Source organism: Ursus maritimus, unplaced genomic scaffold (genome assembly GCF_017311325.1).
Source record: "Ursus maritimus isolate PB19 unplaced genomic scaffold, ASM1731132v1 scaffold_13, whole genome shotgun sequence".
Taxonomy (NCBI): domain Eukaryota; kingdom Metazoa; phylum Chordata; class Mammalia; order Carnivora; family Ursidae; genus Ursus; species Ursus maritimus.
This window is the reverse complement of record NW_024423675.1, coordinates 61530190-61673388: the sequence shown is the minus strand read 5'-3', so window position 1 is coordinate 61673388 and position 143199 is coordinate 61530190. Positions and strand designations below refer to the sequence as shown.

Sequence of the window (143199 nt, the reverse complement as noted above, 5' to 3'; positions counted from 1 at the left end):
AAGTCTGAGGACCAAGTGTTTTCACACTTGAACCCCACGCTGCTGCCTCCCTTCTCCTCTGGCTGCTCAGCCCTTGAGTGTGGGCGGCAGGTGGGGAGAGAGAAGGTGTGCGGGAGCGCCACGCCCGGGCCGGTGGTTTCCTCAGATTTCAGACCTACGTGGGAAAACTTCACATAAAGGGGCATAGAATGAAAGGAAGGTTTCTTCCCCGCCTGCGTCCTTGTTCCCTCTCCTCAGAGGCAGCCCCTCCCTCCTGCTTCTTGTGTTTCCTTCCTGGTTAACAGGTGTGTGTCTCACGGCCCGTACAGATCCGCCGCACATCCGGAAGATGCACGGGCGCTCTCCAAGGACAGGTAAGAGAAGTCACCTCGCAAAAGAGCCCCGGCCCAGATGTGGACGGGAGGGTCTTTACAGGACATTTTCAGAACGCGCCGCTCACACCTAATGGTCAGAGAAGCGGTCCTGAGCTTTCTTGGTTACCAGCCCAGAGTCACCACACGGTCTTAAGAAAGCTGGCTACTCTCTCTGTGCCTCAGCGTAGCCACCTGCAAAGTGGGCACTGATGTCCCCTCCTCCCAAAGGGCACCACGTCGTGTGCTTGATGTTGGCAAAATGCCCCCGAGTGCTGCAGTGGAAATGTGTGATTTTTATGAGCTCGCCAGCTAGGGCATGCGTAATTGCAGTCTGACAAACGTCCTATTTAAAGATGTACTCTTTATATTTCAACCCCGTAATTATTTAGCATTTATAGAGCAGGCCATGATTGCTGAGGACTTTATAAACATGTGGCTAAATTGCTCCTTAAAACAGCCATATCCTCAAGTAAGGTAGGGAGAGAGGATGCCTGCAAAAGTAGAAAGCACGTCCTGCCAAGAGCACGGCAGCGAACTGGACACGCGTGGCGAAGTGTCTGCAGGATGGGGCTCTCTGGCCATGGCCGTCCCTGGTCTTCCTCGCTTCTACCCTCAAGCTGCCTGGTCCCATCAGACAGCCTTGCAATTACCCAGCAGGCCAACAACAGTGCCTGGTAACCTTAGTGAGGGTGTGTGTGTATACATATACGTGTATATATATATTTATGAAATATGACGGTCACCCTCTGGCTAGAGCTTGGGCTCTAGATCTTTACCATGGCAGTAACAATACCGATCTCAGTACTTTTGCAAGAATTAAATGTGACTGGTATGTAACAACACGGCCGTGCACGCCGAACACAGTATCTCCTGAAAGCCTGCTAACGTCTCCTCCATCTGTTGACTCAGGGACGGTGGCTGGGATGGCATTTGTGCAGACCCCACGGGGACGAACACTTGTTTGCATCTGGGAGTTCCAAAGGCCTTCCGGATACATCTCACATGCTCTAGATGCCTTCTCCTAAATCTAGGGAGGTCCCGGGGCGGCCGCAGCATCACCTGCTCTCCCAACCACTCCTCAAACTCATCGGAGACTCTGCATCTCACACCGGCCCCAGAGCTCTGCATTTTAACAACATTCCCAAGTGACTCACACACACATTAAACTCGAGAACAGCTGCTCCAGAGTTCAGCCTCCAAACCAAGACCGCCCACCACTTTCTGGTTATGTAACCCCGGCCATGTGACATAATCACGCTAAGCCTCAGTTTCCCTAAATGCAAAACAGGGCCAAATGCAATGCATGGTTCACGGGGGTGGCGTGAGGATAAAATGAAATGATCCAGGGAAAGTCTTGAGTGGAGTCTGGCACAGAGTAAGAAAGACTGGCAATTGAGATAGTATATTTAGATGGCTTAGGTAGCAATTTAGATACTGTATTATCTCGGGCGATCTTTACCAGCAGCCTGCGCCTTGGGCAGAACGAGTATTATCATCATTTCGCCAAGAGCGGATCAAGGCTCCAGTTCATGGGACAGGCCCAAGGTAAAGGGTCACAGATGGAGGCAGAATCTGAAACCTCCAGATTGTGTGGGGAAGTTCCAGCAGGAGGGTGGGGCTAACCTGGGGACATCCTGAGGGGCGCTCCCAGCTGCAGTGAAGGGGCACCTGTTCTGTCTGGCCAACCAGAGTGGTCCTACTGACCCTGTCGACAGCCAGGTGGTGGCACCTGCCCTAGCCAGGTCACCTCGGCTAGACCAGAACCCAGTGTCCTGATTCTAAAATCACTTTCTCTCCTGCTTCAGACTTGGTTGATCCTGGTGGAAAGCCAGAGAAATTATTTCCTTAAAAGCCTTTATTAGGTGCGCTCGCTCGTGGTTGAGATAGCTGGAGCGCCCCCTCGTGATTGCCCGTGGTCACGCAGCATCTATGTTTGTAGTGGTTTCCATCAGAGACCAGGACGGATTTTAACTGGAGGTTGTTGGAAGTAGGACCACCTCTTGACCCTCCATGAGGGTCTTTGACCGCAGGAATCACCTGGCCCATCTCGGCCCTGCAGGTGGGCCCTTGCCTTTGGGGTGGCCTTGAAGCCAGCAGGGAGCTCCAGTGGCCACCCAGAAGCCCCAGGGGCTCGGGATTAGGCTGAAGTTTTCTTTTCCCTGCTCTCAACTGTTTTCAAATCCACCCTGAAATTTGACCGTCAGTTGGCCTGGCTTTCCCAATAGAGAGGCGTTTATAATTATGCGGGTTTTTTCAGACTGCTTAATGTGGTGCTATCAAATAAGAGGAAAACTAAATCTATAGAGGAAATGGGCTAGAAGTAGCTCTCATGACGGCCGGTGGCCTGGGGGGAATACCCTGGTGGTGACGTTGATGGCAGTGTCAGACTGGCTCCTCCTCTCCGTCCGGCTAGCACACTGCCTGGGACCCGTGGCTAGGAGTTGCTTGTCAGAGGTCATGTCATTCTGGGACTTGGAAAGCTCTAGAAAACAAATACAACGGATGACAGGTGGGAGCACACAGCTTTGACAGTCTCGTGGGGCCCTCCTCTGGGATTCCCTGCAACCACACCCCGAGAAGCCCCCAAGGTCTCCCGAGGCTAGGCTTGCAGCATGGGGAGGATGGCACATCCAGCCCCCAGCTCTGGGGCCAGGGCGAGCGTCTCCAGACACCACATGCTGACGCGGGCCACACCGCACCACGCACAGGACAGGGGAGCTGGATTCCCAAAAGGTGACTCTGTGGCCCCATGCTTCTGTGGGCAGAGCCGCTGTCAGGACGGGAGTGAGAGGGCGGGAGTGACAGGGAGGTCTTCTGGCCAAGTTACTCTGCACCCTGGACCACACACCGTGAGCACCCGGTTGTCTAAGCACAAAAAGGGCAGCCTAGCCACACAGCCAACTTTTTAGGGGTGGCTTCCAAAGACTTATAACTAAATACCATCTCTCGGGACCCTTTGAAGACAGGTGGAAGTAACTTCAGGATACCCCTACAGTTATTTTAATAGGCAAACCCTGGATATACAACTTTTTTTTGCAGAGTAATAGTGGTCGAGAATACAGGTGAATAAAGTGAGGAGGAAGGAACCCACGCACAGAAGGGAGCAGAACACTCAGTGACGCTCTTGTCTTCCAAAAACGTCTTCCCTTTTCCATGGGGTCCTTGTCTCTCTCAAAGACGACCTCGAAACTATCTTTAGACCAGCGCTTTCCAACAGATAATAATATGGCTCATGTATGCCCTTTCAAGTTTTCTAGTAGGCACATTTAAAAAAGAAACAGGTAAAATTGATTTTAACACTGTTTCATGTAACACAATATATCCAAAATATTGTTAAAACATATAATCAATATGAAAATTAATGAAATTTTTAATTGCGCAATGGACACACAACACTTCCTAGTTTCCGGGTCACATTATGAAATGATCACCCCACTAAGTCTAGGTACCATCCTTCCCCATGTAAGACTGTTTCAATATTACTGTTTTCCCTGTGCTGTACAATTAATGAAATTTTTAACTTCTTTTTTTTAACACGAAGTTTCCAGAATCTGGTGTGTATTTCACCCTTTTCGTTTGAAAGGCCGCATTTCCACAGCCACCTGCAGTCAGCACACAGGACAGCCTGGCTCGGGAGCAGCCCGTCTGCGGATCGGCTCCTGAGACGCTGCTTCTTAGGCATCCCCCGCACAGGCTGCCAGGGCGAACGTCAGCAGAGCGTCTCTCTTCTCTAGAGGAGAACCTCACTTGCCCCCCAGGACCCCACCAGGATGTGTGGGACCTCTCCTGTCTAAGAGCACTGCTGTCCACACTGCCCCCAGGTCTACCCTCCGGAAACCGTGGCACATCTTTCTGTGCCTGGAAGCTAGCAGGGTCCCAGCACACACCAGGCCCTCAAAGCTGACCGTGAACTTGAACTCCTCCTATAGCCAAACCCCAGCCCTGCTATGAAGGGTGGGGGAGCCCCAGGAGGTGAAGCCCCCTTGGGGGACGGTGTCCTCCCCCTGCCATCTGTGTGGCACTCGCTCCAAAGCCTGTGCCTTCATCTGGTCCCTTTATGCTCACNNNGGGTGCCTCCCAAGCAATTCGGCATCTCACGATGGGGTTTGGAATGGCCATTACCGGGTGAAAAGGGAAAGTGACAGCAAACAGCACAGAAGGGCCCTGAAGCGAAGAAAATCAACGTTCTTACTTCCTCCTCCCCTTGGAAGGGGGGCCAGACTGCTGGAATCTCCTAGAAATGCGGCCGTAATAGAAAGGGCTGGAATTGGTCATTTCTTCCAACTGGATTGGCTTCCTTGGGCAACATCAGCTGCCAGAGGTTGTAGCCCTGGGGCGGCTCCCCACAGTCTTCAGGCCAAGGTCCCCTCCAGCCGTCCCCCCCAGACCCCAGGGGACACCAGAAGGCGGCTGTCCCCTGCACCACTTCTGCAGGAACCAGGCCACACAAAGGATCAAGAGGGCCATGAGCCTGGCAGCTCCGGACCTGAAGAAACATGAGTCAGCCCCACGCTGCTGCGCACCCTGAGGCAGGGACGGGACAAAGGGTGTGTAGTCTGTGTCCTTTCCCGAAGCTGCCGGAGCACCTGGGAGAGGTGCTGGCAGACCATCCCTCCCAGGGGCCCAGAAAGTTGGATTTTTCACCCTTGCCTCTGGGCTGAGGTTTCAGCATCCGTGAAGCACTAGAGCCTGAAGATGCAGGGAGGGGGCGCAGGTGAAGGGGTCCAATCAGTGTCCTGTGGCAGAGACGAGGTGCTGCTCTGCTCTTTTGAATCCCGCTCCCCCAGGGATCGCCCCGGCTGTCCACCTGGGTCTGCTGATTGAAACTGACGGCATCATCATAACAATCGAGGCATTAAACTGGCAAGTCTCAAACATGTGAGACTGTGGGCACGTAAGCTACCTGAGCGTACCCATGTGTGGGTCCCAGCATGTGTTGGAGGGCGAGTGTGACCTGGGACAAGATGAAACGTGTGTCCTGCCTCCCTGGCTGTCTGGCTGAGGGATTACCAGGTCAGAATTAACGCTGAGGCAGGATTCCAGAATACAGCGGTGGGAGGGGATTCACATAAGCCGCGTGGATTTAGGTAGAGGCTGTGCTTCTAGAAAGACGCTGAGAAGTTTCGACAAGAAGAGCGGCCACAGGAACCGAGCCAGCTGCTCAGAGTTCAGGCAGCTGTTAGGGCTGGAAACCCGTGTCCAAGCCTGGTGCACACGGAGGGCGGCTGTCGTCCAAAAGGCCGGCAGACTAATGGGGTGACCTGGAACCTCCGAGCACCATTAGCAAGCAGGTGGCATGAAATTCGGCTGCTTCGTCCTTCTGAAGCAGAGGGGGACAGACTCTCTCAGGAAATGGTCACCGTTCTGCTTGTCTGAAAAGTGGTGCTTTGATTTCAGTTGTCACAGTGCAGCTCAGAAGGGCTCGCGGGGAATACAGAGGGCGAATTAAAATCAAGGAATAAGACTGTCTCGAGGCCGAGGGAGAACACTGAGCCCATCCACGTGCACCGGCTTGGGTAGAAGCCAAACAGAAGCACCGTGAAAGGGAGTGGGTGCTGAGACCCCTGACCCCACCTGGGACCTGCTCTGGGCACCGTCGCAGGCCTGCTCGAGGGCTATTCTCTGGGGTTTGCAGTTTAAGATTAACGGGCAAGAATATCTGAGCAGAAAGAACATTGAAAGAGGCAAGATTCTAAGCAGTGGTAGTTCCGGGTTCCTTAGGTCTGCAAATCACACGATCACTGCCCATTGAAGAAGATAAATTGACCAAGACGGAAGGAAGAACGGACAAGCAGTTCCATGCAAATGACAGACGCTGGGCCCTGCCTGGTCTGAAAGCTCCCAGATCTCAATGACAGCAGCCGTCCCACCCCACTGTCTTTGTGGGGCCTTGGGAGAGGCTGCGACGGCTGCCCGTACTGGCTGCCAGGTCCGCGCCGGTTCCTTCCCACCATGCGCTGAGCTCTGGCAGGTCTGGGCAGCAGTGGGGTAAACTGAGCCCGTCCAGTGAGCTAAAGGGTGTCTCTTCCCCCAGGAAACCAGAGGCCTGCTCTGTGGGTGGAGGGATGAAGGGCCGGGGCTGTGGCTCTCCCCAGGAGCTGGAGACACAGATCCCCTTGGCCGGTGGGCTTGGCTGGCCTGGCTGGTGGTGGGGAGAACACACGGAGAGGCATCCACTTACTTTTCATGTGGGTGGTAACAGACAGAAACAAATTTTCCACGGATTTATTAAATCCTTTAAACTGACCAAGTTCCTGTAACTAAAACAGAGACAGAGGAGAAAGAATGAGAGTTACGTTTGAAGACTTGTGTCTGCCCCAGAAGCCTCCATGCTGCCAATCCCCAAACACGGCAGGTGTGAGCCGAGCGCGCGTGCTCCGGGTGTGTGCAGGTGTGTGTGTGCGTGCACGTCTGGAGGGGGAAGGGCACTATCCTCTCAGGTGGGAGGGACCTCTTACTCAGCTTCCTTCCTCTGAGGTTCGACACCCGCATTTCAGGAAGGGGCATCAGCAGGGGTGCTGACATGGTAACAACTCCCTCTTGGGAATAATGACCGACACTTCGCTGGCTCAGACTAGCTCAGGTAGACTCCTGCCTCCCTAACCAGTTCCTGTACGGCCCCGCCCCAACTCCATGCCGGGAGGGTGTCACCAGCAGAAGGCTCATGACACAGTGGCCAACAGCGGTACCAGGCTCAGAGCACGAGCCTGGAGCCAGAGTTCGTTCCACCCTCTAAGCAGGAGAGAGAAGAAAAAGGAAGCAAAATACAGAAAGGAGGTCACTTTCCACTTCAAGTCCCATCCTTCCATCCCTCCCCCCACCCCTCCATGCCTCCTTTCATCTGTCCATCCATCCCTCCCTCCCTCCATCCTTCCATCCATCCATTCCTCCATTTATCCACCCCTCCATCCCTCCATCCATCTATTCATCCCTCATTCATCTCACCCTCCCCCTCTCTGCCCACTCTTCTCTCCCTCTACCCCTCCATCCCTCCCTCCTTCTACCTCTCCCTCCCTCCCTCCCTCCCTCCCTCCATCCATCCATCCAGGAAATATGTCCTGAGCACATCCGCGCTGGGACAACTTCAGAGGATTTAGAATCTCAAGGAGAATGTGGAGCAGAATTTTGAAGGTCATTCCAAACACATTCCACCATGTGTTTTCATGGCATGTTACAGTTTCCAAGTACTAGCACAGACATAATTTCATTAATTTCTCACACCAGCCATGGGAGGCAGCCAGAGGAGTATAATTATATCCACCTCCCAAGTGGGGACCCAGGTAACTCCCCTAAGATGACACCACTAATTTCTGTGGCAGAAATGGTCCTGGTCTATTTCATGTTTGCATCTATAAATACTCAAAGGATACACACACACACACACACACACACATATACACACACATACCCCAGGCACCCCCACACCTATGAATCACACACCTGTGAATCAACCTGTATTTATTTCTCTTTATATCCCCAGAGACCCCCGACACACTGCAGCCTGTTCAGACCCCCACATTCAAGAGCACAGCGCCCAGAGAGGGAAGACAGCCAACAAAATGACCAGAGTAAAGTGGTAGGGATGTGGGGTGTAAGCGAGGATGTGGGGTACAGGTGAGCATACAGGTGCAGGTGGGGACAGAGTGCAGGTGAGGACGTGGGGCACAGGCAGGGATGTGGAGCACAGGTGAGGATGTGGGGTGCAGGTGGGGATGGGGTACAGATGAAGTGGGGGGCAGACAGGTGAGTCATTGTTAATGCACATGATCCCATGGCCCCCAAAGCATGGCGGGAGCACAGACACGGGGCACCCCGCACTTCGGGCCTCCCTTCTCTGCCCCCCTCCATGGCCTGCTGCAGCCACAGGTGGGTCCCTTTGCTCTGACTCCCTTCTACCTCTACTCGTCTCCCGCTTCCCCTTCCCCAGGGAGGCCCACAGAGCAACACCTTACCCTGTGAGAGCTGTGACTGCACTGGCTTTCGCTCAGAGGAGGTGGGGTAGGAGGAACCACCGAAATTTTGCTGCCAAGAAAAAATACAGGAATAAGAAACGGGTTATGAACGAGCCAACTGTTTGTCTTACGAATACACAGGACTCGCCATCATCCCATCGTTCAAGTTCTCCGAACTTTTTTTCCCCCTTTACTTCCTCACATTTTAGAGGAGGACCGGGCAGCCCTGTGTGATCTGCTCATCTAGGCAGGGCGTTATTTCCCGGCATCGGACACGGCAGATGAGCCCCCCGCTGCCCTGCCCTGCACCCCCGGCCCTGCGCCCCGGCCCTGCGCTCCCTGTGTGTCGTCTGTAGTAGCCCCGCTGCTCCGGAGCCCGGAGCCCAGACCAAACGCATGTCCCCTGGGGATGTCCGCATTCTCTCAGCCGAAACCCACCCACGGAAGGGCCAAAACACGGTGGGGGCCAAAATCAAGCATGAGAAGAATCCGAAGTCGATGGGGGAGGGGCTCCTGGGGGGCTCAGTCTGTTGGGCTCAGGTCATGATCCCAGGGTCCTGGATTGAGCCCCCGTGTCGGGCTCCCTGCTCAGCGGGGAGTCTGCTTCTCCCTCTCCCTCTCCCCCATGCTCATGCCTGCTCACTCACTCTAAGTAAATAAAATCTTAAAAAGAAAAAAAAATGAAGTCTTAAGACTGGAAAATCTCCTAATGAACCCCCCCCAAATAGCTGGGTGGGGAGCTTTCAGTAATACTTTAATATATTTGGTGCAGTCGGGTGAGTGAATTGTTGCCGGCTTCAAGAGTGTTAGGTGTGTAGGATTTTGTAGCAAGAAGTTAGCATCTTGGGGTGCCTGGGTGGCTCAGTCAGTTAAGCGGCTGCCTTTGGCTCAGGTCATGACCCCAGACTCCTGGGATCGAGCCTGCATCGGGCTCCTTGCCCGGGAGGGAGGCTGCTTCTCCCTCTCCCCTGCTTCTGCTCTCTCACTCTCTCTCAAATAAATAAATAAATAAATAAATAAAATCTTAAAAAAGAAGAAGAAGAAGAAGTTAGCACCTCTCAGACCATTCCTCACTGCTGCCAATTTTATTCCACGGACGTCTGTGAGATGTCAGGCAGCGGGCATGACGTTGGAGATAGGAATCATTCATAAAAGCGAAATGCTTGGTTTAGAATTTCATTTAAAATGCCCTCAAAAATAGTATTTCATTTTCTTACCACATTTCAGGAGAACTTAGGAAGTAAAACCTTTACTGAGAAAATGCTCTGCTAGCTCCCCAGAAGGCTCTTCCTAAGAGTCTGGAAAAATCTCTGTTTCAATCTTTTCCAGGCACTTTATCATTAAAAAAAAAAAAAAAAAAAAAAGTCACATTCCAGAGCAGCCACGTCTGAAAGTCAAGAGATCTAGAAGTTCTTTCAGCGCCCTTTGTTCCCCAGGCCTGGAGCGGCCAGGACGGTCTGCCCTCGCCCAGCGCTCACCTCAGCTGCTGATAAGATTGCAAGAGCTTAGCTCCAGCCGTCCCGTGTTTGCCTGGAAGAGATACCAGTAAAGGTCACTCATTAGTAAGAAGACAACCTTGGTGATGCAAACACAGGAAGCAATCAATTAAAATTATTTTTCTAATATCACTTGTTGCCATTGAAAAGTAAAAGGCCATCTTGGGGTGACAGAAGTGCTCTAAAGGTCACTGTGGTGATGGTCGCACCACTCTGTCAATTTGCTAAACATAATTAAATAATATGTTAAAAATATATGTTAAAAAAAACAAATGACGTGAATGTTCTATAAACTACATCCCACAGAAGTTGTTAAAAATGCACCCATAAACACACACACGCACGTACTTGCTGGGAACGACTGCTTTTATTAAGAATTGACGTAGGGTTAGATTTTCTAAATCTGGAAAATTTGAAAAGCAGTCCAAGCTTCCAAGCTTCCATTTGTCCTTTGGAAACATTTAATAATAGCATGACTATATTCCTTTAAACATTCCTTGTTATGGAGATTAAATTAATCTGTTAAAAAATGTAATCTACTTATTTCTAGTTATAGAGGCTAATAATTTCCTAAATAAGACTGCTTCTGACATAGTACTCTTTTTGTTTCAAGGCAAGGGGAGTTTTATGATGTATTAAGACCCCAAAAATAGAACGCTACATGTCCATAGTTGTGTGAACACGGTGTTTCCTGGCCCCGTGCACAGGAAGGGGTTAGTCTGCCCCACTGGGCACCGCACTGCCCAACCCCCAACCCCAGAACCACACCTGCCGTGCCCTCCGGCTCCTGTCCTGTGTGTGCAAAGGGTTTAATCCATTCCAAAGAAAGACTTACACATTCACATCATCTCCATAAGACAAGAAGCAGGGCAGGGAGGACTTTGGGAGGGGCAAGGCAAGCGGCTCTGATATCAAGGCCCAAACCCTAAAGCCGGGAGGCAGCTGACCACCCCCCTCCAGCTGTGCTGCCCCCAGGGGAGGGCTTCTTAATGGGAGCTGGCGTCAGGGAGTGTGTGAGCCCTGAACGCATCGGTCCAACTCTGAGTCTCCCTGTCTGTGTGCATTTGTGGGGGGGTGTCCGTGATGGTGTTCACCAGATCCTCAAAGGAGTCTGTGAGCCCCCTCCCCCATTAAGAAACGCTTCTCTAAGGCAGATCAGAAAGGCTGCCCCAAAGGCCGAGAGCTGCACCAGCGGGATCAGCTTGGAATGGCCGGAAGCCCACGTCTGCGCAAGAGTCACTGCAAAGAAAACAGTGAGGCCAGAAGAGAGAGAGAACCGCCCGAACTGCACCACGGTCGGTTGTCATGAAAGCAGAGAAAACAAGGCGAAGAAAAAGAAAAATGAGTGACAACTGTTGATCCAGGGTGTCCTGGGTGAAAACGCAGAACCCAAGGGACAGTGAGTTCTGAGCCCTCCTGGGGGTCGGCCCGGTCGCTCACCGCGGCTGCGGGCTCCCTTCCTTCCTGCTGCCTGCCTGCTCAGACCCTCAGCATCTTGTCCCTGAATTGTGGTCACAGTGTCCCCAAGGCACAGCCACCACTTACAGCGCCCCCCACCACCCTCGATGCTATCATTCTACTGCCTAAAGCCCTTCAGGGACTCGCTACTGCCATTGCCCAAAGTCCAAGCCCCACACAGCGTCCCTGGGCCTCCCTCCACACCCTCCCTGGGCCCACCTCTCCTGCCCGCTTTCCCTCCCTGCAGGCTCTTCTTACAGCCCTGCTGCCCCAGACATTGTCTGCTTACTCACACTTACCCCCACCTCATCTCCTAGCACCCACTACCTGGGCATTTCCCCCTCAGCTCGCCGTCTCCATCTTGGACTTCGGCTTAGTCCCCCTACACCACATTTCCCAATACCCGTCCTGCAGTCCCAGGGACGGCCTGGCCACTGACGGCTCTCTGCTGCCCCCTGCTGGCCACATCAGGTCTGGCCGGCTGCGCTGTGGGCTCTGCAAACCCTCTCTGTAGAGGCCAAGTAAGTAATCTAGGCTCCAGGCAGTCTCTGTCCTCTGCCCCTGTGACAGCAGCCATACACAAATATTATGGTTGCTGGAGGGGAGGTGGGTAAGGGGTGGGGTAACTGGGTGGTGGGCACTGAGGAGGGCACTTGATGGAATGAGCACTGGGTGTTACATGCAACTGATGAATCACTAAACTCTACCTCTGAAACTAATAACATGCTATATGTTAATTACTTGAATTTAAATAAAAAATAAAAAATAAAGAGTGGGCATGTCTGTGCCCCAATAAAACTTGATGAACATTGAAATTTGAATTTCATAGCTTTTTTATGGGTTACAACTCTTGACCATTCAAAAATGTAAAACTCATTCTTAACTCACAGGACATACAAAAACAGGCAGAGGGACAGTTTTGGCCCTTGGGTCCTACTGCACCCCCATGTCCTTGCTACTCCGAGTGTGCGCAGCGCTGGCCGCTGCAGCCTCAGCTGGGAGCTTGTCAGCAATGCAGAGTCCCAGGCCCAGCCCTGTGGCACAGAATCGAGGTCTGTTCGCTGCAGTATGGGAAGCGCTGCCCTGAGGCTGGGTCCAGCTCCCCTGTTTACTTCCATGTTTATTCCCGTGTTACCTCTTCCTCTCTTCCCTCAGCTGTTTATCAGAGGCTTCCTTAAAAAGTACCATTGACTTTCCGTTAACATAAAAATGTGTGTAAGGGGGCGCCTGGGTGGCTCAGCCCGTTGGGTGTCCAGCTCCTGATTTGGGCTCAGGTCATGATCTCAGGGTCCTGGGACTGAGCCCCACATTGGGCTCCACGCTGAGCACAGAGTCTGCTTGAGATTCTCTCTCCCCCTCCGCTCCCTCCTCCCCCTGTCTGTGAAAAAAATAACAATGTAGGTAACCACGGGGAGGAAATGCTGATAAAAAGACGCCCTCTCGGTGTCCTGGGAGGTGAGGTGTTGGAAGCAGTGGCCCCCGCTGTGCGGCTCTGGCTGCCTCCTTGGGCCAGAGGCTCGGCGGGGGAGAAGCTGTGGGTCGGGGCCGGAGCCTAGGCTTCCAGCTCACTTTCGAGAAGGCACGGTCAGCAGCTGACTGCGCTGTGCTGGGTGCTCCATGGGCCTTTGCTTCTTGGGTTGTCGCCAGGTGTCATCTCAATTTTATCAACGAAAACCGAGGCTCAGGGACATTATGTAATAGGCCCAAAGTCCCCGTGTCCAAATGACAAAGCTGCCTTTTGCACCCTGACTTGCCTACAAAGCCAGACACACGCAAGATAGGGTGGAGCGGTGACTGGCACGCGGGGGTCTACCATTCTGTCTGCTTTGCTCAAGTGGGAAAATGTTCACAATAAAAAGCAAGGGGAGAAGCAACCACTTAGAAACCAATGGCCGACTCCCTGAAAACTCAGATTTCTTCATTTTAGACAAGCTTTCTAGTTGTCCTGTGTACCCTGCGCTGCTTAAATCAAGGAACCAAGCCTGTGCTCCGGGGTTGGGGCATCCAGCCTTGGGTGTGATGGTCCTGGGTGGCAGAGGGGCCAGGCAGCGAGGGTGCCAGCAGCGCCTGCCTGCCCCCCTCGGGCTCCTCCTTCTCTCCTAGGCTGCCCCCTTCCCCTGCAGCCCCCAGTCAGAGCACAAGAGCTGCCGTCCTTTGCTTGCAGCTGTCTACAAGGATACAACAGACAGTGAATGAACTTCCTCGACCGCCATCCGAGGCTGCTATGCGTTGAGTTGTATCCCCTGAAAAGACATGTTGAAGTCCTAATCTTTTTTTCTTTTTTTTTAAGATTTATTGATTTTAGACGGGGGAGGGGCAGAGGGAGAGAATCTTCAAGCAGACTCCCCGCCGAGCACAGACGCTGACACAGGGCTCAATCCCACAACCCTAAGATCATGATCTGAGCTGAAATCAAGAGTCAGACGCTTAACTGACTGAGCCACCTGGGTGCCCCGAAGTCCTAATCTTTAGCACCTGTGACTGTGACATTTGGAGAGTCTTCGCAGAGAAAGCTAAGGGGAGGTCGTGGGGATGGGCCCTGACGCAATAGGACTGGTGTCCTTAGGGAAAATCTGGACACAGAGGTGGACACACACACAGGGAAGACGACATGACCACGGCCATGTGACAGCAGAAGCAGAGACTGGAGCGATGTGTCCACCAGCCAACGGCTGCCAAGGACAGCGGAGAACCAACCAAAGCCACGAGAGGCAGGGAAAGACCCGCCCCTGGTGCTGGCAGAGGAAGTGTGGCCCCCTGACCCTGGATTTTGGACTTCCAGCCCCCAGAACGGTGAGACAACAACACATTTCTGCTGGTTGAGCCATCGGTACTCGGCAGTGTTTGCTGCAACAGTCCGAGGAAAGGACCTTCAGGGCCCCTTGTTCTTTAGCCCCTGCTGCCGCTCCAGGGTCACCTTCAGCCATTGGGAGTATGTGTTGCCCGCCCCATTCGGAGGTCCTGGTGAGGATGCCTGGCGCCCGCTAGACTGTCCTTCCATGCTCCTTGCCCATGTGCTTCCGCGCCCCTGCCAGGGGTTTACTACCTGGGATCCTGAGCGTGTCCCCCCAGATGGCCGTGCGCAGCTCACTAACACTCCCCTGACTGCACTGTAACCGTGTGCACATCGTGCCGCTGTCCCCCCCCCCACCCCGGACGGTGAGCACTCCGAGGACACAGGTCTCGTCTTAGTCATCTCAGTGTTGCCACCACCAGCAGAGGCTTTGCCGTGCGGGGCTGGGGCTATAATTACAACAGCAGCAAACCGAACTATTTTAACAAGAAGTATCACCTCCTCATTCGAGCCGGACGACCAAATATGTATGAAAAGAAGGTCGTCAGGGTGCCTGGTGGCGCAGTCGGTTAAGCGTCCAGCTCTTTGATTTTGGCCCAGGTCGTGATCTCAGGGTCGTGAGCTCGAGCCCCATGTAGGGCTCCGTGCTCAAGGTGAAGTCTGCGTGAGATTCTCTCCCCCTCTGTCCCTCCCCCACCTCTCACACTCAGTTGCACGCTCTCTTTCTAAAATAAATAAATGAATCTTTAAAAAGAAAAAGAGGGTCACCTTTTTTTCACAACCTGGCTTCCACGTGACTCACGCGTTCATTCACACCCACTGTGTAGAAACCACAGGAGCACTTCACAGCTCTGCTCACACGCCGGAGCTCACGGTGCTGCACGGATCCGTGCACAGCACAGAGCACGGCTGTGGTTTCTGGATCCAACACCGGTCCTGCAGCTGACACACGCATGTCTGCGACCAGTCACTATCTATCTACGCACTGCTTCTCAATCTAAAAAGAATAGGGATGAGACACCTTATTTCAGGGGCTCACAAAAACTCCTAGAGCACGGATGCCCATCTTAGCCGGGCTCCATTGGCCCGCCAGTCGAGGACCGTAACGGCCAGCCTACCAGCGCCCTGACCACAGGCCAGCAGCAGCTGCCAGGCCCTGCTACCCAAACTCTTCCCGCTTGGGTGACATGGGCACAGAGCAGCCTCCATGGAACGCCCGGTGCAACGCTGCCAACCCGGCAAACCACGTGGTCCAGTGGCCAAGCAGCCTCAAGTCCTGAACTCCGGGATCTGTGTGGGTTATTCTTCTCCCGAGACATCACCATTAACTTCCCCTGCTAGACCGTAAGTCCCCACAGCAGCCCTTTGTTAGAAAAGTCATACACAACCATACAGCTATGTCGGGTCCGGGGCGGGGGGGGGCGGAGAGCTAAGAGACCATCAAACAGGAGGGTGGCCTGGCCCATGGCCACCTCTCTGCTGGGGCCGCTAGACGGGGAGCAGCATTCTACACAGGAAACCACACTCCGGAATTCCAGATGTGACCCAAAGCAAAAGACAGGTGGGGCCACCCCACATGGAGCCTCCCTGCAAATGATGCAAATGTGCCCCTTCCTCAAGATACTTTTGTCTACCCCTAGGAGTACAGGATTTTGTTAGAACAACACATTCTGCTGATTCTTCCAGAAAAATCTTCACAAGAAACACACAAGTCTCGGGTGTCTATGATGTGAACTGTACTCCCTTAGAGGTGGCTCCCTAGTACAGTGCTCAACCTGCACAACTGTATGTGACCATCCTGACAGTTGGTCCACACTGGCGCTTGAGTATCCTTGAAACTCTAGAAAACATGAATAAAAAACCAGGAATTGAAAATCAATCAATCAATCCAGGAGTTCCAGGGGGTGTTGGACAATTATGGTACGTTTTAGGACTTTTTTCTTAAATAGGAAAAAAAAAATATCCCTGGAATAAAGTTTTAGACCAATTTTTTTGCTCACATACGTAAAATGGAAAACGTCTCAAAAAATTTGACCTAGAAATCCCTCAGCATATAATCATGATATCCTGTCATAAATGGTTTTGGAGCTGGATTCCGGAGGCATTTTTAAATATATTTTTGTCCTTAGAGAAGCTTTGAGCTTAAATAGCACTGGGACCGAGGCACTGCCCCAGGATGAAAGAAGATAAAGTGCACAACTGTGAATCAGCAACTAATGCCTTCCAGGAGAACAGAAATTAATAATAGTAGATTTATAATCCTGTTGGCAGAAAATATCTCTCAGCCAGGGTCCTTCTGCCACAAGACATTACTCTTCTGCTCAGTCGCAAGAGAAAAATAATTTTTTCTCCTTAATTAAGCTTCCGATATTCTATCAGCAGAAATCCTGGATGGCTTCCGTGTTAATAATAATCACCAGGAGCTGGGCAGTAACTCTTCCACAAAGATATGCTTAGAGCTAACAGAACAACCGGCCCAGCTTTGTCGAGGACCCGAGACAACAGAATATAGATGGCCTTCTTGCGTCCTTTGATTTTCTCTAAAAATCGAATGTAGGTTTTAGGAATCCTCCATCCTAAAGAATTTGGATATTAATCCCTTATCAGATACATGATTTGCAAATATTTTCTTCCCTTCCATGGGCCACCTTTTTACTCTGTTGACAGTGCTCTTTGATGCATAAGTTTTCATTTCGATGTAGCCCCATTTGTCCATTTTCTTTCTGTTGCCTGTGCCTTTGGCGTCACATCTAAGAAATCATCGTCAAAGCCAATGTCATCTTTCCTTCTATGTTTTTCTTCTAAGAGCTTTACAGTTTTAGGTCTGTTGTCCATTTTGAGTTATTTTTTGCATGGTGTTAGGCAGAGGTCCAACTTCATTCTTTCGCATGTGAACATCCAGTTCTTCCCCGTACCATTTATTAAAAAGACTGATCCTTCGCCCTTGAATGATATTGGCACCCTTGTTCAAAGTCATTTGACCACATATGTTTCTTCCGGGTTCTCTATGCTATTCTACTGGTCTCTCCACCTCTCCCTAGGCCCATGCCACAGCATCTGGGGTAATGTAGCTTTGTAGTAAGTTTGGAAATCGGGAAATGTGAAACTTCTAGCTTTCTTCTTCTTTTTCAAGAAACAAAAACAATAACCCAATTTTTTAAATGGGCATAGACAAGAAAATATACAAATGGCCAATAAGTACAGAAAAAATGTTCAACATCACTAATCATTAGGGAAATGTAAATCAAAACCCCAATGATACAGCCACTATGGAAAACAGTGTGGAGATGCCTCCAAAAAATTAAAAATGGAACTACCATCTGATCTAGCAATCCCACACTGAGTAGATATCCGAAGGAGATGAAATAACTATCTCAAAGACATGGCTGCACTCCCACGTTCATTGCAACATTGCTCACACTAGCCAAGACATGGAAACAACCTAGGTGTCCTTCAACTGATGAATGGTTAAAGAAAACGTGGTCTATATTGAAATGGAATATTGGGGCGCCTGGGTGGCACAGTCAGTTGAGTGTCCATTCTTGGTTTCAGCTCAGGTCACGATCCTGGGGACGTGAGATCAAGCCCTGAACTGAGCTCCATGCTTGGTGCAGAGTCTGCTTGGATTTCTCTCCCTCTCCCTCTGCTCCTCCCCCTGCACTTTGTCTCTCTCTAAAATAAATAAATAAAATCTTTTTTATAAAAGCAATATTAGTCAGCCATAAAAAAGGAAGAAATCCTGCCATTTGCAACAACATGGATGGACCTTGAAGGCATTATGTTAAGTGAATAAGTCAGACAGAAAAAGACAAACACTGTATGATCTCACTTATATGCGGAATCTAAAAACATCGAACTCAGAACAGAGGGTAGAGTGGTGGTTACCAGGGACTAGGGGTGGGGGAAGTGGGGAGATATTGGCCAAAGAGTACAAACTTCCAGTTATAAGATGAATAAGTTCTGGGACTCTAATATATAGTCGCCATGGTGACCACAGTTAACCATACTGTATTGTGACTTATAAGTTGCTAGAAGAGCGGAGTGTTAATGTTCTCACCATAACAATGGCAAAATGGTAATTGTGTGAGGTGAAAGATGTGTTAACAAACCTTATGTGGTAAATTTTTTGCAATATCTGTGTACATCAAATCTCAAAACAAAATCCATACACAGAATAAAATAAGTGTCAGGCTAGTAGATGCCTAATAAATACTGAGGGAATGAGTTAAAACAAAAAAAAAAAACTCACACAATGAAATACTACTTCATGCCCATTAGAATGGCTATTATTAAAAACAAAACAAAACAAAAACAGAAAATAACAAGTATCCATATGGATACGGAGAAGCTGGAACCCTGTGCGTTGCTCGTAGGAACATAAAATGGGCACCTGCTACGGAAAAGAGTATGGCGGTCACTCAAGATGTGAAGCTCAGAATCACCACGTGACCCAGCCATGCCGCTTCCGGGTATAAACACAAAAGAACTGAAAGCAGGAACTCAAACAGGTATTTGCACGCCCATGTTCATGGCCACACTGTTCACAACAGCCAAAATGTGGAAACCACTCGAGTGCCCCCCAGGGATGAATGGAGAAACAAAATGCAGTAGATACACACAATGGACTTTCATTTGGTCTTAAAAAAGAAGAAAACTCTGACACACGCTACAACTTGGATGGACCCTGAAGACATCGTAAGTGAAATAAGAAAGACACGAAAGGACAAATAGATGATGTTTCCACTTACACGGGGTACCTCGCGTGGTCCAACTATAGAACCCGAAAGCTGAATGGCGGTTACTGGGAGCTGGCGGGGAGGGAGGACTGGATGGTTAGTGTTTAATGGGAAAGAGAGCTTCGGTTTTGCAAGGTGAAAAAGTCCCGGAGACAGATGGTGGTGATGGCTGCACAACACTGTGAATGTGCTTCGTGCGGCTAAACTCTACACTCAAAATGGGTAAAATGGTAAATTTTATGGTATGTCTATTCTACTGCAATAAAACGATGAGCACGGAGTTCTTAAATACAAAATGATTTCTCACTTGAATATGTATGGGTCTGGTCTTTTCAAAAATGTACTTACACAAGGAGATAACTCAATGTCCAATGGTCAAGATACTCTCTAGAAACTACCCTAATCAATAATTTGGTCTCGACAAACAAACACACGAATTCTTAACTCAGAAATTCTATTCAGTTCCCTGATTTCACCTTGGTTTCCCGTTCTGTTCATGAACAGGGAAATAATGATACTCACCAAAATGCCGTTGTTTCCCAGCTTATCACGCGGAGCTGAGGCCCATGAACTTCCTGCAAAGGGTCCAGTTAAAAAAGTGTAGGCTTTGCCAGCCATACGATCTCTGTTGCAAGCACTCGACCATCATACTGCAAAGCTGGCCATAGACAGAAAGGAGCGGGCATGACTGTGTTCCAATAAAACTTGACATAAACAGCCAGTGGGCCACATTTGGGCTGTGTGCTGTAATTTGCCAAGCCCCAACAGAGCAGGAAGTATTAAGTAAAATAAAATACTGACTAGCCTGAGACCTGGCCCATGTAATCACAGTTTCCCCTCCATGTTAAAAGCAATGGATCAAAATCCAAAAGCGGAGAGGGAGGTAGTCATGACAACTCAGGACCACAGATGTAAACTGCCGAGCGTGGCCTCATCATCGGGGGCGGGGGAGAGGGTGCAGAGGACAGTGGCAGAGGCAGAGACGCAGAAGGGGTCCGGGTAAGCACACTGGGGCTCAGAAAGCAGCAGGGATAGTCTAGCGGCCTGGGGAGACATCTGAGCTAGGATATGGGAAAAAAGAAATCTGGGTTGAGTTGATGTATTCAAAGCACCTTGGACAATCGAAGCAGTTCAATTTTTGAGTTGCTACTGTGAACAAAGCCAAAGGCATCATGAAATCAAAGGCAGCTAAACTCCAGAACCTGCCTCCAGAAGACCATTACCTACAAACACCGGGTGAGAACCAACGGTTTGAAGGTCAAGGGCTTACTTCACGTGGGAATCATAAAATCTGACTTGACAGTCTCTGTTCTGATCTAAACGGACCAGTCTGAAAATCTGTCTGGGATACACGAGCAATCCAATCAGCTGGGAAAATCACATGTAGGGCCCACACCTCCCCCTGTGGGTTTGTGTTCCTTTTGCCTTTCCTCTGAAGGAGAGTAGTGAGAAGGAAATATGCAAGAGATAAGATGCCACATTTTCTTTAAAATAAGACAAGAGCGTATACAAAATTATGTATCTGAGAAATAAACATGATTTCATAAAGACCCTCTCATGCACATAAGTACGTGAACTAGGCACTTGATCTCTAACCTCCAGAAAGATTTCCTCAATCATCCCTGCAAAATCCACTGCTGAATCGCACGGGAGGGAGGTCTTTACTGAGCCAGCAAGCAGAGAGGCAATCAAGGCAGGGCTTTGCGACAGGGTCGCCCCTATTTACTCATACTGACTTCTTGTAATTTGTGAGCCTGAGTGCTCCAACCCGCACACAGCCAGCCCTGCTGGCTCTTCTCACAGCCCTGCAATCAGACGGGCCATATTCATGCTGCCGGTGTAGAAGAAAAAGTCACATGCAGAATTAAATCACATTACTGGGAGGGGTGATAAAACTTCTTTTCCTTCATGATTATGAGACGTAATGTGGCCCTGGTTAGGTGTAACGTGGATCACTGAGACCATTACCAGACGCTATTTAAGGTACGGCCTTCCTAAATTATTTTATTTCCCAATTACTAGCCGTGGAGTAAAAGTCACAACAGATTGTTTATATATAACATTTAACCTTTCTGAAACTTGGAAAAAATATTAGTATTAAAAGTACTAGTATTGTCATCTTTCTGCTGTTGAACTCAAATATCAAGCAATAAAATGTCATGGTTGCAAAAAAAAAACACAAAAAACAAAGAACAGAAGTAAAACATGCATTCACAGCAAGGAGCCAGAAGAGGGCACTATCTTTATAAGCTTAGCAGATGCCAAAAAACAAGTAGATTGGTTTTCAGTTTCAGTTCTCTAAGTTATTAGTGATCTGGAAAAGTGTCATCATAGTTTATAATATTTGCTACTTTACCAGTGGCTCTCAAAATGCACAAAAAATTATATGGGGACTTGTTAAATATCACTCTTGAGTCACACCTGGTCCCACAGAATTGGGAACTTTGAATTTGAAAGAGCTTGCAGCTGACCCTGGAGCAGGGTTCCCAGAAGCCACAGTATAACCCTGGGCGCAGAGATGGTCCCCGAGGGTGGAGGGAGGGAGGTGATTATACCCGATGTCTGGGTAGCCTGCTGCCTGCAGAACACTGCAGACCTCACGAAGGTCTGTATGTTTTGATCCTTCTGATGCACCCCAGATGAACCACAACTACGGTGTACAAGGAATTATTTTAAGACAACAAAACTGAATATCGAATTATAAAATCTCAGAGGGAAACAAAAGCCAGTCTATAATCAGAAAGAAAAATTTAAGAAAAATACTTAAAAGATTTTTTGTACCATCTACCCGCAAAATAAAAAATTGGAGTTCATCTTTTTTTGCTTTTAAATCTTTTTAAGGGTTGGAAACGTAGCACAACAAACTGCTACAATTAATATCTATTATTCTTCATTGGATTATTACTTATACCTTGTCTACTTTCAAGGAAATTTGGGGAGAATTTACTTTAAATGGCTCACACCCAATAGAACCATTAAAATAGGCGCATAAAAGGCACTGGGGTGACAGAGGGCGTAATGACTCTTGGAATTCCTTCAACTGGACATTAAATTTGGCTCTAGGTTTCTGGACGCTAAAAAGGAAAAGAACTCTCTACAGAGAACATCACCTTGCATCTCCAAGCAGCTCCATCCTTACTTCATTCATTCACTCACGCATTTACTCAGAGCTCCACCCTCAAATAATTCTACAGGAAAAGTTAGAGTTGACTGCATACACCCAAGAAAAAACTTCTTCTGTCAAAAAACATAAGGACACAGGTGCAGCTAATAAGACAGAAAAGAGCTAAGAGCCTTAATGTATAAAGAACTTCTGCAGAAGTCCAAACAGGTGGGAAATATTCAACCTCGCTGGGAATTAGATGAATTCAAGTGAAATGACAAAAAACCATTTCAGACTACCAATGTGGTTTTATCAAACTGATAGAGTTTGGATTATTTTTAAGAACAATTCCTACTGGTAAGGAGGGTACACCCTTCCTGGGGGCCATGTTCCTAACCTCTCATCTTACCCTTCTCTTTCTAGAAATAGTCACAGATGTGCCAAAGATTTATCTACAAAATGTCCATTGCACTTATATTAATAATATTGAAACTCCCAAAAATGTAATGGCAAAACCGGAAGTTCCCTCACTGTACCACGATGGCAATCTGGTTCAATAAATGACGTCACATTCCAATGTTGGAACGAAATGCAGTCATCAGAAATTATGTAGTTGATGATGGATAAGGATATGGAAAAATGTTCTTTGTAAATTAGTATGTGAAGAAATAGTATAAAACTGCATATACAATTTGATCTCCAGTATGTAAATCTATTAGCTTGGCTCATAAAAATTGCCTTCATTCATTTTTACCTAAAAACAACAATTTCTTAATGGTTTAATTTCAAATTTTAAAAATGTATGTGTAGTTCTGTGTGTATATGCATATATTTGTGTATACACACACACACACACACACGCATAGACCCTCACAAACATAGATACATTGATTCACCAAAGAACAGAGATGAGGTATACCAAAATGTTAACAAAAGTTTTCAGGGTGAAGTCATGGTTTTTTAAACATTATTTGTTATGCTTTTCTTTGCTTCTCAATTTTTTTAATGAATATATATTATTTTTACATTCAGAACAAATGTAATTTGAGCTCCTGTTTCAAGGGATAGGAGTTCGTGGTGGCCGGAGTGTGGTAGGACAGCTCACGTACCCTGCTCGGGGTGGGGCAAAGGAGCACACACTTCCTGACGGTAATGTGGCGAAATACATCAAAGCCTTTCAAGGGTTCTCACGCTTGACCAGTCATCCTTCTTCTTAGAATCTCTCCAAAGGAAATAACCAGAGATGCCAAGATACCTCTACAGGACGTTCATCACAGACTTATCTGTGCTAGGAAATTCTGAATGCAATGATACACTCGCCGACACGGGAACAGGTTGAATAAAACCTAGAGCATCCATCTGATGTATTTTGTGCACTGATCAGTGTATGTTGGAACATCTCTTAATAGCATAAGAAAGTGTTTGTGCTATATTGAATTTTAAAAGATTAAAACCTATATATAGTCTGATCACAAATCTGTTTTTAAAAAAAAAATCTGTTAAGTCTGGGGGCGCCTGGCTGGCTCAGTCGGTGGAGAGTGCAACTCTTGATCTTAGGGTTGCAAGTGTGAGCCCCATGTTTTGGATGTAGAGATTACTTTAAAAAATCTTTATTAAAAAATGTAAGTCTGTATGTGCACACGCACAGCATCACCTAGAAGAAGGCTGGAAGACTCTGTGTGTGTGTGTGTGTGTGTGTGTGTGTGTGTGTGTGTAATTAGCAGCAGTTTGTTGACTGGAGGGATTTTTATTGCCTTCTGTACACTGTTCTGAATTTCCCAGATATTCTGCAAAAAGTATGTATTACTTCTATAATCAGAAAATGAACAACCTTTTTTAAAAGAGAAAAGAAAGTCCCCTCTTCACAAAGTGGAGGATGGACCAAGGGGGGAGCAGGTGGAGTCGTGGGGACCAGCTAGGAGCTCCTGCATTACAAGTGGGAATGAAGAGCAGGGGAAAGATTCAAGAGACCGGGAAGGCAGAAATGTTGGGATTTGCTGACTCACTGGATGCAGGGAGGGAGTCAGGTCTGAGTCTCAGGTGTGTGGATTGGGGTAAGGAATATAGGCTGGGGTAGCCAGCTTCCTGCTGGGCTCCAGGGCCGCTGGCCTCCTGACCCCCAGCCGTCCCACCCTGAATACAGCAGACCTGTGTCACCTCGGGGTAGAGCAGAAACGACACGGTGTGCTTTGTGAAGCAGGGCCATATAAGAGATTGACAGAGTAGGACAGAAGTTCCTAGGAGTTCTGGGGAGACTGAGGGAAGATGAAGAAGTCCTAAGGATGGATGGCGGTGATGGTTATACAACAACGTGAATGCACTTAATGCCATTGAACTGTGTGGTTAAAAATGGTTAAAATGGTAAATTTTATGTTGTGTCTATTTTATCATAATAAAAAAATTTTTAATATAAAAAAGTCGGGCTCTGCCTTTGTCTCTCATGCCCGGTGCCCTGGGGGAAGCCAGCCACCGCGTGGCGAGCACGCTCAGGGAGAGCTGCCCAGAAGCAGCACGAGCACATCGGGTATGTGCGTGAGCCGCCCCCTCCCCAGAAAGCAGACCCTCCAGCCCCGGACAAGCCTTCAGCTGAAGACAGAAACCATATAATATTGATTGTTTTAACATTTGGAGGAATTAGTTAATCCAGCAACAGAAAGAGGCACAGACTTGAGCCATCTCGTACTCTTTCGTGTCTCCTACCACCATCTCGTTTCTCCAGCTTCCAATGAGGATGCGGAAGGCTGGGAAGAGCCGCGTCCACACCATCACAACGAACACTAGATACTATGCAGAATCTCGGTCTCCAGCACAGCGGGGAGCAGGGCTTGCGGCGGGCTGCCCACCAGGGGGCGCCAGAGAGACCGGAAGGCAGGAGGTTCCTGAGCGCATCCGCCCGGCAGCCACCCCAGAGGGTCTGCTTCCTGCCGTTACCACCTCTGGGTTCCCACAGGCCTCCCTTTGCCTCTCTTCCTCCAATCATACCTGTTTCACCGACTCCCTGAATTAAATCCTCTTTGCTCAAATCCCCATATGGTTTCTATTTTCCTAACTAGCCCTGTGCGGATACAGCACGGGGACCAGAGTCCCCTCAGTTGCTGTGCCAGCTTGTCTGCTGGGACACAGGTGCGAGTAAGGGGATGTTCCCACCTGCCCAGGTGCACCCCCTCTCACCCCCCGCTGCCCTTCCCGGTTCCTCGCCTGCCAACCTCCAGCCACCCGAGCTTTAGTTCACAGAACCGTGTGTGCTCCCCCAGCTCGGCACTCTCCTTGGTCTCTCCCAGCCTTTTGAGCCCAACTCGCCTAAAATGGGACAAGAAAATGAGACACCTCAGCATGTGAGGAAGCAATTGCAGAGGAGGAAGGAGTTTGGTTTTTTCTTTGTTGTTGTTTGTTTCTTTTATAACTTAGGAAAAGCAATAAGAGAAAAGGATGGTTTCTGCTCAGGCTGACGTTCATTGTCTACTTTCTTTTCTTGATCTTTCCATTCTGGTGGAAACTCACTGGACAAAAAGAGAAACCCAGGAGTTCAGGTTCATTCCTATCCTATTCCTCTTCTTATGTCAGGTGGTTAGCCTAACTGCTTCCGCCCACTTCTACTCACCAGAAGAGCACCAGAAAGATGATGAGAAGGTAAGGAGCACACGTGTGTGCGTGCACACACACACACACACACGTGCACACACATGCATGCTGCACACAGGTGTTCTGGCAGGCAAGTTCATTTTCCTCATTGAAGTAATGATATTAAAACTTTCAACAGTGTATTAAAAAGTTTCCAGGAGAGGTCTTCACAGAGTGATTATTGAGAAATTATAGAAATTTTACTCCCCACAGTCTTACCATTTATATGAAGTAGGAGCAGAGTAAAAAAATGAGAATCTACCACCTGAAGAAGACCCCAGCCCCCTAACAAAAAAAGTATTTTTTTTCTTATTCTAAGAACAACTTACTCCCCAATGTGGGGCTTGAACGCACAACCCCAAGATCAAGAGCTTCATATCTACCAACTGAGCCAGCCAGGCGCCCCAACAAAAAAGTATTTTAAAGACACAAAACAAAGCAATAAAACTTAGACCTCACGCTGCCATGCTTGTCTAGATTATGCCCTAAATGGGGACGACAGCCCCAGGGAGGCAAAAAGGGTGGTTTTAGTGTGCTCCCAAAGGCCTCAGAACAGAAACAGAAATATACCTGGGGTAGGAAACTTTCATGGGCGGGTAGGATTTAGGAAAAAGTGTCAGCTAGGCTGCTTGGGACAGGAGAGAGGGCAGTGAGGAAACGCGTTGAGAAACACTGTCCTGGGAGACGCCGCACACACTTGCTCACCCTTTTGCTCGAGCATACCCGTTAGCATTGGACTTCCTTCCAGATTTGTAAGCAACTCTGCAGAAGCATCATCTGTGCTTGAGTAAGAAGAGTCTGGGATATAATCCAGGAGAGAATGTAATGCCGACTGAATGTCAACCCTGGCTAACAGCGCCTTTTATAAAAGTTGAGTGTCAGCACTCCGACAAACGGCTTCTTTTCCTTGCCAACACATTTTGGGTTGTGGCTAAATAGCTTCTTTCTTTACCTCAAAGGTCATTTTTTCCAGAAAAAAGAAGGGTTGCAAGCCACCCTGTTCCCTCCAGGTCAGTCTAGGCTCCTTGTGTGCAGTCCCCGCTGACCCACGTCACAGAGGACGTGTTACCACTGTGGACGGACGCGAGTCCCAGAGCATGCGGGCTCCACTTGATTTTGGTGACACATGCGTGTGCCTTTGTCTGATAAGTCGTTCTCTTGTCTGTGTAGCTCCCATACTGATGGGACATTGGTGTTACCAGAGAGAATTAGTTCTCCCCATGGTTTCCGGCCCCAGCTCCGGATATAAGATATGCCAGGTGCCCAGACCATATGCACACTTGCACTCATAGACTCACGACCTGCGCTCACTTCCTAATCATCAGCCTCTGCCGGATTCTAACACCGTTCACTCCCCGGGGCCTTCAGCTCGTCGATCATTTTGCTCAAGTATCACGAACAAGGTTCTGTGCTCAGCGCCACAAGGCGCTAACAAGATTTGAAAAGCACAGTTTCTGCTCATGGAGAGAAAGAGAAGTATGCAAATAATACAGCATGAGGCACTTTCCACGATTATGGGAGAGATGGACAAACCGGACCTGCTGTGTTTTGGAGGAGGGAGAGCTCACTCCCACAAGCAGGACGTCGGGGAGACTCCAGGAGTTCTGCCGTGAGAGCTGGGGTACCGAGGGGAGCTCATGATGAGAGGTGCTGAGCAGCGTGGGCCAAAGGGAAAGCACAGAAAGCACAACCAAACAGAACGGGTGAGAAGGGCAAGGCCTGTCCACCATGACCTGTAAAGTGTTTGTTTATGTTAAGTAGGCTCCGTGCCCAGCGTGGAGCCCAACGTGGGGCTTGAACTCACGACCCTGAGATCAAGACCGGAGCTGAAATCAAGAGCCAAGTCGGATGCTTAACCAACTGAGCCACCCAGGGGCCCCAGCCTGTAAAGTTTTTTATATTCAAAAGTCTCAACACCAAATATTTTAAAACTAAGAGTACATCATTTTACTTTAGAAAAAAATCTCAAGAGCACTTACCTTCAGTTGGAAATTTCTTGGCTCGTTCCTCAAAGAACCATTCTCCCGTTTTTATTTTCACATTTCTGAAAAACAAGCAGAAAGGAAGCCTCAGACAGAGATGTGGATGGTGCTGCATTTGGCTCCTAAGAGGTAAGTAGTCAGTGTCACGTGAGATTCATCTTGCAAGGGTCTTCAGAGTTCACATTTCTGGCCCCAACCCCTGCTTTACAGATCTCCTGTAGAGGTCCAGTGATCTGACCAGTTAGCAGCAAAGCTGGGAGTCTCTGCGGGTCTATTTTATCCTATATGTAGCATGTACATGCAATGTGTACATACTAACATATGTGTGTGACCAGCACATAGTTAAGTACTTCATGTTTTCTGAATGAACATACAAGGAGAAACAAAATTACCATAAAAATGGTCAATTTAGTATGTTTACGGCGGTAAACAACGGCATGAAGGATAGTCAACAAAAAATCCCATGCTGTCTATTTGGCCAGGACGGAGATCATCCCCAGGATAGGTTAAGGTTAGTTAACCACAATGTTTCCTAAGAGCTAAGAGTAGACGAGAAGTTTCCTGGAAGGACCTGAAGTCTGGAATGTGGGATCCATGTGCTTCGTGGAGATCCGGGACCTGGGTCCGAGTGGACCACGTGAGAAATGGCCTCTTCTCGGCCGGCTGCTCTGCCAGCAGCTTCCAGGGTCCCTCTGTATCCCTGCATCTCCTTCAGTCTCGGGGGAGGAACAGGGCCCTTTGTATCTCACTGCTTGAAACCAAAGTTCCCCAATGCCTTGTGCTCTTGACAGTTCCCGAATTTCTGGAGAAGCCACCCTCAGCTTCAAAAAACCTTGGCAATACAGAATTGTTAACATCCTCTTCGGATGTAAAAAGTAAACACATAGATACTACAAGTTTTTCACACCCTTAAAATAATGTGCCACAAAACTTGCCAATTCCTGGATTATGAAAGTTCAAGAAAAATTAAAACGTCAACTTGGGAATTCTTGTCTATAAAGTATTCACTGAAATAAGTTCTCCATTAGGTTCTTTTAGGCTATTTATGAACTCAAATGGATTTTTCTAAACTAATGCTTACAACTGCTACAAATGTTAAATCAATTCACAAATATATGTCCAATTACATGTTTTTAAAATACCCTCTTTCTTTACGGACTTCTAGTAATTGTTAGAAGACATCAACCAGCTTCCTCCCCTTTATCTAGTGAGAAACTGTTATGTTCTCTGATGAGTAAGTAAATTATGGTTCCCAGTGCTTAGTGACCAGAACAAGGGGAAAATACACAGAGCGTTTATAGTCGTGATAACAGAATTTTGGTAATCAGTCGCTACCATTCAGAACCAAAATATATAAAATGTTCAACTGTGATCTGTCTCCAGAAAGACAGGGAAAAGTTTGCACCATAAAATCGAACATCTGATCTACTAAACCAACAGAAAACGCTGAGAACTCAGCCCCTTGGAAGGTGCCCTCCGGTGTCTGAAGGCAAATGGAGTCAAAACCAGGTGGAGAGATTAACGGGGCTGGTGGTGAATCCACGCTCCTTTGGACAACCATACCTGCCACCTGTTCCGTGCTTGTGGGCAAATCTTCCACCTGACCAGAAGGCCGAGGTCTAACCCTCAAATGCGGAGGGTAGAGGACCAACATCAAATGTGAAACAGGAGGCCTCCGTCTAATACATGAACTCGACTTCCTGCATTTTTCTTGCTTGCGGTGGTGACCCTATCAGCCCTCTACCCTGTTACGCTCTGCAGCCTGTTACCCTTGGGACCAAACACATCCACGTACAAGACAGTGCTGGGGATGGGGCAGGGCCCGGACTGGGAGGAGCTCAGAGCTGGGAATTCAGCAGGGAGTCAAAGCACGGCCCCTACAGTCCCCCGAGGCTACAGACAGCCTGCCCTGGAAGCAGGTGCACGGATACGCAGTCACGAAATGAAAGCTCAGCAGCCGGAAGGAGGGGGAAGGGGCAGACACCTGGGTAAGTCTCCATCCTCCTCCAGCCCTGGTTTCAGAACCTATGCAGTGAATGAAAACACCCGGCCCCTGGGGCTAGGTCCTCTAAGTGTACATCCCAACCGACTCAAGTGCGAGCTTACTTGATAGGACAGATCTCGACACAGACTTCAGGTCTCTCGGGCTCGTCTGTGATTAAAGGATAGAAGGATAAACACGCCACGGTCGTAAACCATAGGCTAAACAGCACGTTTTTCGCATTTGAGGCTGTTTCCTTTGAGAACAGATTTGAGCTGGGTCTCCACAAACAGTCCTTGCAGAATCAGCTATTCCTAAGCAAGGATTCCCTCATACGCTTCCTAAAGGCTCCCTGTCCACACCAGTCCCAAGGTACGAAAAGTTGCTCTTATTGCTGAAGACGGAGGCAAGCAGACCTTGCAGGGGCGGCACCTGCATGTCTCTGTCCTCATTAGGGCCCAACACAGGGGAGCCCAACGCAGCCGCCAGAGGAGGCGTTGATTATTTCTTCCCAGGTGATGAATCAGAATCCGGCTCTGAAAGCTTCTTGAAACATATTCTGAGCTCAGCAAGAGCCTAATGCTTTTACACGCCTCAGAATCGAGACTCGCTTCTTTAAAACGTGTTCAATCAGGGGCACCTGGGTGGCTCAGTCGGTTAAGCATCTGCCTTCGGCTCAGGTCATGACCTCAGGGCCCTGGGATTGAGCCCCGAGTCGGGCTCCCTGAGCAGCAGGGAGTATGCTTCTCTCTCTCCCTCTGCCCTTCCGACTCGTGCTTGCTCTCTCTCTCAAATGAATACATTTTAAAAAACCTTAAAAAAGAAACCTTTTTCAATCAATTGACAGATACATCTCGAAAAGCAAACGCCTAGGGTTCGTGGAGATAGTGGAAGCTGCAGACTTGTGGGAGCTGAGTTTGGCACGTGACCTTGCCATGGACCCTGTGTGAGGCCCGCTGGCTTAGATGCCAAGCATGGGGCGCACAGTGGCTCTAACCACACTTCTGGAGGTTCCGGCGTCCATTCCCACAGCCTTGAACTCTGCTAATGCTGCCATTTCGTCAGCAAACAAGAAATAACTGTTGAAAAGCCCTTTGTAAATTCCAGCATACAAATGTTGAAGGAGATACAATGAATGGATGACCGGAACAGAAAGACCGCTTGACCTGTCACCATCAGAGCAAGCGCGAGCCAAACAGGGCTGTTGGAATGCAGTTTTACTTTGCATCTAAATTACTTGCATCTGCGGACGGGTTACTGTCCCATCCACACCTTTTGCTCTTCAAAAAGTCAGCATGATGGCCCTCGAGTTGCGTGATGTATTTTCCACCATGCAACGGCCAAGAGGTGGAAAACTCGTCTGCAGAGGCTCCTTTCCCGGGCGGTTCTGCTCTCCAACCAGTGTCCTGATGGCCAGGAAGCCTCAGGAGGACCCTGGTGGCTTATCAGACGAACAAGCTGCGAAAAGTCCAAATGAAGAAGCCGGATATTGTAAAACTGAGACCCACCTCCCTGCTCTGTGCTAGCCTGCCCACCTGTTGGGTAATTCCCAGCTGAAGCAGTCTTAGGCAAGCATACAGAGGAGTTTTATTTTATTTTTTTACTTCAAATAATCTCACATCTAAGACGGTTTTTAGTTACAAAGCAAAACAGTGAGGTTTTTTCCTGCCAGCTCAGTTGATCTAATTTCAACGTTTTTACAGGAAAAAAAGACTGATCACAGTGATTAAATCCTAGGTAACTAGGGGAGGACTCAGAGAATGAAGATGAAGATAAAGAAATGATTGTATCGAGCTGCTGCCACCCCTTCTTGCAACACATTAGTAACTCGCCCTCACTTGACCTCAGAGAGAAGACAGGTGCTCCCGGGTCATACTCGGGGCTGTATTCACAGCCCCAAGCATGGCAGGGGTGCATGGCAGGGGCCAGTGAATTCGTGTGGGTTGGTGAATGAGTAAAAGGCCTGAGATCTGTGGGCAGCACCCTGAGAACTGAAGGGAGCTGGGATTCTGGGTGCACTGAGATCTAATGTGTGTCGGCCCCTCTAAGCACGTGGGGTGGGGTCACGGACTCAGGCACCAGGCAGAGACTGCAAACGAGGGAAGCAAGCCAGGTGCAGACAATAAGGAGGGGTGGGGACTGTGGTGAGCTGGAGAACCTGTGGCCCATTTTAAGGCATTAACATGATACATATGAGACTTCACGCAGGCCAAACACACAAGGCCCAGGGGCTGTCAGCAGCCTGTTGGCCATGCGTTTGTGATTCTTGGTTTGTTCCATCAGATAACTAGTTGACAAAAGTGAGAAAAATTCGACCGTAGCCAGACAGAGCTGCGCTTGAGGCCTCGACAAGAACACCCGGGTGAGATGCTGTGCACCACCCTATCTTCCCCAGAGATCTAGGAAGGGCCCCCCTCCACCAAAGGGGCCACAGGAAGGGTGAGAAACAAGGGGCCTGTTCTTGTTGACAATTCCTCAACCTGAAGAGACAACCAAGAGCCTCTGAAAAAATGCTGAAGACTTCTCGGGACGCATAGCACTGGGGGAACCAGGGCACCTTTCCGAAAGCGCTTTGTCTTCAAAAGCACCTAACACCCGCCTGTAGGAGAAGGAGACAGAAAGACAGAAGGAGGAACCAGGCTGACTCGAAGAGACATCAGACGAGAACCAAGACAAATCTAGGAAACTACACAAAAGCAGAACAGACTGTCTGTCAACAAGCAGGAGCAGAACCGAGAGGCTGGAAAGCTGAATCAGGGAGCTGACCCAGTAGACATGCTTTTCCAGAATATGAACAGAAAATAAAAAGACATTAGATGATGGAGGACAGAGAACAAAGCCAACCTACGTATTAAAGTTATTCCCTAAGAAGCAAGGACAAGTGGCATAAAAGATGATCAGAGGAATCATACCTGACGGAAGAAAATGTTACTGAGTCAAAACCCAAGCAAACCTTCACCTCACACCCATTACAGTGGCTACTATCAAAAACAAAACAAAACAACAACCTGAAAAGAACAAGAGTGGACGAAGATGTGAAGAAACGGGACCCTTGTGCACTGTTGGTGGGATTATTAAATGGTGCAGCTACTATGGGAAACAGTATGAAAAAATTAAACTATAAAATATAGTTTATAAAAAATATATATATATAGTTTATAAATTATAGTATATAAAACTTAAAATATAAGTACCATATGGGTCTCTCTCCAGAAGAACTGAAAGCAGGGTCTCTTAGACGTTTACACACCTGTGTTCACAGCAGCACCATTCACAAGAGCCAAAGGGTAGAATTAACCCAAGTGTCCACCAATGAACGAATGGGCAAACAGAATGTGACATATACTCATGATGGAATATGCTCCTTGAATACACAGCCTTAAGAAGGAAGGAAACTTGCAGTAAGCTACGACACCGAGGAAGCTTGAGGACACTCTGCTAAGTGAGATGAGCCAGTCATAAAAAGACATACACTGGATGATTCTACTTATACGAGCACCTAGAAACCTGCAGATTCAGAGAAACAGAACAAAGAACGCTGGCTTCCAGCGGGAGGAAGAAACAGGGAGTCGTTGTTTAATAGGTATAAAGTTTCAGTTCTGTGAGATGGAAAAGTTCTGGAGACGAACGGTAGTGATGGTTGCACGAAGATGTGAACAGACTTAATGCCCCTAAGCTGTAGGTTGAAAAAGCTAAGATAGTAAATTTTATGTTATAGGTATTTTACCACAATTAAGTGATTTTTAAAAATTTTTAGGATTCATTTATTATTTGAGAGAGGGGGGGATGCATTGGGGAGAGGGGCAGAGGGAGAAAGAGAGAAAGTCTCAAGCAGACTCCACACTGAGCTTGGAGCCCCACATGGGGCCAAACCCCATGACCCTGAGATCATGACTTGAACCTTTACAGAAGCCAATGCTTAACCAACTGCACCAGCCAGGTACCCCTAAAAATATTTTTTTTAAACAAGCAAATCCAAGGGATAGGCAGCTCAAAGGAACTTTATGCCATAAAACCAGCACAGAGGAGCTCACACGCAGACATGGATGAGGAACTATTGTTAATTACAAGGATACAGAAAAAAAGCCAATGTTTGTAACACATAAACTCAGATGATCACTAAAGAAATAAAAATAAAAATAGCTTCAGATGTCTCTGTCACATTAAACTCCAAAAGACAATGAGAACACATTTCCTGAACTTAGAGATGAAAAGGTTGGGACCTAAGATTTTAAAACCAGTGAAGTTATTACTCCTGTGGGATGGCTATAGGGGACAACCTTAAATTTGCAATGACTCAGATCACATGCCACCCATGGCTCTTCTGGGGCAAAAAGAATCCTTCAAGGGGCACTTCCGTTGATTGAAAAATGAATCAAAATAAAGAAATTGCAAATTGGGAAATCATGGTCGCAAAAGATTGGCAATGAGTGTGTGAATGTGTTAAAACTTCAAGTTGGTTTAATAATTGTAAATATAATCCTAAAACTATGCAGGTGACAAAAATAATTATTGAGAAAGATATTATAGGACATGAAAGCAATAATTTATAATAAGTATTTCAAAATGATGGATTTTTTTGTCCAAAATGAATAACATTTATAAAACATTTATGTCTCTATGAATTTCTGTCTCTACTCTGGGTACCTCATAAAAGTAGAATCATACATTTTTCCTTCTGGCTTATTTCACTTAGCATAATATTTGTAAAGTTCATCCATGTTTTAGAATGTATTAAATGTCATTCTTTTTTGTAGCTGAATAATATTCCATAGCATGTATATATCACATTTTGTTTATTCATTCATCTGTTGATGGACAATGGGTTGTATCCACCTAGTGACTATTGTGAATAATGCTGCTATGAACACGGGCTTATTATTTGAATATTCGAAAGCGACAAGGCTGTTGTCAAAACCAACATTAAGGGGAGCCTGGGTGGCACAGCCAGTTAAGCATCCAACTCTTGGTTTTGGTTCAGGTCATGATCTCAGGTCCTGGGATCCAGCCCCGAGTTGGGCTCCGTGCTCAGCACAGAGTCTGCTTGAGATTCTCTCTCCCTCTCCTTCTGCCTCTCCTGCTCATGTGCTCTCTCTCTCAAATAAATAAATAAATCTTAAAAAAAAAAACCACCAACCTTAATATTTTCATTTTGCTATTTCAGGTGGCAAAAGGTTTTATAATATACTAGCTCTTAGGATCTGTCAGCATTTTTAAATTTATTTATTTTTAAAGTAGACTCCAGACCCAAAGTGGGGCTTGAGCTCGTGACCCTGAGATTGAGAATCACATGCTCTACTGGCTGAGCCAACCAGGTGCCCCAGCAACTAACAGCACTTAAAAGAAGATTCAAATTTTAAATACTCACGTTTCCTAAATCGAACTGAAAATTAACCCAGATGCGTTTAACATGTAAGATTATATGTTACATCGGATGTTATGTGCCTCCTACCTCCTTTCCCAAGCATAGGGCAACACAAATTTGCCACCTTTAGATTATGGAGACTTAAACACAAAATAACCATTTCAGAGGTGGCAAATATCTAGGCGAGGCTTTGAGGATTCTGTTCAAGGTACCAGTCAAGTTTGTACAATTTTAAAAGGGGAAGGAATAACTGATTTCTTATCTGATGACTTCATTTCTGTAGTTATAAAAGTACTGCTCACACGGGTGCAAAGTACATAGCAGATTTAGGCAGATGTATTTCTTTCCTTTTAAAGAATCACCTTTGTTAATTTCTTTTAAAAAAATCATTAGGTGTAAGTTTGAATCTAACAAAGATATCACAAAATCTAATCCCATCATCACCAAAGCATCCCAAAGATAGAAGGGATTTCAGAGGAGTAGGATATACTGAAGTTCAGCTTTAACATTAGCTAGAAATCCATGGGCAACTTTCTTCGAACAAAAATGTCTGTTCTTAATTATCTGCATCAATGGAACAGCACAAGAGTTGAACCATCTAAACCCACTAACTCCACACATGACTTCTCTTTGGCATGGAATGCGCTTTGGTCTGCGCTATGGGCACAGGTATGCTATTGTGGAAATTCCTAAGAAAACATGACTTCAAAGAAACTACAAGCCTGTCTGGGATCCCTACACCTGCCAGCACCCTTAACTCAGCTCAGAGTGTTAACCAAGCCAGCACCTCACCACCATGCAAGCGCCCGTGCTGACCGTCCCTGTGGGCGAAAAGTTTCAGCTGAGTTGAGTATGGTGACAACCTCAAGTACGAACAAGAGAGTCAATGATACAGAAGGCTTACTAATCTCAAAGAAAGGTTTTAAAAGCAAGGCCTGTGTGACTAAACAAGTACTGATTACAGAAGAAATTTCAGCTACAACAAAGGGAATGAAATTCGAATTATTGGGAAAGCGTTCCCTTTAGTAAGTACAAAATAAACTTCTCAAAAATAAACTTCTCCCCAAAATGTCCTGTACATTTCTACTTTTTTACTGTATGTCATAGTAGAACGAGGGCTCCAAAGAATATTAAATGGTCATTACTCCCATGTGGGCCAAAGGATTTAAAAGACTGTCATGACCCTACATACAGTTACCATCTATCATATTCCTACAGAAAGCATCGTACATACACCTTGTGGAACAGCCAAGCTGTACTGTGAGGACCACAACAGATGCCATCTCCAGGTCAGAACTAAGAAGAAAAAGACTTTACTTAAAGAACAAAAGGCTTTTCCCTTGTGAAATTGGTTTTACTGGTTAATCTCTTGAAAATGTACAGATGTCTAACTATGCGAAATATTTTACTCAATATATTCAACTTGTGAATATATTCATGTGAAACACACGAATATAGTTTCTTTTTTTAATTTTTTATTATAATTTCTATCAGCAATGTTAAAAATCAGATTAGAAAAAAATCAGGTTTTGAAACAGAAGATAGGCAGCAAGGACATGGCCCTTTATCCTTGGCACCATGCCAAAATCTTTCCTCACCGGCTCCCCTATACCATACCCAGCATTCAATTTCTTTTCAATATTTCACGGAGTTAGACCTTTTACTCACTACAAGAGCAGAAGTACTTACGATAATGATTGCAAATTATTCCATTCTCATACATGAGCTATTTGCCTCAGTGGCTTTGAAGCGGGGATTCAGTCTTTTATCAAAACATGCAATTAGGAAAATGCTGGGAATATCAGTCTGAAATTTCAAAGATTCTATTTTCCAAACTCTGGGAAGTTTTACTCTAAGCAGGAAACACAATTGCTATAAAACTTGTCTTGAAATGTCACTTGATTGTCAGTAAAAAGTATTTCACACAATGCAAAAGATATAGTACATCATCCTGAAATGATATCTTTACATCTAAATCCTAATCAAAAATGTATTTGAGCAACAACAGAAAAAATCCCCTTGAGTAAATTTCAAAATCTTATTTTAACCCTTACTGCTCTGCAGCAATAATTCAAATCCCAACCGGAGAACTGGGAACGGGGTAATAAATGCCAAGGTCTGTCTATCAATTTGCAACTGGGCACTCTTCGGTTCCTCGCCATTAGCCTCAGGCACAGAACATCAGAGACACGTGAGCAGCCCAAGCAAGTATCCTGAATTCAACAGTACTGCTTCCCACCATTTGAAACCCTGACTCTAAAATCTCTGTTCTAATTATTTATAAATGGTTATTCCTAATGAAACGGAGAGAGAACATCCCAACAAGTATCTGAGACTGGTACTTATGGTCACAGCCAGTTACAAAGCAAGAGAAAAAGGACAGGCGTCTTGTAATTCCCCAGCCAGTGACTTCGGGGAGGATGAGCAGGTTTTTTCTAGACACATGAAATTGGATACTACTGCAAATAATTTTGAAGGGAAAAAAAAAATCAGTGTGAACCTAAGTCATCAAATTCAATCTTATTTTTTAAAACCAAAGCTAAAGCAAACAAGCAAATACAAAGCTTAGTCTCCCGACATTTCAACATGGTTGTTACTCCATGCCATTTCATCGCGGGAATTGTCAGTGCATTGGGGGGAGGGACATTAAGCAAAGAAGCAAGGGCGCATTTACACTTCTTTCTCTTCTTTCCTTCTCCCAAATCACCCTCTTTTGATGGCTCCTGCTGAGAACAATATAGGCCCCCCACAACTAGAAGCGACCTTTACCCAACTCTGTTCTTCCGAGTCCTTTTCGACATGTCTTTGTTTCCAGAACCTTTCTGCTGCTTCTCTTTCGCTCTCAATTTCTTTTTGCCTCCAGCCTTATCACTTGATGCCCAGTTCACTGCGAAGATGTTCCTGTGGGTCATCGGCCTTCACCTTCCCCGGCCCCTGGCTCCTCCCTCGGGGCACTGGCGCACTGCGGTACAGCTCTCCTTTGACAAAGCATCTATGCCCACACCCCATTTCCTGCAGCCTGAGATCCAAGGTCTTCTGAGTGGCTTTTCTCCCCGCAGGCTGCAGGGAAAGGGCAGAGATCTAGAAGGGGTGGGATTCAGGAGACCAGGACTCTTGTCTAACTGACTCCCTGGCCTCAGACTAACTACCTTCTGTCTCTTAGCCTCTCATTTCCTCACCTATAAAATTAGGATAATAGTCGTCGCAGCCCCATAAGACTGTTTTAAGGTTTAAATGAAACATGCAAGACAAAAAGTTTCTGCACAGCAAAGAAAAAGTCAACAAAACTAAGAGGCAACCCACAGAATGGGAGAAGATATTTGCAATGACGCTGCAGATAAATGGCTGGTATCCAAGATGGATAAAGAACTTCTCAAACTCAACAACCAAAAAGCAAATAATCCAGTCAAGGAATGGGCAGAAGACATGAACAGACGCTTCTCCAAAGACGACATACAAATGGCTAACAGACACATGAAAAAATGTTCAACATCATTAGCCATCAGGGAAATTCAAATCAAAACCACAATGAGATACCACCTTACAGCACTTACAATGGCAAAAATTAACGAGACAGGAAACAACGAGTGTTAGCAAGGATGTGGAGAAAGGGGATCCCTCTTACACTGTTGGTGGGAATGCAAGCTGGTATAGCCGCTCTGGAAAACAGTATGGAGGCTCCTCAAAACACTAAAAATTGAGCTACCCTATGACCCAGTAATTGCACTACTAGGTATTTACCCGGAAGATACAGATGTAGTGAAAAGAAGGGGCACATGCACCCCAATGTTCACAGCCCCAATGTCCACAATAGCCAAACTGTGGAAGGAGCCGAGATGCCCTTCAACAGATGAATGGATAAGAAGATGTGGTTCACATATACCTCAAAGGCCTCCTGGAACCTCTACCCAACCCGGAGGCCAGCACATCGCACCGGCCTTTTGCTCTGATTGCCCCAACCTGTCAGTTGGTTTTGCTTTTTTAAAATCGCTATCCTACAGCTTCCCCTTTCCTGATTTAAAAAACCTTCCCTTCCTCCTGGTCACACAACAAATCCACTTCTTCCCAAGGACCAGGTCTCAAGCTGATGAAGCTGCAGGGAGAGGAAAGGCCCTGGGATCCTCCCCCCATCCGGGACCCCCGTCCCCCGTCAGTTGTGACTGTCAAATATTTTAAAGTTTTACCGGCCTTCTCTTTAGGATGGGGGTCCAGGGTGGACAAAACCAGAGACAGAACAGACAGCTGCCAAGAAAGGAAGGGCGTAGAGTACGTGTTGTTATAAATTATTTCGTTCTGTCCCCCCCCATACGATTTCCTGAGGCAATTCACTCCTCATAACGCAATTATCTATGGTATTTTGAAAAGCATCCTTATTTCACAATAAGGAAGCTGGGGTTTTAGAAATCACACTTTGTGCGCTTAGAGGGTAGAGTTACAGGAGCCAGGGCACGACACCCTCTTGGGTGCAGACTTCAACACGGGCGGCCTTCTCAGGAGACGGCCTCAGCCTCGTCTGTCCTCTCCTTGTGATTTTCAGCTTACGGTGAACTATTCGAAGATAAAAAAATGCCAACGCATTTAATCCCTTACCGGGCAATGTTTACCGTTAGCCTTCAAATACAAATGGTTGATCGAAAAGAGGGAAGAAAATCTTAAGACCTTTCTAGATGTTATTTGGAATTGTTACCACCTCTCTCAAGAGCCCAGGCAGCTCCCAGCAACTCCCTGTCCTCCCCTCTCAAGATAAGAGAAGACTGAAGGGCTTGAGCATGGAGAACTAAAAAAGAAAAAAAGAAAAAAAAAAAAAAAAAAAGCAAAGCCTGAAGGACATTGGCCTCAACAAACCAGAGAGACCTGAAAGGCGTGAAATGCGTGGAGTCAGCTCAGACTGAAGTCAGCTGCTGTGGAGGTACAAGGTGTGCTGTCAGGAGCAAAGAAATCTGGTTGGACAACTTCACTTCTCTTTCGATGAGGGACTGAAATTAAGCCTTGCAAAGGGACAGGAAATTCGAGGACATAATGTCAGGGGCCCAATAAACAGAACCCTCCGGACTGAGGGGGAGAGAAAACCCAGCCCCCGGCCCCTCAGTGGGTGAGCGCCCCTTCCTGATTTTGTCCAGGGCACTCACATGTCTGCAGCAACACTTAGGAGCTGTTTGCAGATCCCCAGGTCTCTGATTATTCTCCTGGATTCACGCCAGACCAATGTTTCTCCCTCTAAGTTCCACCCTGTCCTTGTGTGCACTGTCGCCAACGAACAGAAACACCCTCTCTTGTGTTGTCAAGTAATCGATGACCAGCCCATTCTTGCTTTGAAAAGTGGGAGCCCGAGCCCAACGGGCTGTTTATCATTTTCAAAATGGGTAATTCCAAATACCAATTCCATGTTAAAAAAAATTTTTTTTTAAACCTCACGATGCCAAAAGATTGAAATATGTGAAGATTCAGTCGGGCACTAAGAGAAAGCACACTCATTTCTTTATTTGAGGTTCCAATCTAAGCCAGCTTACCTCCTTCCCAAAGGCCTTAAGGAAAGCTGCACAGGAAGATGGTGGTGTAGGAAGACCCCGAGCAGACCTCCCCCCGGACACTGGCTCGGCAGCTTCCCGTGGAACAACTCCCCCTGGAGATCTGAAAAGGAGCCGAAGTGCCCTCTACAACAAAGGATGGAAAGACCACACCGAGATGGGTAGCAGAGGCAGGGACATGGACTTGCAAAAGCCCACCCCCCACCCCCTGCACAGAGACTCACAACAGGGAGGGATCTCACAAGTGCAGAGTTTCTCCCAGAGCAGCGAGGGCTTTGTGCCGCCTGCCAGACACCCCAACCCTTGGGACCTGCACCAGAGAATGTGCCCCGAAAGGTCTGGCTTAGAAAAAGCAATGAGGCTTAAGTCCAAGGGGCATGTGGTCTCACTCACATGGAGACCCAAGACCAAAGCAGGTTTGAAAAGCATCTAGATTGCATGTGAAGGAGGTTCATTTGCTAATCTGAAAGCATCTGCCAGAGGGGCGGGGGGCAGGGGGGACTCTCTCCAGAGATGAGCACCATTTCTGCACTCTCCCTCTCCCCGACTAGCGTAGGCAGGTGCACAGAGACGCGGCACTCTCCCGCTGCCTTGCTGGAGCCCGCGCGCGTGCGAGATGCCCCATGCTCCCGCTTACGGGGGCTGGAGGCTACAAGTGGGCCCAGAGTTCTCCCACAGCCTTGCTGCTGAGGGACATGCACAGCCAAGGCGTTCTTCCACTGCCTTCCTAAGGCCAGTGGGCACGCTCCACCCCTCGCACTCTCCAGCTGCCTCGCAAAGCCAGCAGGTGCATGCAGCCCACACAGAGGACACCCATTGATCACCTGGCCCCGGTGGCCAGGGGGCTGGTGTTCCTGGGCTCCACAGGACTGTGACAACTGCAAAGACAGTTCCTGGCTGCCTACAACCCCCAGGAACTGAAGCACATCCCCAGTCTCCCTGTGAAAAAGGCCTATTTATTTGGCCTGGAGCTTTCGCCTGAGGGGCAGACTTCCTTTCTGCCACACAACCAAAGGTTATGAAGATGTTCTCAGAGAACACAGGCAGGGAGACAACATCCTTGCGCTCAGCACTGGCTTTGCTATGGCTCTCTGGAACCTCCTAGGAAGGAGATCATGCACTTGTCTAAAGCTCTGAGTTTTGCAACTTCCACCCAAAGGACACCTTCGGATCTCCTGGAGCTCAGCAGAGTTTATGGTTGTGGTCCCACAGGACTGGATCTATTTGCATGCTGTAAAAGCTGCTGCCTACGGCTCTGGCTTCCAATCAGCCTGAAACTAGGTTCTAACAGATCCTTCCCTTTGGAACACTGACAGATCTTGGCACACCAATGGAGCCCTATCAGGAGTAAATCAGGCTGCCTGGGCAATCACAAAGTTTGGAAAGATAACCAAGAGCTAGGGCAAGGTTAAACGACAAGGTTCATCACCCACACAAGGCCCCTCCTTTAAGATGGGGAGAGGTTCCTATTTAGAAACGTATAGAAATGAACACAGAGTGGGATGCCTGGGTGGCTCAGTTGGTTAAGCATCTGCCTTTGGCTCACGTCATGATCCCGAGGTCCTGGGATCGAGTCCTACATTGGGCTCCTTGCTCAGCAGAGAGCCTGCTTCTCCCTCTGCCTGCCGCTCCCCCTTCTTGTGCTCTTTCTCTCTCTCTCTGACAAATAAATAAATAAAATCTTAAAAAAGAAAAAAAAAAGAAACAAACACAGAGAGTCAAGCAAAATGAAGACATAGAGAAGTATGTTCCAAATGAAAGAACAAGGTAAAAATCTCCAAAAAATACGTTACTCTCATAGAAATGCGTAATCTACCTGATAAAGAATTCAAAGTAACAGCCATAAAGATGCTGACCAGACTCAGAAGAAGGCCAGATGAGCACGGTGAGAACTTCAACAAAGAGATGGAAACCATCAGCAAGTGCCAAGCATTAGTCACAGAGCTGAAGCACACACTGGAGGGTTCCCCAGCAGACCAGATGAAGCAGAAGAACAGATCAGCAATCTGGAAGGCAGGGCAGTGGAGCTCACCCAAGCAGAGCAGCAAAAAGGGAAAAAGAAAGAAAATGAATTCAGCCTAACAGACCTATGGGACGACATCAAGCAGAATAATGAGTCACATTACAGAGGCCGGAGGAGAAGAGAGAGAGAAAGGAGCAGAAAATTATTTGAAGAAAAAAATGGCTGAAAAGTTCCATAACCTGGGGAGAGAAACAGACATCCATGTCCAGGAAGCCCAGAGAATCCCCAATAAGATGAACTCAAAGAGATCACATCAAGCACACCCTAATTAAATGTCAAAAGTGAAAGATAAAAAGAGACTCGTAAAAGCAACAAGAGAAAAACAACTCGCAACATACAAGGAACCCCCATAAAACTACAGGCAGATTTTTCATCAGAAACTGGCAGCCACGGGGCACCTGGGTGGCTCAGTCGTTAAGCGTCTGCCTTTGGCTCAGAGCGTGATCCCGGCGTTATGGGATCGAGCCCCACATCAGGCTCCTCTGCTGGGAGCCTGCTTCTTCCTCTCCCACTCCCCCTCCTTATGTTCCCTCTCTCACTGCCTGTCTCTCTGTCAAATAAATAAAATCTTTAAAATAAAAAAAAAAAAGAAAAGAAAAAAAAGAAATTGGCAGCCAGAAGGGGGTGGGAAATCCAATCCAAAGTACTGAAAGGAAGAAAGCATCCAAAGAAGAATACTCCACCCGGCAAGGTTATCGTTCAGAATTGAAGTACAGATAAAGATCTATCGTGGTGATCACTTTGCAGTGTATACAAACATCAGCTCATTATGCCGTGTATCTGAAATCAATATAATGTCATATGGCAATTACACCTCAATAAAATATTTTTTAGAAAATAATGCAGCGTGCCTGAGTGGCTCAGTCAGTTAAGCACCTGACTCCTGATTTCCGCTCAGGTCATGATCTCAGGGTCCTGGGATCGAGCCCCACGTGGGGCTTCATGCTCAGTGGGGAGTGTGCTTCAGATTCTCTCTCTCCCTCCGCCCTTCCCCCTGCTCATGCTCTCTAAACAAACAAACAAACAAATAAAATCTTTAAAAATAAATGACGCTACACAGGATCAGTCTAACATTCCCCATGTTAAGATTCACTTGACTTTCTCTAGAAAAGAAATTAAGCTCTTGAAAAACTTAGGCACCTAGTTACGAATTCCAAATGAATCTTAACTCCTTAGCCATTAAAAACAAATATTTGTAAATTAAAAGAAAAAAAACCTTTTTATATAATAAAATTTGTTTTTAAATTACTGTAACTTCCGAGTCTAGAAACATAGCTTCATATGAAGCCCTCTGTGAACATTAACCAATCGAACTGGAGGAGCGACAACGCTTTGTCAGCCTTTGGTCTGGGACCGTCCCCATGGCCCGAGTCCGCAGGGGGGACGTGAACGCCCTGGCCATCTCACCTGTCCTCGAAGCACACGGTGCACTTCCAGGCACTGGTATTCCTCAGGAACACTCGGCACTCAGAGCACACGCGGTGGCTGCAGCCCTTGCACACGGCCCCCCGGTTCAGCAGAAGCCCCAGCTCGCGCTGGCAGCGTGCACACGACTTCTCTTTGTACTCCTGGCTCGCGCTCTTTGCTCCTCTCCACCGGAGATGCTGCAAGTGCGTCCTCAGTTTCCTGCGGCCCAGAGAGTCAAATGATAAGATATGGCTGAATGAGAGGACAGATGCCAGACACACTCCTCCATGGCGAGGGCGCCAACAGTACCACCCCTGGCAAGAGAAGAAAGAAGGGGTTTTGGCCTCCACACAACACGGCTGTGTGACCTAGGGATCTCACTCAATCGCTCAGGAAAGAGGCTCAGAGATTTTCTCCACGGTGAAACAGAGATGAGAAAAGGCTCACCTCCCACGGATGCTGGGAGGATTCAATGGCAAAGCCTAAAAAGTGCCTGGCACAGAGGGTTCAGCCTCTAGTTTTGTTCTAGGCTATTCCCTCCATGTCCAAAGGACATCATCACAGTTAGCAAAGACAGAGAGAGAACAAAACAAAACAAAACAAAACACACACACAGAGAAAATGGCATCAATTTTAATACAGAAGGCATAGAAAGATCTATAAAGATATCCACACCTGCTATTGTCATTAAGTTATCCAATAAAATTATTTAACCGATGCTATGCTTTGGTACTGTTTTTTTTTTTTTTTTAAGATTTTATTTATTTATTTGCAGGCAAAGGGAGAAACAGATGCCCCGCTGAGCGAGGAGCCCAATGCAGGACTCCATCCCAGGACCCTGGGATCATGAGCTGAGCCGAAGGCAGCCGCTTAACCGACTGAGCCACCCAGGCATCCCAAATACTGTTTTGTTTTGGTTTTGGTTTTGTTTTTTAATGGGTGGTCAGTTCACTTCCAGTCCCTATTTCCCCGAGACAATAGTCTAAGTGCCAAAGGACCCCAAAGACGTGTTATTAACCAGAACACTCTTTTATAAAATGTCTCTGCTAGCTACCTTTAGAAGAGAGAAGCCAGTTCCGAGAAGCAAGCGTGTATTCATTCAACTTGCAGGATTTGCTCTAGTCTATACCCTCTGGAACAAAGCTTCCTGACCACAGTGTGCATATTACTTTGTTGATATTCAAAATGTTTCTAAATCACTGAAAGCCCTCTCATCATCAGAGACAATTCCATTTTGTCCAGTGTATGATATTTTTTAGTGGAAGGAAGTACAAGTACACTTAGAGAGCTTGGCGATAACAGGGGAGGATAGAAAAAGAACATCTATCTTCCAGTTAACCCGCAAACTTCTCTCACTCCTCAAGCATTGGGTGGCCCTGAATTTTATTTTATATGTGTATTTTTCTTGGCAGACTCTGAAAGAGTTCTGCCGTTAAAAACAAAACAAAATGAAAAAGCCGATTTCACGTACTTATTTTCCAGTCTTCGCGTCCTTTACAGACATTGACAAACAAGGCATCGCTGTTTGCAAGGGTGGATCTCGACCAGTAACAATCGGCAGTTTGATACAGTCTAGCCCTGCCTTATTAAGTGTTACACCAAACAGCGCGTGCAGCTTCCAGGCAGACAAGGAAAGAAACTTCTATTGACAGATCCGTCAGGGAACAGGCTGAACAGGTTCACATTCTATGCTCCCCGTCCCCTCCAAGCCAACTGGGAAGCAAAAGCACACAAAGAAAAAGACAGGAACGGATTGCAGCCGACCTGCTGTTTCTACGCTGCTTTCTCGGCTTTTCTGTGTGCCTTTGGTGACCCCCACCAACAATTTAGGCAACCCTGTGCTGGAGGTCTTGCGCTTGAGGGGTATAGTAGAAGCCTGCAAACCTTCCTTTGAAGTAGCAAAGAGATAAGCAGCAGACAACAAACTTAGCACAAAAAGGCATTGTTTTAAGTGAATGACAGAAGCAGCCTCCCTTTGCCCTTACTGTGGGGAGCTCAGTTAGAGGGCAGGGCTCCCTGGCCGCCACCCCTCACCAGGCCACTTGCAGAGGGGACGCCCGGATGCCCCGTGGCCAGCAAGCAGCAGCGAGCAAGCAGGTGGCAGCAGGCTGCCAGCAGGAACACCCAGACACTTGCACGCATGTGGGGAACAGCATACCGGATCCTTTCCTCCTCGATGTTTTGAACCGCCTGGTCTCGGTACAGGACCTGGAGGATGACCTCGCGTTCCAAGTCCTGGAGGGAATTCAGGCTGACTTCCCGGGCCATTCCTTCTGTCGTGCGTAGCCCCACGTCGAGTGTCACTCCATGACCGAGCACCCCTGTGCTGTGCGTGAGCTCAGAGCGCCCAGGAGAGCCCCACGTGCTTGAAAGTGCTCCTTCTCCTATTTCATTGGCGACTGTTTCGCTCGTGGCTCTTTTTTTCCCCCTTTTTAACTGCGTCACACTCCTCGGAAGAAGAAAGCCCCAAGAGTCTGCCCCTCAGCTGGACTCGTGGCTCCCAGAGCCTCATGCCACCCCAGGGAGCTTTTCCACGGGGCCCTACCGCTGCCTCTGATGTCCGTCTAACCCAAAAGCATATCTCTTTTCTGAGGTTTTGCCAGAGATTGTTATAAATCAGGCACGGCTCCAAGCAGATAATTTCTGCAAAGCAGAAGTGAGCCCCAATCCGAGGGAACTTAGAAATGGCAGTTAGAAGAGTTTCGAGGACATTCAGAAGCTAACCTTCCCCTCCAGTGCCTTCGGGTCAGCAGTAATGGTCATTAAAAGCCCAGCCAGTTCAATGCCTGCAGAAAAGACAACAACAAAATGGCCTCATTTTCCTGGCTTGTGTGTGTCTGCGGCATTAACTTCTGGACACACAAAATGTTCCACGCAGACCTTTGTACCTTCTGCCATCGTGATAATGTAAGATTTTAAATTTTATTAAATTGGCCTTCTCATGTTTCTAAAAGCCACAAACTTCTAAACTTTAATTATTCGAAGATGAATCTGGTATCTCCAGTGATCAGAGACGCATAAAGGCCCATGTTTAATGTACACCATCCTAACTGAAAATAGATTAGAAGAACTCAGCGTGCTCAACACTTAGCTATTAGTTTTACAATTACCTTCCAAACTCAAAAAAAAAAAAAAATTAATCAGTTGGGGGTGTTTGAAGGAACATCCCACAACCTCTATCAATTATTTATGGTTTTTAATGGTTTTCAAGGATGTCTTACGCATGGGGTCTTGTTTCTGTTTAATGCTGGTTGAAAGGTTCTGCTTACGTTCCCCCTGCTTTTTTTTTCTGCACTGGAGACACTGGGCTCACATGACCTTCAGTTTGTTCCTTCCCTCAACCAGGAAGACGGTGTTGAATTGATAAAACACTGGCTAGATGTGTATCAATGAAATGCAGAAAGTGTAGACCAAAGCAACATACTTTCTGTAACGCCATTTTGCTATCAAATCGACATGAATTCCTTAGTAATGAGACGTCCTTTCAATGCTTTAGAAGCTAAACTTTTGTTGGGCTTCAACAGAAATTCACATTATATTAATTTATGATCCATAACAAATTATTGAATAAGAGGTTAATAGAGCCCTAAGGGATCATTTTCTTTAAGAAAAAAAAAAAGGTTAAGAATCTCTGCTTAATCTTTGGTAGTCTGGTGAAACGTGTGTATTTAAATGCATAAAATAAAATACATTGAATTACAAAGGAAATCGTTTATACTGAAATGTTTTAATATAGTAAAATATATGTGCATTGATGTATGAAATGAGATCTAGCAGTGATCTAACAACTACTGTAATTTCAAAATAGTGATGACTATAAGTAATATTTTGAGATATCTACAACCTACATCGTGGCATGAAAATATGTGTGATTTCAATTAATGACAGTTACCAGTCCTTCTAGTTCTACTGTGGTTTGATGCCTGTATTCATAATGGAAAGAAATGCTAAATTTTAGTTAGAGGTAGATAAATAAAGACGTAATCTTTTTCCTGTCCAAGTTCATGGCCCTATAGGCTAAGGAGTCATGGCTTAAGGGAGTCTACATTACTCTATTGTGGGACAAGTTAAAATGCACAGCTCACCCAAAAGCACAGGTTGCGTGAAGAGTAGGAAGACGCAGAGCTCTGAAAGGGGCACTCTTGGCCTCTAGTCTTCAGGGAACTACTCACCAGTGCCTGCCCTCACAAGGCTTCCAATCCAGAAGGCGGGAAAAGGACAAAGCAACAAGGACTCTGGGCTCTAGTCCAGGCTGGCTGGTGATCACCGTATGACTGGTGCAAAGCCTCAATCCTCGTTGGTCCCCAGTTTCTGGATGAACAGATGGAACTCGCAGATCTTAGTTCCCCAAGGCTTGGAGTCTCTGGAAAAGAGGAAAGCAATACGGAATAATCAAGTAACAAATGATAAGGTGCAAATTGGCCAATATTTGGCAATTTTATGAGCCAATTTCTTTAAACTTGCCCCTAGGTTCTTCTTCCTTCTTATTTACCACTGGACCAAGAACTATACAGTTGACCTGACTCTCAAGTATTTTAAATGAACATTTTTGCACTTGGCTCAAAACACATGATTTGCGGGCACCGAGTGTGGTTTTTATGCTCCACTCTCTGGCTCTGGTCATGCGGTACGAGGGTGGAAATGACATTGACGAGTGGACTCACTGGGGGGAGTCCTGGCACACACAAATGTTCACTCATTCAGGTGGCTGGGTTTTATAGAAATACAGATTCAGTTATCACATAAAAACATTCCTCATACTTTCAAATCTTTGGCTGTGGCCTTCAGTGGGAAGGGCCCTCTTCATGGGTGAGAGGAGCTCACCCTCCCCCCAGCAGCCACTCACTCCTACGTATGGAAAAGTAAAATTTGGTTTGTTTCTCAGATCCATCCATCCATCCACCCACCCGTCCAGTAAATATTTATTGAGGGCCTTCCAAGTGCCAGACACGGTTCAAGTGCTTAAAGCACATGACTTGACTGCTGATTTACACTCTATTCCATGTGAAACAAGACTATGATGTTGCTTACGCTGAAAGCACATAGACGATAATGAAAATAAAGTCAGAGAGACATCAGCAGGTGGAAAGAGGAGCTCATTCTACCAGGAACCTGCAGTGACAGTCACCGTGTTTGAGCATTAGATGCATTTCTGACCTTCCTAGTTGCCTAGGCAAAACCAAACAAAATGAAACCAAAGAAAAAAATCAAGGTGACGTATGTCATTCTGATAAACCAAAGGAAGATGAGAAGGGCTTCCTCGAGCTACAAAGTGCGTAGACTGCGGACACAATCAATGATTCGAGCCGTGGTTCGGCAGAAGCAGCAAAACTGTACTCGAGGGATCATTATTATGCTGATCGTACAGCTAAGAGGTTAGCGCCAAATCATAATTCACTGAAAGCATTTCAAATAGAGATCGAAACACGGTGTTTTCTGGTATTCCAAGGTGATGCTGGCATAAAGCTTAGAAAACCAGAGGGTGGGTGTTTGGTACCCATCCCCATATTTTTGATTCTTGAGTTTCAGATATTTGATTCTAGCTTCTGTAAACCTTCAGTCATTCAAGCCCTTGGTCAATATTTACTACAAGTAAAGCCTTCTATCCTTAGATGGAAATTACTTTTTCCTTTAACCTGAAGGATCTGTCTCCAGATCCTCTCTAAACAAGGGGTGACTTTTTGAAATGATGCTGTTGGTACTGTAGGGAGCATCACGCCAGGGTCATCGATCAGTAAGATTCACAGAAACCAAGTAAGATGTTTTCTCTTTGGTGTCCAGGGTCCTCCTAGCATCCCACTGGCTTGGTGGCTTGGATACTGCATTTACCACATTTGAGCCACGATTGTTTCACCTCACTGGGACTCGCCCAGGATGTTCATGGAGCAGTACCACACTTTCCTCTTTAGAAATTTCTGGGGCGCTTTTGGTTGTGACAGTGACAAAAAACCATCTTGCATCCCCATGCAACTGTTGACTACCTTACCAGATAATTCAATTAGAAAAAAAATTATAATTATCCGATCAAATGTAACTCATATAAACACAAAGTATATTTTGCAGGATTTTAATATATTCAGAGTTTTCCAGAATGCAGCTATTGTGTGGGGCGCCTGGGTGGCTCAGTTGTTAAACGTCTGCCTTTGGCTCAGGGCGTGATCCCGGCATTCTGGGATCCAGCCCCACATCAGGCTCCTCTGCTGGGAGCCTGCTTCTTCCTCTCCCACTCCCCCTGCTTGTGTTCCCTCTCTCGCTGGCTGTCTCTCTCTCTGTCAAATAAATAAATAAAATCTTAAAAAAAAAAAAAAGAATGCAGCTATTGTGTAGATTGAAGGAAAACTATATTTGTTTCACTTAGAACCTTAACAAGAATTGTTTATCATTTCAGAAAGTTGCATCACCAAAGGCAACATTGCTCATAGTATCCAAATGACTCCTGCCATAGGCTGGTAACAATCTGCGTTTGTAGATGTCATATTCAATGTGATTCTATTTACACAAACATCGGACAACTTCACTGGATCTTCTAACATAGGTTACATGTCCAAGTTCACATTATATGGTAAAAATATATAGTTTATAAAGTCCTCTTATTTCTCTTTTTATCACGATAATTGTGTTGTAGTCCTAGTAGCGTGTAAGTAGTTTTTAGTATACATGAATTCCGTTCTGGATAGTAAAAGGTGAACTACAATATATTTCCTATAACGAGTGAGCACGGAGTTTCATAGTTTTAAGGGGCACCTAAGTGGCTTGGTCAGTTAAGCGTCCAGCGCTTAATCACAGGGTTGTGAGTTCAAGCCCCGCACTGGGCTCCATGCTGGGCATGGAGCCTACTTAAAAAAAAAAAAAAAGTTTCATAGTTTTAAGAACCACTGAATTAGAAGATCCAATCATTTCATTTAATTATATAAATTAAGTTATATAATTCTCTTGTTCATGGTTCAACACATTACGGGGCTTATAGGAGAATGGGGTTTGGGAAAGACAGAACGCTTGGTTCTCATTGGTTGTTGGGTGTTTGGGGGGCTTCAGTTTATGAATTTGCATATGCAATTTCAGGTCTGATCTCCAGGTTGTAGTTGAGAGCTCAGAGTTCTTTCAATGCAAAATATTTGAATTATTTCAGCTGCGTTTTTTCAGTCCACTTGAACGGAAGTTCTGGGGCTCTTTCTGAGCTTTAATCCAGTTAGGATTTGAATTCTTAGAAGTTTTGTGTCAACTGCCAACCTGCACAGTCTGCTCCGTGATCCATCTTGCAAATACTCAAAAATGCTTCACTGAAACTTCTTAGCTCATCATCTACTTATCCGAGACAAAGTGCCCCCGGACTCCTGGCAACGATTTACTTGTTTTTAATTTTTTAAAGTTTTGTTGTTGTTGTTGTTCAGTGAACTTCCTAGTCCATAGAGGTTTCTAGGGTGGCGGATGGAGTCAGTGGGCAGCATAAGCCCATGGTAAACAGCAAGAAAAATCAGAATTTCAACCACCTCCTGGCATTCGCCGGGTGACGTGTACCTTTCCGTTAGGATTCCACTCCTAGTCACCTGTAGTAGAAACCATGTTGGAATATTCTTCATATTCTTCGAAACATGGATAAAATAGACACACTTCTCTCACGGATGTTTTGATTGTTGTGATGTTTCGAAGCAGCACATAGAAGTAGGAAAAGAATGAGGTGGGATCTGTGAAAATCGGCTGCGTGTTGCTAGCTCTGTGTTACGGACCACCGTCTGGGATGACAGAGTCAGGCGGGAGGTTAACATCTGTAACCCTCATGAGCGGGTCACAGGGAGAGCTGCTGGGGGCAGAGCGGACTGAGCCCCCTGGCTTGCACGCGGATGGCTATCACCCACGGGAGCAGCAGTCACAGGACTGAGTGGATGGCAAGGCAGAGGGAGAAGGCGACAGGAGGGGACAGAGGTGAGGCCTCGGTGAGGCCCACCGAGCCTGGAAGAGGAGGAGGAGCTGGTCTGAGGAATGGAGAGGGCGTCTCTCTAGGTGGGGACAGTGTATTTACCAACACTGGGGTGGGAATGTTGCATTCTTCCTCCAGCACGGGAGCCCAGCTTCTCCATTGCCCATAAACCAGCTCCGAGGCACAAACATGGCCTTCCTGACCCCCCCTCCCCCCGATCTGGTGTCGTCCTACTTCTGCATCCCCACTGCCCAGTGAGCGCTCCGACGCTCCTGTGGTGAGCTCATTCGAGACTATTCCCCAAGCACATTGTACATTTGCTCCCACGCTTCCCTCTGTCCACCAAAATCAAATCCACTCATAGGCAATAAGGGAACACTCGGGAAAGCAGGTTTGGAGCCTGACTGTGTGGGTGAGTAGCTCGGCTCTGTCCCTTACTAACTGCTGGGTGAGTTACATAAACCTGCTAGGACTGAATTTCCTTATCTACCCAGAGAACTACCGCTCCTGCTTCACGGAGCGGTTGTGAGGATGAACTATGTGGATACATATGCAGTACTCAGATCACCGCGGCAAGCATATAATAAGCAGTTAATAAACAGTAGCTGTAATTATTAGTAGTAATAGTATCATTATCATCAATATTAATCTTTCAAGGTCCAGATTAATTGCTACCTAATTCAGGAACTTTCTCCTTATTTACAATCAAAATTAGTCACTCCTTCATTATAACACCCTTTTCCTTCGTATATTTCTCTATCAGGACCTTGACTTCATTCTGGCTTGTATTCAAGAGTGCTTTCCAGTGGTGACATTGGGATTTAGTGATCCCTCACCAGCCAGCAAGTATGTCCTTAATGTGTTGAGAAATGCAGCGAATGTTGTGACATGCCGGCTAGCTTGCAAACCAGGAAGCATGAATTCAAGCAGAGTAGGAAGTCAGGACAGTCAGGTGAGCAAGCAAGCACCCAGCTCTGAAAGCTTCAGCCTTCAGGAAACTGAAAAGCACAGGAAAATCTGAGTTATTTTGGAATCTGAGAAGCATGCTACAAATTGTTTTGTTTTAATGATCTCATGCAGAAAGTCATAGCCTCCTGGCAGGAGGGATGAAGTCTCCCAGATCCATTTTTCTGAGGTGCTCCTTACGCAGTCATTGTCCCGTTCACCTGGCAGGTTCTTAAATTGCATTGATTTTGTCCCAAGGAAAGAAGTCGGGCTCTGTTCTTACCTACAGGGAGCCCCGACCTTCTTCCCATTGCACATTCGTCACCTTGCAACGGTGTCTGCCTCTGCTTACAGCACTCCACGACCAGTCTAATTCTATGTAACAATTAAAAACAGAAAACCAATACCACAGCACCATTTTGAAGGAAAAATCTCTCACAGCTTCTTAGAGAAGCCTTCTACACCAAACTGTCCCATCTCCGCATCGGTTGGGGTACCGGACAACCTGGGATCGAACCCAATTCCCCGGCATAGACACGTGCTCTTGGGCCAGGTGCTGAATCTCTGTGAGACTCACTTTCCTGCTCTGCTCCTCCGCGCTCTAGAGAAAGCTGTCCCTGCTTCACAGGGCGGATTCAATACATCATCCAGGTAGAGACCTAGCGCAACGGCTGGAATGAAGCAGCGAGACTCAGGAACACTCCTCCCTGCACTTTGCACCTCCTGCGGGAAGCCCCCAAGCAGAAGCAGCCACCAGACATTTCTCGGGGATTGACAGGGACAAAGGCAGCTGGGGGGCGGTGCTGGGGTCCCCCCCTAAATGCAGCACGGTACTTCAATCCATTCTGGCTGCATCCGGTCACGCTGCATCCCGGTGCAACTCCGGCATCCAGACACAGTGGGGCTGTGGTGTTCAGGGCGTGGGTTCAACAACGTGGGTTTATAGGCCTTCCGTGTGCCGAGCCATGTGCCAGGCATGGAGGACGTACAATCAGTAAGAGCCAATCCCTGCATCCCAGAAGTTCACATTCCAGCCAGACAACGGACGCGTGAGCACATAAACTATAACACAGTGATGGGTATAAAAACACAAGAATCTGGGCCGCCTGGGTAGCACAGTGGTTAAGTGTCTGCCTTTGGCTCAGGGCATGATCCCGGCGTTATGGGATCGAGCCCCACATCAGGCTTCTCTGCTATGAGCCTGCTTCTTCCTCTCCCACTCCCCCTGCTTGTGTTCCCTCTCTCTCTGGCTGTCTCTATCTCTGTCAAATAAATAAATAAAATCTTAAAAAAAAAAAAAAGAATTACTTGAAGGAGCCTTTAAAAAAAAATAAATAAAAAATAAATAAAAACACAAGAATCTGCAGAGAAGGAAGATGCTTGGAGGGAGGCAAGAGTCTCCATGCAGAGCATGCCGAAACGGCGAGGAGCAGGGGCCCATCGTGTGGGACAACTTTGCCAAGGGGACAAAATAGTCAGGTTTTGAAATGACGCCGGCTTTCCTTCCTCGGCCTCACAGCAAAGCCTCACTGGCTCTCAGACCTGCCAACAGGGCAGCACGAGGACCGTGGGCCTGAAGGAGAAAAGCAAGGAGGCCAGGAAAGGAGTCGTTCTCTGCCTGCAGGCAGGGGCCCCTGTCCTTCCACCCTGTCACCTGTCATCGCTGAGCGGCTGGTCATCAGCTCGCAGGTGAGAAAGCTTCCACACCTGCCCGTGACGTGGGGGACCGGGACGGTGGCAAGGTGGCAAATTGCGGGGGCGTGTGTGCACGTGACCAGGACTCTCCACGCTGCCAGGACATTCAAGGGAAACTGCAGAATGTTCTCAAAGCCTGAAACCCACAGCCCTGCAACGGCGCGGGTCACCTCGGGGGCCACAAGCCCCGCTGCTCTGCTCTGACCACAGCGGTTTCCTGGAGAGGCTGCAGCTCGAGAACACAGCCCCGCTACCCTGCCCGGGATGTAGGCAGGGGACCCGGGTGTCACGACCCCGCCCCTGACGCCACACACAAGTTCGTCCCTTTTTGCTCGAGTGTGTTCTTTGTGGAAGCCTGTCGCAGCCACGAAGGACACCGGGGTACGTGGCTGAGGCAGGAGACGAACACAAAAGCTTTGGTCTCTGTGGTTCCAACAGGGCTGGGTTCGTTTCTGCCGAGGTGAGGCCAGATGGGTGTCTATCAGTTCTTGTCTCTCCTGTCACTTCATCAGAAGTGGGTTTTCCGGGAAGCTGGGGAGGCTCAAGCTTCAGCCTCCCCTGCTTGCACGGCACGTCCAAGGCCCCATCCCTGGCGTTGTATTCGTTTTCTTAAGAAAGTCTCCACGACTTATATAAATGTCAAGTCCTTAATATATGAAGTTGCCTGTATGTGCAAATCTAGAAATCTAGAAGACCCGAAGCCTACCCGACATAGGAGAAAGGGGGACGAGCTTCATCTTGCCACCAACACCCCCCCAAAAGTGCAGTTTTAGAATCAAAGTTAAATACTGACATAGAAAGCCATGATTTCTATGGCTTAAACTTGACCTCTTCTTAGGGAAGCATGAAGAAATGAGAATTAAGATTATTACACTATTAGAGATCCCACTATAATAATTGTCATCCTTTTTGTTGGACCAAAAGCAACGATTTATTTAGCACTTACTCTGGGCCAGTCTGACAAGGACTCTGCATACATTACCTCAGTCTTCACTACAGCATTGTGAAGTAAGTACGCCCATTTTACAGATGAGGAGGGCGAGGCTTGGAGCGATTAAGTCATTTACCTAAAATCACACTCGGATTCAAAGTCTGATGTTTTATTCAAGCAGAAAAGCTAAGATTCGAATCTCCCACTATCTTGGCCGAGTAATCTTCTTACACGGATTCTAACTTTGTAGTAAATCCTTAATATCCAGTGAGCATTTTCCTCTCATAATCTCTTCTCTTGCTGAGAAATGTGTTTGCAGGTTAAGGAAGCTTAACCAAAAGAAATTTAAATGAGACCCTAACTAACTTACTTTTTTTTAATTTTTAAAGTACATTTAGGTTCCTTGTCCAAACCAGAAATATAGGGGATCGAAACAATCAATCTAGGAAGTAGATTCAGAGCAAAATGGTAACAAACCATCACGAAGTTACGAGCCACAGAAGAAATCGAACTGCAATAAAGCCAACATAGATACAGTCAAGACAAACACCACCTCAAAAACGGTTCACACCATGTAGCTTTTAGATGGTGGGCTTTTTTGGTTGGTTTGATTTTTAACGAAGTCTCAAGGATGTCCCTGAGTAGCACAAATGCACGCTACTCCATAAATTACAAGTCATCCTCTGTCCAATGTATCAGGTTTTGTCTCCCACCTTCTCGGGGTCATTGATTTAGGCAAAGTTACAAGCGCTGTAATCTCTACCCGCCCGGCCCTCGAGCAGCCTCCCCGAATGGCCGGGCTCCCGTACCCTCCTACCTCTGCATCGGCTTCACAGGAGACAGGGCCGCCTGTCCTGGAGAGAAGGAAGTCAAGTTTTCTTCACGTTGGAACAACTGACGCATTTCTCTTTCCTTCCTGTCGGGCCAGAGCCGAAGCAGCGAACCCTCGGCCCGCCCCGCGGCGTCTGCGGCTCCCCCACATCACCAAGGACCCCGGAGCGCGCGGCCCCGAGCCACACCCAGGGGCTCCCGCGGGCCAGCAGCTGACGTCGCCAGCCGGAGGGCAGACCAAGCTGACGCCCCTGAAATGCTTCACTCCTACCCAGGAAACCTCAAAAGAGACTAGAGGCTTCAAATACTCACATGTGTTCCCCTTTACAAAGGGTTTCACATTGACCTCAAGTGTGAAAGACGAGCGACACTTTGAAGAACAGCTATGAACTGGAGACAACAACTGGCAGCCACTTTGGGGGGAGGGGGTACACTGTGCGGAAGCATGGCGTACGTGTGAACAGGACACAGATTGTAAGCACGCGCTTGACAGGTTTGCCCAAAGTGAACACACCCCTGGCGAGAACGAGAACGATAACAGCACCCCGGAAACCCCTTCGTCCGCCCTTCCCAGTTACTACCTCCCCCCCACCCCCAGGATAACTGGTATCCGGACCTCTGACACCATTGATTCGTTGTCCCGTTTCGTGTACGTAACGTATAGAATATTAACTCCTCTGTGCCTGGTTTTCAGGGCAGCATCCCCACCCGAGTCAGCCACACTACCGCACGCGCGGTCAGAAGACCGGCCTCCGCGCCTCGCAGCCCAACGTAACGCCGAGGCAGAGCTGGGAATAAAGAGGAACAGGAGCCTTCCTGCTTTGCCGGGCAAAGGAGGCTGCAGTATCTCCTTCAAGAAACTGCCAGCCCGCCGGGAGGAGGGGGCTGGGGGGGGTGGTTCTAGGGCGGTACAGGAGCTAGCTGGTTTTGACAGGAATTGTGTACTCGCCCCCGGCCTCCTTGGTCCTGTCTTTAGGCTGGTACTGGGATCCTGAAATAAAAGGCTAAGAGGGGAGGAGGGCAGGTTTGCGGAAAGGAGGGAAAAGCTTCCTTTAAAATAGCGCTTTGCTGAAGCGTTAGCGCAGCCATTTTGATTTTTGTTCAACTTTAGGTTTTGAAGCGGTTTCACGTGTAGTTACAGTTTGTTCGTTCTTGTTGTGGCCTTATATCGTACGGATATATAAAAAGTTACTCTGCTGTGCTACTGACGGGTATTTGCACAGTTCCTCATTTGGGCTGGTCTGAATGGTGCTCTTATGAACATTCTCATGTGGTGTCTGGGTGACTACTCCACGTGTCTGTTGGCTCTGTGCCTAGAAATGGCATTGTTAGCATGTGCTCACCATGAGTAGATGCTGCCGAATCGTCCTCCAAAGTGGTTGCACTAACTTGTGCTGCCCCAGACAAGTTCCAGTTGCTCCACATCCCCCCGGTACTCGATGTTATTTGCCTTTCTTATTTTATCCATTCTGGTTGGTGTGTGCTGGTTTGATTTTCATTCCCCTGATACTGAGGGTAGCTGAGCACTTTGAGCATTATTTTATATGTTTATTGGTGATTTGGATAGGATATCTGCTTTGATGCAGGGCCTGTTGAAGTCTTTTGCCTATTTTACTATTGGCTTGTCTGTTATTGACTTATAGAAGTTCTTTATATATGTAGGATCAGAGTCCTCTGTCAGATATTTATATTACATAGACCTTTTCCCACTCCGTGGACTTGTTTTTCCATTTTCTTACTGGGCTCTTTTGAGGGTTTCAGACTCACTTTTGAGGGTGAGCTAGTGTGAACTCCAATGCAGAGAATGATTCAGGCAAGTCAGATGACGACCAAAGATGAGGTGCACTGTGCGGCCTTGGGAGTCACCAGATCTCTGAACACTCCTGGGCTTGGCTTTCCTCAACTATAAATGAGGTTCACTTTGCTCATTCCTCTGGCTCTTCAGTTCTAAAATCTCATTCTTCTGTGGCCTGGGAATGTTGACCTGACATGGTGCATTCCACCAGGTGAGGACCAGGGGTGGGCAGGAGGGGGGTACTGGGTCGTAACAAGAGGCAAGAGTGAATTGAGAGGGCAAGCTTTGGGGTGAGACAGAGCAGAGTGACCTTGAACAAACCGTGTGACCTTTCAGAGCCATTTCCCAGTGAGGGTCACAAGCTTCCCTTCTTATTTTCGAGTCATTCCATTCACTCACAGATATTGATAATGAGCATCAGGCACTGGCGGAGTGACCATGGTTGGGGACCCCTGGCCCAAGAAGATCTCTGATACATAAAAACTGTTTAGTAGTCATACTATTATTTGTAGGCTAAGATACTAAGTAAATCCATTTAGGAATATTTGGAAGAAAATGTTTCTGGAATAGGGTACCCTATAATAATTATTTCCAAAGTATGTGTATTACTTAGCTAGAGCTGCTGCAACGAATACCATACACTGTGTGGCTTAAACCACAGAAATTCATTTCTTCATAATTCTGGAGTCTAGAAGTTCAAGATCAAAGTGTTGGTAGGACTGTTTGTTTCTGGAAGCCTCTGTCCTTGGCCTATGGACAGCCATCTTGTCTCTTTGTCTTCACAAGATCTCTCTGTGCCTGTCTGGGTCCTAGTCTCTTCTTCTTATAAGGATGTAGTCATACTGGATTAGGGCCCACCCCTATGAACTCATTTTAACTTAACTGTCTATTTAAAGACCCCCATCTCCAAATACACCTTATTTCCAAATATAGAATGTCACATTCTGAGATACTGGGGGTTAGGACTTCAACCTATGAATCTGAGGGGGGACACACTTCAGACTGTAACAGCAGGATATAGTAAGAAAATATTAGAACTTCTATTTACATTAATTTTTTAAAAAAGCTAAAACTCAAACTTGATTCATGCTTAATAAATGCAGTCATAGTTTAATATATCACAATGGAAATAAACATAACTTTGGGATACACGCTCAAAAATTGTTCCTGCTAGAGGAGCAAAATTAAAGAAGTTTGGAGACCACTGGCCTAAGGCCTCAGGCTACAGTGGACAGCAGGGAAGGGCTGTAAAGATGGGAGTTGAGGGGCTCTGGTGGCTCTGTTGGTGGAACAGGCAACTCTTGATCTCCAGGTTATGAGACCGAGCCCCACGTTGGGTGTAGAGAGGACTTACAAATAAAATCTTTAAAAGACAAAGAGATAGGTGTTGAAAATGAGCAGATAGCAATTAGATCCCATCTGAAACTAAAGCAAGGTGACACAGGGCTGACCTGGGGATTAGACCACAGTAGCAGTGGACGGGAAGAGTGCCAGAATTGGTGAGTGGGCAGGAGTTGGGCAAAGAGAGTGAATGTGATAAATCACCAAGGGAAACCTTCTGAACGCTCTGTGTGGAGGGCTGCAGCCCTCTTCTTCCTTAAGTGTCCCTGCCTGTAAACTCAAGCTGGTCAAGAGACTTGCTCTGGATGAAAACGTGAGCAGAGGTGACCCCTGCCTCTCATGAGCAGCACCTCCTAGCCAGCACACAGGCCACTGTTCCCTGTCCCTTCCTCCGCTCTCAATGATTCTGGCATGGAGAAGACATGGATGGAGCCATAGCAGACGCTTGATGGTCATGTCGTATGAGTGACAAATACAGCTTTGTTGTTATCAACCACCAAGAGTCAAGGGCCATTTGTTTCTGCAGCTAACCCAGCCTATGCTGACTGATGCAACGTACTTTTTCACATACACAGAACTGAGCAACTATTTCATACCTATCATAGCATAAAAATCAGGGCGCCTGGGTGGCTCAATCGGTTAAGCCTCTGCCTTCGGCTCAGGTCATGATCCCAGGATCCTGGGATCAAGCCCCGTGTCAGGCTTCCTGCTTACTGGGGAGTCTGTTTCTCCCTTTCCCTCTATCCCTCTCCCGTGCTCGTGTCTCTCTCAAATAAATAAATAAATAAATAAATAAATAAAGTCTTAAAAAAATCAACCAGTGAAGAAGAAATGCCGGCTGGAGGCCCCTACTGTGCCATAGGTTACCCTTTAGTTGTTGGCTCTTGGGCACATAGGGTCTCAGGGATGGGGCGGAGGTAGCTAGGGTCAGGAGGAAGAGGGACCCAAGGGGCTCAGAGGGACTGCCTTTTCCAGGTGGCACGGAGGGACTGCAGTCCTACCTGCCGGTGCTTCCCAGCTGACAGCAGATCCAAGTACTGTCATTTCTTAGCTAACCCAGCGCCTGTGTAATTTCATAGCAGAGGACTCTCACTTTAGATATGTGTCAGCCACAAGCTTATTTTCTTTTCCATTTCAGCACTAAATTCCTCAGGCCTGAGTGTCTGGCATTGCCATCTTTGCCATCGAATTATTATTATTATTATTATTATTGACCTAGTGTGACTCCACGGTACATCTGAGGACACACTCATGGCACAGGGAAAGGCAGGAAAACACGAACATCCACACAGTTGGATTTGGAGGGTGAGGGGCTGCAGGTCATAGACAACACTGCGAGACCCAACTGTGCCTGGAAATACTCTTTTCTCAGGTGACGCAGCTGTGCTGAGTAGGCACTGGCAATGCCAATCCCTGTCTTGAAGAGTTTGTGTTTAAGAGACTTGATTTGAAGGAAGAATGCACACACCATCTGCCAACCTTTGCCTAACCCCCACCTTGCAAAACAAATCAGAGATTCACTCCACTGACTTAGCGCACAGAAACTCAACGTTACTCTAAAATACGGCGGAATACCAGAGATTTACGAGCAGCTGGGAGTCACTGTGTTTGTACGTTAGTAGCTAGGATGGACATTCACTCTTGGCGGACTGAGGGTGTTGGAAATGGCAGCTAGTGGACTGCCAAATGCCCTGGTGATTTTAACTTCCTTAGCCCTACAGAGCGCTCATCCATTAGGCAGAATATCCTACCATATCCCTGCATTTTTCCACGCACTACAACATCACTGAGCCTAGAGAATTCAAGCCCTTCTGTTAATAGAATGTTTTCAAAAATTTGCCATAGAGATCATATCTCAGTAAACTTTGTAGCCTCAACTCCAGCTCAGAGGCTTACACAAAGTGAATGTTCCATGTACGTGTGTTGAACAAGTGGGCAGTTTGGAAGATAAATAGACCAATTTATCCATTTCTGGGGGCAGACGCAATAGTCCATATGCCAAGATCATTTACTGAATGTTCTTTGATAGTTAAAATTGGAGAGCAATGCCCAACGCGTAGAAGCTAAAGTCATGTAAAATTTTTAAAAAATTCACATTCACATGTTTTCTGTTGATTTATACACATGCTGGTGAGTTTCTGTTACAACAAAGTCTACGCATTACTAATGCACTATCCCAGCCCCCATTGGGAACACTCATTTGAATTAGGAAGTTCCTAAAAGGCTGTGGAGCAATTTCTAAAAGATATCTCAAACCTCACAACATTCAAATGCAGATTGTCCCTCAGAACCTGCTCACTATTGCTTTGCACATAATTTTAAGACACTTACCTAGTGGGCTTCCAGGTCCACAGCAGAGTAGCAAGAGAAAACTGGGAGACAGTGAAAAGACCCTTTTGGCTCAGGAGCATGGTACTGCTGGGGTCCAGAACCAGGCAGGCAGGAGAAGGACACCTAAAATGGGATCTCAGGTGAAGCTGGGAATGTCAGAAAGCCAAGACAAAGAAATGTCAGAATTAGAATCACGTGTGAGGCACAAGGCTGAAACGCTGAAACAGGTGAGCTGAAGCCAGATCTAGAACGATAAACAAAACTGAAAAGGAAAATACGGTTCAGAAAGGCTGCTTAGGTGAAGTGCCCAGGGCAGAGCAGCCCTGTGTCTGTCACCGCTGGGCCCCATGCTCACCTGCCCTCTGCTTCCCACAGGGCGACAGGCGATTGTGTCTTTCTCCACTGTCCAGCTTTCTGCAGTTGGGTACGAGGCAGAACTGACCACTGTGGGGAAATCATTCATTCATTCAATCAATTTTAATTATACACCTAGTTTTGGTGCCAGGCATAACTGAAGGGGTAGGTGACACATCAGCAAATAAAATGGTTCTGCCTGCATGAAACTTAGATTCATAGGGTAGAAACAACAAGTGTTTCCAATGGATTGAAAGTGAGCTCTGTAGCTTAATTCTACCACATCTCAAGGGCTTGTGGTCATCTCTTCCTGGGGGGATGGGAAGTAGATTTTTAGCCCCTGGGCTTTGGAGAGGTAAGAAGTGACAGTTTGATTTCAAGGACGTAGTAAAACCAGAAAAAGCAGCCCCCAAAGTCAAAGATCTTAGCCTCAGAGTACCTGCAAACATATGCCCATAGTCTAGCCCTTCTTGGAAAGTGCTGTGCCATTACTAATTTTCAGAATGACCCCTGTATCCGAGTGTCTGTTTAGCTCAGTTTGGTGAAAGCTGCCAGGAAGTGTGTAGCATTTCACAAAATTTTCCACCCAGAATGTGTTTTTTATAATGGTCATTAAAGAAAAAAAAATCTCATTTATATGGAAAGTTTACCTCCCCAAAGGAAGGTTTCGTTCTGAGCTCAGGTTTCCTAACCCTGGATCTCCAGAAAGACTGAAAGCAGTTTCTCGCGCTTCTCATCATATTCAGAAATCCATTTCCAATTTGTTACTAGATGTCCGAACCCGTTTGAATGTTCAAATTAATCCACACAGTACAAGCTGGAGGGAAGGGCCGGACAGGAGAACGGCTTTTGTACATTTGTTTTGTTTTAGTTGCTGCGGTCCAGTGAGCTGCCGGGACAACGCGCGGGTTCCCACGGAAACCCCCGCCGGGAGGACGGGAGGAGGGGCGAATCCGGAGTCCCCAGCCCCGCTTGCCGGGCGTGGGAGGGGCCCTAGAGCGGGGCGGGTCCGGAGAGGGGACAGGGCGAGGCGCGGGCACGAGGGGCGGAGCCTAAGTGCGCCTGCGCGGTGCGCGCTACTCTGGGAGGCGGAGGCAACGCGCAGGAGGAAAGATGGAAGACTACCAGGCAGCCGAGGAGGTAACCGCCGGGTTGGCTCTCGAAAGGGTGGAGGCCAAGAGTCCCTGGCGCGGGTGGGCGGCGGCAGTCAAGGGCGTGTGTGGGCTCCCTGGTCGCCTCCGGACGTGGGTGGCGGCAGTCCCCGGGGCAGACTGACGGTACCGGCGCCCTGCCCAGCGGGGCGCGGTGACCCCCGGCCGGCCTGGTCGGGGCGTCGGCGCCCTGCCCGCGGGGCGGGGCTCGGGGAGGGGCAGGGGCTCCCCGCGCGGCGGCGTGCGCCCCGTCGTTCTTCGGGGAGGGGCGCCGCAGTCCTGGGACTTATTCCTGGGGCAGGACAGCTCGCGTGCCCGGTGCCCCGCCCCAGCCCCGCCGCGCCTCGTGTCCGCCCGGTGCCCCGACTCTGCCGGTGCCGGCCGCGCCTCTGGCCCTGCCGAGCCCTGAGCCTGGTTCCGCGCCGGCCTGCCACGCCCCCGACCCGCTCCACAGCCGCCGCCCTGCTGCCCCTCCGGGAGCCCGCTTCGCGCAGGCGGGGCCGCCGGGAGAGTGCTATCACTCCCTTTATTCGGCGGTGCAGACCCTCACCCTGGACTAGGTGCTTCGCGTCCACGGGTGGGGAAGGCTGAAGGCCGCGTGTGCGTCTGCTGACCGATGTTTTAACGCAAGACTCAAAAGTGACATTCACGCGTGACACGCACATGTAGTCACATCTTTCAGGTCTCAGGCTGTCTGCAAAATGCAGAAGGGCACAGGAGAGCCTGCCTTTGTCTGCCGGTCCACATCTTGTTCTTCAGTGTGGTGCTTACGTCCACCACGGCCACTGTCTTTTAAGCATTTAAGTTTCATTTTCAATTTGAGTTTGAGATGTCAGTATGAGAACTCCTATTTGTGGGGGAAAATAATCTCATTGCTTCAATGAAGAAGCAGGGTAAAGCATACAATTATTTGCCAAGCAGAAGACATTTATTCTAACGGTGTGCTGTTAAAATGGCTTTCCTTCAATTTAACATGCATTCAGGGACTATAGCTGATGGATGCTATTATAGAAAAATAGTTGCCCATTTTCTTCTTGCTGAGTAATAATTCTTGTTGAAATTGGAATAAATTGAGTCCTGCATATTATGCGGCCTGTCAAAAATAAAAACTATAGATGAATTTGGTAAGGTTTGATATTTTACCATTTTTGAAACTTAGTTTAAGCAGGAATGGAGAGGAAACAAAAAATCTAAGGCTTAAGGACTGATGCTAGAGTTTGAGTTTTGATCTGATTTCCTAAGTACCACACGAATGTCAGTGCCATTATCAGTGTTTGAATGCTGGGAACAACCGACTGGATGACTAGAAGACGTGGTTCAGGAGCACCTAGCAAGGGAAAAGCTTTTCCCTGTAACAAATGGCTTGTATTATAGCAATATCCGTAAAACTTTAAAAAAAGGAAATGACACTGTAAGAGAATTAATACTGGCATTCTACTTCTGGCTTTCGCCAGCGAGATGGCTAAAGGACTTCATCATTGCAGATCTCACTTGCAGATCTGTGAATTGAAGGGGCTGAGCAGAGCGTCTGTTTACAGGAGATAAAGCCCTAGGCCCTCACGAGGATGAGACCTTGACTTCTTTCTAATCCACACCAGTCCCTTCTGAACTAACTAAGCCTTTTCTGCATACCCTCTAACTTCATGTAAATACCTGGACCTTTGTAAGACTACTCTCAGCTTATTGTTCATATTTCGTGTAGAAGCTGAAACTGCCCAGTGGATTCTGTACAACTCTACTTTTCCACTAAAAGTCCACTGAAATGCCCCTCAACCTTTTTCATAGTTTAGCCACGTGGCAAGTTAGGGACTTTTCCAAATGGTTTAGGATCACAGAAGTCCCCTGGAAGGATCCTTTAAGCCTCAAGAAATCATTTAATCTGTAATATACTGCAAATTTTCATTCATTTGGTGAGTTGGCTTTGTCTCCAAGCATGCCGCCTTCTGACTACAGCAAGTGGAGGGCTTCAGACAGTCTGCTCTTGATCCGCCTAGAAAGAAAGGGGGCATCGCTTAGGCCATGGTAGTCCGCATCCAGCAGGGGGGAAGCTCACTGCCAAAAGCAGGACGCTTCGACTTTATTCCACCAGGATTCACAATGACTGAGGGCCTGGGGCTGCCCTCTAGAAGGAGTGTCCAGAGCCAATTACTGTTCGCAGGATTCAGACAGAACCTTGTACGCATTCAAATGTACCCTATGTAAAAAGAAAACCATGTTAAACTCCCGCCATTAGAGTACTGGTGGCTGCCCACCTCCCTGCTCATTGGGAGGCACTGGTGGAGAAGAGCTGTGCCAGCAGCCGGGTCTGTAGTCCTGAAGCAGGACAGCATTAAGAAGGAAACATCATTCTCGGGAAATGGTATAATCATTGGATACTTTATCACTAATGGTGGATGAAAACAAAAACAGAAACGTCTTAAGTTTCAAACCTCCTCATCAGTTCACATCGGGAGAAGTGTCAGCTAATTTAAGCAAAAGTCACGTGACTCGTTTAACTTCTGTGTTTGTTAATGCTCCTGGTAGCCAGTTCAAACGGATAGAGAGACTGAATCTAAGTCAAGTCAGTCTTTTGGACCATGGCACGATTAAAACAAACCAAAAACCTTGAAATCATATACATATTCTGGACTCCTTCCTGCCTCTCACCAGCTCTGTGATCCTAAAAAAGCCACTCAGCATTTCTGAGTCTCTAGTGTTTTCCTTGGTAAAATGAAAAATTTAGTTCGGTTATTTCTAAGTCTTCATTTCTAAATTATGTTCATTACCTAAATTTGCATTAATCAGTGCAGTGGAAGCCAATGTTTTAAAGCCATCACACTTAACTATTTTCTCGCTTACAGACCGCTTTTGTCGTTGACGAAGTGAGCAACATTGTAAAAGAGGTAAGAGGAAGAATGCTTATTTTTAAAATGTTGATTAATGGCTTGATGAGTGAAAATAATGTGTTTTAAATACTGTCTTGGAATTGTTTCAACTGAGCCTGTGTGTTTTGGCATTTCAAATAACAGTTTTCTTCAGTGAATATGTAGATAAGAATTACTTCCATATTATGTAAATTATATATTTTAAATCAGACAAGAAATGTTATATACTAGCATTATTATTGAATATTTCTAAGGCTTGATTCTATAACCTTTTAACATAAAAGACTCAGGGTCATGGTATACAAGTAAATGTTTCTGGTGTTGAATAAAAAGTGAATATAAAAATATTAAAAAACTTCCAGTTACTTAAGACCTGATGATCCAGTTGGGGCTTACCTGTATATTTTTCTTATGTTCCTAAACTACCTCTTTTATCACTATTGACCATGGTACCTCCCTTAGATGATGGCAGTGGAAGACAAAATAAGGTATTTGTCCTTCATTCATTGGAAAAATACAGATCAAGGGGGCATTAGGGACTAACCATCAAGGGGTTCACGGTATGGGGCAGGAGCAGGCAGGCACTTACCAAATCATCACACTGGAAGATGTAAACGTGGATCCCCCGTGTGGTGACTGCCACGGGACATGGTGCTGTGAGGGATTTGACTCACCTGGGGAGTTCACAGCTAGAATCTGGAGAATGAGGAGGAGTAGTGTTAACTCAGCAAAAAGAGGGGGCAAACATTCCAGGAAATGCACATGTGCAAAGGCCCTGTGGTGGGACTGTGTATGGTGTGTCTGAGGGACTGAAATGAGGCAGATGGGGCTGGAGTAGTACAGAGTGCTGGGGGAGCCTGGGGCAGGAATGAGGCCAGAAAGATTTTCCCAAGTCCCTTCTCTTCCTGTGTAAATTGAACACAGACTGTGAAGCCATTGGCCAGAGGAAAGCCATTAGATGCTCTGAGTTTAAAGTACCAGTTGAGATGATGTAATTTGGAATTGCTTCGAATGCCAATTATTGTCTAATGCCAGAGTGTTCAACCATAACCTATTTCTGTGACCAACACCAAAAAGCAAAATGATTTTGTTCTACCGGATACGTTATTCACCATCTCACATGATTTTCTAGTGGTCGTGCAGCATCTGTACCAGTTTGCTTTTGTTTTTACACGTGGCGTTTCTTACGGAACACAGAGGCGGGGGGAGCAGGAAGGTGGTGGAGCCGCAAACAGAAGTGAGGACGGCTTGTCGCGAAGTCCTGTGATCGCACTTGTTTTTAGCATCATCTTTGGCTCAGTTGCCAGGCCACAAGTACAGTCGAAAGTAGACTCTCCCTCGGGGCGCCTGGGTGGCGCACTTGTTAAGCGTCTGCCTTCGGCTCAGGGCGTGATCCCGGCGTTCTGGGATCGAGCCCCACATCAGGCTCCTCCGCTGGGAGCCTGCTTCTTCCTCTCCCACTCCCCCTGCTTGTGTTCCCTCTCTCGCTGGCTGTCTCTCTGTCAAATAAATAAAATCTTTGAGGGAAAAAAAATAAAAGTAGACTCTCCCAGTCTCCGCGAAAGCATGAAGTAATACTGCCGTGGTACTCTCACGTGGTCACTGGCCTCAACAGCTTTTTTGCCCCTGGCAGTGGTTTAATTCTGCCCTCGAGCTCTTTAAGGACTGGGTAGTAATAAATTTGGGTGAGTCCAGAATTGGAGGAGGGGAGTTTTCCTCTTTCCCTGAAAAACAGTGAATTCCAAAGTGTATGTGGAGAGAGTTGCCCAAGTTAGAGGTTTAGCTTGAGAGATGCCCACCCCCCCTTTGACCAATATCCAGATCTAGTATAACCGGGTCCTGTTAAACCAGGAGTGCCTGTGTCCCCACAACCTCATTTTATGCTCTGAGCTGGGGAGGGGGCAGAACATGTCAGAGGATGAGAAGGAGCAATGACAAAGGGGGAAGGGGGTGTGCAGGGGGAAGGCCGGAAGCTACACGAGGTGTGTTCAATGTGACTGCTCAGAGTCCCAGGATAAACAGGTAGGAATCAGGGTGCAATTATAGGTAGCTTTTTGTTCCTCCAAAGCAAGATCCCTGGGCTTATGTCCCAGACAGTAGACCCCAGTCTATCTCCAGTGTGCACAACTCTGATCCTGGGACGGTTTTCTCTGCATGTCTGAGGACAGAACTGGCCTCTCACCAAATTACTGTAGGTCATAACTGTCATCAGAACTCAGGTTTCTGGTTTCCAGCTAGAAAAGGGGTAGAGAAGAAAGCCGCTTAGAGGCAGGCACACTGGCATCAGCATAAAGAGGCCCAGAAAAGCATAAAATGGTAATAGCCTAACTACAGACTTAAGCAAGAGTAGGGGGCAAGCGGCCGTACATATTCCTGAGTAACCTCAGACGTACACAGCACGAACCCTCTCCAGGATGCAGCACAGACAATTTCAGACAGAAAAATCCATCATAACCTTAAACGTTTTGTAATATATAGGGCTTGTTTTTTTGTTATCTGAAAAATGCACTTATGTGTTAACATATTCCCAGAAAATGCTGGATAAAGGAAGTATTTTTGAATACATGATTATTTGGATAGGTTTGTGTACTGTTGGTTGTACAAACAACCAGTAAAGATTCTTCTGTCTGCTATACTTTTAAGAAAGGAATGGGCAAAGGAAAATATTTTCTAGCCTCAGGGAAAAAAATTATTATCTCCAGGTACCAACTCCAACGTCAACAGTAAATTCAGTCAACATGTTGTTAAAATTCGACAGATCCTATATATAAGTGTGGATTTTAAAAAATGAATATTAAACTTACTTAATGAACTAGGACCCTGTTAAAGGTGTATTTGCAAAGGAGCGCTCATGGCTTATGCTCACGTTTTATGCAGATATTTCCGCAGTCTTAGGGTGAGGAACCCCGGTACTAGCTGGAAGGCGCTGGGTGTGTTCTGCTAGCAGTGACCTCTGCTCTGTGTTCCAGGCGATAGAAAGTGCCATCGGCGGCAATGCCTATCAGCACAGCAAAGTGAATCAGTGGACCACAAATGTCGTAGAACAAACTTTAAGCCAACTCACCAAGCTGGGAAAGCCATTTAAATACATCGGTAATGCACCTTTGCTTCTCGTATATACTGCAGGTGGTTCTTGAAATACTGCTGAGAGGCGTGTCTGGTGTTAGAAGAGCGGCGAGTCTGGCGTCCGACCCCAAAGCCAGTGCCCAGTAGGGGCAGGTCACCGTGCTGCGTGCGTTACCACCCAGCTGGCCTGCTGGGCGGCTGGAACGGTTGCAGGGCGCACATCACAGGATTCCCCAGCACTTCACACCAGACGCTTTTCGAACAGCCGTGGGGGGAGGGCAAGGGAAGGTGGTGGCGTGTCACTGTCACAGGGCCAGTCTGCGCCGGTAACTGTTACCATGAACACCTGCCACGGGACCCGCATCCGAATGCTGAAAGTAGGCTGAAAGCAAGGCGTGTTGCCAAGTGGGTTTCTCTAATAAACGTCTGTTTTCGTTGAAGTGACCTGTGTGATTATGCAGAAGAACGGAGCGGGCTTACACACAGCAAGTTCCTGCTTCTGGGACAGCTCTACTGATGGTATGGTTTTCCCTTTGTTCGCTGAGGGCTTGTTGTGGGCCTTTCCTGAAGGCTCTGCGGCGCCTCCTCGACCCTGCCGAGATCTAGATTTTCCCAGGCAGAGTTTTCTGGAACACGAGCTCGGATGTTTCAGGTCTCTGAATGCATGCTTATCAGTCATCCGTTGACACATTTTGTAGAGCAGAGTCGAGCGGCCTTCTCTGTCCGCGTGCCGTAAAGCAGCGTGAGAAGTCAGGATGGCGAGCCCCCGTGTCCCCGAGCTGAGCGCCGTGTCTTCTCCCCGCAGGCAGCTGCACCGTGCGGTGGGAGAACAAGACCATGTACTGCATCGTCAGCGCCTTCGGGCTGTCCATCTGAGCCTCGCCGGCCCGCCGCCTCCATCTCCGCGCTCCTCCTCCCCCAGCGGCCGGCGGGGGGCCAGCGAACACCTTTCTCCTCCTGTTTCCTGTGGCACTCACGACGGCGAGAACAGCCAGGTGACTGCCCTGTTCTGTGAACGGCACACCCACGTCTGAGGACAGTCATCCTAGGGGGTCAGGCCTGTGCTGCCACTCGTCTTAACTCTGAATATTTCTTTTCAAAGGTGCTAAAAACTGAAATCTGCTAGTTTGAAACTTTCTCTACTCTCTGAATGACTCAGATACACTAATTTTCCATACTTTGTACTTTGGTTAGAATAATAAATTATTCCACTTTAAAGTTTTTGTGTTTTTCTTCATAGTATAAACAATATCATAAACGAATTCTTCAGATTTCACTAGAGACTTTACAATCTATACAACTGCAAAAACAAAAAGGAAAAGTTACGATTTGGCGCTGGTCTTCTCCCATGCAGGACGTGCTGCTTTGATCCGCAGGCCTGGGATCCTGCAGCTTCTGGAAGCGGGCCAGCTGGCCCCTGCTGCAGCCAGAGCTCCCAGTCCCACACGCTGCCCAGTGTGCGGTGCAGAGGCTTCTTCCGGTGTCCTCCACTTGTTAGTAGCAGTGGTCCAAAAACAATGTGTTAGGGGCTCCTGGGTGGCGCAGTCGTTAAGCGTCTGCCTGTGGCTCAGGGCGTGATCCCGGCGTTCTGGGATCGAGCCCCACATCAGGCTCTTCCGCTGGGAGCCTGCTTCTCCCTCTCCCACTCCCCCTGCTTGTGTTCCCTCTCTCGCTGGCTGTCTCTGTCAAATAAATAAATAAAATCTTTAAAAACAAACAAAAAAAACAAACGTGTTAGTACTGCAGGGCTTCCAACATGCTTTCATGATCATTCATTTTGTGTCCACAATTAGGCCCTTATTTATAAATCCACAAACACAGTGGGAGGTCATCTGATTGATTTAAAGGTGTATCTAGGGGAAGGTGGGCCCCAAGCCCCAGTCTATGACCTCACCGTCAGCGCTCATCCATGGGCCATGTTCACACATGAATAATAAAGACACGCTTCCGTGTCCATGTGCTGAAATCAAAAAAGCTGTACTTCTGTCCCTAAAGCACTCATGCCTGAATGGCCATCTGGACTCCACACGCAGGAGCAAATAAATCACATAAGGATCGAATATGTAAAATTTATTCACATTTATCAGAAAGGTTTCAGGATGAAGCCATTCCCAAAGTAAGTTTGCCATAAATAAACATTTATTCGCTTTTGATTGGTATCAGTGATCGTTCTATGATCAGGGGTTACTGTGCTCATGGACACAGTTCCAAGATCTACTCCGTAGTTCTTTCCTTTTGAACTTAAAGGTTAAAGTTGTTTTTATTTTACAAATATTTACAGTCTTTTTGTAAAAAGGCAGTTTTCAGTAGCAGAAAATTCTGTTTCACTGTGTGGTATTATAGTTACCAGTATATCTAAAACATATCAACATGAACAGAATAACAATATGTCACAGACTGAAGCGACTTCCCTTGGGCCTGGGGAAAAGATTTGTAGCTTTTTTTCCCCCGAAAGTCTAACCTCTAAGGCAATTGGTTTCTAAAATCCTCAAAATACATAAATATTCTTTAGTGACTTATTGTATTCACAAGATGTCCCTTTTCACCGTCCCGTCTATGAGCTCCCATGGTTTTCCCTGTGAGGAGGATTCCAGGAAACAAGTCACCGACCATAATGTGACCGACTTAACACAACTGTACCTTCAGTAAATAGTTCATGGAATGCTTGAGGCTGGTGACATTTGTCTGGTAACCTGCCCATTTACTGGGCTGGGTTTACGTAATGTATCTAGACTTTTATTGCAATCTGTAATTTATGTACAGGAACAATCTCACAAACCTTGAATATATTTTATATATCCCCTTCTCTAGCCTTTCAAATGGGGCTTAAGAGAGAGAAAATGCATCACTTCCTGCTGTAATGATTTAATAATAAATCAAGCAGACCTATTACCCACACGGATAATGATGCTCTCCCTAGGGAAGCTGAAATACGTACGGTCATCTTCCAGGTTCCCCTAGACTGGACCAGTGTAAAAAATTATCCCAAAGATGATGTTATTCAAGCCATTACCATGGAAGAACTAAAGTCAGCCCTTCGAATTTACAACTGAAGTTTGCAAAACTGATACTCTCCAAGAAAAAAAAATTTTCTTGCTACTGTCTAAAGTTTCTGGCAGACTTTAGTGTTTTAACCTAATACCTATGGTATATATACTACATGCTAAATGCTATATAGTTTAATAAGCAAATTTTTACATGGAGTATGTAATATGTTGATATATATGATACACAGAGACAAGATTGAAAATGCACAATTTAACAAAGAATCATTTTCCCCTTACGTACTTCCTTTTATAATTTCTTTGTTTCCAACTTAGTTACAAAAAGTAAATAAATACTCCCCTATTTTCGTTTCAGTGACTTGATGCCATGAAGAATCAAGTATGAAGATATCAGTCATCAGTTTATAATATAATTACACTACAGGACAAAGACAAGTTTTAAAAAGTTCTAATGTATATGGCTAAATGCCTCAAATAGCTTACATTTACTGATAAATAACAGCATTCCAAATTATGGACATTTAATAATGATTAAAACTTGTAAACAATATCACATATTAGAATACATTAATCAGCACAAGTTTTCATCAATTTACATAAAATTATAGTTAGTAAAAGCTGAAAAATCTGGTAACAGAAAAAATTTTCCAATACCCTGGAGTACACAGAATCAAAAAAAGTAATCACACCATTGAAAATGTAAAAACCATGTAAACTTCAATTACCCTTGCAATAATACAGTTGTTTTAATTCAAACTTTCATATTTACAAGGTTTTAAAAACAAATGGAATCCATATTAAAGGTACGTTATCACTAAAGTTTAAACAGAAAGATGCGAAATCATAATGAAAAGTCTCTCATGAACCTCTATAAGGGCCCAGCATAACCTAAAGTGGAATGCAATTGCTAGCAACTTGAGAGTTAATGCATAGATGAAGAGAACGTAGGTGCTGCTTGCAGAGCGGACAGTCCTGTCCAACGCGCTGCACCTGCCCACTCGCCGTCCACCAGGTGTTAACGGTTCAAGAGAGACGTTATTGTCAGAGGAAAAGGAAAGGCGCTATCTATACCAGACTTCCACACTGAGTCTTTGACAAAAAGGAACTGGCAACTCTCCAGGGCCTTCTGTGATGCCACAGATTCAGCAGCTCGAGACAACTTTTCTCTTCCAGAGCAGGCCTTCCTCTTCCCTGGCCACTGGAGGGCAGGGCATGCTTCCCAGCAAGTGACCTTCTACCCAAAGACGTGCTTCCACGAGTCATCGAAAATGTTTTACTTTCTTTCATCTAGGCTTCCAATGTGAAACTGAAAAACTTTTTCACAATAATCTATAATATATCAATCCTCTGTTTAGCTTTTATAAGAAAAATAATAAAGTTCCATGGGGTGTTATCTCTAAAGGAGCTGTAGAAATGACGGCTTATAGGAACCATAGCGGATACCCTCTTCCCCATCCCAACCACAGCGACATCCGTTCACGTCCAGATATGCACCGCTGGCATGCACACACGTGTGTTCACAGGCTCTTGGGAAACTGTGGCAGCAGGACCTCTCCCCTGGAGCCGGCACTTGTCAGTTATCTTACCCTTTCCTTCTGAATCTCAGCCAGTCCTCCTCCGACGCCACAACACGAGTCCTGCCCGGCGGCGGCAAAGGGCTAGAACCTGCTGGCCCACCATTTCCCTAACGAGCCATTATGTAGGCATTTCACGCAAGAGACAGGAGTTACTAGTCACTCGGGATGCTTGGTTATCCAGAACACTCAATGGGGAAGGACTGCCCTCGTGAGACAGGCACAAAAATAGGCTTCCCTTTGAGTTTAAGGGGCTGAAACTGGTAGAGGGCAGGGAAGAAAGGAAGAAAGAGAATGCTACCACGCTGACGACCTCATTCATAAGGGCTTTCTATGGACTCAGAATTAGCAGATTACTTAAAAAAAAATGACTAAAAACAGGAGTAATTACCTCCTCGCCACTAAAAAATGAACTCTTTCTCACCTGAAATCTTTGAAAAAGGATTTGGCTGTTCACACTTACCAGCGCCTCTCTTCCCAAATGCAGCCACTCTAACAATATATTTGGCCCAATGTTTAAATTTCTCCTTGGTTTTGGTTTTCCTTTCAGAATACGTAAACAAATAAGGAAATCTCTGCTTAGGAGACAAGCCTGAACACCAGCAGGAGCGGGAAGGCCAGGAAGCGGCGCTGCAGGAAGGCGTTGGCCCGCCGGTGGCCCGGGGCTCAGTCGCTCTCAGAGCCCTCCTTGTACTGTGCTCGGATGGCCTGGCCGTTCTGCAGGGGCATTTCTTCGTAGTCACTCCTGTCACAAAAGAGACCCTTGATGCCATTCGGCTTTTGACAGCTCCTCATCTGTTCTCTTCCACACTGACGTGCCATTCTAGCAAGAAGGCATTTCACAGCTCCGCGTTCCCCATTTCTGTCGCCCACTGCTCCTGCCCACCCCTTACCCCCCACCAAGCACCAGGGCCCATGGCCAGGAAGAACTGTTCCTCCTGTGGTCACCACCTCTGCTAAGTGTTCAAAAAAAAGGGAATACCACTCAATCTAGTCAGAACAACGTGAAATCAGAACCCCATGGGATCACAGGACACTCCCAGGGAAAAGAAATGTCATAATGTCTCGAAAATCATTTTAGAATGATTAACAGCCTGTTCAGTAAATGCACAGAACCAGGCCGAATGCTCACAACAGGACAGCCTTCAGAGAGGCAGTGACTTACCCATAGATCACGTCATCGTCAGAGTCATTCAGCATGGAGAATGCAGGGTTGTCTTTCAGCTGGGACTCTGAAAGCCAACAAAAGCACTTTCACGTGATTAGCCTGGGGAGGCAGGATGCTATAGAAAAAGGACAGAAGCCTGAAAGAGCAGGATTCAAATCCCAGCTTCCACCATTTATTATCTGCGTGACCAGAACAAATCTTGCCTCCCAAGCCTGTTTCTCACGTACAAGCCAGGGCAGCATCACTACCTGGCAGGCTGCTGGGCAGACCGAGTGTGGAAGCCCCTGGAGGAGAGGCTTCAGGAGGAGCCCTCAAATGGCCACTGCGATCCGGCTACGTTCTCCTACGTCCACGTGGGCAGCGGGGGCGGAAAACGCCCGGGAGACCAGAGGCACCTGCCCTGCTCCCTCCCACCCCTGGGCAGGAAGCGAGCCACTCTGGTTTCTTCATCTCAGAAGGGCCCAACTGCACCTTGACAGCAGGGCTGCTGTGGGGCTCGAGTAAGGCATGTTCACGAAGGTGCTTTGAGAGCCCCCAGTACACGGAAGTCGGGTGGTGGGCCTGAAATGCTACACCCCTGCCCGAGTTCCAGGGCGTTCCCGTCCTTTTCAGCCCGTGTGACAGTCTGGCTCGGCTTTGGTGAGGGGAGCTGTACATTCTGGCTTTCTCTGAATGGCCACGGCACTAGTGTTCAGCAGACCTGGCTTCACTCGGCTGAGGGATGCGCTTGTGCCGGGACCCACTAACAGAACCCCTGTTCCCATCTCGTGCTGTAATGCCATGGCACACGTGTTCTAACGACAACTCAGGGCTACCCTGCAGCTTACCCCGTCTCCCTCTGCTAGAGTTATGGGGCGCAGCACTAACAGGGAACCCGGGACGTGGGTCCGGAACCGCTGTGAAGTGATCTGGCAGCAACCCAGCCCCAGGGTGGCTTACCATACAGGGCGTTCCTCGATGGAGAATACACAAAGGCCAAAGTGTAGAGGTAAAAGTTCAACAAGCCATAGAAGGATAAGAATTCTGCTGGTGATACTGGTCAAGGGAAATCGGCAGCCCCGGAACACTACGTATTTGGACATTTCAGTTGGGGTCTTTGCTTTCAGTCTAGCTGCTCCTTCTAACCACCAACAGTCCTTTCTATTGCTCACCACCAGTGAGGACCTCGGGGTTCCACAGCCCAGACAGCAGGATGCCACAGGCCAAGCCCACAGCCAAAGGTTACAATAACCTTTCAAGGTCACCTGTAAATAACACGTGCACCATGCTCTTTTCTATCCATGGAAACCTCTGGAGGTGGCAGGACCTGGTGTGATCAACTTACTCACAAAGGGCAGGAGGGCCATGCATGCATACAGGTAAATCAAGAATGAAATGAAGAACCGGAAGTCTCTCCAACCAGTCGTTCTCCATCTTTTCTGCACTACAGACCCCTCTGAGAAGCTGATAAGAGGTTAGTGTGAAATTCAGCCACTAAAATTTGAAAAATCCCACATTAATTCTAAGGATGTAAGAAGCCCCAAGGAAAGAAGCGAAGATGTAAGGGATTAACTCTAAAGCGCCCCCTGATGGACGCCATCACCGAAACGGGGAGTGGCAGCTCCATAAGCCGCCAAGCAACTGCAGAGTTGAGCGTGGAGACAAGGAGACTGTCCCACGGACCTCAGGCACACTCAGGACTCGAAGGACGTCCTACTATCTTATGAGCCCTTCCTGGGGACACAGGCTTGAACTGCCCTAATCACCACAACCTGCGGACACTGCAGCTGGATACACCTGCGTGATGGGGTGAGAGGACTCTCAAATCGGGCTCAGCCTCCCCTCAGTGCTCTGTGGGGAGAAGCAGGCACCCCAGACTGATGCGAAGTTCTGCACGGAGCTTGGGTTCCTGAAGAATCCCCAGGGACAGGACAGCAGGGTGGTGGGGAGAGCAGCTGGGGAGTGTGACTCCCTCGGGACCGCTCCACCCTGCCGAGCCTGCGCCGCCGCCCACGGGGGTGAGCCGTGGTGGGGCCCGTGGCACACATGGCACCACAGTGCGGTGACCTGCCTCTTCCTCACGTCTGCAGCCCCGACACGCTAACCACTCCATGCAGAGCATAGTCCTGAAGCGGAAGGCTTCCCATTGAAAGGATATAATTCTGGTAGTGAGTTGACAGTTCAGCTACAAAATTGTCTTGTAATACTTGGGCTCCAAACCTTAAATAAAGGATGACGATGCTGGAAAAAAAGAGGGGAGGGACAATAAGTAAACATAGATGAGGACATGGCACTGGCTTCACAGAACTCATTCCACTCACCCCGTGCACGCGGTCCATTCACTATGATTTCTGCACGGACCCATGTGTGCACACGCGCCTGCGCACGCACACGCACACACCGCCTGTGCCTCACGTGTTTGGCCTCAGACCCAGGAGGGCAGCTGCTGGGGCAGAAGCAGCCAACCATGACACAGACCATGTCGCAGCCCTGCATCAGGGGCCTTCAAGCACCCCATCGGCACGTTCTCCTTCCCTTCTCGCACTGCCTTAGACCTCATTTCCCTGACCAACTCCTATCACAAATGACAAGGCCCTGAGGAAAATCTGCTTCTCCCTAGTCACACTTCCCTCCTCAGGCTCAGCCACTCTCGCAGTGAGGAAGCATGGCACCTCTGTTCAGACACCTGCCTGCAGATACACATGACAGAAGGTTCTGAGGACAGGGAGCTCCACAGCTGACGCAGCTCTCCCCTCAACAACTCCACAGCCTCCAAACCGGCACCCTGTGCTCATCTCCCCTCCCTGTGGTCCACTGTCCACAAGGATCAAGACCAATTGCTAACAAAAATGTAAACTGGAGCCCTTCACCTCCTGGCTTTGATCTCTCCCAAGGGTTCCCATCCCCGAAAATAGACTGGGACTCCTGGCGGCGTGCAGGGCCCGACCTCACCTCTCCCCCTCCCTTCACATCCTCACCTCCCGGGACATTGCTGCTCCCCCTACTCACCAAGCCTCCTGCTGTCCCCATGAGTCTCCAGGGCTCCTCCCTCAGGCCCCAGGCCAAGAGTCCCCTCCTCAGAGAGACGTCCCCTCCACTCCCTGTCTAAAGCAGAACGTCTCCTGCCCCCATCACATTTGTTTTCATTATAGGACTTACGCTATTTATCTACTTGTTTATCTCCGTCTTCCTCCATAAATCCCATGATAGGGAGGAAGCTGTTGGCCTGCTGACCAGAGCAGACACTCCATACACGCTTGTTGGACAAATAAATGAGTCCCCTTGAAACTTATATGAAGAAAGACCATAAAGGCAGAATGATTTCTAAGTCAGACTCTATGGAGGTCACTACTGGTATCCTGCTCCCAACCTGTGGACTCAGCATGAGGGTGAGGATATGTGAGGGGACGTGAAGGGTGTGTGTAGGGGGGGTGGGTGGGTGGGTGTGGGTGTGTGTGTGAGGGGGTGTGAGAGAGTATTGTGTAAGGGGGTGTTGAGAGTGTGAGTATGAGGGGGTGTTGGGTGTATGAGAGTGCTGTGAGGTGTGGTATGAGTGTGTGTGTGAGAGGGTGTGTGTGTGAAGGGGTATGTGAGTGTGTGAGAGAATTATGAGGGGGGTGAGTGTGTGAGAGAATTATGAGGGGGGTGAGTGTGTGTCAGGGGGTGTGAAAGTAAGTGTGTATATGAGGGGTGCGGGTGTTGGGAGGCGGGGTGTGTGTGTGTGGGGGGTGTGAGAGTGTGAGGGAGTGTATGGTGTGTGTGAGAGAGTGTGAAAGTGTGTGACTGGGTACGAGGGGGTGTGTGTGTGTGAGGCGAGATGTGAGAGGTGTGTGTGAGGGCTGTGTGTGTGTGTGAGGGGGGCTGTGAGAGGGTGTGTGAGGAGTGTATGTGTAAAAGGGCACAAGGGCACATGAGGGAGCACGTGTGAGACGTGAGACCGCCTGTGCACCAAGCGCTGAGGAAGGGCTGCCCACACGACATGGGCACTGCTGTTTGCAGGTGAATGCAGATGCTGAACGAAGCGCAAGCTCACGGAAGTCCACGCTTAGTTCACGTGGTGTGGTGAGCGATGAGCACGACCCGGAGGGGAAGGGACACGGGTGCCCACAGAAGGCCGCAGCTCGGGCAGCCGGGGAACCCAGAGCCACCCTGCAAAGCCGGCCTCTCAGAGTCTCCATGCGGCTCCCGCCAAGGAAAAGGGCTGGCAGCCATGTATTTGCCATCTAAACCGCCAAGAAAGAAAAGCAAGTGACTAGATTTTTCCCCTCTGGACTTGGATTTTAGCAGAAAGAGACAAACCACCACCAACCCAACAACGATCTGGCACGCATTCACAGAAACAACGTCATCCGCTAGGCCTCGGCCTCCACAGACTCCCGCCGAAGCGACCCCTCCCCTCAGGGCCACACGCTGCAGGTCAAGGACACCCCCGGTACCGAAGTCAAATGCACAGTCCTCTCCTTGGAGCACCAAAAGGATGCCAGGTGCCAAGTACACACGCATGGCATTCTAGCTCTTGACCCCGCGCTGGGCTGTGGCCGCTCCACCTCCTGGCGCCGGCGAGCAAGCGGGAGCTCCCCCAGCACGGGGCCGGCGGGCTCCTCACCCCCTGGTCATTCCCACAACGTGAGCTCCCCCAGCCACTGTGCACACTCAGTGCCCGCCCTGCGCAAGAGGCCCTCTGCCCTAATGAACAGATCTGGCTAGAAATGCCCTAAAATTAACTCTGTAGAAGGGGAGAAAAGATATTCATGACAGGAAAACACAAACTGTTGTTTTGCTTCTTTCAAGAAATAAAGTCTTCTTACCTAATGACGAGCACTACAAAAGTCAATGCAGTCAAAAATTTTAACCTGAGATCTGAAAGAGAAATAAATACCCCATTACACCACTTTGGAAGTAAATTCCATTCTCATCTCAGGGAGCTTAAAAATAAAGACAAAAGTAAACAAAGCTTCTTGAACAAAACCCCTCCTCTGTCTGGACTTTAAGCCTGTGTGCACCTGAAGCCCAGAAGAAATGCTGTCCCACCTCCCCAGAGTCGAGGAGGGTCCCCAGAGAGACTGTGGCCATTATTACTTGGTTGTGACAGACTGAGGGAAAGGATGCTAGGAGATCAGGTGAGTTGCCCTGACTCAGGACTAGGAAAATGGCCCTTGCCACCTCCTCCACAAGATACGATTCTGGAAGGATCCAGGCACCTCCATAAGCCACACTGGCACCCAGGGCCCCAGGTGGCTTCCACCCCACAGGCCTCCCTTCAGTGCTGGCCCGAGGCACTGTCTAAAAGGCCCAGAGCACCCACTCAGCCCTGTTGTGGCTCTCCAGAGACCGAAGGCACCGGTCCCCCCTGCATGAGGGAGTGATAGGTCCCCATCCAGGTCAGGCCTCTTGCTGGGTGGACTCCAGCCACCCCTCCCACTGTGTGAGGTCAACTCCTGGCCCCCTTGCCTTGGGCAGTTGTGACGTGGCACTTACCTACATAAGGCATGTGACGTAGCTCGGAACAGGCCCGCACTATCAAGAACAGAAGGTATAAGATATACACAGCTGCCACCACCATGAAGAAAATCTTCATCCCCTAGAGCGACACAAGACGGGCAACCGAGTGAGAATGGGGCTCGATGCTCCTCCTCCCACCACCACAAGCAGGAAAGCCGCACATTTTTAACAGGAGCCTAGAATCCTGAAGGTCACTCCGTAACACAGACAAGAATGTGTTCACACCGCTGTGACTTCCTTATCTAGACTCGGCCTCTCACCCTGTCTGTGAGCACAGGTGGCGCACCTGGGGACAGCCCCAGCCCTCTGCAGTCAGATGAGCCGGAACCCAAGCTCCTTCCGTGATGCACGGAAAGCTCCTAGCACAGGGCCTGGGACGTGGCAGGTGCTCAATATACCAGTGACGGGTCTTCAGCTTTTTTCAGTTTTCTGGAGGTCTGGTTTCCAGTGTTTCCTCTAGTAACAGACCTAGGCCACTGACTGAGAAGGGGAGAGGTGACCATAACCATGGTGACGGCTGCCTTGCTCAAGTATTTCCAAATGCTGGCCAAGCGCTTTGTGTTCCTGGTCAATTCAACCTGCACAACTCTTCGGGAGAGACTGCAGTGTTACCCCTTTTGCAGAGGGAAGACAGAGGACTAGGGATGGTGGGAGGTGGGCCCCAGGAGCACAGGTGTGACCCACAGGCTGTCCAGGCAGCTGGTGCACTGGCCCAGGTACTGGCCCCATGTGACCTCAGACAAGACCACTGAACACCCCTTAGTTTCCCCACATGAAAAATGAGGACCAGACAAAAGCTCTAGTAACAGATTAGCGTGAACCTATATTATTTTACCTAAATCTGGGGAGTTATACTCAACCAACAGCCCTGTATATGATCTGTCACTGGGGTCTGCAGAATCTTCCCTGACAATGTGTCAAAGTAGCTCTTCCCTGTCCCTTCCTTTAGTGTCACGCTTTCAAGGACAAAAGGCTTCTCTGAGGCCCAGCCCGTCACACACATGGCCTCAAACCTTTCAGGGGTGTCCGGTGCCCCTCTCAGGCGCAGCCCCCATTGAGCCTGCCCTAACTCAGGTCTCCTGCATGGCTTCCTCGGCCCACTGCCCCACACAACTCTGCAGCAGTGCCTCCCTTCCCCCAGAATGCCTCCCCTCCTCTCCAGCTCCAGGTGCAGCCCCTTCCCCCAAAAGAACTTATTAAAGCATAATAAGACTAAGAAAAGAACAGAACACAAATAAAGGCACCCCCTCCCCCTAGTAACTCAGGCCCACTGTCCGTAAGGGCACAGCTGGCAGGACACTGCACACTGGTCTGTACTTTCTGCTAAGCTTTTTCGCCCTCAAGAGGTCCTATGTGCTTTGAGGACAAAGCTCATGGCACACTGCTCATAAGGCATACACTGAGCAACCTTCAAAACTCCTCAAACTTCTAAAGAATGGAATGGAAAGGCTACCAGTACTCCCCTGCTGAAATCTGGTTAAGAATCAGGTGCTCACACTACTTGCTAGGACATGTGTCGTTTCAACACAAGTTACATCTTTTAAGATATCATCATTCACTAAACCTCCCTCTTTCCCATAAAGAACCGCAGATTTTACCACCTCACGGGAAGCTCTGAAAGCACCCAGAGAAATGCTGGATATCACCCAAGCTCAGGATTCAACTCTGTGCCTCTGGCATTGCCCTGTTGGGAGCATGCCTCCTAGACACCTTGCAGGGCTCCCTCTGGCCCCCGGCCCCTTGCACATCCAAGCCCGGGCTCAGCAGCCAGCCCAGGAGGGGCTGCCCTGTGAGACGCCAAGGGATGCCTATAAACCTGGAGACTCGAGGGAAAGCCACACTCAGGGCTGACAGTCATTTGCGGACCTCTGTGTAAAATAAAAACACTGGACCCCTTGTTTGCAAGTACAAAGTATTCTACGTTGGTGAGAGCAGAGCATCACCCAGAGTGCTGGGCCCTGTGGCTGCCAGGCCTGCAGGCCCACACAAGCCGGCCTGGCCACTCCATTCATTTGCATGGAAACCTTTCTTGACTTTAGACAATTAAATGAACAAACATGTTTTCTTAATTGCTCAACAATACTCGTAAAATCTGACACACCTTCTGTGCCTCAACCATAAACCAAGGAATGGGAGCGACAACTTTTTTTTTTAAGTTTTTTATTTATTCATTTGAGAGAGACCCAGTGAGACCAGGAGCGGGGGGGAGGGTCAGAGGGAGAGGGAGAGACAGACTCCCCGCCGAGCAGGGAGCCCTACAGTTGCGGGGCTCAATCCCAGGACCCTGGGATCACGACCCAAGCCGAAACCAAGAGTTGGATGCTTAACTGACTGTGCCACTCAGGCATCCCAAGACCTCCTTCTTTTAAAAAGAATTTTAGTGTTTATAAACAAATATACCTCTAGTCCTGGAAAACTAAGTCTGGACATTCAGCGAAATGACGTATCAGGTGAAGAATGTTCATTTCACACCAAACCACCGTCTTCTAAGCAAGGGCGATTTCTGCTGAATATTCTTTCAAACTTTTTTTTTTTAAGATTTTATTTATTTCAGCACCTAGGTGGCTCAGTCCGTGAAGCGTCTGCCTTCGGCTCAGGTCATGATGACGGAGTCCCAGGATGAAGCCCCACATCAGACTCCCTGCTCTGTGGGGAGCCTGCTTCTCCCTCTCCTTCTGCCCTTCCCCCTGCTCCTTCTCTCATTCTCTCTCTCTCTCTCTCAAATAAATAAATAAAATCTTTTTTGTTTTAGAGACAGAGAGAGCACCAGCAGGGGGGTCTGCAGAGGGAGAGGGAGAAGCAGACCCCCCACCGAGCGGTGAGCCTGATGGGGCCTCCGTCCCAGGACCCCGGGATCGTGACCTGAGCTGAAGACACACTCTTAACTGACTGAGCCACCCCAGCGCCCTGACAACTTCATTTTTAAAAGCTAATTTTCAATACTACTCACACATTTTTCCAAATTTTGCACTCATGAACCTCCTCTAGTCTCCCCTAAATAGCCAGTTACCAAGCTCATATCAGCAGCACAATTAAGTCACAAAATTCAATAAGTTTTAAAAACAGCACTTAAACCCTCAGGCATCATTAATAATCCTTACCTGAAAATTTCCTGTGTCAACTCGATACTGGTACATTGGATCGTGTAATTCATTAACTCTGAAAATACAGTATTATAAAAAAAAATCATAGATCAATAACTAGCTCACTTTTCATTGTATACTTTCATTTGGCTTTTTATAAAAACTTATTAACAGAGATGCCTGGCTGGCTCAGCCGTAGAGCGTGCAACTCTTCACCTCGGGGTCGTGAGTTCAAGCCCCACGTTGGGTGTAGAAATGAAAATAAATAAATAAACTTAAATAAAAAAATAAATAAAACTTACTAACATAAACTACTTGCTAACCAACAGTAAGATTTTTTAAAAGGAATCCTAAATTTCACATTGGAAATGCATCCAGTGCTACTAAACTGTTGGCCCACAGTTGTCTATACTGGGAAGCTGCAGTATTTTTTTGTTCCAAAAAATCCCTACACTACCTCTCCTGCAATGTCAAGAATTGTTTTCAGGCACCTTTTCAATAGCAGGAATGGGCACTGCGAATAGACAAGTACACAAAGAAAGCTATGAAAGTAAATGCCAGCTTCCATGCAACTCATTTTCAAGTGAAGCTGAGGGGCTGAGGAGGCAGGGACCGGGCAGGGAGACGAGGCGGGCTGAGTGCTGTCACTGCTGGGCTGTGGAGTCAGACGTGCTGAGGGCCAAAACCACACCCCTAGAATGGAAGTCGTTTCTGCAGAAAATCCTACTCGGGTGCATTGGGCTGTGGCCACATCAAGCTTCTGCTGTGGTCCCATTTTACACAAGGACAAAACCACTAAACACCATAAGCCTTGGGAGCCAGTGCAGGGATGGGGATGCAGAGATGGGGAGTTCACGGATGCTAGCCCAAGGAGAAACTAAAGCTTCCGGTGGGGAGGGGCGAGCCAGGACCCCTGAGCGTCATTCCTACAGACAATGACGTCTTTGCCACTTTGAAAGGGAAACCTAAAACAACGTGGTCTTTTTCATTTGCGGCTGAGACCAGAACTGTGTTACCTACATGCCAGTCAGGCTAAAATAAATCCTCAGTTCAAGTCACGCTATCAAGTCTTGAAACCCTGGTGACAAATTCCTTTCCGGATGGGTTCACAAAATACAGTGACTTTGGTCTGTCCACCTTTGTCAAATGCTTTCCGTGCCTGAGGTTTCACACATAACAAAATTACTCACGTCTGCCATATTCCCAGTGTGACAGAAGCCAACCACAATAGACCCACGATGAAGAATTTAGGCAAATAGAAAGTCAAACACTTCCTTTCTCCCTAAAAATCAAAAAACGTAAGAAATAAGTTAGTAATTCTAGCAAACCATTAACCCTAGTAGATCACAGACACCCCGATCACTTCTACATCGCATGCAATCTTCTGTTGACAGAGGCTGAAGACAGATTCTCAAGGAGAAGGTGATCATAAGGACTGTCGCCAGAGCGTGGGCCGGAAGGACAGGGTCTCTGACACCCTCTACAGGGCCGAGGGTGGGTGCTCACCTGGACGCGTACCCCGTGATACACACACAGCCAGAAGAGCAGCAGGGCACACAGGAACACGGACTGAAAGAGATCGTCCAGCATGCCCGGGAACCAGCTGTTCACCAGAAAGGAGAGCGGGAAGAAGGGATCTGGAAGGCAGCAGACGGAAGGTCCTGATGGGGGCAGGCTCACCCCACCCAGCACAGGGCATCCGTCCTCTCGGGGAGGGCAGAACTCACCCTCGCCTTCTCCTCAGTCAGAGCCAAAGGGAGCTAGTGAACTAAAGGCTGTTTTGTTTTTCAAAAAACCTAAAAGCCAATGAACAGATTGCCCCAGCGATGATTACAGAGCGCCGTCTGCTCCCGCCATCCACTCCTCCCCACAGGCCTGGGAATCCCGGCGCCGCAGCTCCACAAGCAAACGCATTCTGGAGCAGGGGAAGAGGAACAGACGGCAGCGTTGGCCGCCTTCAGCCAAGTTCCAAGGTGGCTGTGTGCGCAGCCCTTCCAGGTTTTAACTACCAAAGCAATTGCTTATTCGTGGGAGCGGCCAGGCACCTGCCGCGTCCCGGCGCAGCGCGGCTCACGTGCTCTGCCGGATGCTGCTACCTGTTCCTCCAGCGGCCACCTGGTGCTTCTGGAGGCTCTGCGTCCAGAGTAGCTCTGGCACACCTTCCAGCTCGAAGCTTTCAAGGGGGAAAGCTCCAAAATGAAAATGGGCACCTACCATTGTAAAGCAGCAGCAGCGGCAAAAGAATGGACATCCACTTCTGCTCCATCCCCCAGTCTCGCATGGAAAACTTCCGGAGGGAATGTGCAAACAGGCACTGCAAGCCGAATCAGGAACTCAAGTTACTGCGTGTGCTTCCCTTGCTTAGTTACCACGTGAAGTCTTCCCAGAAGGATGGTCAGCCAAACCTCTGAGTTAACCCCTTGTGGCACTGACTGAGCCTGAGATTAGATGGTGAATCACTGGCAAGGAGCTGCTGGTAAGAGGGTCACAAGCTGTTCACCCAGAGGCAGGCAGCGGCAGGGAACACACCAGCCATAACCCCTCTGCCCCCACCCCTCCTAGCTCCCCCGGGAAAGGCAACTTCTATCAGGCCGGCCCCACGGAGCCACACAGAGGACCTCCCTGGGGACAGGGCACACGCTCCCAGCCATGTGACATCTGCAGATGGCACCAGCTTCTAAGGAGGGCACCAGGGCTCCCCAAACGAAAGGGAGTGAGGCTGATAACCATGGTCAGAGGATGCGTTTGTTTTCAAACACTCCCTCAAGCAGCTGTGTTGAGCCATGGGAGCTTCTTTAAATACTTTAAAACATTACACAATCTGTATAGAAAGACCTGGAGAGGTTGTTTTTTTTTTTTTTTTTCTGTAATCTAACATAAGCCAATGATTTCCTAGGGAATTTAGATTTCCTAGGCTGATGGGCCATTTCTCCCAGGCTGTGAGGCTCAGGCTCATTTCTCTTAAGAACATCGTGCCCTGGGTGCCTGCCCTTTGGGTCCCAGAATGGGGCAGTAGACCCTCAGACAACAGAGACGCTTCAGGAAATGGCAAGGATTTCTGCGGGGCAACCACAAACTGCAGTTCCCCACTCAGCTTTAGTAAGTTCGTGAGGGGAAGTCCTGGGCATGGCTGGGACCGAGATCCCCAGCTCTCTGCCGATTCCACTGTCTGCCAGCGGCTGTATCCGCCCCCTCCACACCCAGATCCCATGTCACCACCAACTGGCACTTTCCTCACATATCTGTCCACGACGAGCCTAGGTCCTTCTGTGTGGGTTACACTGTGAAGCACCAAGTGATCCTTGCTTGGGTGGCAGGTGGAGTGACCCCACTGCAAAGAGGGGACGTATCTTCCGAATGGCGGACCCTCCGCGTCAGCAAGGGGCAAGCAGCTGAGGGGTGGGATACCACCCCAAGGCAGGCCCCGTCTTCCTCCAGTATGTATGTGTGTATGTATTGATTCTCCTCCAGTTTTAAATTCCCATCTTCACTGACTGGGCCTCTGGGGGGTTGCTTGTGCTTCAAGGGTAAGCAAGCATCTCCCCCAAAGTCACAGGGTGCTTGCAGACACTGAACTCAGACCCCAAAGGAGCCAAAAGCTTGCACCGTCAAACCCACTCATTTGAGGCCTTCCTCCTGAAAAAGCCCAAAGACTGAAAGGTCTGGTACGATTTTCCAAATGTAAAAACTCCAGCATGTGCTGTATCTGCCTGCACAGAAAGAAGGTCGCTCAAGCAAGGCACTGTCACTGCACCGTGATGAGCATTTACTTAGAGGTCAGGGGTCTGTCATCACTATGACACCGCACAGAGGGCCTTGCTAACAGACACCACGCACTCTTTGCACTGCAGCACCCTAGCAGACATTCGGAGTATCTGGTAATATCAGGTCGGCCCAGTGGATGGAGCATCTCATCTCCCACGTGGTTCACACTTTTTTTTTTAAATTTAAATTCAGGTTAGTTAACATGTAGTGTGATACTGGTTTTGGGAGTAGAAGTTGGTGATTCATCACTTACATACAGGACCCGTGCTCATCCCAACACGTGTCCTCCTTAATCCCCATCACCCATTCAGCCCCCCCGCCCCCCGCTCCTGCCTCCCCTCCAGTAAGCCTGTTTGTTCTCTAGAGTTAAGAGTCTCTTACGGTTTGCCTTCATAGTTCACACTTTGATAATCATAATTCATAAATTAACTCTGCCCTTGTTAGGATTCTGACATGGTCTGTCAGGCAAATGGGACTTACAGTGACAATGAAGGTAAGCACCACAAAGACGAATCGGAACCAAATTTCCAACTGGGAAAATGCAGGGTCATAAGTCTTCCACTAAAATGTAAAATAGGAAAATAATCTGAAAAAAAAAATGCATCTAAAAGGAAATACACCAAATTATTAATAATAGTTATCTCTAGATACGATACTACAGCTAATTTTATTTTTTAATAATTTTTTATTATGTTATGTTAGTCATCATACAGTACATCCTTAGTTTTTGATGTAGTGTTCCATGATTCATTGTTTGCGTATAACACCCAGTGCTCCATGCAATACGTGCCCTTGTTAATACCCATCACCGGCCTATCCCAATCTTCCACTTCCCCTCCCCTCTGAAACCCTCAGTTTGTTTCCCAGAGTCCATAATCTCTCATGAGAGACTACAGGTAATTTTAAATGTTCTCTTTCCTTATGCCTTCTTACATGTTCCAAAAATTTTAACACTTAGTACATTTTATTTTTATATTAAAGAACACAGACTTTGAAAATCTTAATTACAAAAGTTGGAAATAGTTTTAAATGGTCATACTAATGATAAATGTGACAAATTATTCTGTAATCACAAGAAGAGCATTTGGCTTTTAAATCTCATATCAAAAAATCAATGCTGTCAGGGTGCCTGAGTGGCCCAGTCAGTTAAGTATCTGACTTCTGATTTTGGCTCAGGTCATGATCTCAGGGTTGTGAGACTGTGCTGAACACGGAGCCTGCTTAAGATTCCCTCTCTCCTTTTTCCTCTGCCCACCCCCACCCTCACATGTACTCTCTAAAAAAGAAAAATCAATACTGTCAATCCCTTTATTAGAAAAAGCCATGCTTTCCATTAAAAGAAACAGATTTTTAAAAGATGCAAAAATATGAGTAGGTAGGATGTTCTAAAAACGATTAAGTGAAACATATAAATATGAATCTGACACCATAAAGTACAACGGACTTACAGGTGTCGGCTCCCATGCTGACTGTGCAGCTTCACTCCTACCAAGTATGCGCCTAACAGAGCCGAGGGTGCATGGACCACACACCGGCGGCAGGCAGAAGGCAGCCCTTCAACCTTGGTCACAAGCCACATTTCTCACCAGACCCCAGAACACCGCACTGCACTGGGCCAATGAGCCCCACTGTTTTAATGCATTCAAATCATTTGAGCAATTTGAAAAATCTACTTCAGAATAGAGTTATGGACATGAAATTTACCTAACTTACCTGAAACATTTAAAATACACACACAGGTACACATTCACACAGTGTAAGACACTACACAGGAGGCAACAAGCGACAGTAATTTCTGGCTGATGAGAGAGGTGAACCCTCTAGCTGCCCCAAGCCATGGTGGGGAGTGAGCCCAAGCAGAGAATGATGGACACACTGCTGGGAGTCCGGGGAGACAATCTACTGGCTGTGATTCAAAGGACAGAGTACTGAGAGGAGAACTGTAAGAGAGCGCTCTGGACACCTGCCAAAGGCGGTCCCCCTCATGTCTCTACCTGAACATTGATCAGGGCATGACTGTGAGTAAACCACCTGTGGCTGGGGGAAAAATCCCTGAAAAGGATCACTGGCCCTCACGGAGGGCCAAGAATAGTGTGTCTGCTCCCATGGGCAGAGAGAAAAAAATGCACAAAGGGGCACTGGGTAGCATAACCCAAATGCTTTTGCCCAGTGGTGAGAAAAAAAATAGCTTTAGATTTCATGCTGCTTTGGTCCCACCTAGCAAAGGTTAAAAAGCAAGGCCTAAAAAAATCAAGCCATTTCCAAGTACCTTGAGAACATCCCAGAACGAAGTTCAAAGACATTTATAAGAATACAAAATCTAACAGCAGTAATGCCTGGCATTAAATAAAAAATACCAGACATGTAACACTGTGTGTGTCAACTATACTCAGAAAAGAAAGAAAGAAAAAAGAAAAATACCTAACATGTAAAAAAAAACCAAGAAAATCTGAACCATAACGAGGAAAAAACCGAATCAATCAAAACTGCCCCAGGAATCCCAGATGACATGGAATTAGCAAATAAGGGCAGTGAGAATATAGAAGAAAGTCTGAACACGTGAGATCGGAATCTGGAAGAGGAATGACAGTGGAACAGACATGACAGAGATGAGCAAACATGATGGAGATGTGACTAGAGACATGATTTTAAATGAACCAGAGCTAAACTGAACAGAGCATCAGCAAGCTGTGAGACAACTTCAGGTGGCCTAAGAGATGTGTATTTGACCTCTGGGGGGTGGGGGGTGGGCAAGAGGATAGAAAAAATATGTGAAGACATAATGACAGGAATCTTTCCAAATTTAATGAAAACTACGAACTCACAAATCGAAGAACTCAATGACCCCTAAGTGAGAGAAATGAAGTAAAGTACATCAAAGAACATCAGAACCAAATTGTTTAAATAAGTGAAAGAGAAAAGTCTAGCAGGTCAGGGTAGAGGGGATGGGGAGGGGAGGAGCATCTATTCAGAGGACAATGATAAGGAAGGACAGCAGATTTCTTGCCAGAAAAACACCAGCCAGAAGACATTTTCGAAGTACTGCAGATGAAAGCATGCAACAAACACCGCTACACACCAACTAGAATGGCCAAAATTAAAACACAACGATACCGGGGCTGACGACGGTGTGAGGCGACTGGAGCCCTCTCATACACTGCCGGGGGAACGTAAAGCAATACAACCACTTTGGAAACAGTTTGTCAGTTTCTCAAACAGTCAAACACACCCCTTCCGCATGAGCCTGCCACTCCAGTCCTAGGTATTTACCCAAGAGACATGAAAGCACCTGTCCACACGAAGATTTATATACAGCTGTTCACAGCAGCCCTACGACAGCCCTGACCTGGAGACCATCTAAATGTCCCTCAACAGGTGAACGGATATAAATAATCTTCGCTGTGTCGGCACACTGGAACAAAAGAGATGAACACTGACACACCCAACAGCATCAGTTAACCTCGAAATAATTACGCTGAGTGAAAGAATTCAAGCATTGTAAGATTGTGCTTATATAAACATTTTTAAAAGATTTATTTATTTAAGAGAGAGAGAGTACGAGCAAAGGGGTAGGGGGACGGGGCGGGGGAGAGAATCTCAAGCAGACTCTGTGCTGAGCATGGAGCTCGAAGTGGGGCTCGATCTCATGACCCTGAGATCACAACCTGAGTCGAAATCAAGAGTCAGACGCTTCACTGACTAAGCCACCCAGGCGTCCTGTGTTTATATAAAATTTTATATAAACACAAATGAATCTATAATGAAAGCAGATCAGTAGTGGCTGGGGGATGAGAAGGTAACAGGAGGAAGGGGCAAAATTTTAGGGAGTGAGGGGTATGCATATTGTCTTGATTATGGTGATTGTTTCTCAGGTGTGTACATACGTCAAACGGATCAAATTTTTATTTTAAATGGCGCACTTCATTGTATGTCAATTATACTTCAATAGAGCCATCAAACAAAACCCAACAATTAACAATCAATGTTAATGAGAAAGTAGAGATCATAGTGATTAAGGGCATATGAATTTTGAAATCAGAGACTCAGGTTCAAATCCCAGCTCTTCTATTGTCTAGTTGGGAAACTAGCTTAATCTCACTAACCCTCAGATTTCTCTTCCATAAAGTGAGGATACTATTATCTACTTTGTAGAATTATCAGAACACCTAAGTAGAATACTTATAAAAAGTTTAGCACAGTGCCTGGCAAGCAGCACAAGTTCAATAAATAAGAGCCGCTATTGTAAATCCGACACATAATGTAACTATTATGATCACTGCTATGGTGTTTGCATTTTAAATAGTATCATTTACAAGATGATCAGAGTAGCAGTTATGAGCACCGATGGGGGGTACCAATGTCAACATGATACTCAAATAGAAAAAAGTGTAATATGTATCCTAGTTTGAAAAAACAGATCGTAAGGCACAATCAAGAAAAGAAAGAAAATGTGTTAGCATCAGGAAAAAATTCACAAAATATGTTTAAAGTTACAGTGATGAAAGTATTTGACCCTCAAGAGACTGAGAAGTAAAAGAACTAAGGACCCCCTAAAGGAGGGAGACTGTCAGAACAGTATAACACAACTCGCTCACTTTAAAAATTAACACTAGAAAACAATGCTTTATCCCATAAATGTAGCTAAACGTAAAACATGCTGTTCGTTCTAAACTAAGAGCTCACAGGCGGGAGGAGGAGGAAGGTGAGGTGGAACAAGTGCTCGATTCTGGCCTTCCCTCCTGTGGCCGGAGCCCGGGGCGGGCGGCTGGTGCACAGCGGACCCTCAGAACTGTGCCGCGCCCTAGCCAGTCTTCCTTTGCTCCTGCTGTGCCTTCCCCCACCCCCGATCCAGGGAAACCATATCCACGTAGGGTTTCTCTCAGGGGGCTCCCTTCGCTAGCAGCAGCTGAGAGGAATCACCTCTGTGTTCCTGCGGGACCAGACCAGCCTCCCAGCCCAGTCTGGTTTCCACTTGTGCCAATGGCTTGAAAAGTCTTTTCCCTTGAGGGAGCCCAAGAAGAATGCGGGAAGTTCAGAGAACAGGGCCCTGGCCCCTCACGACAGACATGGATGCAGTGATGCCAGGGATAGGAAGAGAAGGGCCCATGGGGATTCTATCAAACAGCCGGCCAGTGCCTGGCCAGTGCCGTGATTAGGCACCGTGTGGACCTCACTGTATGGAATTAGCAGGGTTTGGTTTTGCGTTTACTTTTAAGCCAGAATGTGTACATTTGAAACTAAAAAGTAAAATAAGTAAAAATAAAGAGAGTAAACTCCCAGAAAACATTCAGGTTTTAGACATTTACTTTGAAATCTTAAGAGCAATCAATCCATTCACCGGCATGTGAAGGTCCTGTGGCCTTCACAAAGCCGCCTTTGCTCTTCCGGAGACTGGGCTCACCCTGCAGTACGGCACACTGACTTTGGAACAAGCATCCATTTTATATGCAAGGCCATTTCTCCCTCATCACAATCTACAGAGTTTCGGTCCGGTTCTCCAATCATCCGTTCATTTGCTGAGCACCTACTTTGCCAATATGCAAGCAAATACGATGTCAAATACTGAGCAGACAAGAAGCCGCGAACTTGTCAGTAACAATGTCCCCAGGAGCTAACGTTATGGCAGAGAACAAATACTTCATGACATCCTGCACCCCTCCCCCCAAGGCTTTTGACTGGGGTAGCCACAGGAACCTCTGGGGCGGGGGGCGCATCGGGGTACTGGCTGCTCAGATCGGTGGTACTCCCAGCAACCTGGTGCAGCACTAAGCAACGCCCTGGAATTGGTTCCAGGCTCAGATTCACAGCCTGGGTTTCCAACACTTGAACACCAATATAAAAGATACTATATAGAAATATTTGGAGGGGGAAAGCCTAACATACGCTTTTGTAATTTGTCCTATGAGAACAACAGGGCAAGTATGACCCAAGAATCCAGTCAGTGCTTCTCGAATGCTGCCGGCTGCCAGTCCTCTCAATTCACATGGAAACCGGAGGGTGTCTACCAGACAGAAAACTGAAGGACTGAAGAGCACAAGCTGTTGTTCTAATCTCATCCCCCAGGGAAAAGTTGTGGTTTAGGAAGAAAAAGGAGGAAATGAAATGTGAACGGCTGATGGCAGTGTCACTCAAGAATTGACCTAAAGGGCACTTAATTAGAGGGGAAAATGCCCAGCTCAGCCCTGAAGATGCAGGGAGCTGCGGGGATGTGTGCAGAGAAGGTGTTCACAAGGCTCAGGAGGAAATGACTGGAAAATGAGTAAAAGCGATCTGCAACATGTCTAAAGTCTACACTCCACTGCGTATGCACAGCACGGCCAATGAAACAAACTTTTTTAAGAACAGAGGGGATAAGCAGTATTCTCCTATGTACCTGCGAGACCTGGAGGGTGGTCTTGACTCAACATGGCAACGGGATGTGGGCAAGATGTACCCAGAAGAACAAGAGCCGAGAGAAGAGGCAGATATACAAGGATTGCCGCTCCACTTCAAACAGACATGTACGTAATAGAAATCAATGAACCCGATGTTCACAAAGTATGGGCATGAGAACAAAAGGAGAGAAATCAAGCTTCTCGGTGTAACGGTACACGGCATCAACGACAATGCCAGACAGAAGACAAAGCCCTCAAAGCAGGCAAGACAAGGGCAGATGTATTCTGCCAAAAACAGAGCATCCGAACATTCGGATGGGGCTGCCCTTGTGATGAGTCTCTCTCCCAGTTGGTTGGAGAAGCAACCAGGGTAATTTTCATCCTGGACTCAATTTCCACCAACAAGGAAGAACTGGCAAGTGAAAGCAATGGGGACGCCCAGGGGCAGGTAAGAGCCACAGAGACCAGCACACACGGAGGGAACAGTGAACTCAAGTCCCCGGAAGCCAAAGATTTCCAAGGAAACGCCAAACAGCAGCAATAGAAACCCTCACACGTCAAATTCCATCAAACAGCAAGGCCTGTCTGAAGAAGTGGATGTGGTTGAACAGGCAGCCACATGATGGGCTCTGAGTTTTCAAGTGTGTCACATATTTTGTTTTTACTGAAAGGTAACATACCTACAAAAACTATATGTGTACCCTAAGTGTAGGGCTCACAAATGGAACGCACCAGTGTGAACCGTGTTCTGATCAACAAGCACCACCACCGCACCCCAGAAGCCCCCCGGATGCCCCCTCTGAGTCACTAATTACCGAGGCACACTAGTCCTGATGTAACGGTGCCGGTGCAGATTCATTCTGCCCGTTCTGACCGCTGCCATAAATGGGATCACACGCCGTGTGCTACTTGTATTTGGCTTCTTGCCTTCAACACCACGCCTGTGAAAGTAGCTGTCACCGCGCCTCCTTACTGCCACGCAACACTGCGTGACACTGTGACGACAGCGGTGTGGCACGAGGAGGGACTAGCAGGGCCCGCGTGTGCGCGTCTCTGTGTAGCGCTTACACGGCCGCCAGCGGAGTCAAGAGCTCTGGCTGCCCCGCATCCTCGCCCGCTTCCGCGTCTCCCTGACTTCTTTTTCATCTCAGCCACTCTGGTGGGAGGAGGACGGTATCACTGACATACTTTTTAAGTGTATTTTATTTGTTCTACTTTCTTTACTTCCCAACCGGAAATGAGGTCAGCTTGTAATAAAAAGACAGATTAGATGGGAACAATTTTTAAAGCTTTTTAAAAGGTAAAATTGTAAAGAAAGTGGGCAAATAATTACACCAATACCAGGACGTTAGTAACTGTCACAGTTCGGCATAAAACTTATTTCTGAAATTTCTAGCAGCCAATACCAAGAGGGAAATGTGACCATACAGCTTTCAGTCTATGTCTCATGGAAGGACTTTGTAACAAATGGTTACAAGGAATTCTGTCTGGAGGTTTAGATCAGAGTTCACAACATAGTGGATACAGCAATTTTATAAAAGATACAGACATACTTTGCATAAGGTTATCTGATTTCTTAATGGATCACTGTATAAGTTTTAGACAGAACACTAAACTGTGATTTTCTGAGGTAGCTCTTCCATAACTAAGCTCCTCCGAGGGAACTGCCGGAGGGTATGGAGGACTTCCCCTTTCAAGTATCAGTTGTCTTAGGAGGCTTTAAAAAAAATTTTTCTCTTCTGATTATAAAGGTAATAAAAAGCCTATTATAAAGAAACAGAAGAAAAAAAAGAAATGAACCATTAAACACACCACCCAGAGATAGCCTTCTAGAGTTCTCTATAATAAAAAATGTTACTCAGCACTTTTAATTCATTTACTTTTTCTTTTCCTTTTTTAAAATCAATAGCAGTTTGTGCTATCTATTCTCTGACCAGTTTATTATTTTAACAGCTGCAGAAAAACTAATTTATTTAACCAGAACTCTACTGAAACACAGACTGCTCCCAACTTCCTGCTCTGAAAAATACAAATCTTCATGTACTTTTTTAATTGTTTCATTAGAATAAATTTATTGAAGCAGAATTACTAGGTCAAAAAAAACATGCACATAAAGGCTTTGATACACCGCCAAACTGCCCCCAACACTGAAATTCATTTACACCCACATTAACCTGTATGAAAGAACTTGTGTCCTTGCATTTCACTAACCCTAGGTATGATTTTTGTGCTTTTACCATTTGCTAGGTTAAAAAAAAAAAGCATTCCTTTTTTAATTCTCTGATTCTTTGGTTTATAGCAAGGATAAACATCACTTCACATCTGCTGACCACGTGAGTCTCTTAAGCTGTGAAATGCTACGGTGTTATCCTTCAATTCAACCCATATATAGTTACTACAAGCCTGTTGCCAGGTGCACTGTTGGGTACTGGGGATTTAGAAATGTACAAAAATGGAGAAAAATCTTAGGTGACATCCCCACAGACCCCAGGGGTCTCATGTATCAGCATTCTGGATGCTGAAGAACACTACCCAGAATGAAGTTCTGCCTGATGGCATCGTTCCAGATGAGCGGTTCTGATGGCCACTTCCCTGCTGAGCTCTCCGGTGAGACCACATCATCTGCCTTCTTAGGCAACAGTGCAATGACACGGACCAAGTTCGTCTGAAACGTGTACCAAATTATTTAGGAATAACTCCAAGAGGAAATAAAACAGATAGAAAAGATGGAAGGAGAGAACCCTCATCAAAAATGAACCCATGTACTAGGGTCAGGGTGGACTAAGCCTGGAGGGAAAGCTGTTGAGAACTCAGGGGACGAAGCCCCGGCAAAGATGGAAAGGAGAGGTCCTTTGTCTGAGAAACATGGTGCTCTTTGCTCTCTGCATTCTTTTTTTTTTTTTTAATAATTTTTTATTATGTTATGTTATTCACCATATAGTACATCTTTAGTTTTTGATGTAATGTTCCATGATTCATTACTTGCGTATAACACCCAGTGCACCATGCAATACATGCCCTCCTTAATACCCATCACCGGCCTATTCCAATCCCTCACCCCCTCCCCTCTGAAGCCCTCAGTTTGTTTCCCGGAGTCATTCGGGGTAATTCTAAAATACCAAAGTCTAAAGCACAGATAGTTAAGCACAGCATGGAATCAGTGTGCCTGAACTTAGGACATCCATCTCAGACCCTATCAGGGTTCAACCTCTGCATCATGAACTCAAGGACACAGGCAAGATGCTGGCCAGATGTTCTGAGGAAAAAGCTCCAGGAAATATTTCATACCACAAAGAACAGAATCCAGATTCGAACTCAAACGATCAGGAGAGGCTGGACCCAGAAGCCAAAACCGCTGCAAAGAAATTCAAGAGTGAAGTGTAATGCCTGAGCGGTGTCGGCGAATTTACAAACCAACCACAAAAGCAGACGATGAGACTCATTATGAGTCAGAATGAGAACAGACCTGAGAGCAGTTATGGAGGAAAAAGTCCAAGGGGTGTTTAGCAGTTGGCAGAACACAAGCCGACAGGTGATGAGGCTGCCGGAGGAGGCAGCTGTCGGGCTCCAGCCACACCTGGAGGACCACCTGCTTCTACTTCATAAACAGGGCATGTGAAGGAAAGGAAGAACCTCCGAGGGGCTGAGACAACATTTTTAAGTATCTGGAGAGCTATGACATAGATAAAGAACAAAACTCATTTTGGGTAGTCTGGAGACAGAACATGAAAGAAAAGTCATATGAATGTTCACAGCAGGTGCCGTTTGCTGAGTGCCTCTGGTGAGCAGGCACCGTGCATGATCCCACGCCCAGCCGACCTCCAGGGACCGCCAGGAAAATGGGGACCACAGGCGCCACCGCGGAGGTGGGCCGGGGGAGGCAGTGCATGTCCAGCACGCAGGAGAGGGCCTACACATCAGAACCGCTCAGTGGAGGGCACCCTGCAATCCAAATAAAGCCCGCAGGTGAATGCTTGCGGCAGCAGTGCTCATAAAAGCCCCAAACGGAAAGAACCCAAACGCCATCAACCACTGAGCAGATACATGAAATGGAATCTCCCACCCAGTGAGACATTCAGCAAAGCACGTGGTGCTGATACCCCCAAATCACAGATGAACTGCAAAAATAGTACACGTAATGAAAGGAGTCCGTCACGAAAGACCACATATGGGATGAATCCATTCACATGAAATGTCCAGAACAGGTGAATCCAGAGACAGAAAGAAGACGAGTGGCTTCTCAGCCCCTCGGGGGCCGGGGGCCGGAGGAACAGGGAACGACTGCCATCAGGCCTAGGGGATGGGAGCTCCAGCTCAGGCAAGCACCATGCTTCAAAAGGAACCCATTACCACCTTCACCCGTCGACATGGCTCTTTGAGGCAGCTATTCTACAGATAAGGACACGGGCTCAACGATGCTGAACGGCAGACGATGGCGCCAGGATCTAAACCAGCTCAAACCCGTACTCCTGGTCACCACGCTGGTTACACTGGGGAACGAGCGAGTGGAAGGAACAAAGAGGCTGACTTCAGTGGGACACAGGATAGCAAAGTTTCACAGTGAGAGCTGTGTTGGGCAGGCCATGTGAGAGCAGAGCCTGCTTCCCGCCAGACGTCCTGGTGGGGCCCGAGGGTGGCTCACAGGCATGGCGAAGGGGGTCCCGCCTTGTTCTTCTTCTACCAGGAGGGTTCACCCGATAACTCTTACTGACCTTCCAACGGGAAGGCTACTCTCTATACTTTCTGTTCAGAACAGCAGAAGGGGTTTCCAATTTCATCCTGTTTCATTAAGCTATACATTGTTTCACATACTTGAGAAATTATGGCTACCCTAAAATAACATGATTTCAATTCTGATATTTATTTCAGTCATTTGACAGAAGAATGGGAGCTAAACAAGCCATGGAAACACTGAGGTCAGCTGGTATGCTTACCGTAAAGTTCATTTCCTTGATGGGTAGCTTCAGGTGTTCAAATCCCACAATCACGGTATACTGCGTGTAATTCAAGTAGCCGAGGTGCGCCACGATAATTTCCGCACACTTCTGCAAAGACACAAGGAAGAGCTGTGTCTTTAAAGCGAGTAAGACTGGCTCCCCCACCAACTGACCCATGAAGTAACACATTTCAACAACAGATGAGCAGAATTAACCAGCTCCAGGGAACTTGCCAGAGCCCAGAAAAATTCAGATGCCAGCCAAAAACAATTCTTAGAAAGAAAAAACCAAATGGATATTTTTGGAAACAAATAATAGATGATTTGCAATCATTAGACTCTTTCTACTTTGGACGATTCAAAATAATGTCACCTGCATAAAAAATTTAACAATGCAACACAAACCTGACATTCATACAAATACACTAGCGGGGGTGGGGGAGCATAAGCTAAGACACAACAAATTAGACCCCCGAGCCTCACTCTCCTCCCTGCTCACTTCCACAGCTGCCGCATGATATACAGAGTGACTGGCTGCCCCCTCACCCCCATGCCTCTCCTTCCCTACACGGGACCTTTGTAGTAGTCTCTGTTAGGAGGTCAGGCCTGCACCCAAGGCAAAGGCTACAGGACAATGGCTAGTGTGATTACACGCGTGTGTGTGCTCGCTGCCTGCCCAGAGGCCCTGTCTCCTGTCTTGTACAGTTAGGAGCTGGGTGCCTCTATTTCAGCATGGCCGGGGTGGTAGATACGGATGTGTACTCAGCGGCCGGGCAGCCAGTGACCTGGGCGCAGCCACGCACCCAGCACACCCCTCGAAGTCCTCTCGGTCTGGGTGGCGCCTGTGAGAGCCACGGCTGTGAACAGGGCAATCACCCCTCCTGTGGATCAAAGGCTCCCCAAGCCGTGAAAGTCTGAGGTCAGGTAGGAAAACAGATCTGGATGTTCACGGGAAGCCTTAAAAAGATAAGCGGACAATCGGCAGGCAGGGAGTGCTGACTTAAGGGCCAGGGAAGAAGTCAGAAGGGGTGAGTGTGCATGTTGCCCCTGGTCTCCGCAAAACCAAATTCATTCCTGACAGGTCACAGGAGGACACGTGGGGACAGGGGCAGCTAAGTACTGGGCAGTACTCAGTACTCAGTGAATAGATCTGTGCTGCACAGATGACCACTTCTCACAAGTCTGGACTTTCAGAGGATGTTTGAATTAATAAAACAGTTATATCTCAGCCTGCATATATCTTCAAGTTTATAAAAGGTACAGTGAGACCACCCAGTGGTTTGGGGGTTCTCCGTTCAAGCCATGGTTTGCGCACCGAACACAACGTGCCCCTGCAAAATCCCTTGTGAGAGCACAGCATTCCCACCCACCTGGCGTGGACCACCTGCTACCCAAGATGGACGGCGTTTTCTCTTTATGTTAAGACAAAGGTAGTATATAAATGGTGGTCAATAGCTCTAGAACATAAAAATCCCATCTTTTTTTAAGTCAGGGCAGTGCTCCTGGGAGGGCTGGGGAAGGACCTGCACAGAGAGACAGCAGAAGAGAGAAGTCCCCAAGGGTGACACAGTAGAAACTGTGGGAGTGGGGAGACACTACGGTGAGGTACCAAGGGCCACTCTCGAGGTGCACAGTGTTGGGGGCACTGCCAAGAAGCAACAGTGCAGACAAGCAGCCTCACGGGCAGCCCGGCGCTGTTCAGAGTACAGGCCTCAGACAAGGTGACCGAGTCATCCTTGTGGGTCTGAGACTTGTCCCCATTTAAATCGGAAAGTCCCCCATCCTGGGAAACTCCTTGGTCCTCGCAAACCAGAAAGATCAGTCACATTAGCCTTACAATAAAGTCACCGACCCCCTGTTCATCATCATCACAGTGCAAGAAGGAGCAAAGCCAGGTGCTGAAGTCCCAGCTAAGGCTGGACTCCACAGTCTTCCTGGGGGTGGAGGCGAAGCCCCGCCCGTGCACGGTCCTTTCAGACCCCGGATCCATCGTCCCTCCCGATTACGCGGCAGAACTAACACAGCACCTACTGCACACAGACATGGTGTGTGCTCGGCCCCGCACTGGGCACTGCAGGCTCTCACAGCCGGTATCCTACTGGATCCTCGCCACTTTCTGAGGATGGTCGGGGGGGCGTAACACCACTTTGTGGACGAGGACAACACATTTTAGAGGCTGGCCCAGCTCTCCTGCGACAGGTGACAATGGAGGCAGGGCGAGAGTCTGGTCACTTGTGTGGCTTCCCGAGCAACACCTGCCTGGGCCCACGAGGCCAACCCAGTGGGCGGAACCGCTGCTCGGGTCGGGGAGCAGCCGCCTCGGGATCTTCAAACAGACGCCAGCAGAGAGGGACCCCAGACAGGGGCCAGCATCCAACGGGAACCCTTCCCCACCTGAATGCTTTCCTGCCAGGACAAACAGGCCTGCTGCCTCACTGCTGTCAACCAGGCGGTGCGTGGCTGCTAAGCGCACGAGCTCTAGAATACAAAAGCACGGGCTGAAATCCCGGCCCCTGCTCACTATGTGTGTCACCTCTGGCTAGTGCTCTGATCTCTCTGCGCCTCAGTTTCTTCTTGTGTACAGCAGGGCTTTGGTAGCGGGGCCCGCTCTGGGGACTGACGGAGACCTGAATGTACGGGAAGCCTGGCATGACACCTGTCAGCGAAACCACCTTCCTAACCCCCCAATCCACGCGTTCTCTTTCCGATGTTCCATGTCCCCCATGCCCCCCATGACCTGCTTAGTCCCAGGGGATCACCCTGTTATATACAGAGCGGTCCCAGTTCTGACTCTTGGGACTCTGACAGAATATGGCGCCAAAAATATCAAGAGCGAGGGTTCCTTTCTCACTTTGGACCACCAGGTTTCCTATCGCATAACCACACACTGCACGCTGAAGTAGACGCTCAAACAAGTAGGCCACTCTCCCTACGAGGCCTGGGCCTCTGCCCCCGCAGGTGCACCAGGGCTGGAAACCCGAAGCCCCGGCAATTCAGAATGACCACGGCGCAGTGACAGACCTTCACAGGCGACAAGCAGCCCGTGAACAGCCATCTGTAGACACACCAGGCGGTACACAAACAGTGAAAACAGGCATCGTGTGCGTGTGTGTACATGTGTAAGAATTTATAAGGGTATCAGCGCAGAAAGTTAGGTGAGTGTTCCGCACCATCACTGGTATGATTCCATTCTTTTACTCAGGAAAGCACATACGTAACAGGGCAGCACGATGAATAATCGCTGATCATTCGAACACTCACCCCTGCACAGGTGAGGGTCCTTGTCCGGTTGTGAACTTTGTTGTGAATGAACATGGTGGTTCCATCTTGAGCTACACCGTCAACTTTAACAGTCATGAGGAAACTTGTCTGAATAGATGTTTCTACAAAAGAAAGAAATTCAGTGTTAGAGACGACATCAGCCAAGGTGAGCGCCCAGAAGGGTCCTGCGACCACCTCAGCCTCGGCACATGTGAAAACCGCACACCTGTCAGCAAAGTAAGCCTTTCCATCAGGTTCTACATCCAACCCATCACCCAGGGGCCCATGTAAAAGCCTACATTACAGGTCCACCAGTTTCGGTTCACAAAAAGGCAACCATGTTGTGGCTAATGAAATTTTATTTTTTAATTTCCCACATAAATGTTTACCTTAACGTTACACTAAAATAAAATTAGATTTCCTATTTTTGTGATTACACAATTTATTATTTTTCTGTTTTTATGCCCATTGTTAAAAAAAAAATCAGATAATAAAAAATATAAAGATGTCATTAAACACAATCCTACCACCTAGAGGTAATAACCATAATTAACATCTTGTGCCCGTCCTTCCAGACCATTTTCTAGGCATATAAACATACAGTGATACCAAATTATTTATGTTTTTTAAGATGTTACAAAAAAGGGGTTAATGTTTTGGTAATCCATATTTTTTTTAATTTAATTCACTGTGGTTATGGGGTTATCTTTTCAGATTCTTTCTCAACCAAGGTGCCTCATCTGACTCATAGAACACGGGAAATAACGTGGGTGACCATTTTCTCAGTTCGCCCCGGGTGGCACATAACTAGTACCGCTCCAGGAAGCAGCGCTGAGGCATTAGAGACTGGGGCACGCCAGGGCAGGCTTCTCAGCCTCAGCAGCACCGGTGTTCTGAGCCAGATCACCCTCTGCTGTGGGGCTGTACCATGCTCTACAGGACGGTCGGCACCCTCCAGATACTAGGAGCATTCTTCTGCCCCAGTGGTGACAACTGCCAAGTGTCCCTGGGGGACAGAACTGTTGCCTCAGGGCATTAGAACTGAAGCCTCTCCCAGAACCCCACGGAAAAAGGCGCCGTAGCAATGGCTAAACTGTGCAGCCACTGAGCTAAGCGGACTGAGCGCTGCATCGTAACTTTCTCTGGAAGACACTGGCAGAAACGTAAGGGCCTTCCAATTTGTTGTTTTATAAAGAATAATGAGCATCCCTGTGATCCATCTTTGAGCGCTTGTTCAAAGATTTTAAAGCTCTCTCAATCTTTAAAATATGGTGCTTTGTACAAAGAAACATCATTTCGAAATGTCAGGCTTCATACCTTTTGACTGAACCAACTCCACAACACATGTCAGCCACAGTTGCTGATTGTATGTAGACAACGGATTTGAAAGGATTTGAATTGGCTTCAGCTAAGGCAGAAGAAAAAAAAGTTAAGTAATCCATATGACCTTCTTATTAAGTCTCCCAAATAGCTCATCTTAACGTACAAAATTTACATTTAGTAAAAGGTTTGTGTAAGCTCCGCAACAGAAACGTGTAGTTTTCCTTTAGACAATATAAGTAAAATTCTGCCTTCCAGAAAAAGAAAAGCTTAACATTCTATCGCATCCCCTCTGTCTCATGAAAACCTCTAAGCAGGCAATGTCCATGACCTGCAGCCTTGGGCCCATATAAACAGCAAGAAAAAGCCATCCTGGAGGAAAAAAATTAAAAGTACATAGGATAAGATGTATCATAAGATAATAAAGGACACCAAGGATAGATCTTCATAGTCACAAGACTCATTTCCTCAGTTCCAATATGCCAGATCAGTCGCTGTTTGAGGTCTATTGTTCTCAGCTTTAGGAAAGTCTTAATGCCTTTGGGAGGGAAAAATCAGAGGGGACCCCATGGCCAATGATGCTTCTGCGGTGTGTGTGCTGAAAACCATAATACTGGCTTCCATCAGCCGTGGGAGAGAGAGAACATTGCTTAAGGAGCCCACCCACGGTTCCAAAGAAAGGCGTTATTTGAATGCACAGTCTACATAAATATGTAGTGTCTGTGTTCTAGTACCGATAGAAACGCCCTGCGACTGAAGGCTCGCCCGAAGCCACGAGGCCCTGAAACCCACCAGATGATGGTCTATCATCTTTCAGAGGTGAGCCTGATCTTTCGGGAGCAAAGAGTTTGGTGGGATGGCAGCTATTTTAGTGTCAAAAAAAAAAAGGACTTAGATCCTGAGAGAAAGAAATTTTAAAAGACCGAACTATGTTCAGGAAACCCCGATGACAGCACCTCTTCAAATCAGGTCCTCAGGGAAAGACGTAAAGAAAATCAAGAAACGCAAATGTCAGTGGGCTAACCAGAGGGCCCTTTCCAACTAGCAAGAGTAAGAGGAATTAAAAGGTAAGTTTTAGGACATTTTTCTCCTTTTGCTTTTTGGAAATTGTAAGGGTGAAAACCTACCAGAGAGCTAAGAGAAGGAAGACGGGGATGTTTGGGGTCAATCCGATTTAAACATTACGGTGCCATGAGAATGTGGGACCATTGCATTCAGTTTATAGATAAAGAGATTATGTCTGGTATGCAGAAAAACAAAGGGGTTTAGTTGTTTGGGCTCCCACAATTAGCATTTATTAAAGATTACTGAAATTCTCCAGTTGGAAGGAACTTTGTATTTCTTTAATGATGGTGAAGAATCAATCACATTTAAAAAAGAAAAGAAAAAGGATTTTTTTCATTTAAATGGAGTTCATGCAGGAATACCAAACAATCATTAGAAAGCCAAGTGGAGACCTGCATTAACTTGCATAAATGCAGTAAGGAATGGTCAGATGCCCAAGGGAGCACTGCCAGAACTTACGGTCTAGGAAGACTTGAGGGCATGAGGAATCGGGGTGAGTCGACTGGTATTTGGAAAGCAACTGCTGCTCCCTGAGCTGACAGCACCATCCTCTCCAGGCTGCGCTATTACCGCAGCAGAGAAGGTCCTTCTAGCAAACAAGAGGCCAGAAGCCAGCAGCTGACCGCGGGGTGAGACATGCGTGCTGCCCGGCCAGGGTGGTGTGTGCCCCAAGGATCCCGAATGACCCGGAAGTGACTAGGGCCCCGCCAGCCACCCCTTCGACGCAGTCTTACCTTTTTACTATTATTTAGTGAAAAATTAGCTGCAGACGTCTGGATTACTTTGGGCCCTAAAAGTGTAACAGAGAATGAGAAAAGCAGGTTATATCTATATCAATAATTAATTTACTGATTGTTTTTCAAATGCCAAGAAAGACACACATTATGTAGAGGTGGTCTTACTGTCCTGGTTTGTCCTTAGGGGACATCTAAACACACACAGACACAACACCCACCCTGCTGCGCTTCATGTCCCCAACGCAGGTGAGCACGATATGGCCACCACACACTGTACATGATTCCCACGGGATCCCTCAGGCCAAAACCTCTCCTTTGCTTTCAATGAGTGCTCACTCTGTAGTGCTTGGATCCAAGAAACTATTAATGACACAGACATCGTCCGTATATTTTGTAAAGTATAAAGATTTCTACTAAAAAATTAAGACACACTTATCTGTTCACCCAATTAATCCAGTCTTCCAAAAATATTTATTAAGCTCAGGATATAAAAAAGCATAAAATATATGAATGTATACTCAATGTATATTCCTGAAATAACTGATATATAAGCTTCGTGGAATCTTACATGTAATTTTTCAGAGCTTTGGCCTCAAAGGAAAGCAGTGTGAAGTAGATTTTAATTTAATTCATTCTAAAATCACTCTCAGCGGTGATGCTAGTATTCTGGGCGCCTCAGTGACCAAGGAGGCTCCACGGAGAGGAGGAGATAGACGAGTACGCACAGGAGTATGTACCGAGTTCAGAACCAATGCGCTGACCGGGGTTTAGAACATGTTCGTGAATGCTGAGGAGGCTGTCCCTGCGTGCGAAGGAGGCTTGCACCCACAGTGAGGCTTATTTTAAACAGATTCACAATCTGAGCAAACCCCTGTTCCAGGAAATAAGGCAGTCCGCTTTCTCAGAGAGAATTAAGAACTGGGAGTCAGGGACGCCTGGGGGGATCAGCTGGTTAATCTGCCTTCCGCTCAGGTTATGACCCTAGGGTCCTGGGATCGGAGTCCTGCATTGGGCTCCTTGCTCAGCGGGAGCCTGCTTCTCCCTCCCCCTGCTTGTGCATGCTCTCTCTCTCTCTCTCTCTCTCATAAATAAATAAATAAAATCTAAAAAAAAAAAAAAGAACTGTGAGTCAGAAAAGTCTAGACTCTAGTCTTAGCTAACTTGGCTTTCTGAATCTGTTTTCACATTTGCAAAATGAGGGTGACTGACCCAGCGGTCACTAAGGCACTCCTAATTCTGAAATCCTATAACGTTATTACCGGAGGACTTAGGATGGTGATTTTGTGTTAACTTGGCTGGACTGTGGGTGCCCAGATATCCGGCTAAATGTGAGTCTGACTGTGTCTGTGTGGGTGTTTCTGGATGAGAGTCACATTTGAATCAGTTGACGGAGGAGAGCAGACTGCCCTGGCCAAAGCCGGTGGGCCTCATCCGAATGGTTGAAGGCCTGAATAGAGCAAAAGGCTGCCTAAGGGAGACTCTGCTCTCTGCCTGGGCTTGCTCTCGGTCTTCAAGCTGGCCCATCAATATTCAGCTGTTTCCAGACACAGACTGGACCTTATCCGGCTCTCCTGTGCTTCTAGCTTGTCGATTACAGAACTTGGAATTTCTCAGCCTCCATAATCATGTGAGCCAGTTCCTTATAAAAATTCTCTCTCTCACTCCACCCCTGCCCCTCTCCCTCTCTCTCTCTATACATATGTACACACACACATACACACACCTCCTATTGGCTCAGTTTCTTTGGCGAACCCTAATACAGAATTTGGTACTGACAGTTGTTATAGAGGAAGACCTTTTTCATATTGGTTCTGGGGTTTCTGGAATTGGCTCTCTAATGTGATTCAGGTGTAAAGATGGTAATGACTCTATGTCCAGTAGTAAAGACAGCACTGGTGATTCATGAAAATATGCACAATATCTCTACTGGATACTCCTAATCAACCACTTGTAAGAAGGAGCTAAGTGACTCTATTTATGATATTTTAGAATATTTTCGGAAAATTAACAAATAGAATGAGGGTGACTGGTTGTTCCTAATGTTCCCGGACAAAGCGGTAGAAGACAAGGCGAGCTCCGGAGTTTGACTTCCCAGCTCCAGTGCCACGTATATGACCTGTGCATCCTGCCGGACAGCCTTATCTCCTGTAGCCGCAGGGCTGCGTGCTGGACTCAAGCCCGGAATCTCATCCTGCAGCTGGCTGAATTACAACACAAGCTGCACACCAGCTCACAGGCTGCCTCACTGTTCAAATGAGGGCACTGGCTGGGAAGTGGGGCGATCCTGGTCTGGGGACGTGCAGGAAGATCCTGATGAAGATGGGGGCTCGGAGCTGCTAAATTTAGATGCATCTTCTCTGCCACTGGAAGCATTCTCTGCATTCCCAGAAGCAGCCTTTCCACCTCCTTCTGAAGTGGAAACCCTGCCTTACCTAAGGAGACAGACTCCCCTGACGGCCATGCAGGACAATGCCGATTCTGCTCAGCAACCTCCCTCTCTGATTCTAGAACGGTAACTAGACTCAAGTTCCAGCGGGCTCCTAAAGGTGGGGTACAAAGTATGACCCGTGGGGAGATGCATTACACTCCAAAAGAACTACGTGAGTTTTCTGATTTATACAGAGAGAAATCTGGGTAACTTGCGTGGGAATGAACACTAAGGGTGTGGGAAAATGGTGGAAGGAACATAAAGTTGGGTTGGTCTGAATCTATGGATGCAGGCTCACTAAGCAGAGAGTCTGCATTGCATGCTGGTACTCTGGGAGTTAGGAAAGGCTCTAACAGTTTGGTTGGTTGGTTAAAACATGGACCAAAAGGTGGTCCCCAGTGAGCAAATTAGAAATGCCACACCTACCTTGGTTTAATGGAGAGGAAGGGATGCGAAGGCTTAGGGAGATTGGAACATTGGGGTGGATTTGTCATTTAAGATCTGCTGGGAGATTCCAGGACATAGAGCTTTCACCATGAGTAATAAAGTTGTGAGGGGGGCCCCAGCATCCTTAAAGAGTTCTATGACTGTCCTGCTCTGTAGACCAGATCTTACAGTAGGAGCCATGGTCACTGAACTGGGGAAACCCAGTGCAATGGGAGTAACTGGATCCCGGGAGTGGTGGGACTAAACAGTGGCACTTGCCCCCCCAAAGCAAGGTGGGTATGGCTCCTGTAATGGACAGGACAGTCAAAGCAGCAATCAGAAGAGTCTGAGTCACAAAGACGTATGGGGCTGGCTAGTTGATTATGGCGTTCCTAGAAGTGAAATCCACAGGAAGCCTACTAAAGTCTGACTTGATCTGCGTAAGCAGAAAAGTCTAAGTCAAGTGAACAAAAGTCTAACCTGAATCATAAAAACAGAGAGTCACAACCCGTCAATAGTTTCCGGATTTGAGCCACTTTACAAACCCCTTAATGAAGGGAAGAAGACTGGGTCCCCTTAAGAAAGCACCCCAGTACACTGACAAAAATGTAGACTGCTTATCATTCTCCCAAAGAACCTACAGCCTTTTAACCAAGATAACTGCACCCTGGGGAAAAGGAAATACATGTTGGGGTCCCCTGGACACTGGCTCTGAACTGACCCCAACTGCAGGAAACCCCAAACATCAGTGTGGTCCACCAGTCAGAGTAGGGACTTACGGAGGTCAGGTAACCAATGGGGTTTTAGCTCAGGCACATGTCACAATGGACCCAGCGGGTCCCCGAACCCACCCTATGGCTAAACACCAGTTCCAGAATGCATAACTGCAAGACATATACTCAGCAGCTAGCAGAATCCCCATACAGGTTCCCTAACTTGCGGAGTGAGGGCTATTATGGAGGGAAAGGCCAAATGGAAGTCACCAGAACAGCCTCTACCTACAAAAATACAATCAAAACCAGTGTCACATTCCTAGACTGCAGCCATTAGTGTTCCCATTGAGGACCTGAAAAGAGTCCCACCACATCCCCATTCAACTCGCCTATCTGGCCTAGGCAGAGGGTAGGTAGATCTTGGAGAGGACAGTGGACCACCGTCAGCTGAGCCAGGTGGTGATTCCCACCGCAGCTGCTGTACCAGCTTGAGCAAACGCACACAGCCTCCTGCCCCTGAGCGACGCAGCTACCGCTCTGGCAAATACTGGCCTCGTCCCTGGGAATAAGGCCCACCGGAAGCCAGGCGAGCAACACACCTTCCCTGTCCTACCCCAGAGGTACGTCACTCCCCAGCCATACACCAGAGTTTGCACAGATCTCAGTCTTCTTTCCCTTCCACAAGCTCTCATGCTGGTCCATCACGTCGATGCCATTGTGCTGATTAGACCTAGAGAGTAAGAAGTAGCAGCTACCCTAAACTCATTCGTAAGACACTTGCATGTCAGAGGATGGGGAATAAATCTGGTTAAAATCCAGGGGCCTCCTACCTCAGTGAAATTTCCAGGGGTCCCATGCTGTGCACCACGGAGAGCTATCCCTTCTAAGGCAAAAGATGAACTGTTGTATTTGGCTCCCCCTATAACCAAAACGGAGGCACGGTGCTTGGTGGGCCTTGCCTCTTTGCATTCTGGAGGCAACATCTTCCTTGTTTGGGTGTGATACTTTGGCCTATTTACCTAGTGACCCAAAAAGGTGCAAATTTTGAGTGGGGCCCAGAACAAGAGAAGGCTTCCCAGCAGGTCCGGGCTGCCGTGCAGGCTGCTCTGCTCTCAGGCTGGGGCCCAAGGATCCGGCACAGCCACTGGCACCTGGAAGGTCAGAACAGACAGGGATGCCATCTGGAGGCTTCGGCAGGGCCGTGCAGGTGAGTAATAAAGCAAGCCCTGAGGATTTTGGAGCAAAGCCTTGCTATTCCCCCCAGGTAATGACTCCCTTTGGGAGACACGGCTCTTGGCTTGCTATTGGGCCTCAGCAGAGACTAAATGCTTATCCACGGGCCCCCAAGTTACCGCGAGACCTGAGCTGCCCATCGTGACCTGGCTGCTCTCTGACCCACCGGGCCATGAAGTCGGTCACGCAGGGCAGCACTCCATCACAAACGGAAGGTATGCATGTGATCAGGCCCAAGCAGTCTCTGAAGGCTAAAATCTCGATCAGTATCTACCTATATCCTATTGGTGTGTTTCTCTGGAGAACCCCAGTATCAGTACCCGCTGGGAAGAAGGAAAAGGATGTGGGAATCCTGACACTGTTTTTCTGATCTTGGCCTGGGTGCATCACTTCGTTTTTGCAAGAGTAGAAAAGACTGAATAAAATCACGGACGTTGTGACAGACAGTGGCTGAGGGAAACAAGAGTTGGCTGAAGTCCGGTGAGAGTCCACTCACGAGGCTATCAATGCCTCTCCTACCAATCTTCAAAGGCCGGTTATGAAAACTGAGTAAGATGATGGACACGTCCTGTGCCGGGATTGATGTAACTTATTTCTTGTTGACCTCGCAGGCAGGAAAAGAGGAGGCTGGCTACAGCTGCTGTTAATCACCAGGATGTTCACCATCAGCGGGCAAACAGCATCTAAGCGACCGCCCTCACCCCCAGCTTCCTTGGGCCAGTCACCAGCCCCCCAAGTCCAGCTGAGGTTAAGAAACTAGCCTTTAGAGGCACAACTGCCTCTGGGACAGGCTAAGCCTAATGTCATTCACGCTTTAATATGAAATGCCGTAATTAAACAAACACCTGCCAGAACCACGCTCACTGACCACGGTATTTAAGAGGGAAAGAAGAAACAGCCTAAGCAGGTCCTGGTCTCCTGTTCCCTGGACAGGGCTGAAGAGACCGGGTTGCTGGAAACCTTAGGAAAACGGGCCGACTTCTCTCATCTGTTTTCCATCTGTGTGAAATGGGGTTGGACTGGAAGCTAAAATCATTATGGTGTGGCTCCTCCCCTCCAACTGCATGCCATGGAACCCCAGGGCACTGGGGCCCTGAACACAAGGCCAAAGCCAATCTGCAGACTCCCTCCCGCCAAGAGTTCAGGGCGACACAGAGCAGCCTCCAGGCTCCCCTCGGTCACCCAAGCCCTGTGCTGACAGCCATCTCATGCCCCCGTAGTGGACTATTTACATGGCCTGTGGCCCCCATAAGTCAGCACGTTCTGGACTCCCCAGTGCCCAGGCTGGGTCCTGCGCACAGGAGCCTCTACAGAAACGTTTGATTATCCAATAAAAGGTACACAGTCAAGACTACCCAGGGCTGCCAAGCTAAACTCAAGCCCTGGCTGCAATGAGGGGCGACACCCGGTTACCCCTTGCCCAGTGGGCTCAGAATGAAGTGGCGCTTCACCCTCCACCAAGGGGCCCTTAGCAGGTGACAGAAAGTGGGAATAGCTTGGCCGGGCTGAAAAGCATGCACCAGGGTGACTATAAATGATAAAATGACCAAGAACTGCACCTTACCTCTGATCCCGACGAAGACGGTCAGGCCAAAACAGACGAAGAAGACGACAAACACGAGGACAAAGTGGCGCTTGGAGAGCGTGTAGAGCCGCATGGGCGCCAGCCTGCAGAGAAGCCAGTGGGGGAGGGTCAGGTGGGGGTCGGGGCTGAGTCCACAGGAGGCCCCTCCCCAAACCAGCAACACCCCCAAGCTGCATCAGGCTGCCCCCTCCCCACCTCAGAAACGGACCTACTCTAAACGCAGGTGACCTGCCTGACAAAACTGTCTAAGTTATCAGAGGGACCACCGCAGGATGGGCGACTGTCCGGTATGTCAGGGGTGGAGAGGGCCCCTGCCACCCTGCTCTGGATGGGGCCAGCCAAGCCCCGCTCCTCATGGCACGGGAGTGAGCTGGGGCGTCGGTGCCCACCGAGAGCACATCCCACCACGCCACACACGGCTGGACCCCCGCGACACATGCTCGCCTTCTGCGGCCAGAGCAGAGCCCGAGTGCGCGGAGGACCCTAACCCACTCAAGCGGACACTCGGCCTGTGCTGTGAGCTGGCACCATCAAGCCCAGACTGGGAACAGCACGTGCCACCAGCACACATTCTCCTACCCGGCCCTCCAGGTGGCCCACGACCTGGTTTGTCCAGTCCAGGGCTCCTTATAACACCTGTCCTGCATCAGCCCCCCGGTGAAGCTCAGCCTGACTTCTGCTGCAGGGTCTAGTTCTGAAGGAACTGAACAAGCTGCCCGCACTCCTCTGTGACTTACCCCGGGGGGGACAGCGGCTGAGCGGATTCAGCCCAATGCCCCCCCTCAGGAGGTCCCCGCCTATTCACCCCTACTCTTTCCTCTGCTCAGAAGAAAATGGCAGTGGGGGAGGGATCAGTTCTCTTCTAAAACTCCCTACCTCAGGCATCAGTAAACAAAAGAAAAATCCATGAAGGACCCGACAATAAATGTTTGAGGCTTGGCCAGCCACACAGTCTCCGTCTCCAGTCCTCACTGCTGCCTCTACACGCAGCCCAGACGTCACGTACGCATGCATGCGTGGCTGTGTTCCAATTCAACTCTACCACAAAGAGGCAGCGGGCCAGGTTCGGGCCCCAAGTGGCCGACCCCTGCCTTATAACCCAAAGTGGAGACCCATAAATCCAAAGAGACAAGCTTGCGGGGGGGTTGTTTTGCTTTATTTTTTTTTACATTATTTTTATTCCCTTAGCATTTCCTGGTCTGGGGAGCTGAGACAGAAAGAGGAATTTCTCATGCCTCAGGAACAGAACACACACTCCAGGACAGGGAAAACCAGGCTTAGAACTGAAACGGAGGGAAAGGTTATTTGCTTTCATGGTGCTGTGTGCACACACGCAACCTCTCCTTTACGTGGCTGAAGATTCCAGTTCCTGAGCAGGAAATCAGCTGGATGGTATCTTGGGGCAAAGGTTGGGGCCCATAAGCCACCTTTGCTCAGACATGGCTTTGCTGATTACTAAGCCGGCTCTCTCCAACAGGACCCGCCAGGCCTCTGGGAGAGTGAACTCTGAGGTCAGTGCCACCGTGTTTCATGGAATGACGGTACCAGTGAAGAAATAAAGGAATGAATGTCTCTGTTTTATTCTTGGGACACAGGTCCAAAGGCCAACCCACAAACAACCCTGCTATGCATGAGAAATGAGAGCCAGTGAATTAAGCAGCCTGATCCCAACATCGATTTTGGACCCTAAAGTTTGTTTTTAAAGATTTATTTATTTATTTTAGAGAGAGTGAGAGAGGAAGTAATTAAGGGGTGTGGGGAGAGTAAGGGGCAGAGGGAGAGAATCTCAAGCAGACTCCTAGCATAGTGTGGAGCCTGACAAGGGGCTCAATCTCACAACCCTGAGATCATGACCTGAGCCAAAGTGAAGAGTCGGACGCTTAAATGACTGAGCCACACAGGCACCCCTGGACCCTAAAGATTTTAAGAGGCCTGAAAGCCTTAAAACAGTAGAGTCATAAAGAACCTCCAGGAGGAAGTCCAACCCCTTTGACTTAGACACGGGGACACTGAGGTCCAAGACTGTGGAACACTTGCCCAAGATGTCACAGCTCTGCCCCTTGGCGGTAACTGCTGGTCCCCAGGAAGGAGGCTCGGGGGAGCAGGAAGAGCTGAGGGGACCCATCTCCACAACTGCACTTCTGGGGAAAGCCCTGTGGAGGCGGGGCCGGCATCAGAACAAGGTCCTCTTTGTCATCGCTCTGCTGTCCCCAGGTGTCAAGGCTAAGAATGCAGTTCCTCTGCACAGTCTGCAGAAAGGAATTCACGGGACATTTTCACTATGAAAAAACCCTACACGAAGCTAAATGGACTAGACGTTGGGAAAGGCAACTGAAGTCTGTAGTTCACAGGACTGCGTCAATGTTGTTCTCTTAGTTTTGATCAAAGTGCCATGGTGCTGAGACGCCAGCATGAGGTGAAGCTGGGGGAGGGGTGTCCAGACACTCTGTACTATCTCTGTCACTTGCCTTGTAAATCTAAAGTTATTTAAAAAATTACCCAGAGTCACGGCACCCCAGTCTACTGCTCTCAGGGCGACTTGCCCACCCCACCCGGTGCGGGGGCTCTGAGGGGCACTGAGGGCTCCCAGCACAGGCGAGAGCCCAGAAGACATTACTGGGAAGCAGAGATAAATACAGTAAGAACAATTATATTTAAATTTTGATTTTTAAAACACACTATCATTAAAACACGTTATCAATGACTTGTTGGGAAAGCAGTTACTGAACAGAAGAGAGGGAACGGGAGGAAAGGGACCAGCGAGGCCCCGAGAGCACAAGGTCGAGTTCCTGCAGCACACACCCAATCCCTCCCCCCCCCCCGGGGGGCTCAATACAAATCTAGCACCTCCCTTCCTTAAAACTGCCACTTAAATCCAATTTATTACAGATTCTCCTGGTTCAGAAATCAGGCCTCACCCAATTCAATGGAAAAAAAGACACAGAGAAAGCTAAAGAAGCCCCCTGCCCGAGGAAACCTCACTGGACACAACCACGTCCAGGATCTAGGCTTGCTGGGGACCAGCTGGGCAAGGAGCTGCATTTCTGCTGTCTTCAGCTTTCTGACGAGCCTTAAACCTTTCCAGGCACCCTCAGCTGGGGCGTCTGGGGTCCAGAGACCCCCTCCAGCCACAGGGAGTCGTGGGCCAGGGCCAGCACCAAGATAGCTCGGTTCTGCACCACGGTGCCTCCTCCCCAGGGCTACTTCTGCTCTCAACTTCACCTCTAAAAACTTTGAGGCAATTCACCAAAACCCTAGAGACTTCCAAAACCTCAGAAACATCTTCCTATTCAAGACAAATCACAGGTCCACACTGTTGTTCGGTCAAAGCAGCGATCCGTGAGATGCTAACGTGAAGACAGCAGCGGCAGCTGACAGTCGAGGCCAACTGGTCTCGCTTCACATCTCCTGGTCCCAACTGCCCCACAACACTTCCTGCCCGAACCAGGCACCCAGTCATTTCTCTGCCTACCTCCTGCGTCACTTCCCACCTGCAACACCAATGTGTTTCTAACAACCAAGCTAACCTAAACTAACTGGCGGCCCAGGCGAGTCTCCGTGAGGAAACAGCCTTTATGCCCCATGATCAGGCCACCAACAGAAGGAATGTTCTGTAAATGCTCAGAGGCAAGACTGATGCAGAAGAGTCATGAAGCCCATCACCAAGGGGCCTCTGATCCAGCAGCCTTAACCCATCCCTCATGTCAACCTCTACTGTAACCCATTCCCTTCTGACACCCACACTGTGTGGACTCTCCGACCCCGGCTGATCTCCTGCTTCCTCCTTCATGCCCCTTCCCACCTCCAGGAACCGTCCCCAAGCCCGTGCCTGCCCCTGACCCCGTTCTGAGTTAGTGTCTCGCAGGACATTTTCACTTAGGACTCCACACTTTATGGTCAATCAGTTTAAAACTGAACCCATTAAAGCACAAAATAACAAATGAAAAAGCTGCTTCCACTGCCCGTTTCCTGCCTCTACCCTTTCTCCAGCCCCACGCCCTGAAACCTTGGGGTCACCTCTGAGGATGCTCGCCTCTCATTCGTCCCACGCCTGCAGCCGGCCAGGAGAAGGGGCCTTGCTTCTTAACTTTTCCTTCCCAGGGCGGAGTCTCACAGCCCCAGCCCGGCCACTGCCAGCACGGACTGCACCAGCCTCCCAGATGCTTCCTCCGCGATGCTGTGACACTGCTGACACGCCGCCCCGCACCGGAAGCCTCTGGCTCCCCATGGCCACTCCGTCGAGTTTCAACTCCTCCTTATGGCTTCCAAGGTCCCCCCAAATCCGTCCCTGGGACTCCTACCATGCTGCACATACCCCATGCGAATCACGACCTCCCCTGGTCATCACAGCTGCCTTCCGAGTTACGTACTACCACTATCTGCATTTCCTAGATGAGAGAGCTCAGGTTGAGGCAGCGTTCAAACCCAAGCATCAGTATCCCGGGCCTAAATTCTGTTTCCCAACATGGTCAAGCCAGATTCCGGACCAGCCGGAATACATTGCATACACTGCTCTCCTGATGGGAAATGCTCTCTCTTCTCACCACCAAACCGTCAAAGCTGGACTCCGCACGGCTCACCTGCATGTCCCACCTCCTCCAGGAAGCTTTCCCTCCCTTCGCTGTCTCACGTCTTCAACCTGTTACAGCACACATGGCCGACTGCCTGAAGACAAAGTACCCATCTATCTGTGTGGATGCCAGACACGTGAAAACACCTACTCAGCTTTCATTCGTTATCTCAAAAGTGTTTATGTACTTCCCTCAAATTGGCATAAGTTACTAGGGAGCAGGGAGAGGACCCCCCATTTCCCCAAACACCCTGGCCAAGTCAAGCACAGCAGTGGGTGGAATCTTCTCCCTGGATAATCAGAGCAGGAAGGCCTCAAGCAAAACCCCACCAGCGGAGGACGGCTGTCTCTCCTTTTTCTCTTCTAAGGGGACCCATACACCGGTCTTCCTCTCCAGGCCCGCGCCTCTTTTCACACGCAGGCATTTAAAACACATACTGGAAAATGCAGGCCTCCTTGGAGCCCCTGGGCCCTTGGAAGACCTTTCAAATGCAATGAAACAAACCGTCCCCTTGGAGTCAGCTGGGACTCTTTAAGTCCTTTCTAAATTAACCTCAATTTTGTGGGGTGATTTAAAATATCACAGACATATTTCCTAGAAAAACTAAACACACCTTCATTGGAAAGCCAGTCCGCCAAACTGCAGCCATAACCCAAATCCCTGTAAGCCATGCCTGCCCGTCTTGTGTGTCCTCATAACCATTTCCCAAGGAACCGCTTCCGAGTACTGTGAAGCCTGTGCAGCCATCAAGACCCACAACAGAAGAGCAGGAGAACCAGCCTCTAGAGCTCTCTGCTGCACCCGGATGTCAGCACTGTCTTGCTGGGACACATGTGCACGGTGCTGCTCTTTGCCCTCTTCCCTTTTCAGCTCTCACTCCCCAGTGACCTCCTCCTGTTTCAGGCTTTAGTGACGATGCAGGTGCGAACAATTCCACACTCATAGCTCGGCCCAGCTGAGCCCCAGACTGACAGGAAACGCCCACTCGACCCCCCCACTTGGATATCCAGTAGGCAGGTCTGAGTGTGATACAACCAAAGCCAGACTCTGGATCTTCCGCTGCCCCCATCCTGCAGTGTTCCCTGCCCCAGGAAGTGGCCACTCCAGCCTTCCAGAGGCTCAGGCTGAGGACTCAGCAGTCCTCTTTGACCCCTGTCTTCTCCTCACTCCCCAAATCTAATGCATCACAAAGCCTTCAAAATATACGGAGTCTCGGCCCTTCTCAGCTCTCCAGTCAGGCCCTGCCATGTTTCACTGGACTGCAGTGGCCCCCCCTGGTCTTCCTGCTTCCGGCCTTGGCACCAATGCGCTGCTTTCCATCCAGCTGCTCTCAAGGCCAGGTGCGTTCGCTCTCGGTCCAGAACTCTCCAGTGGCTTCCCTGTCACTGTGAGTGATAGCCAAACACTTCACAACCAACTGTTGCTGGCACGCCTGTGACATGTTTATGGGTGTTTCTTTGAACACAATTCTCCCTCCATAATCCCCACTTGGTTCTAAAGAAGGAACAGGAGCCCTGGGAGATGAAGGGATTTTCTCTGGGGCAGGGCAGAAGCCCCACGGCTGTATGCCCCCACCTCCCCCGGTCCCCTGCCAGGGAGACCAGCCTCGCTTTCCCAGCCCCCCTCCCCACTAGGACACAGAACCTGAGGGAAACCAGCCAGGCACTTCGAGAAAAGGTTTCCCTGCCTGATGCAGGGATGGGTGAGAGGAAGAGCCTCCTCTGTCTTCAGCGGGCATAACCGTGCAGGTAAGCACTGCCTGGCTGCGGCCACCTCACACGTAAGGGGGGAGACACTGCAATAGGGCAGGACTGAGAACCAAAGATGGAAACCACTCAGGCCACCAGGGACACGGAGCCACTGAATTAACCCTAGACAAGCCTACTTCAACTCCTGGGCACCCCCGTTGTTTAAGCCACTTTTCATGGGTATTCTACTAAAACCAAAAGCTCCCCTTCAATACACATACTGAAAAAAGAAAAACAAACCACAATTAAAAATGAAACTCCAGACACTAGTCACACAGTTATAGAAATCTTCCAGTTCAAGGCACCCGCAACTGTTCTGTCAGAATGTGAGGTGGCAACCAAGCATCCTTGTAGCTAAGACGCTGGCCTTCCTCGCTCCAGCAATGATGGGTCACTGAGTCCTTCCCCTCCCTTCGGCCCCCAGGCACCCATCCTTCCCTGCCCAGCCAAGGTCCTGCCTCCCCTGAGGCCACCCCCAACCACTCTGAGAAGACAACTGTCTCCTCAAATGCAGGGCTGGAGGCACATGACCATTACGGATTTTAATGTGGGTGACAACCATTCATAGACTTCCATGCCTCCTCCGACCTGGAGCTCCCCTCTGGCTTCTCGGTGCCCAGCACTGAGCCTTACAAATGGTAGGCCATTAACTCTAGATTCCTTCGACCAATAATTATTGATTCCTTCCATTTCTATGCATGTTTCCCTGGTTTTACTTTCATTTCCTCCATATTCTACTACTTTCCCTGCTGGGACAGAGTATAGACCACTGAACTGCAAACTTGAACTTTTTCTCCCACTGTTGCCTTTTTGTGTTTCTTATGGCCCTGACCTTTGCACTCTGGGTCTGGGAACTGGCCAGAGCAGCTCCAAGCAAGTGCCTTCCCCTTAGGCCCCTGCTTAGCCAGCTGGAAGGCCAGTGTCCCCATTAGGGCCGCCCAGCACTCCAGCACCGCTGGAACCAACATTACCTTGCCACTAGACACCTCCCCTCCCACGCGGGGCCCTGTAAGAGTTAATAAAGCAGCACTCGAGACAAACCGTGCGGGAGACACACACTCAATGAGCCCCTTCATGGGCCTGGAGCAGAATGACCCTGAAATGGACAGACTTGGCTAAGCAGAGAATGCAAGAAAACACCTCAGGGCGCTTTCAGCGATGCAGATGGAGATGGGACAGAATCTCTGCGTTTTACAACCCTCAGTGACAGCCAGCACCGTAGGGAGGCAGGAGGAAACAGCAGCCCGGAGGCCCAAGCGTTTCTATAAATATGTATTTTATCTGGCCTCATCGAGTCACGATACAGTAGGTAGGTAAGACTGAAAATATTTCTGTTATCACAGATTTTGCTACTTGTTCAACTCAGTCCCAGATTTCCCACTCTAGAACTCAAAAATCAGCATGTGGGCAGTGGGAAGGGACTTTCATCTCTCAGTGCATTCGCATGTTTTAAGCAAAGATTTTGTTTTTCTTTCATAACCTGTATAAAAATAATCTCTTCTCCCGTGGTCCAAAGCGCTGGCCTGGTGCCTATCAGTCTGGCTTCCGATCCTGGCTCCCCCACTTGCGAGGCACACAACTATGGGCAAGCTAGGCAACTCTCTGGCCCAGTGTCTCCTCTGTAAATCAGAGACAAGCAGAATACCCCCAAGGTCGTTGGGGCGCATAAATGAAAGCACGACGGGCCTAGGACAGTGTAGTAAATACGGGAAGAACTCGATCAGGTTCGTTACAGTAGTAATAACTGTGCGTTCCCCCCCCCTTTTTCTTTAAAAAAAAAAATGTGTTTTCATCCTACCAATATCTGAGGATCCACTATGTAATACCTCCCCTCCTCCAGCTCAGAACTGAACCAACTGAAGAAAAGGGCAGTTGCCATTCCCTAAGCACTTAACAGCAGGTATGATCAGGGATGCCTGGGTGGCTCAGTCATTAAGGGTCCTGGGATTGAGCCCCTCACTGGGCTCCCTGCTCCGCTGGGAGCCTGCTTCTTCCTCTCCCACTCCCCCTGCTTGTGTTCCCTCTCTCTCTGGCTGTCTCTCTCTCTGTCAAATAAATAAATAAAAAATCTTTAAAAACAAACAAACAAACAAACAAAACAGCAGGGATTATCAGCCCTTTTACATATGGGAAAATAGAGGCCAGGGGCAGCCTTCCTGCTGAGGTCCCAGTTGGCAGCAGGTGGAGGTGGGGTTTGAGCCCCCAAGGACGGAGGCAGAAAGGAGGCCCACCACTCTCTCACTCTCACTCTTTGGCCCTCTCACCAAAATCTTTCTGTTTTAAACCTACCACTGAGTGGATTTTGAGAAGAAGAAACTCTTAAGGGGAAGAACAGAATAAGAACTCTGAAATTTCAATCTGTGAAATATATTGAATATATCTGAATATATTCAAATTTCAAACTTGAATATATTACAAATCATTTATCATTACCTATTCAAAAAAGCCATTATGCAAACATCCAAGGCCCAACAACCTCAATATGTATTTTAATGAACAATATGCCCCACGGTTCCTTGAGGAGTGAACCGTGAATTCATGCGTACCCCTGCTGGGCTGGAAGCCTGGTGATTCACACCCAGGAGCATGGTAGTTAGGCCACTGAAAACCCTTCCCAGGGCAGAGAACAAGGAAGCAGGCCACACACTGGTCAGCACAGGCAAGGTGCCAGCCAAGGGCAGCACCCTGGCCCAGCTCCACGCAGCGCAACCAGCGGTGAAGACCCTGGGATCTGAGGGCAGACTGCGGGGCTGCAAGGCCCCTCCACCACGACCAGCAGGGTGAGCTGGGGTGAGCCACTCTCCTTCTCAGGACTGCGACTCAACACCGAGGTGGCCCACCGCCCAGGGCTGCTGTGATAACTAAACGAGCTATTACACGAAAGCCCTCGGAAGTGCTCGGTCATTGCCAGCCGCTGGTGAGAGGCGGGAGTGTTCGTGTCACGACCGTGGGCTCTGGAGCCAACTACTCCGGCTTCAGTCTCAGCTCTGCGATGTACTGTGACCTTGAGAAACTCATGTGACTTCTCTGCACCTTGGTGCTGTCATCTGTCATAATGGGAACCCTAAGAGAAACTTCACGGGGAGAGTAACTGTGAGGATCCCCTGAAATGGTGCACATTAGGTGCTCACAGCAGTGCCTGGTACGGAGTAAATACTTTCTATTAGCTCTAGAGATCATTTTGTTTCAGGGAAAAAAAAAAAGATTCTTAAGAGACACAATCCTAAAAAACTCTGTCATTACAAGAATAGGATACTGACCCAGGCCTGGTGTCCCCTCAAGCACTGGGACACTCCGAAGGCCTGGGACACAGAAACCACAACAAGGTTTGTGCTAATTTGTGCCACGCCGTCACTGCTGGCAGAAGAGGAATCTACTGAATACACTTCGACACTTACACGCACCCAGGATGAAAGAAACACACGTAAAATATACTCTTTCAAAACTGGCTGCAAGTATCAAGCAACACACACCCAAAACACCAATCTTACTCCAGGCAACCTTATTGCAGGGAAACGCAAGAGCAAAGCAGCAAAAGAAATCTCAACGATGTGCAGCACTGCAGCTCAAATAGGAAGTCACGGTAGCGAGTGTCCAAGACCCCCTCTGAGCTGCACCATCCTCTCCTCCGGAACCCCAGCACCTGCCACTCGCCTGGTATTATCAGAAAAGGAGCGGGGTTTGCAGGAAACTTCAGCTTATAGCTGTAAGAACCAGGAACTCTTTATCCTGACTGGTTTTGATAGCAATCTCTCCTGCCCGTTTAAAAAGAGTAGGCTGGGCCACATGTGAGCAGGGAGGTCAGGGAGGTGGAGCAGGGAGGTGGCAGTGCCACTGACCCCCGCGCTTAGCCCCACCCCCTAAGCCTTGCTCCCCCAGGTGGCTCTTTTCTCTTCCACCCTCCCCCAACTCTCCCCAACCACGTTCTTTCTCTGGCTTCACTTCCTGCTCCTATCCCTTCCCAGCTTTCTCACCACGGGGTTCTGTCATCTGGCAACAAGAGCACTGTGACCCCACCGGGCGCGGGGATCCAGGATCTTCGGGCTTGTTTTCTCATAAGATTTTTATGTGTGCCAAAGACTTTCTGACTTCCACATCTTACATCATCTTGAATGCTAGACAACAGCAGCCGGCAGACGTCCAGATCCCAACATCCCACCGCCCCGGCCCCTCGCTCACCAGAGCCCGGCCTGGCTCCGAGGGGAGCATCATGCTGCCTACTGCGTCACCACAGGACACACCTGAATGCTCCACTGAAATCCTTCATTCACACCGTGGTTCTACGAGCCCTCCTTTAGTTAGCAGCTCTAGTTCCCTGTAAGTAACAGACGGCACCCGACTTCCCCACGAGACCCACACCACTTCTCTGCCTCTTGTCCAGGTAAAAGGGATAACACCACCATACACCACCCAGGGCTGCTGTGCTGTGGGGACGCAAGGAGATTCGCTCTGTGAGAGACCCTAAAACATGCCAGTTGTCACTCTGCTACAGGGTCACAACTTGGCACCACTCCAGAAAGCATCTTCACGTGCCTTCCAAGCATGCTACTGACATACACCACGAATGAATGGTGCCCCTGGAGTTGTGCACAGGCAGTGCTGCCAACCCCCCTCTGCCTGGGGTTTAATTAAGAGGAAGACTTTTACAACATCCATCTAGGACTCACATTTTATGTTACCCTGCCTTCCTGTGCTGAAGTGAAAAACCAAACTCAGAAACTTCTGAGGAAGCAGGAGGAAAAAGCTTTCCCTCCATCACATGTGATGGCGTTTTGGCAACACCCTCCAATCTTCTCTATGTCCACAGTCAGAGAAAGCGGCAGCGCTCCAACGCAAACCCTTCCAGCCTCTACAACCCCAAACACACAGAGACACTCACACAGTCCTGTCCGAAGGTTGCCTTCAATTATGGGAACCTGCCCTCCCAACCTCCCGCCGCAGACACGGCTCCACACAGCAAAAGACTCCAGGCATTCCTTCTCTGTGACTTCTGACTTCTTGCGACTCAAGCGCTAAACTTTTTTTTATTTTTTCTTTTCCCCGGATGTCCCCTGGGAGACACCCAGGTGACTCTGCTGCGTCAAAGGCAACCTTTAGGGATGGCGTCTATGAGGCCCTGGACAGGTTTTTCCACTTAAAATCCCTGAACTTCACAGAGGAAATAAGGCCCAAAGTCAGCAAATTAAAACTCATAAAACTCGGTGTCCCAGAGATCTAAAAGGGCTGTGGCAGGTTTCCAACGTGCCAACATCATCAAAAAGCCACTGGAAAGCACCTCTCTTTACCCTCGGCCTGGCTAGATCACCAAAGAGCTGAGTGGGGGTGCTCTGGGTGCCTTTAAGAGAGAGGTGATGAATAGGGTCCCTGGGCAGGGGGCCACCGCCCTTCCAGCAGGGAGGCTGGACCCCGGCTGCCCCAGGAAAGGCGGTGAGGGGCTCTGAGAGGGACTCTCCTGTAGGACGGGGGTCACCGGTTCTCCGGAGCGAGCAGGGCCAGAGCTGGCCTCGAAGGGCCCTCCTGGGGTGCACTCTGGCCCAGACCGGTCCCGGAACCCCGACCCTGTCTCCATGGCTCGCGCCCAGTCACCCCCGCAGAGCCCCCGCCAGGGCTCCCTCCCCGCGGTCCCGAGCTCCACGTGGGCGGAGGGCCCGGCGTCGGGGTTCCCGGGAGCTGGACGCGGAGCCCCGACTCCGGGCCCGGGCGCCCGGGGCGGGGGAGGGGGGGACCCGGCCCGCCTCGCCCGCCCGGCACTCACGGTTCCATCGCGGCGCCCCGGCCCTTGGCCCCGGCCCGCACCCCGAGCCCGCCCGGCGCCGCACAGTCGCCTCGGCAGCCGCAGCCGGAGACAGCGGCGCGGGAGCAGCCGGCTCCGTGGAACTCGTCAGAGCGCGACGCGTCGCCGGCGTCACGTGCGCGGAAGCGAGCGCGCGGCGGCGGGAGAGGCGGGGAGCGGCGCGGCCGGGGCGGGGGCGGCCTCGGGCCGGGGCGAGGTGGGGGGTGCGGCGGGGGAGCGGGGCAGGGACGGGAGAGGCGGCGGACTGCCCCGCACAAGCCCTGCTCACTGGCCCCACGGGAGAGGATCCCGCGGCGCGTCTACCTCCCTGCGCCCCAAGAGCACAGAGGCGGCCCGAGCGGTGGGTGAGCTCAGTGTAGGGTTCACAAATTGACTGACTGAATGACTTGACTCTTACTCCTTGTCCCTTGCTGAGGAGACAGCACATTAAATCATTCACCCTCTGGCTTCCAGGGCGCCTTAATCAGGGCATAAGGATGGATCATGGGAGTCCATGAACTCCCTACAGTTGTGTGAAAGACACTATGGGTGTCTGCATTTTTCTGGAGAGAACATCTATAACTTTCCAAATTATCAAAGAGGTTTGCGACCCAAAGAGCTTAAAAGCCAGAGCAAACCTCTGACACCCCCAGATGATGCCAGGATAGCTTTCCAGGCTCTTGTTGGTAGTTTCTGCAACCTTTTTCTAGATCAGAGCTAGCAGAGCGTGCAGATTTTCCATCTCTGGGGCGAACGCGGTCCCTCAGGAAGCATGCAGGTGTGGATCCCACACCCCGCATCCCACAGAGCTGCAAACAGAACCGATGGTACAAATCCGGGTCCTGCTAAGGTCCTGAATAGGAGCAAGTGCCAGGGACCAATCCTGTTGGAGTTCTTTCTACAGTGTGACCAGATCCGCTGACCAAAAGCACTTCCTTGACCTAAGATCTTGGCTCACAGTCCTAAATCTCGGTGATCAAGAACAGAGGAGAGCCACGGTTTTGGATATTTCCAAGATTCTCTTTGGAGCATTTGTTAAAATGCCCCCCCCCCATCCCCTTATTGCTTGGGTTTAAAGTCAATCTGAGTAAGGAAAATAAACGACTCAAGCTTTCTTCCTAACCTTTCCTTGTTCATGCTCTGAGCTGCCAACAAGCTCATTGGTATTGGCAGGAAGATACCAACACGAGGAGCATTCAGTTCTTGCCCTCAGCAAGCTTGCAGGCAAACGCAGTTGCCAAAACTGTGACAAGCCCAGATTGCTACAGTGGCACTGAGGAAAGGCACCTAACTCACCTGGGGTGAGGTTGGGCGGGTGAGGAGAGAGAATGCTCAATGTTTGGGCTGATCTCGAGGTGGGAGGGGCTTGAGAAGTTGGAGGGAAGTGGGGGACCCCAGGCAGAGCAACAGACTGAATACCGAGTAATACGACAAATTCCATTACCACTCGGAATCCTAAACCACAACTCTTAAAGGAATGATAACAAAAGATTATTCCTTTGATTCTTTTCATAGACGCTAGGAGGAAAAGGGGTCTTCAGAGCAACAAGGCCATAAACAGGGCAACAAGGAACATAAACACTGGTCCCCGCGGGACTGGCAGGAAACGGGGCACCGGCCAGGTGGGCGCTGTGCACCAGAGCTCGCATCGTCTCAAGGAGCTGCACGCACCCCTTTGAAAGCCTCTGACTTCAAATACAACTTTTCATGTGACACCTTCCAATTCTAAAGTATTGGAAACTAATTTAAAAAAATATTTTGAGGGACACCTGTGTGGCTCAGTTGGTGAAGCGTGAGCAGAAGCATGCCTTCCACTCAGGTCATGATCCCAGGGTCCTGGGATCAAGTCCCGCATCAGGCTCCCTGCTGCCTCTCCCTCTCCCTCTGTCTGCTGCTCTCCCTGCTTGTGTATACGCGCGCTCTCTCTCTCTGACAAATAAATAAAGAATATATTTTTAAAAAATATTTTGAACTCCAGGAGGACTAAACAAAACACATTTGCTGGCTGCATTTGTCCCGAGGCAGCCAGTTTTTACCTCCGATCTGAGGAAGTCTTGTCTGGTGTAGAAATGCCTGCTCCAGACGCTGTGCCAGCTGCCTGACCCCTGAGACACCCCCACAGACCCCTTGCTGTTTTCGTATGGCTCCAGGTTTTAAAAAGAGTTGACCTCTTTGAGACCCAAACTCCCTCCTGGTAACTTGCCACGTTGGTCCTCCCTTGATGTGCTGGCCAGCATCACTCCGATCCCTCTTCTTCTCATTGATGTGCTCTTCCAACATTAACAGAGCATTCCGTGTGTGCTACACACTTCCCTCAGTTCTGGAAATACAACTCGAATATGTGGGACAATCCCTGTCCTCCTGGCACTTATCTTTTGGTGAAGGACACAGGCAGCAAACAGATAATTACCGAATAATGACACAGTTACAACTGTGATGGCAAAGGGATAGACGGGCACAGTGATAGTGAACATAATGTGGGGAAAGGTGCCCAACATATTCTGGGGCTCCAAGAAAGCTTGTCTAACCCGTCAACCGTCCCTCACGGGAGATTTCCTCCAGGTCACCTCCAGGCCCCCTTCTCTGAGTGTGCTTCTGCTCTGCAAGTTTCTTCCCTAAGCTCAGAAGGGAGCACATGTCAGATGAGGTCTGTATCAGCCCGAGAATGAGCTGGTATTCTGTCAGCTTCCTCCCATTCAGTTGATGATTCAGTTCTCCTGATACCTCCTGGGATCTCCACTCAGGGTCACACTGTCCAGTGAGAAGAACCAGCAATTACTGATCACCTGCAAAGCCTAAGGCCCAAGCCAATGAATTTTCTCAGCAACTTGAGTTATCCATGGTCATTATCCTCATTTTACAGATAGGAAACCAAGGCCTTAAAGAGGCTAAGTAATTTTCTCAGGGACTACTGGTGAGAACCTAGGACGACCTGACCCCAAGCTCACGCTCTTCCAATGGTGGTGTCCCGAGCATTGAAGAATGTGACCGGGTCAGAGTGACCAGCAAAGGCCAGGACCAAACAGGCCATTAGATATATAGAGTCTCTGTAACCTCAGAGGCACTCAGCCCACATTTATCAACTTTGTTCTTATTTTAAAAGCCTTCTTAAATCCATATATACAATGTTTCACAGCATTCCCCAGTAATCCCATTTAATTGGGAGATTGGACCAGTGGGTGAGTGTATATGTATTTGAAACCTAGCCTTGTTTTGAAAAGGATCAAAGTATCATAAATTAGATTAGTCTGATGCCACCTATTCTTAGAAAACCCCCTACTCATACCTAATGTTCATTTCATTTTCTTTTTTTTCTAAGATTTTATTTATTTATTTGAGAGAGAGAGAGAGCACAAGCAGGGGGAGCGGGAGAGGAAGAAGCAGGCTCCCCAATGAGGAAGGAGCCTGATGCAGGGCTCTATCCCAGAACCTGGGATCATGACCTGAGCTGAAGGCAAACGCTTAACCGACAGCCACCCAGGTGCCCCTCATTTCATTTTCTAAGGGCCAGCAAATCATCCCTTTAAATCATTTTCTCTAGGGGCGCCTGGGTGGCACAGCGGTTGGGCGTCTGCCTTCGGCTCAGGGCGTGATCCCTGCGTTGTGGGATCGAGCCCCACATCAGGCTCCTCCGCTGTGAGCCTGCTTCTTCCTCTCCCACTCCCCCTGCTTGTGTTCCCTCTCTCGCTGTCTCTCTCTTTCAAATAAATAAATAAAATCTTTAAAAAAAATAAAATAAAAAAAAATAAATCATTTTCTCTAGAATTGGACCAAAGTCAAGTCCACCGGTCTGTAGTCTTCTGACTCCCACTCACCACTGTTTTTCAAGGCTGATGGCAACATCTCAAGGGGCTTACCTACAAATGCTCTTAATACCCTAGGAAATTAGTCGTCTCTTCCAGGGGACTCAAATTCACTTCCTAATGTAACAACAAACATTTGTCGAGCATTTTGTAGATAGATTGCAGCGATCTCCTTACGTCTTGTTAATAAGAATCCATAATGGCTAACAGCAAGCACTCATGCTCTAGTTGGGCCCGGAGTTAAACAGGAAGGAAACGAATGGCTTACTGCAATTCTCTCTACCCACTGTGTTAGTTGCTCAGGCTGTTGTAACAAAATACCAGAGGCTGAATGGCTTCCACAATAAGTTTTTTCTCACGTTCTAGAGGCTACAAGTCCAAGATCAAGGTTCTGGTTGATTCTGTTTCTGGTGAGGACTCTCTTCCTAGCTTGCAGAGAGCCACCTTCTAGCCATGTCCTCACGTGGACTTTCCTTGATGCATGTGTGTGAGAAGAGAGAGCGGGAGCTTCCCGGAGTCTCTTCTAATAAGGATGCCAATCCCCTCAGATCAGGGCCCCCCCTTATGACCTCCTTAAACCAGGTACTTCCTTACTCCAAATTCAGCCACAGGGGGAGAGTCAGGGCTTCAAAATATGAGCGGGAGCTGGGGGTAGGGAGGACACATTCAGTCCCTAACACCTCTAAATGGAAGATTTCTTAAAAAGGAAAACTGCCCTACATATTCAGTGCAGAGACTGGGGAATTCAGTACCAGCAGCTCTGCTCGCCTATTCTTTGTTCCAAGGCCGGAAAATCTCAGTCTTGTTTCTTCCTTGAGCCTGATGACAGTTGTTGACATTTGATGTTAGTGACGTGCCTTGGCCTGGGTTTCAGTAGCTCCTGGAACCCATTTCCAGCTGACTCATCCCCTCTGCAGTTAACAGAGCAGAACGAAGGTGTCTCCGTCAGGGCTTAGTCGTCTCGCCACGCCGCCATCCCCACCACCTCCGCCCGTCATTTGCAGGAGGCCCTGTGCCTCTCTGGCCCACTTGCTGCATCAAACACGAGGGCTTACTTTTCATTGTCTTACTTGACTCCTGGGAACCGATCGGTAGAAGCAACGGTCTGCCTCTGGTTCCAAAGCTTTATCTTCTTATCAAGTTTCATAATGCCAGAACACAGACATTCCGCCTGGCGGTTATTGATAATATAAGACCATCGTTTTTGCTTTCTTATCTTTGTCCTTGTTCCCATTATTTACTACTGCGGAAACTACCCCAACATATAGTAGCTGTATTAGTTATCTGTTGCTACATAACAAATTACTCAGAACTTTGTGCCCTGAAACAACAACATGTATTATCCCGTCGTTTCTGTGGCTGTTCCATATGGATAGATGTTTCTGTGCCCTGTCTCGCATAACCCACCGCCTGGACCCACGTGCACACAGGCAGGCTGAGGAACACTGTTCGTGAGACTCGTGCTGTGTGAATGACCTTGGGAGCCTGGTTTTTTTGAAATATACTCTCTGGCCTCCAGGTCAGAACTGACCCTTCTGTTCTGGATGCCAAGAGCTACAAATCTGGTCTCACATGCTCTCCTCCTGCTCCAGGCGGGGTGGCCCCCCAGAATGGAATCCAGGAGGGGAGGCAGACACACACAGCCCAGGCTCCTTGAAAATACAGAAACACGATAACATAGAAACGCAGCTCGCTCCAAACTGCACGCGGGCGAACAAACGTTTAATTTCAAATCCTGTTATTGCCCCTATAAATATGGCCTTTGTGGGGATGGTCCGTGGGAAGTCTCACCTGAGGGGAGGACGCTCCACCCAGGCCTCTCGCCGGGACACCAGCCGGGCTTGTCTCCACAGGGCTTCCCAGCTAGGGAGGCTGTATGTTGTAAGTACCCTATTTGATGTAACTTTGCCTTATTCTCATTCATTACCTACTATTACTGTCATCTATGTGTAGATTTCTTTCCTCTTCTGTTTCTATTAGTTTTCTACAATAATAATAAAGTTTTCTTTCCTTTTCGAAACCGAAACACAGCTGTTGTGAATCTTTTGTTCAGAACAGGGGGTCAGGAATCCAGGTGCAATTAGTGGGCTCCTTTGGCTCAGCTCGCATTCGGGCTGTAGGCAGTGTGTCACGTGGGGTTCAAGTTATCCTCGAGACTAGGCAGGAGAGGGGTCTGCCTCCACGCTCATGCTCACGGTTGTTGGCAGGATCCAGCGCCTCCTGGACTATTGGCTGGAGGCCCCTCAGTCCCTCCCGCTTGGGGCTTTCCACTGGCCAGTTTCTCATGTGACAGCTTTGTGTCATCTGAGTGAGTGATAAGAACCAGAGAGTCCGGGCAAGACAGAAGTCACATAATCTCACAAATGACTTCCCATTGCTTTTACTCTACTCTTTTCTTTAGGAGCAAATCACCGGTCCATGCAACACTCAAGAGGTGGGGATCGTGCAACAATGTAAATATCAGGAGATGGGGATCACTGGGAGCCATTTTAGATGGCACCTACCATGCTGGCTGCAAACAGTAGTTTCTCTCTCATGGTCCTGGGTGTTGACAAGCTCAGATGGGTGGTTCTTGCTGGGGGTCTCCCTTGTGAACGCAATCAGGTGGCATCTGGGGCTGCAGTCATCTGAAGGCTTGATGAAGTGGATACCCCAAATGCTGGATACCTCTCACAGGTCTGGGGCCTGAACTGGGGTGGCTGGAAAGCAGGGGGCCAGCCAGGCAGTCTCTCCCAAGTGGCTTCTCCCATGGCTAGCGTGGGCTTCCTCACGGGTCTCCGGAAAGTCGATGGCCAACATGCGGCTGGTTTCTCCAGGAATGGCGGTTCCGAGACACCAAAGCAGACGCAGCAGGGCTTCCTGTAACCTGCCTGAGGCAACACTCAGCATCACTACCACCACATTCTACTGGTAAAAGGACAGTCAGAGCCAGCCCAGATCCAAAGGCAAGAGACAACAAACGAGCATGAACCCTGGGGGCAGTGTTCTCTGGGATACCATCTTTGGAGACTAGCTTCCACAGTCTTGCTACATGCTTGTTTCCTTCCTGTTCTTCATCGCCGAAGGGAAGATAACCACATGGAACTCTCAGAGTCACCATGAAGTTTACTACGGTAAACGTGATCTCATTCTATCCTCTTGGCACCACTGAAACAAATGCCCTCTTTCTCCTTGGGACCCATGGGTTTCTGGTACTTGCAATAATGAAGCGCAGTGAGCAGAAGCAGGCATACCCTGTCTGTGCCCACCCCTGGCCCTCACACACGCTCGCAGGGCACAGCCCTTGCTCATGGGTCCCACGGCTTCCACTCACCAGGAATTAGTGTCCAGCATACCAATACCCTTCCCCTTCTCTGCCTTTGGTAATTTGGGATTTTTTAAGTATCAGTCTCAATTTACTTGACTGAAACATGTCTTCCATTTTATCCTGAGCATTTGAGCGGTACTGCATGAACCAGACTAACGCCATCTTGAACAAATCTGCCATGATGACTGGTCTGTGACCTGACACCTTGAGCAGAGCCCCCCCACCAATTCTTTCCTTTTGTTTAACCTCAGTCTTAAGTACACCCTGAGGCAAAACGTCCTTGATCTGCCCTGGAGATATAGCCATGACACACACCTGTTGTCAAGCTCTGTCCTCCTGGCTGGTCCCTGACATGTACTCCCAGCCCCGCGGGCTACAAAAGCAGCAGGTCTTAAGGGAGGTGGTGTTGCAGCCATCTACTGTCTCATGACGCCTAAAGTATGCTTCTGTCCAGAAGTCCCCTTAAAAAATCACTTCTCCTCAAGCTGGACTTGTCGGCCTTTTTCTTCAGGCTTTGGAGATCATTGTGCATAGACCTCCCTCTCACAAAACAAGTACCATTCCACTACCCTGTGACTTCCCTGTGCCGCCTTTATTTGTCATCATCTTTCCAGGGCCTGGCGCCAAGCCTGGTGCAGAGAGAGACCCAACACGTGTCCTGAATGAAGGACCGATGACTGGCACCATAGCGGTGTGTTTGCTCATAGTGTAGAGGCTGGGGGGACACCTGCCCACAGGAGAAAAGGGCAGGAGTTGCCAGGGCAGCGAGTGTGTCACTCAGAGGCGGGAAGCTGAGCGTGCACCTCCTTCTGTGAGGTCTCCTCTCCTTGCTGGTCCTGGTTTTCCTGAAGCTTCTAGTTCTAGTCCTGAAAAGCCCCGAGTCCCAGGCTCCTGCAGCCGCAGGCAAACCAGGACAGTTGGTCATGCTGCTTCTAGCCTGCATTTCTTCTCTGAGTTACTGGGCAAAACTGTCTTCACGTTCAGGAATATCTTAGCTTGCTTCCCTCGACCACAGATTCTGAGGCAAGAGTTTGCACGTGAACTTTATGGGAAGCAGGTAGCACCCCTAGGGAAGCTTGGAGAGAGCGTGGAGGCAGGGGCTCGGGAGAGTACGTTCGAGGGAGTGCAAGCTGTCCCTGGCTTCACTACCAACACATCTAGTCGCTCCTCCAGAGAGACTGCCCAAAACTTCGGTGCCGGCAGATGATCTGTTGGTTCTGTCCTGTCATCTGTGTCCTGGGGGCCGGAGTCTGACCTACACATCTCGCTTATACTCCGGGCCCCTGCAAGCAGCTACTGGGGAACCAGGGCCTGTGGGCACCAGTCCAGCCTCGCCTGTCAGTCTGCGGTGGGGCGGAGGTGGTGGGGGTGGAGGTGGCAGAAGCCGGGAACTACATGAACGTTTATCAGGATGACTCAGCTGGGGAAGCAAGACACGGGCCGTGGTGGGGTAGGGTGGGAAGACATGGGCAGGGCTCAGTGGCTCTGGGGATTCGCCAATTTGATCCAGTACAAAGAGGCGGAGAAAATTCGTGTTGCAAAGACTGGGGAAGTGAGTGTCCTGGGAAAACCTAGCAGGATTCTGGGGCTTCGTGGAGGCCCCAGCTGAGGTCTTTGAGCTTGTATTAATGATGACTCCTACTAATGCCTGCCTGGTGGTGATTTCCTCCCGCAATCGAGCAGCACAGAGAAGAGAGTATTGATACTGATCAAAAACCTTGGGCTCCCAGGCAGCTAGGACAAAAGGGCAGAGGAACAAATTAGGACAATGGGTCACAAAATTTGTTGAAGTCAGAATCACTTGGAGAGCTTTAAAAAGGTCCGATACCCAGGCTGAACCCCAAACCAATTAAGTCAGAATCTGAAGTAGGGCTTGGGCTGGGTCATTGTTAAAGCTCTCCAAAGGATCCCAGTGTGCAACGGGCTCGATAACCATCGGTTTGGGGCCCTGGCGAGAGATTAGAAACCCATGCTGAATGGGTTCCAGCTCCTTCCTGAGATCCAGGGGCATTTTTGCCCTTTGATTCTATAAATCATCTCTGTATCTTTGTAATAAATTCCTTCTTTTTGGCTGAAATTAATGCTTGCAATCAATAGTATTTTTTAAAAGATTTTATTTATTTACCTAGTTATTTATTACAGAGATAGAGAGAGCATGGGGGGTGAGGGGGGCAGAGGGAGAGGGACAAGCAGACTCCACACTGAGTGCAGAGCCCAACACGGGGCTCGATCCCACGACCCTGAGACCATGATCAGAGCCGAAACCAAGAGTCAGATGCTTAACCGACTGAGTCACCCAGGCGCTCTGCAATGAATAGTCTTAAACACTGTTGTACCATATCTCTATAAAGCGACAGTTAATGTCACTAGGCATCCCTGACATTGCCCTCAAGGATGAGAACTACAGCAAAGTCATCGTTCCTATGGCAACCTGAAGGAAAGGTTGTTTGATTTTGCATTTCACCCTGCAGGACGCTGAGGATGGACCTGCCCTATGGAGTTTCTCGATCATTCTCCACTGAGCAGTAGGTGTGTGCGCCCTTTCCCAATCGACTTTTAAGTAATCTCTGTTGGCCTGGATCAAAATTGAGGGCTCTCTTCACTCAAGAGCATGGTGTTGCAGGTCGGAAATGCTAGACAGCTAACCTGGGGAAACTAGGAATCTCCTTCACAGAGACACACAACCCGGTCTTCAAGTTCTCCCAGGCTTGGGGACTGGAAATCAGCATGACTTTGTTAAAAGCGCTACCTCCGCGAACCACAACACCTAGAGGGCACTTTCCCAGCCCTGTGGGGTGTTAAAAAAGGAACTGAAAGAGCACAGCTATGCCCAGGTTATGGTGTTTTTTTCCATGTTTGGTTTGCTTCCCTCATTCCCTAGGAAACAAGCGGGCAGGACACAGCCCCCCTGCCCATGTCCCCCTCCTTCTGTGTGCAGCACCACCGGGGCCGGGCTCACCATGGGGCCGGCCTCTACCTTCAGAACTCTGCTTCAGGCAGGGAACCGGCCCTGCCCATCGCCACCCCCCCCCCACCTGAGCAAGCCGCTTCCCACACAACCAACCGAGCTGCTCAAATTAGAGCCACCACTTGCCACAAATTGCCAAGTTACAGTAAATGCCGAGTTGGCCAGTTCCAGGCACACGAAGGGGCCATCCAGCTGCAGGTCCAGGGGCCGCTGGGCTACAGAAACCCTCTGCTTAGGCCTTGAACATACAGAACAAAGGTCTTTATCCTGATTTCCTGGATGTGGACTAAATCGTGCAAAACTCAAATACCTATGGGATGGGGGAGGAAGGGGGGGTACGGCAGGAGCCCTGGTGTAGAAAAGTCTGAAATGGGGGCGCCTGGGTGGCGCAGTCGTTAAGCATCTGCCTTCGGCTCAGGGCGTGATCCCAGCATTCTGGGATCGGGCCCCACATCAGGCTTCTGCGCTAAGAGTCTGCTTCTTCCTCTCCCACTCCCCCTGCTTGTGTTCCCTCTCTCGCTGGCTGTCTCTCTCTGTGAAATAGACAAATAAAATCTTAAAAAAAAAAAAAAAAAGTCTGAAATGGGCACAGCAATGCCTCACAATCCGGGCTGAACAACCCCAGGGCAGGGGAGGGGCAGCTTGCAGAGAGCCGCCCTTCGTAGGGAGCAGCGCCGGCACCCACCCACCGCGGGAGGGCCTACAGAGGGGCCTAAAGCAGTGGCTTCTGAAAATCCGGCTTCCTGGCACATTTCCTTTCAGTAATTTGCCAGAGCATGTCAGGGTGAAATGCTTACTCTTGGTGTGTTCCTTTCATTGTCTATTCTGATCACATTTACGGTAGGTGGATTTGTTTTGTTTTTTAAAGATTTTATGTGTTTATTTGAGATAGAGCAAGAGAGAAAGTGTGAGCATGAGTGGAGGGGCAGGGGCAGAGGGAGAGGGAGAAGCAGCTCCCCCCGCTGAGCAGGGAGCCCGACTCGGGACTCGATCCCAGGACCCCGGGATCATGACCTGAGCCGAAGGCAGATGCTTAACGACTGCGCCACCCAGGCGCCCCAGTATTTTTGTTTTCTAAGTTATGGAAGCATGTAAGATATTACCCAGGAATTTCATTTCAGGATAGGAAAGGAAAGACCACAAAATAGTGGTTATTTTTAGAAAAGCCTTGAGGTTCTCTTGCCCTGGTGGACAAGGCTGTCTTTATTCAATGAGGAGGGTGGACAGAGGCTGAGGCCAGGAGAACAGGGAAGGAGAAAGCTGGACTAAGGAGGGAAAACCACCATTCCATGAGTGGAGAAGTGCAAGGGCGTGTCTTCCGTGACCTCTGCCCAGGACACTGGCAGTGACACCCAGACCCGGCCTCCTCAGCCAGCTTCAGCTGGAGTCACACCTCTGGGGTCACCAACCACCTTGATATTCCCGGGACTGTGGGGGTTCCCAGGACACAGGACTTTGGTGCTAAAGCCAGGACAGTTTGGTCACCCTGCCTCTGACCCAGCAGCCCCTCGCAAACTGGTTTCCCACAACAGAGGGCTGAGCAGGAACCTTTGCCCACACTCCATGTCCTCCTTCACCCCACTGCACACACGTCCCCACAGCACTGACATCACAGCCCATGCACACCACACACACACACAGAGCACACACACACCATACACAAACCACAAACACACACACAGACCATCCACACACACACCACACACAAACATTTCCCGACCTGAACTTCATAAACCTCAGGCAGCTCAGGTGACACTGAGAAGACTGTAGTCACCTGTGCTGGGAAGGCTACCCCTGGGCCAGCCCCTTCAGACACAGCCCCACTCTCACTCTGTGGTCTTGGTTTTAGAGCCAGAAGGGACCTGCGATCATGCTATGAGATGTGCAGACCTGATTCCCAAGATGGTAGCAACAGAGCCAAGCCAAGACTCAGTCCTCCTGAGTGCTGCTCATCAAACAGTCAGCTGCTAGTTAGGCAATATTCAGAGGGGACTCTAAGTCCACAGCCCCGTATCAACACGCGGACAGTCCTATCCAAGGAGAGCTTGTTATGGGTAGAATTGTGTCCCCAAAGATGTTGGAGTCCTGACCCCGGTGCCTGCGACTGTGGCCTTATTTTGATCAAGTTAAGATGAGGTCAAGGGCGGGCCCTGATCCACTACAACTGGTGTCCTTACGACAAGGGCAAATTTGGATGCAGACACAGACACGCAGCGAGGGAAGACAGAGGGAAGAACGGCCACGCACAAGCCAAGAATAGCTGAGGCCCCCCAAAGCTGCGAGGGAGGCCCTGCCCTCACAGCCTTGGACGGAACCACCCTGCTGACACCCTGATCTCAGAATTCTGGCCTCCAGAACTGGGAGACCCAAAACGCCTGCTGTGTAAGCCGCTCGGTTTGCAGTGCTGTGTCAACGCAGCCCTAGGAGACAAATCCAGATTCCCGGCCTTCCTATTTCAAGCGTCGGGTGTCCTGCCCCAGCTCAGAGGCCTGTTCTCATCTGGCAGATGAGACTCTTCTAGCAAAGCTGAGTCACTGCTGCAGCTGAATGATGACTGGCCCCGGAGAACGATCTGCTCTGCTCCCTAGGAAAAGAGTATCTTCATCTTTCCCTCTTGACTCAGAGCAAGATGTAGCTAGCTTTAAAGAAAAAAGAACAAAACAACTCTGCTTACATGAAGGCACGGGTAAAAATGATTAAGCTTCGGTGAACCACCAGGAAGAGCGCTGACAAGTGTCCCGTGCGTCTGCTGTTTGAACCGCGGGCGCCACACACGAACCGTGGCCAGTTCAAGGACTTCAGGGTGCCCCTTAAGCGCAGAGCTGTACCACCTGGAAACACCAAATGATGGACCACCGTGGGATGGGTCTGCTGGTATTAGGTAGTAACTGATCTCTTCAATGTTAAAACCACCTTGCGTTCATGGCACAAGGCCCACTTGGTAATGGTATATAATCCCTTTTTTATAACCCTGTTGCTGGATTCAGTTTGCTGGTTTTTTGTTTTGTTTGAGAACTGTTCTGTCTCTATCCATGAGAGATACTGGTTTGTGGTTTTCTTATGATGTTTTTGGCTTGTTATGGTAACAGTGTCTCGTAAAATTTATCGGGACCAACACTTATCTAATGGCATTCCCTTGTGGTCCTTTCTTTTCCTGTAAGGTTGATAGCAATGTTTCCTCTTTTATTTTAGTAATTTGCATCTTTTTTTTTTTTTTTTTTGGTTGGTCTAGCTAAAGGTTTGTCAAACCAGCTGATCTTTTCATAGAACCAAATGTTCGTTTTATTCATTTTCCCTATTTTTCTTTAATTAATCTTCACCATAATCTTTATTATTGTTTTCCTTCTGCTTGCTCTGGGTTTTCTTTTCTTCCCCAGTCTTTTAAGGTGGAAGGTTAAGTATTGATTTGAGCCTGTCTTCTTGTTTAATGTGGGCATTTACAGCTATAAATTTCCCTCTAAGCACTGCTTTAGATGCATGCCAGGTGATCTGGTATATGGTGTCTTCATTTCATTCATCTCAAAAATCCTAATTTCCTTTGTGATTTGTCTTTTGCCAATTGGTGATTTAGGAGTGTGTTATTTAATTTCCACATATTGGGGGACTTCCAAAATTTCTTCCTGTAATTGATATCTGGTTTCACTCTATGGTTGTTGGAGAACTTCCTTTGTTTGATTTCAGTCCTTTTAAATTTATTATATCTTGTCTCACGGATGAGTATACGATCTATCCTGGAGAATGTTCCATGTGCACATGAGAAGAATTTGTATTCTACTGTTTTGGGGCACAGTGTTCTGTGGATTTCTACTAAGTCTTTTTGGTTTATATTGTTGTTCAAGCCTTCTATTTCTTCATCAATCTCCTGGCTAGTTTTTCCATCCATCACTGAAAGTGGGTATTGAAGACTCCAACTATTATTTTTGAATCTTCTACCTCTTCCTTCAATTCTGTTAGTTTTTGCTTCATGTATTTTGGGCTCTGTTGTTTGCTGCATATAAGTTTACAGTTGTGATATCTTCCTAATGGATTGATCCTTTTATCATTATAGAATATCCCTCTTTATCTCTAGTAACATGTTTTGTTTTAAAAGTTATTTTACCTGATAGTGGTCTAGTCATGCCAGCTTTTTTAAGTTTGCTGTTTGCAAGATATATCTTTTTCTATCCTTTTACTTTCAACTCGTTTGTATCTTAGAATCCAAAGTGTGTTTTCTATAGACAGGATATAATGGGATCATGCTTATTATCCCCTCTGACAACCTCTGCCTCTTGATGGATTGTTTTGTTTCTTCACGTTTAGTATTATTACTGATAGAGCTGGAGTTATGTCTGCCATTTTACTTTTTATCTTCTATATGTCTCATGTCCTTTTGGTTCCTCTAGTCTTCCTATACTGTTTTCTTTTGCATTAACTGAATATTTTCCATTTGTAATATCTTTAATAATTTCCCACTATATATTATTAGTCATTTTCCTGACGGTTGCTCTCCAGCAACCACAGCCCAGCAAGCAATTCCCAATTTTACCGGGAGCTCACCTGGAACTCTTTATTAGTTCATAGCTGCTGCCTATTAAAAACTGGGCAAAATATGCCTTCCTGTAATTTAGTGAAATTTCTTCTGTTCTCTCTTGTTCATTCATGTTTTTAATGGAGCAGATGTTAGTTGAGCACCTGTTGTGTGATGTACTTTGTATCAGGAGCTCATGACATAGAGATGGGTAAGACATGACCTCACCACAAAGAAGAGGGCTCGGGGACCTCCAGGGCAGAAGAGAATCAAAGAGGGGATTTATGGGTACAGGTGATGTCACTCAGCAGCAGGAGGGGGGAGACTCTGGGTCAGAAAACTCTCAAGGGCAGCAATAGTTTGGGGTCTTTTATAGCCACAGGTTTGCATATCTATGGCTAGCAGATGTCAAGCACTGTTTCACAGGTATACAAAGCAGGCAGACTCCAAATGGCTAAAAACATGCACAGTGGGGCTATATGTAGAGCAACGGGGTATGTAAGAATTTGAGTTAGGCACCCATGGGAGTGAGTTAGGCACCTGCTTTGAAATAAGTGAAGAAACAAACAACATGGGAGCCAACATTCAGGGACCATCCTTAACTCATTTATATGACAATATGCTAAGGGAAGAAGGCAGACCAACATCTGTTGAAGAAGACAGTGTGGTTGCACCCGCGAGGACTAGAGAGGGTAATTGATGGAACAAGATCCCAGAGCAAGGAAGAGGAAAGCAGTCAAGAGTCATGGGGGAGGGGCGCTGCCCTGGGAGGACTGCATGAAGGCGCGGGTAGCTGACCTGTCCTGGTGCCCACCACTGGCCCCTCATACATGTGTTTGCTCAGGTCCTTGGTCCAGGGCCCCTCTGGGGCCTGTATCTTGTCCCAAACAGAAAACCAGTCTTTCTCACTGAGCCAGATTTGTACGTAACTCTAAGTTCCCAAGTGTGTACATAACTCTAAGTTCTCAAGTTTAATGAAATTATTTTCTACCTTTGAAGTGATGAAGATAAAGAAGCAGTTCTGAAATTACTGTCTCATCAGAGATACTTACCCTTTACTCCCACCAACAAAGACACAAAAGACAGAGAGAGAGAGGGAGGGGAGAGAGGTCAGTACTCTAATTACAATGAGTTGTCTCCAATAACTTGAAAATGAGGAGAAATGTGAGCCCGCTGAATCATTAACATTAAATCAGTACGGATGGGTCAGGTCAGATGGGTCATTAACATTAAAACCAGTACATACAGACAGGTTTGCCTTAAATGGAAAAAAATGGTTCTCAGACCTTTAAATCTGCCTGTGACCTGAACTGATGCATTAACCTAAAAAGAGAGGTTGGCCAGCCTAAAAGTGGGAGAGAGCCAAGGTGATTGTTGACAGTGGCCACTGAGGAGAGGAGCCTTAACTGACGATTTCTGGTATTCCCGTCCTGATGGCAAGCCCGTCCCATGGAGATGGATGCACCAGGCTCTGTCAGCTTCATGCTTTTGAACATTCCACTCACCGCTCTTGGGTTCTCCATCCTGGCTGAGATCCAGCCCAGGCCAATTAAATCAGAGCTCTCGAGGGTAGGGCCTAGGCATCTGTCTTTTTAAAAGCTCCCCCAAGTGATTCTGATGTGCAGCTAGCATCGAGAATCCTGATCTAGCTAATTCCCCTGGCTGTGATGCCATGCCCACCATTATCTGTGTTCTCCTGGGTCTGCATCAGCCAATTACATAAATTGGCATTCTGAGTCTGTACATTTGTCCAGAGCTTAGTTAATGAGAAGCCTTCCCTGAGAACAGGTCCTTCTCTCTTGATGTGCTGGCCTATTTTAGCCAGGACTGAGGGTTAGACCCTGGGCCCTGACGAATTCACCAAGGTGATGAAATGTTACTTTCAAAAGCCTCTTGGATGAGGACACCACTGGCATCCCTTCACTGGCCAAGAAAACTCAAGCCCATCTTTGTTCTTCCTATATTTTACAGAGGTAAAGCAATAACATGAGAAACAAAGTATGGGTTGGCAAAACGGCCAACCACAAATTCTCTGAGAGCTGGGCTCTAAAGGACCCTATCTATTGTCCTTCACTTTTTTTTAGCTCCTATTTATTTCATGGACATCGCTGACTGCCTGCTTGGCATCCATTCCCCACTTCTTCCCAACAGAACTCCAGCTGGGCTCTGCTCTCCACCTCTCCTCCCTTGAGGACATAGGCCTTAGGGGAAATTGGCTCCACCCTCAGCTCCTGGGGTGCTCTGATTTGCCTCAGTCTGTTTCCAACCCTGGAGCTCAAGAAAAAACAAGGGCCCTGATGTCATCAATGAGACACAGGAGTTGGTTTTCTTTTAAGTTTTCTATTGAAGCATTAGACACATACAGAAAAGTGCACGCATCATGTGTATAGCCTGATAGATGTTCACAAACTGCATGTGCCTGTGTAACCAGCACCCAGATCAAGAAGCAAAATACCACCCATAACCAGAAAGCCCTGTTCTGCCCCCTTCCACTCACCGTTCCCTCAAGGGTAACCACAATCCTGACTTCCAACAGCAGAGGGTCTTTATGCCTATTTTATACTTCTTTTTATGTGAGTAGAATCAAAGAGTATATACTCCATGTCTGGCTTCTTTTGCTCACATTATGTGTGTGAGAGACTCATTTTTATTGTGTGGAGTTGTCAGTTGCTGTATAATATTCCATGATGAAATAAGCCAAATTTATCCATTCTACTGTTGATGAGTATTTGGCTGGTTTCCGGTTTAGGAGTATAGCAGATTGTGCTGCTATGAACATTTTAGTCCTTGTTGTTAAGGACACATATAGGCATTTCTGTAGGGTAACTACCTAACCATTGCTGGACCGAAGGGAATGTATACATTCAACTTCAGGGGATACAGCCAAACGGCCTTCCACAGTCCCAGATGGGACTGGACCGATTTTCCCTCCCATCTGCAGTATATGAAAGTTTCATGTCCTTGTCAACACATGTCTTTCTTCTTCACTGTTACCATTTTGGTGGGGGTATAGATGAGATTCAAGAAGTTTTGCTGCAGGCTTCAAGTTATCCCTTCTCATTTAGAGGAAGCCAGCCTGTTCTCCCCATGAATGTGAAAGAGAAGCAATAACCGAAATGATTACTAGTGGCCAATTGAGGCCAATTGCCACCAAGTTAAAACGACAGGACTTGATGACATCATGAAGCTGCTGGATCAACAAACAATCCGTTACGCGGCTGCTTTGCTTTTTCTGTTGTCTGGATTAGAAAGCATCTTCCGTGTTGTTTTCAAAAGCACTTGAGCTTACCACATCCTTGCTTCCCTTTTCTGATGTGGAAACTGATCACCAGTGAAATACAATGGTGACCCCAAGGCCAGGGAGTTAGCAAAGGGTAGAGTTGAGACGTAGACCCAGGATTTCAGACCCAGCCTACTGCTCTGACACCTACATAGTGCCAGCGGCACCCCCTTCCCAGCAAGCAGTACCACTGTCATCTCTCAATTTGTGCACATGACTGCAAGTCTTTTGATTGCAGAGCTGCCATTTGTCAATGATGCCAAATCACATAGCCAATATGCCAATAGCCATGCCAGCTAATGGAGGGACCAACCACCTTTTGCAAACGGGCATTAGCAGCTGTCTCCTTGCTGCATCCTGTTTCGAGGAAACTATCAGCTACATGGGGCAAGGCCCTCATCCTCCAGGGGAAAAAGGTCTGGTGCCTTTTAGTCATAAATCACTAATGAGGACACGAAGACAGTGAGAAAAGCAGGAACCAAAATTATAGTAGCGAGAGCATCTTCCAGTTAGGCAGATGCAGGAGCTGTAACAATCAGCTTCCCCACTTGGAAACCCAAGAATATTTCGCTTAGTTTTGTAAAGGGACAACCCACTGATATAAAAATTCAATGAAGCAATGAAAGGCAGTTTAATGACCTAAAACATCTCCTTACTATAAAGCAGTCTTTGTGATTCAGCCTAATTGCTCTGCCAGCACACAATATTGTAAAGCTTTCTGCAGCCGACTTGTCCTCATGGCAGCGGGGCAGACAGAATTCATCACTTTCCCCTTCTGACCATGGTAAATCCATGGTCTTCAAAATCTGGATCAACTAGTGGAGTTGCTCCTGGAATATAGATCCAGAGGCTTGCTGCAGGCCAGGCAGCCAAACTGCTCATGTCACTCCCCTGCCACTTAAAACCCTTCAATGCCTTCACGTTGGAATTCTAATGAAATTCATACTTCTTGGTCTAGCATCCAAGGCTCTCTATGACCTGGCCCTGCCTATTTCTCTGACTGTGCTGGTCTTCCTTTTATTCCTTGAACATGCAGTAGTCCCCCCCTTACCCGTGGTTTGACCTTTCTATGGCCGCCTCAGTTACCTGCAGGCCAGAAGCAGATAATCCTCCTTCTGATATATGGTCAGCAGGTCAAGAGTAGCCTAATGCTACATCACGAGGCCTACGTCACTCCTCTCACTTCATCTCACCACAGAGGCATTTCATCGTCTCACATTACCACAAGTAGAAGGGTGAGTACAGGGTCGCATGGGTGGCTCTGTCAGTTAGGTGTCTGACTCTTAGTTTTGGCTCAGGTCATGATCTCAAGGGTCATGAGAGCGAGCCCGACGGTGTCAGGCTCCACGCTCAGTGGGGAGTCTGCTTGAAGATTCTCTCCCTCTGCCCCTCCCCCCACTTGTTCACGCAAGCATGCACATGTACTCTCTCAAATAAATAAATAAATCTTAAAAAAAGGGTGAGTACAGTACAGTAAGATATTTTGAGAGAGACCACATTCACACAACCTTGATTATATTATTATGCTTGTTCTATTTTATTATTAGTTGTTGTTAATCTCTTACGGTGCCTAATTTATAAATTAAACTTTATCACAGACATGTATAGGAAAAACCATAGATATCTAGGATGCAGTATTATCTGTGGCTTCAGGCATCCACTGGGGTCCTTAGAACATAACCCCTGCAGCAAAGGAGGGACTACTGTACCATGTTTTTATGGCCTGGGGAACTTTGTGCTTTGTACTTCCTCTTCTGGAACTTTCCTCCCCAGCTCACTGGCTAGTGAGCTAGTCATTCTTCCTTCTTATTCAAATGTCACCTTCCCCAAGAGCCTCTGAAGTAGCACCCCATCACTCTTTATCATGGCACCCGGTTTATTACCTTCCAAGTGCTCATTGGGACATGTAATCACTGTTTATTGCCTATAAGCGCCATGACCCTGCATCTCCAGCCCCTAGAACGGCAGCTGGAACATAGGAGGTCTGCAATGACTACTGGCTGAATAAATGGGTGAACGAATGAAGGATGATCCAGTTGTGAATTAACCAGTGGTGTGGCTTTGTTC

General features: G+C 48.2%; 3 protein-coding genes and 1 long non-coding RNA gene across 6 annotated transcripts in view; 1 reads left to right on the top strand and 3 right to left on the bottom strand.

Moving 5' to 3' along the window:
- Positions 1-56434, bottom strand: part of SYTL3 (synaptotagmin like 3) — an 81934-nt gene extending 25500 nt beyond the window's left edge. Inside the window, exons 1-9 of one of the 2 annotated variants that reach the window (XM_008688514.2) lie at positions 56106-56434; positions 47972-48162; positions 45958-46585; positions 43800-44018; positions 27493-27557; positions 9784-9835; positions 8306-8375; positions 6535-6613; positions 2711-2835 (exon numbers count right to left, since the gene is read on the bottom strand). In XM_008688514.2, the coding sequence (XP_008686736.2) occupies positions 2711-2835; positions 6535-6613; positions 8306-8375; positions 9784-9835; positions 27493-27557; positions 43800-44018; positions 45958-46067 (720 nt within the window). In that variant the 5' untranslated portion in view covers positions 46068-46585; positions 47972-48162; positions 56106-56434. The remainder of the gene's footprint in view (positions 1-2710; positions 2836-6534; positions 6614-8305; positions 8376-9783; positions 9836-27492; positions 27558-43799; positions 44019-45957; positions 46586-47971; positions 48163-56105) is intronic. The other variant, XM_008688516.2, reaches the window with a different exon arrangement.
- A 2594-nt stretch (positions 56435-59028) lies between these two features.
- LOC121102243 lies at positions 59029-62031 on the bottom strand. The gene is made up of 3 exons (XR_005834287.1): positions 61942-62031; positions 61587-61732; positions 59029-59277 (listed from the first exon to the last, which is right to left on the bottom strand). It is a non-coding gene; the product is annotated as an uncharacterized LOC121102243 (long non-coding RNA).
- Positions 62032-62964: 933 nt separating this feature from the next.
- On the top strand, positions 62965-70239 carry DYNLT1 (dynein light chain Tctex-type 1). Of its 2 annotated transcripts, XM_040628012.1 has the most exons (5): positions 62966-63080; positions 65932-65973; positions 68925-69048; positions 69463-69540; positions 69827-70239. In XM_040628012.1, the coding sequence occupies exons 1-5, from the start codon at positions 63054-63056 to the stop codon at positions 69895-69897; spliced, it is 342 nt and encodes a 113-aa protein (XP_040483946.1). In that variant the 5' UTR covers positions 62966-63053; the 3' UTR covers positions 69898-70239. The 2 variants fall into 2 exon arrangements, with proteins under 2 accessions (XP_040483947.1, XP_040483946.1); XM_040628013.1 differs by lacking the exon at positions 69827-70239 and having other exon boundaries at positions 62965-63080; positions 69483-69538.
- An 837-nt stretch (positions 70240-71076) lies between these two features.
- TMEM181 (transmembrane protein 181) lies at positions 71077-123349 on the bottom strand. Its single transcript, XM_040628011.1, has 17 exons — positions 123250-123349; positions 111155-111258; positions 104788-104843; positions 102986-103076; positions 101669-101790; positions 98406-98516; positions 87578-87658; positions 85547-85646; positions 84839-84969; positions 84523-84614; positions 83351-83408; positions 80226-80328; positions 79556-79607; positions 76906-76988; positions 75708-75797; positions 74766-74832; positions 71077-74345 (listed from the first exon to the last, which is right to left on the bottom strand). The coding sequence occupies exons 1-17, from the start codon at positions 123255-123257 to the stop codon at positions 74267-74269; spliced, it is 1428 nt and encodes a 475-aa protein (XP_040483945.1). The 5' UTR covers positions 123258-123349; the 3' UTR covers positions 71077-74266.
- Between the last annotated feature and the right edge of the window lie 19850 nt (positions 123350-143199).

Bases quoted from the DNA above. Each gene is read 5' to 3' on its own strand.
- TMEM181 (XM_040628011.1), bottom strand. The intron at 87,659-98,405 runs GTAAGCATACCA...TTTACATTTTAG, and splicing joins TCAAGGAAATGAACTTTACG to TGGAAGACTTATGACCCTGC. The intron at 74,833-75,707 runs GTAAGCCACCCT...GTTGGCTTTCAG, and splicing joins ATCGAGGAACGCCCTGTATG to AGTCCCAGCTGAAAGACAAC.
- DYNLT1 (XM_040628012.1), top strand. From the start codon at position 63,054: ATGGAAGACTACCAGGCAGCCGAGGAG. The intron at 63,081-65,931 runs GTAACCGCCGGG...TCTCGCTTACAG, and splicing joins ACTACCAGGCAGCCGAGGAG to ACCGCTTTTGTCGTTGACGA. The intron at 65,974-68,924 runs GTAAGAGGAAGA...TCTGTGTTCCAG, and splicing joins TGAGCAACATTGTAAAAGAG to GCGATAGAAAGTGCCATCGG.